The sequence below is a fragment of the Salmo trutta genome, chromosome 10, assembly GCF_901001165.1.
Source record: "Salmo trutta chromosome 10, fSalTru1.1, whole genome shotgun sequence".
In the NCBI taxonomy this organism is placed as follows: Eukaryota; Metazoa; Chordata; class Actinopteri; order Salmoniformes; family Salmonidae; genus Salmo; species Salmo trutta.
The window spans coordinates 13,543,038-13,672,191 of NC_042966.1; the positions used below are offsets into that span (position 1 = coordinate 13,543,038).

Sequence of the window (129,154 nt, forward strand, 5' to 3'; positions counted from 1 at the left end):
TATTATGTTTTTGTTTTTGTGTGAAAATCATGTTTTAATGGTTTTGTTCTTTGAACACTGATGTTGATGCACGGTTCATTTTGTGCACCAGTAAAATATATACCTATGTTTTGAATTTTATTTTTCCAATTAAGAAGGGTTCGGTGAATGCGCATATGAAACTGGTGGGGGTCAGTACCTCCAACAAGGTTAAGAACCACTGATCTAGATGTAAGAGGTTTTAAACAATGGCCAACTAGTCTCGCACACATGCAACTGATGCGCGCGAACACAGATGCGCTAAAGTGTCCTTCCCATCCTGGCTGAGATGTAGATTTTTGTATTTGATTGATTAAATAAATTACATGAATAGAAATTATAATTCAATTTCCAAAACTTTTTCTGGTCTGGATTTTTTTTAAATGTATTTTTCCAGGATTTTCATGACCATACAAACCCTGGGATTGTATGAGTATTTGTAAGAGAACTGGAGGAGCAGCACCACTGTGTGAAGAGGATAAATGAAATGTGAGATTTGAAGTTTGGGGATCCTCTTGTTCTTACCTTCGAGCGAGTTGAACGATTAGCGCTCCAGATCCTTCACTAGGAGCCCCTGCACAGAGGTGAGTGGCAAACCTCCTGACCACTGGGTGGTAATGTCTCTGCAACACAACAACAGCAACGCCATCAGCTATACCTGTGTGTGTGTGTGTGTATTTCTTTTTTGTGTGTGTGTGTGCTTTTTGCGTGTTTACCTTGAGTGTGTGTAGCTCCCACAGGGCAGTGTTCTGAGGGTTGCAGTACTCCGGCTCATCCAGCTCAGGAAGGAACACCCCGCTACCCTGAGCCTCATTGTCCAGGAGGATGTCACACTTGGGGAAGGTCTGCGGAGAGAGGGGGAGCACAGCTTTATTAATCACACACACACATATGCTCTCACACTCTTCATGCACTCTCTCTCCATAGTACATGCAGATGCACACGTGATAAACACTTACATGCATCAACGTCCTGTTGGACGCCAGGATTCCCACGGTAGCGTTGGGCAGTGTGTGCAGACTGAGCGTGCTCAGCCTCTTGACGAAGGCCAGGGCGCGCTGCAGGGTCACCTGTTTCCTGCGCTTGGTCAGCATCACGTCGAGACAACGCAGCACGATGCTGATGTCTTCATTAGATGCACCTGGGAAGAGCATCCACATTATTTAAAGGCCCAGTACAGTCACAAACTAGATTTTCCGGTGTTTTATATACATTTCCACAACGAGGTTGGAATAACTGTGAAAATGATACACTTAAAGGGCAGTAAGATTTTTTTTTTTAAATACCCTCGGGGGGGGGGGGGGGGGGGAGTTTTGGCCTTCCATGGTGCCATCACCATACAATAAATGAATTAACAGACCAATAAGAGTTCCAAAGCTCTCTGCCAATAACTGCACATTTTCCCCAGACAGTCCTAGCAAAATTCTTGCTTAAGAAATCGCTCTTTGCTAAGAAGTTTTCTGTTTCTTTTTGACCATTTTAATTCACAGTAAGGTATTTAATAGTACCCAGAAATGATTTGATATTGAGATACAAAACAGCTGCATTGGACCTTCTAACACTTATGAGCAGTCCCTCCAGATACAGGTGGACCTTCAGAGCACAACGGATCTAGCGTCAGAGCCAGACATGGATTTGAATAAGCTCTAGGGTAGTCTGACTTACCAGCATTGAGTTTGAGCAGTGTCTTGTACAGGTGGCTGTAGAACTTCAGTGGGTCAATATTGAGGACATCACCTATCCGCAAAAGAGGGAAATTAATTAAAGGAACAGTATACTACGTCAACGCTTGTGATCCGGGACTGAGATAAATGTGTTGTTTCGCAGTAATTTAAGTTCTACGTGGTCCATCTACTAAAATCAGCATTTTTTTGTGACTGACATCACGCACCATATTGCCGCAGCACTGCATTAGTGGAAACCAAGACCGTTCTCAGGGCAGGCGTGGTTGTAGCTAGATATGTTTGAGTCACGTCTGAGATCATTTTAGCTAACCCTAAATCTTTTCCTAATCGTAAGCCAATTCTCCTATTGACCCTCCCCGAGATTGGCGCTAACATGTATACAAATGTTAACAATTCAAAAAAAATCCTGTGACACCCGATCGCCACGTGACACTAATGCGATGTAAGCATACTGTGTCTAGAACACAAATCAGCCATTTACGTCGCCATGATGAAGTATATACATTCCACTTACATGTGCTCCGTGATGAAGTATATACATTCCACTTACATGTGCCCAAACTAACAGTGGACCAAATAATTCCACAGCGTTTTTCCTTCAACTACTATCACGCAAAGTGATTCTTTCTCCTCTCCCCCTTGGCCCTTTGTCTGTCTGGTGTGAGGAGGGCGCCGTTGCAAATAGCAACCTCAGAGTTTGAGACGTGGCGATCTAGCTGCAGCTTGAACATGGTGAGATTTTAGACTCCTAAATTGATAGTGCAGTTATTTTCGGGGCTTTTATACAGCCTGCTAGCTACATCACATGCTGATATTGACTTTGGTATTACAACCGATCTGCCCAGAGAGCATTTAATTGGGTTTTGTAGTCAACTTGAGCTTCAACAGATTTCCACAACAACATTTTGTTGGACTCGACCGATACTTTTCCCGTGTGCGTACATGAAGTAGTATCGCTCGAGTACAACAAAATGGAATATAACGTTGCTAATAAAGTTTGAATGACAGCGTTTCATGTGTACAACATCTAAAGACCTAAAGCACTATACGGAGAGCATTGTTGTCTCTAAAAGGACGAATTTGGGTGTTTTTGGAGCCTTTGCTAATGTTTTAGCTGTGCCCATTCAACTGCAGAACGAGCACGAGGAAGTATATCGCTGATGGGTTAAATTTCTCAAAACCAAGTGAAATCTCAAAAATAGTGTCTGGACATGTACATTCAAAAATATGGATTTGGTTACAAAAAAAGTGAACCTATCCTTTAAGCACATACAGTATGTAATATACACAGTATTCAGTGAGGTTTTTATTATTGAAGTCATCATAGACCATCACCGACCTTGACCAGAGAGAATGTTGAAAGCTGTCTGAATGCAGTGAAGGCTTTCCCGATAGGTCAGATCCTACAGAGAACAAAAGTCATTAAGCCAATCATACACGATGATGTGAATAGTATTTTGATAGGATTGGTTGAATATGTATCCTCACTCCTGATTGGATAAGATGTTGAAGAACGTTCAACAAGTCATCAAAGAACTCCAGGTTGATCAGATGGGCAAACCTTTAGGAGAAAAATATTTTGTCTTAAAAGAAAGCCTCCATAATTCATAAACAAATATTTCCATTTGTCAGGAAGTGAGTCATGTCTCTGGGAACAGGTCATCTCTCTTACTTTGCTAGACCTTCTAAAACAGAGGGAAGCAGGATCGACTTCTGAGCTTTCTTCAGTATTCTGAAGTATATCAAGAACACTATGTTCAACGTCTCTGTGTGCTAGGAGAGAGAGAGAGAACAATTGGAATGACAGTTAGACCTTTTGTCGTGAGAAGCACGAAAGTGTTTTCACAAAAACAAAATTGGGTCGTTTCAGGTCTGTTGTAACGTTGGGGAATAAACACTCACCAGTTTGAGCTTCTTGTCTTTGTTCTCTGATGCCTCAGCCTCTAGCAGCTCTTTCTCTAGTTTCTCTTCAGCCTTCTTCCACTGTAAGGATGACAGGACACGTCCATTACTCTTCTCACAGACACATCAACAACAAAAAATGTACACTCGCAGATTGTACACAGGCAGACACACAATAAGCAAGGCAAACTGCAGTCAGCTTCTGCAATACGTTAGGAAATAAAGAACATTGTGTTCTTCATTTCACCTGCCACAATATTATGACGCTTACAGTAGTCGCCAGTCACGTGTCATTCTTTTTTTTTTTTTACAAGCACACAACGATGAGAGGCCGGAGTCTTGAGTCACTCACTATTGTGCAGCATGCGCCAGGTGATCTAATTACAGTATGGATTTCACAACTAAATGTTAGCCAGCTAGATCTCTTATAACTATTCCGTTAACTGTCTGAAAACAGTGCCCCTTGTATTCAGTGCCGGTATTACCAACTATCCCGGTATGGCACAAGGACTGTATCAAGTTATGACAATCTGGATACTGCCCAAGCCTAGTACAAAACCAAAGATATTGATCGGTTTTAAGTCGGCCATTTTGTGCAATTGATGACCCATCTGAGCAAAACACACTTTAACCAGGTGCTGTAGACTAGAGTGTCCATAGGGCTGTGCAGCAGGCTGAACGTTTGACGTCGCTACACACAGGTGTGTGGGCTACTGACCTTCCTTTGCATCCTGGACAGATTCTTCTTTTTGTCTTTATAGTTCATGAACTTCTTTTTGGGAGCTGTGTCATCTGTATCTTTCTTCACCTCCACCTCCTTTATCCTGAGGCAGATGAGAACCTTGAGTAGCTGTGGGGGTGAAGAGTGGGAACATTTTAGATGCATTTCTTTAAGAGCCGTGTCATAGAAAAAAGAAAAAAACTTTTAAGACTTGAATAGTAGGTGAATAGTACCTCTGGTCTGACGTCATAGTTTTTGCTTTTGACCAGTCCGGAGATCACTTTGACTGTCCCTAGTGAGGCCTGGCCATGTTTGTCCTGCTTCAGTAGCTTCTTGACTGCTTCACAGCACATGTCAGACACCTGGACAAACAAGATAACGTCAACTCAGTTAACAGTCAGACGAGAGACAAACACAACCCCCCATATATCCAAGAGAAAACCGCGGCTTTTGATTGATAGTCAAATGAATCTTAATTGAGAGAAACCCGCCTCTACAGAGCCCATTCCCATTGTAAAGGGTATAGCTACAAAGTCTAAAGCTAATATTGTAGTGAACACCACGTGACAAGATGTAGAACTACGGGCTTGATTACGGGCCTCCCAGACTCACCCTCTTGATAGGGTCGTTCATCAGGGGCACCACCAAGACAATGATGTTGTTGTGGAAGTTGAAGTGTGGCAGGGCCACCAGCAGCTCACAGATACAGCGGATGGCCACCTCAGCCAGGCCCTTATAAGACTGCAGTGACACAGCCTCGCTCCTCTTTCTCTTCTTCTGCTTCCAGTCTATGGGGCAGGGGGTTCACACAGCAAATAGTTACAACCAACAGCAGCCACTCATTAATATCAACTAGTCAAAACAAGAACAGTGAACCAGTCACAATAAGTCCTCGATGTCAACCAGCCATTACAAAAAGACGGATTGGCTGAAACCACGAAAATGTGCACGCTATGATTCTGAACGGTTAGATAGCTCGCAGCAGTGTCAAGAAGCTGCCATGTGGGGAATCGTAGGTGGCTCATTTCATGTTGTTATTGATACCATGTCTTGTTTTGAGGTGTTTTGACTGATGTCATGTCTATGCTAATATGGCTCAAATTCGCTAACTAGCTAACCAAGAACTGGAACAATGTATTTGAGCGACAAGTGCTCGTTGTGTAACTGTATATATAGTTTACATGTCAACGGTCTAAGCCAACCCTGTTTGTTTTGCCACATGTTGCTAAACAACCAACCCGTCTATATGAACTAGTCACAAGGCATCGACATCAGCCAGTCCCAGCAAACATCAGCCAGTCAAAACAAGTCATCAATATCAACAAATAGAGATAGAAGTGGACTACCTTTGACCGTTTGCTCCAGGTTCTCCAGGTAGAACTTATACTGGCTCACCAAGCCCTCCTCAAACTCCCTCAGCTGCTGGGTCTCTTTCTTCACCTTTGAGGCTTTCTCGGTCTCTGTCAGGGGTCTGATTCTGTAGGAGGGGACGATGTCCTTGAAGACCTCCATCAGAGAGACCATGACCAGCTTTCTGACCGTCACAGCCACATAGGGGTCGGTCTCCATCAGCATGGCTCGCAGCTCTTTCAGCTTCTTGATCTGAACAAAGATAGAAAGTTCAGACATTGGATTTACACAGAAAACATCAATAACAGTGAAACAAAACATTTGCTAAGTCTGCTTCTCTCTGCTACGTGATTATTGGTCAATGTGACGTAAAATAATACCTTTTTGCCACGGGAACTAGGAAGCAAGAGTAGCCCGAGAAGTCTAACGCACAGTTCACACGCCGAACTTATGGCGAGTCGAACTGAATAGAAATAAAGAGCGGGCTGGCACGGCTGAGAGCTTTTCCTGACGTATCAACTGGTTTCATACAACTGCTCTCAACACCGCAGACTTCCTTGTTGGTATCAGATCAAATTCAGGCATAACAGCAACCTCTTCTGTGTTAAAGAAAGCACAAAGTTTCTTGTACTAAAAAGGCAAAGAAAGACGACTCGCACACCTGTGCAGCGCGGAAGTTAATGTTTGCAACCATGAATATGATCAGTTTAATGTGTATCGGTTAACGTAATCTGTCTTCGAGTCTCCTCATCCCTAAAATAAACCACGATAGATATGTTTGCATAGCGATATTATGTGCAACGCAGACATTCCATTTTCTCCTGAGATTGCAAAACTATTTGTATGTTGATGTAGTGCCCATCGGTTTGAACGTGTTTAAGTCGTGTTTTTACGGTCAGTTGCTGGTTTCAAAAAGCACCAAAAACTACACTAACCATGAGCCTTTTAGTGTTTCTGCCGTCACAGAAACAGACCCTGGGTCTGTTCTAACGCCTCCACCTGCAAATCCGAGGCCATCATTGTGCTTCCGTTGTGGGTGTGGTAGCGAAGCAACCTTTATTTGCATGCAATTAACATATATTAATATATGCATCACCATTTCTCCCGACAGTGGAAAAACTGCTCTGGCGCGCAGTATGAAACAGAGGCGTGCCTTCACATGCACTGTGCTGAACTATCGTCAGAGGTCCGACAAGGCGCACCGTGTGGTTTCAGACGGCACTCTATTCCTGCTCTTCCAAAGAGAAAGTGATGTATTTTTTGGGGGTTTGGTGCGGAGATGCAGGGTTGTTCGAACCAGGTCTTACGTTGGTGGTGGGATCTGAGAGAATGTCTGATCCCAGACTAGCGATTCGTAGTTTCCTGTTGGTCAGCTTCTGTGTGCGGAGCTTCAGCTGCTCCTGAGGGGTCAGGGCCGGCCCGGCCACAGCCTCCTCCTCTGTGGAAAACATACCAGCAACATCAGAGAGAAGCACCTCATCTACTGATCAGGACCGGGCTACCAATAATTGGTCTAACAATACATTCTACACAGAGAGGATGACTGACTCAAGTCAAAAAAGGGGTTCATGATGCTGGTACCGTTTTCAAATTGCTCCAAGCCAGTCGGGGCATCTCCTTCCTCCTCCTCAGCCTTTTTTGCTACAACTAAAAACAAGACAAAGCAATACAACTCAATTGCATCAATAGAGCTGTAAATTCTAAAACTTTTTTAACAATATGACTTAGGTGGAAATGTAAACTTACAAGTGAAGATGTTCAGGGCTAACACATATTAATCATCCTACCAGGTTTCTCCATGCTCTGAGGGATGAGGCCTCTAATCTTGTCTTTGATTGGCAGGAGGTGAATGACCTCCTTTTCCTCTGTAAGCTGCATCTTTCTGGGCATCTTCTCATAACTCTCTGGCCCCTGCTGCTCCCCCTTGCGCTTTTTGGCATGCACTGGACCACTGCAGGTATTCAAGTAAGGTTAAGTGAGGAGAGTAGTTAGACATAGCTATACATTTCAACATGTGTGTTATGATCTACTTGTGATGGGATGTACATGAGATTGATAGAAAGATGGTACATAACAGTGATGGGGGGGGGTGTACAGTTACATATCGGATCTCATTTGAGACGATATATCACATTGCAATATTTTTGCGCTAGATGGCTGTACCTGCACCAAAATGGCAGTAGTTTTCCTTCATAGCTTGTTCTCCATCTTATTTTTAAGTAGGGCGCCAATTTGTTTTCTGCACTTTTATGTCCATGACGGATAAACTCGTTTTCTCATGGATCTCTCGTCCCTCTGCAGCAGACATATGGTGAGCAATCTCTTTGGAACATCCTATCGTAATAAAATCACAATATAGAATCGCAATACGTATAGATTCGTGAGAACCGCAATACATATTGTATCGGCATCTAAGTATCGTGATAATATCGTATCGTGAGGTCCCTGGCAATTCCCAGCCCTAGAACATAACTGTAAAGAAATCCTGACTGGCAACATGGCCAGGATATTTTTCACATTTTTGACGGTATGAAGCTTGGTGGGAGAAAGGGAACTCGCTCAAGTAGCGGAGTAAACTATAAACACGGATGTTACACATGGTGGACTGGCGTATTACATTTAACAAACTGGCGTATTACATTTAACAAACCAAACATTGAAATACCGTTACAGAAGGCAAGTACAACCCCAAACCGGTCCGTCCATCAATACCGAAATATTCAAATACAGTATACCGCCCAGCCCTACAAAAATACTGTACGGACTGTGTAATTACCTTGACGACAGGTCTCTGGTGAGGAAGGAGGCTTTCTGAGCCATTGCCTTGATCTGCTCCAGGTCATCTTCATCCATCATGTCCATTGGCAGGGACTCCACAAACTCCTCCTCCTCTTCATCCTCTGTAACAGACACCAGACAGGGACATGTAATTAACGCCACCAAACAGGACTCACAAAAACAATAGATGATAATAACTTTATATCGGTTGCGTAATTATTTCGATGCCATAGTGTGGAACAGTGCATGAATTGTAAACCAAACTATATGTTACTGATTACAGTACAGACGTCATTCAGCTTGAGTGCTAGATGTCAGGGCCTAGATGTTAAGCTATACTACTGTATGGGTGGGTCGTCATGCTGCACACACCTGGCCTCTTCTTGTAGCGCTCCAGAGGGAGGGGGGTCTTTAAGACAGCATCTTTGATAGCTGCCCGGAGCTTCTTCTGCTCCTTGCGGTGTTTCTTGTCGGTGCTCTCTTTCTTGAACTGACGATTCTTTAGCTTGTTGTCAAGCTTCACGTTGCTCGTCTTCAGTAGCCTGCGAAAGCTCGGCTTTCTCTTCTTACTCCTTGGCTGTTGGTGAGAAAAGGTCGTCAGTGCTTTGTATTCATAAGGACAACCTGGGGGATGATTTGGGGTTGAATAGTTCCTTGCTAGTACAGCTAGACTATGGTATGAAATGAATGCATGTCAAGCAATGTGAATTCTTATATAAGCCAACAACACATGGCAGGTAGGTATAGCTAGGGTTCCTCTGGTAAACACCACTGTCAAAACTGCAAGCAGTGCAGACATAACTAGTTAGCTAATAGTTAGTGTAACGTTATTTGTATTTAGTTGAAGCAATGACGACAGGCTGTTTACAATAGCCCAATTTCTCGAAAATATGTGGATAACATAGTGTCCACTAAAATAATGGTGATTTAACAGTAGTTGACAAAATGTTCAGCGTAAATTACAGCCATTGAGTGCTAACAAAATGAGTAAGTACATAGCTCGACATGAGCTAGTTAGCTATACAGCTAAAACAATTCAGCTAGCAGCGTTACTATCTAGCTAGCTATTACACAATGTACTTACCGGAGCCATCGTAAAATACTTATTTTAAAGACGGAGCGCTTGTTTAAGTCTCTATCAAATAAGTAGCCTTAAGTGTATTATAATAATAGGTCGCTATAAACTGTAAAAACGTTCCCACACGTGTGTTTCTTTCCTATTCCGGAAGTATTTTTTTTCGAAGTAAAAAAATGATGGAAGTGTGTTCTCCTCATAGATGAAAAAAATCGAATTCAAATAAATGCCACCTAGTGGTTGGGAAGACCTGTTTGGGTGCACCGGCAGTCAGGAAACACTGACTGTCTGGGAATAAATAGACCTTATTTCAAATGCAATTATCATATCTTTGATTTATTCACATAATTCATAACTTCTGGTCTGATACAGTATCACAGAGGTACTCTTTAATTCATTTCAAATATATTTACAATTGTTCTAACTTAGTAGTATGAAAACTGTACAATAGAGAGCATAGAAAAAATGCAAAAGAAACAATATACAACTTTTTTTTATATCCAATATATAAGATATGAGAAATGTCCTGTAGAACCATGAACTACAGCATTGATTAAAAAATATGTTGCATCTCAACATATAAGTGTTTGGTCAAATGTAAAGTAACAAAAGATGTGAGCAACATCACAAACAATGTTTTAAAAGTGAATTATGTTTCATGAATAGGTGCTTTGAACAAGGGTCTCATTGCTCTTTCATTCACAACAATATAAGAGCTTCACTGTGGATTCATTCACACGCAAAAGCAAAACAGAAACCTCGTGCCACACGTGTTCTCTTTTGCACTTTCTTTGGGTCTTTCGGAAACAAGTGCTTACTGCTCACTGTAATGAAAACCTTTTACTGTTAGTTTAAATGAGCAGAAACTATTCGATGTCAAGCTTCAGAGACTTAAGAAATGGATGGGCTGTGTCACTGTTTTCATTTTGTTCTGTTGTTATATTGGCTTGGTCCATTAAATCATATACTGTAAATCTATGCTTGGAGGTGCATTTTCATTGAATATCTTATGTTAGTGAGATAAAATCCACAGGTGTAACTAAGGGCCTCACTCAATCTAAGAAACTCCAGACCTTTGTGATGGGACTAGATAGATGTAATGAATTGGGATCTAACTTCAATATGTCATCATACAGTACCAGTCAAAAGTTTGGACACACCTACTCATTCTTGGGTTTTTCTTTATTTTTACTATTATTTTAGAATAATAGCGAAGACATCAAAACTATGAAATAACATATGGAATTATGTAGTAACCAAAAAAGTGTTAAACAAATCAAAATGTATTTTACATTTGAGATTCTTCAAAGTAGCCACACTTGGCTTTGATGGCAGCTTTGCACACTCTTGGCATTCTCTCAACCAGCTTCATGCGGTAGTCACCTGGAATGCATTTCAATTAACAGGTGTGCCTTGAAAAAAGTACATTTGTGGAATTTCTTTCCTTCTTAATGCGTTTGAGCCAATCAGTTGTGTTGTGACAATTTAGAGGTATACAGAAGATAGCCTTATTTGGCAAAAGACCAAGTACATATTATGGCAAGAACAGCTCAAATAAACAAAGAGAAACGACAGTACATCATTACTTTAAGATATGAAGGTCAGTCAATCTGGAAAATTTCAAGAACTTTGAAAGTTTCTTCAAGTGTAGTCACAAAAACCATCAAGCGCTATCATGAAACTGGCTCTCATGAGGACAGCCACAGGAAAGGAAGACCCAGAGTTACCTCTGCTGCAGAGAATAAGTTCATTAGAGTTAACTGCACCTCAGATTGCAGCAAAAATAAATGCTTCAGAGTTCAAGTAACAGACACATCTCAACATCAACTGTTCAGAGGAGACTGCATGAATCAGGCCTTCATGGTTGAATTACTGCAAAGAAACCACTACTAAATGACACCAATAAGTAGAAGAGACTTGCTTTGGCCAAGAAACACAAGCAATGGACATTAGACCGGTGGAAATCTGTCTTTTGGTCTAATGAGTCCAAATTTGAGATTTTTGGTCCCATCCGTTGTGTTTTTGTGAGACGCAGAGTAGATGAATGGATGATCTCCACGTGAAGCATGGAGGAGGTGTGATGGTGCTTTGCTGGTGACACTGTCAATGATTTATTTAGAATTCAAGGCACACTTAACCAGTATGGCTACCACAAAATTCTGCAGCAATACGCCATACCGTCTGGTTTGCGCTTAGTGGGACTATCATTTGTTTTTCAACAGGACAATGACACAACACACCTCCAGGCTGTGTAAGCACTATTTGACCAAGAAGGAGAGTGATGGACTGCTGCATCAGATGACCTGGCCTCCACAATCCCCTGACCTCAACCCAATTGAAATGCTTTGGAATGAGTTGGACCGCAGAGTGAAGGAAAAGCAGCCAACAATTGCTCAGCATGTGTGGGAACCCCTTCAAGACTGTTGGAAAAGCATTCCAGGTGAAGCTGGTTGAGAGAATGCCAAGAGTGTGCAAAGCCGTCATCAAGACAAAGCATGGCTACTTTGAAGAATCTAAAATCTATTTTGATTTGTTTAACACTTTTTTTGGTTACTACATGATTCCATGTGTGTTATTTCATAGTTTTGATGTCTTCACTATTATTCTAAAATAATAGTAAAAAAGAAAAACCCTTGAATGAGTCAGTCTGTCCAAACTTTTGACTGGTACTGTATATTCATGATATACTACCATAAATACTCTAAATTCAATCAAACTGCCAATGGTGTTCAAGGCCTCCATCTTCAAGTATGAAATTCTTTAAGGTCCATTTACCATGATCAATCTAAGGTGATCAAAGCCTTTCAATTAAAGAGAGGAACATGATCCTTCAAACGTTCCACTGCTGAATCATAAACTCTTAAGTGCTGGGTTGCAATTCCTGTCCATGTCCTTGTTGTCCTTCATCAACGCATGAAATACCTGGAGAGGAGAGAGCAAATCTTAGCATAAAACTGCATCCGGTCATTCTTTTTAGGCAAACACAGTAAATAAATACCTGTAGGTGGTGCTGTGTAGCCTACATTTCCACACAAAAAAAGCAGACTATCATACAGGTTCTTTCCTATTTATTTCTGTAACTGACATACACCGAGTATCCAAAACATTAAGAACATCTGCTCTTCCCATGACATACTGTAGACTGATCCCTTATTGATGTCACTTGTTAAATCCACTCCAGTCCGTGTAAATGAAGGGGAGGAGACAGGTTAAATCATGATTTTTAAGCTTTGAGACAATTGAGACACGGATTGTATATGTGTGCCATTCAGAGGGTGAATGGGCAAGACAAAATATTTAAGTGCCTTTGAATGGGGTATGTTAGTAGGTGCCAGGCGCACCAGTTTGCGTCAAGAACTGCAACGCTGCTGGGTTTTTCACGCTCAACAGTTTCCTGTGTGTATCAAGAATGGTCCACCACCCAAATGACATCCAGCCAACTTAACACAACTGTGGGAAGCATTGGAGTCAACATGGGCCAGCATCCCTGTGCTTTCGACACCTTGTAGAGTCCGTGCCCCGATGAATTGAGGCTGTTCTGAGGGCAAAAGGGAAGGTGTTCCTAATGTTTTGTGTACTCAATGTACATTCATTCACCTGTAGGTGGTGTAGTATATGAATTGTAGGACTCAACAAGTGTGAATCTATGATAAAGATGTCTTCCATATAGCAGTGGCTGAGTGATGTGTAATTTCTAAACTGCTACTGGCCACACAAGTGGCACACATGATGGACGGGCAGACCAGGGACTGGACATAACTACAGGCTATTTTTGAGGAATTTTGGGAGCATGACCCAGTTCACTCAATAGCCTACAGAAATGGCTTCAACCTAACCACATAATAACATTCTTGTATGTTTATTGTCACTCCATGCAAACTTATCCATTTTCTCACTTTCATGTCTTCTCATGTTTAGAGGAACTGACCTGGGACCATTTTCTGTTTCCATTGAGCATGGGCGCGGCTGCAATGCAGGCGAACAGCCTATCTGAGCCTATATCCTCAGGGAGGCGTGTCAGAAACTGGGCGCTGCGGATGAAATCCATCTGTAGGAGCACGTCCTCATACAGACGCAGGATCCCCAGACCCGTCCGGAACAGGAACTCCTCGCCGTCACGACAGAACACGTCCCACACGCGACACGCCACGTCCAATGGCAACGACTTACTGTACAGAGTGAAGATCCTGTGCACAGACACAGAAGCATGCATTCACAAACGAACGAACGCAAGCAAGTTCACCACACACACACACACGGCAGTTAGCAGAATGGTGAATGCAGATTATTTAATCTAGAGTTTACAGTAGCTGTGCTCTTATAACTGTGAATACTGAGCTGATAGCATGACTGGAACTAAAAGTGGGAGATAACAGCTTGAAGGCCACACTAAAGAGAGCCGTTACATACTTTCAAATGTTCACAGAGATCCCATAGGTACTTACCAGTCTATGAGATAGAGATCTGGGGTGAGGTTGGAGCTCTGGAAGTGGTTAAATAGTCTTGGGAGGTTCTCTTCAAAGAACACCTCGAATGCAGCAAAGTACTTCAGCATCTAGAGAAGAAGAACGGTAGCGAGAGATGCAGTGACGACTAATTCAGTCCTGTTAAAGTCATTTTAGAGAGAGGACAATTTTCCACAGTGGCCCCTATGGAAGTGGGCCTCACCAGATCATGGTCCACTCTGAAAAAGGCCAGTTGACAGGGTTTGTTGAGCAGGTTAGCGAATGCGATGAAGGCATCAGCTTCCTCCAGGTTGAGGATTAATACTGCAGCTATGAAGGACATGCCCTGGACCTGAAAGAGAACAGAACCGCCATTTCACTTTACAACCACCGCAGGCACGGTATGGGAGAAAATAAGGACAAAGAGTGCCGTTTTGACGTGTTACTCACATATCCCACGTCAGGTCTGTAACAGGTGTAAGCCCCCAGCACACTGTGGAGGAGATCATGATATGGCCCACCCTGTGGTTGAAGACAATCAGAGGATGAGAAATGCCATGGAGCGCGCACACACACACGGGGTAAGAGATGTACTGTACCTTCTGGAAGATAAAAAGAGGAGGGAATGTGCGGGATATGTCCAGCTTGATCAGGTCCAGACTGGACTCTCTGTCTGCCACCGATGCCCCATCTAGAATCGAAACACAAACAAATGGATGTTAAAAACATCATAAGAGAAAGGACAAACGGAACCATTTCAGGTTACTACAATAAACTGATCTCCAACCCGTCTGACCTCTCTGCATCGTTGTTTGTGCATGATAGGCTGAGTAACTCAGTAATCATTGACAGATACAGAGACACTGATGCAGTGCCAATATTTTGTAACCTAAAATGATGCCAAGAGGAGACAGGCTGCATATTTCTCTGTTCAGCTCTATTAAATCCTGTTGGATCCATCTCCTAAGGCTCTCGTTGGCAAAAACACAGTCTTTCTAATGCACTACAGATGTTAGAGCTTTGAATGTGTCACTATTGACTCTCAGTACTGGACCAATGGGCAGACAGTCTGACATGATGGTAGAAACAGACGCTTTACAGATCACTGGAAGAAAAACAACAGAAAGCCTTTGCACCAAGCCTGCAAATGGCTGCTGAGTGAGGGGGATTTGTGCAGTAATGTGACGCCAATATGGCGGCAGTACTGCTAAGTTTTTGTTCCACAATGTGTCAAGGACCTCAGACGTAAAGCAACGAGAGGAAATAGCTTTGTCTCAAACAGGAAGAGAGGAGAATGGATGTGTGTGTGTGTCTGAGGCTGAGATTCACAGTCTTGTCCCCTGAGGGCTTCTCCCCCCCCCCCCGCCCCAGACCAACCGTCAGCCTCTGTTTCTGAACCCGTCTCACTGAAACTCCTCCATCTCTCCTTTGCTCTGGAGAGGAATATTTCATACAGCTCTGTAGAAAAAGGAGGAAAGGAAAGAAGATTACTCTCTCAATGAGTCAGGACGTCTACTTTGCATTTTTCTGAAAACCACAAAGGCACTTTCTGGCAGTAAAACATGTAGGCAATTCAGAAATTCCTTCCACTCACAACACAACAGGCTGGTACATCTATTCCAGCTGAAAGTGGTGAAAGTGCTTGTTTTGTTAGAAAACAAACAATACCAGCACACTACATTTTTAGATGTATAACCTTGGCTATGTTAATACATTTCAATGTACTTTGTTATGTGTATTGACACATACATTTCTTCACTTTGTATATATTTTTCTGAATGCAAATCTGATTATATTCTGCCATTGGGAATACTGAATTACGCTGGGAGTTCTATGAGTTATGACTATTGAAACAGCATACATACCTGGGGTGATGTTGAGCTCGTTGCCTATGGCCAGGCTCCAGACCTTTCCTCTGACGTTGGGGGGCAAGCCCTGCCACCAGAGCTCTCTCACCCGTCGAGTGTTACGCCTACAGGGGGACACAAACGAACTGGCATGGGTCTACTGCACATGGGAGCCCTGACCTATGCCTACAAGCCTACCGACCGACTGGTTTACTGACCCGACTGGTTTACTGACTGACTGATTGGCTGTCTGGCTGGCTGGCTAATTAAATGGCTGACTGGCAGAATAACTGACTGAGTTACTGACTGAATACTGTACCAGAGGAAGCTCCTCAGAGGGAAGGACCGACCTCATAACTAAAACCAAATCATTGATTAAAACACACTGTTTTGCAATGAAGGTCTACAGTAACATCAACAGCACTCTGTAGGGTAGCACCATAGTGAAGCCACAGGACAGTTAGCTTCTGTCCTCCTTTGGGTACATTGACTTTAATACAAAACCTAGGATGCTCACGGTTTTCACCCCCTTCCATAGACTTACACAGTAATTATGACAACTGCCAGAGGATGTCATCCAACCTATCAGGGCTTGCAACATGAACTGACATGTTGTCCACCCAATCAAAGGATCAGAGAATTAATCTAGTACTGAAAGCATAAGCTACAGCTAGCTAGCACTGCAGTACATACAATGTGGTGAGTAGTTGACTCAAAGAGAGAGAAAGACAATAGTTAAACTGTTTTGAACAAATTAATTTCTTCCAAAATTAAGGAGAAGCAAGAGAGAGAGAGATTTGGTAGTATTTTTTAAAAAACTTTCACTTAGCTAATGAATGCAACTAGCTAGCTAGTTCAGCCTACTCAAACACCCGGCTCAAACAGAGAGGGATGCTATGTTAGCCAGCTGGCTTTGGCTATCCAACACTGGAACTCTTCCAAGTCAAGGTAAGCTTTTATTAAGTTATTGCCACCGGGGCCCACCGGTGTAACTGCTAAACTGCTTTCTGACTGTACTGCATGACTATGATGTGACAACGATGTAGGCTGTGTGTAGCGGTTAGCGGTCAATGGTCATGATTTGAAGGTTTGGCTAGGAAAGGTTATTTTTGCCTGGTCACAGACAGCTGATGTGTTGTGCACTGAAGTCCACAAGCGAAGGGGAAATGTGAGAGGAGGAAAGCGCATAGATAGTTGGTAGAAGGAATTATACAGCCTATACAACGAGCAAAGTGATCATGCTGTTTTTATGTGGCTGCTATGAAAGTGAACTGTGTTTGCATGTGATCAGGGGTGTACTCATTTTGCCGATTCTGTTAAAATGTTTCTTAAAACGGAAAGAGGGATAAGAATAACTGAATTTATCCAATAGAACTGTTTGGACTAATGACTACACCCTAGATCAGCTAGATGCAGGCAACAATGTGCCAGGCGGTATTGAATGCGTCACTGTCTGTCACATTGATTACTCAAAATTCTCTATCTGTGCACCTACGTTGTAAACCTTCATTCATAGCCTAGGTTGTAGCAACCTCATGATGGGTAAAGGGAAAATTAGAGTATCATGTAGTAGCCTAAACCTATCAATGTTACATTGAGCTGGGTGAATGGAATATGAATGCCAGTCATCCAATATGCTGTAATAGAAACAAGGCCATGCTCATAAAAAATGTATCATCATCCCTCATCTTAAACGGCACCGACCGCCACTGTACTGTACTGACTGGATACTGTACATCGCTGCTCCATGCCAGTGGAGAGTTGTTTAGCAGGAAGTGACTAGCTAGCTAACTCACGTGTTTTCCCAGTTGGGCAGGATGTCGTTGTTCCAAACCACCATGGCGTTGGCGATGCTTTCCTCCTGCTTAAACCTCTCCTTCATCTCTTTCCTCTTCCTCTGGGCCTCCTTCAATTCTGTGGGGAGGGGGGCACAAATCCTTTGGTTACACTTCATAATAACTTTTAATGAATACGCCATTAGAAATGCTTATAAATGCTTTAAAAATATATATTTTATTTTCCTTCTGCTTTACAATTGTTATCATGATGTAAAGTTGCAAAAGTATGTTCAAGGTCTGGCTTTAGCAACGGCTTCAACTGACAGAATGAGCTAAGTAACATCTGGAGGTCTATACAGTGGACAGGTCAAATGTGGCTGACCTCCATTGCACAGCCCTGAAAAGACAGTGAAATGGAAGGGGTGAGAGAGGAATACATTGACAGTACCCCTCTTCTTGGCCTCGGCCACCATCTCGTCATACTCCTGGCGGTGACGCTGGGCCTCCTCCACAGACTTGGCAGGAAGGTTCCTGCCGAGAGAGCAGAGGAGACACGGTATCAGTGTCTGTCAGTGTCAGTTTCACCGTAATCAGTGTATATCACAGCAACTGAGGACACAAAATGGTTACTTTTAGTCAAGTTCAACACATTGAGGATTAAAGAGAGATTAACACCTACAAACAGAGAGACTAACTTTGCCTTGCAGACAGTGTGTTTGTTATGGTTCAGACAACACACTCAGATTTCATATATCTATTCTTAATGAGGGCCTGAGGTCTTGGATCAGAGAGAGCAGCTGAGGTAACCAAGGAGTCTCACAGACAGAGAAACTCAAAACCACTTGTTTTTGGACGCTGTGTGCTTCTCACTGTGTTCTTAATAGACACCACACCCTGGCCTGAGCCTAGTTGAAAATAATGTAGTGTGTGTAATATAGATCCAGATCCCACTGAGGTTACAGTGCCTTGCAAAAGTATTCACCCCCTTGGCATTTTTCCTACTTTGTTGCATTACAAACTGTAATTTTTATGGATTTTTATTTGGATTTCATGTAATGGACATACACAAAATAGTCCAAATTGGTGAAGTGAAATTTAAGAAATGACTTGTTTCAAAAAATTTGAAAAACAATTTAAACGGAAAAGTGGTGATTGCATATGTATTCACCCCTTTGCTATGAAGCCCCTAAAAAAGATCTGGTGCAACCAATTACCTTCAGAAGTCATATAATTAGTTAAATAAAGTCCACCTGTGTGCAAACTAAGTGTCACATGATCTGTGACACGATTTCAGTATACAGACACCTGTTCTGAAAGGCCACAGAGTCTGCAACACCACTAAGCAAGGGGCACCACCAAGCAAGCAGCACTATGAAGACCAAGGAGCTCGCCAAACAGGTCAGGGACAAAGTTGTGGAGAAGGACAGATCCCGGTTGGGTTATAAAAAAATATCAGAAACTTTGAACATCCCTCGGAGCACCATTAAATCCATTATTAAAAATTTGAAAGAATATGGCACCACAACAAACCTACCAAGAGAGGGACGCCCACCAAAACTCACGGACCAGGCAAGGAGGGCATTAATCAGAGAGGCAACAAAGAGACCAAAGATAACCCTGAAGGAGCTGCAAAGCTCCACAGCGGAGATTGGAGTATCTATCCATAGGACCACTTTAAGCCATACACTCCACAGAGCTGGGCTTTACAGAAGAGTGGCCAGAAAAAAAATAAGAAAACATGTTTGGTGTTCGCCAAAAGGCATGTGGGAGACTCCCCAGACATATGGAAGAAGGTACTATGGTCAGATGAGACTAAATGTAGCTTTTTGGCCATCAAGGAAAACACTATGTCTGGCGCAAACCCAACACCTCTCATCACCCCGAGAACACCATCCCCACAGTGAAGCATGGTTGTGGCAGCATCATGCTGTGGGGATGTTTTTCCATCGGCAGGGACTGGGAAACTGGTCAGAATTGAAGGAATGATGGATGGCGCTAAACACAGGAAAATTCTTGAGGGAAACCTGTTTCAGTCTTCCAGAGATTTGAAACTGGGATGGAGGTTCACCTTCCAGCAGGACAATGACCCTAAGCATACTGCTAAAGCAACACTCGAGTGGTTTAAGGGGAAACATTTACATGTCTTGGAATGGCCTAGTCAAAGCCCATACCTCAATCCAATTGAGAATCTGTGGTATGACAAAGATTGCTGTACATCAGCGGAACTCATCCAACTTGAAGGAGCTGGAGAAGTTATGCCTTGAAGGGCACAAATCCCAGTGGCTAGATGTGCCAAGCTTATAGAGACATACCCCTAGAGACTTGCAACTGTAATTGCTGCAAAAGGTGGCTCTACAAAGTATTGACTTTGAGGGGGTTGAATAGTTATGCACGCTCAAGTTCAGTTTTTTTGTCTTATTTCTTATTTGTTTCACAAGAAAAAATATTTTGCATCTTCAAAGCGGTAGGCATGTTGTGTAAATCAAATGATACAAACCCCCTAAAAATCCAATTTAATTCCAGGTTGTAAGGCAACAAAATAGGAAAAATGCCAAGGGGGTGAATACTTTCGTAAGCCACTGTAGGTCTAACCTTTCTCAAAACATGTGGCCTTTTCCCTCTGCAAGGACTGGAGGGCATAATAAACATGAACAGAGGAACAGACAAAAGAAATGGAAAGATGTGACAGAAATAAAGTGGAGAGAGAGTCGGAGGGAGAGATAGTGGGGACTTACGCAGGCCTGTCCTCCAATATAAGAGCTGTGGTGGACAGTGGCTCAAAGTCCAGGTTCTTCCTCCGGCCTTGTTGAGGCTGAGTAGGGGACGTCCCAGCTGACGTTCCCCCAGGCCCAGCCTTGCCCACCCTGGCCTCAAACTCCTGCAGATACATCAACAACCTGAATCCCTATAGGTACTAGAAAACACAGCCCAAATACAGGTCAACTAGCCTCTTGGGTTTAGATTTGAAAGAGAGGAAAGACAGTGGCTTTAGCCGTGAGGGGTGACAGGATCAGCTGACAGGCTTGTGGAAATCACAAGGCCCATGCAGGCAGCAGCCTATGTGGCTGGGGAGAGAGGAATTAGAGAGAGAGAATGAGGGGACTAAAGAGTGTGTGATGGTGGGGGAGACTGTGGAGTGTGTAATGGTTGTTGATGACTGTGGAGAGAGATCTGGAGAGAGGTCGAGAAAGAGAGCATTCTTAGGGTGTACAGTTGAAGTCGGAAGTTTACATACACTTAGGTTGGAGTCATTAAAACTCGTTTTTCAACCACTCCACAAATCTCTTGTTAACAAACTATAGTTTTGGCAAGTTGGTTAGGACATCTACTTTGTGCATGACACAAGTCATTTTTCCAACAATTTTTTACATACAGATATCACTTATAATTCACTGTATCACAATTACAGTTGGTCAGACGTTTACATACACTAGATTGACTGTGCCTTTAAACAGCTTGGAAAATTCCAGAAAATGATGTCATGGCTTTAGAAGCTTCTGATAGGCTAATTGACATCATTTGAGTCAATTGGAGGTGTACCTGTGGATGTATTTCAAGGCCTACCTTCAAACTCATTGCCTCTTTGCTTGACATCATTGAAAAATCAAAAAAAAATCAGCCAAGACCTCAGAAAAATAAATTGTAGACCTCCACAAGTCTGGTTCATCATTGGGAGCAATTTCCAAACGCCTGAAGGTACCACGTTCATCTGTACAAACACCATGGACCACTCAGCCGTCATACCGCTCAGGAAGGAGAAGCGTTCTGTCTCCTAGAGATGAACGTACTTTGGTGCGAAAGGTGCAAATCAATCCCAGAACAACAGCAAAGGACCTTGTGAAGATGCTGGACGAAACAGGTACAAAAGTGCCTATATCCACAGTAAAACGAATCCTATATCGACATAACCTCAAAGATCGCTCAGCAAGGAAGAAGCCACTGCTATAAAACTGACATAAAAAAGCCAGACTACGGTTTGCAACTGCACATGGGGACAAAGATTGTACTTTTTGGAGAAATGTCCTCTGGTCTGATGAAACAAAAATAGAACTGTTTGGCCATAATGACCATCATTATGTTTGGAGGAAAAAGGGGGACGCTTGCAAGCCGAAGAACACCATCCCAACCGTGAAGCACGGGTGGCAGCATCATGTTGTGGTGGTGCTTTGCTGCAGGAGGGACTGGTGCACTTCACAAAATAGATGACATCATGAAGAAGGAAAATTATGTGGATATCTTGAAGCAACATCTCAAGACATCAGTCAGGAAGTGAAAGCTTGGTCGCAAATGGGTCTTCCAAATGGACAATGACCCCAAGCATACTTCCAAAGTCGTGGCAAAATGGCTTAAGGACAACAAAGTCAAGGCATTGGAGTGGCCATCACAAAGCCCTGACCTCAATCCTATATAACATGTGTGGTCAGAACTGAAAAAGCGTATGCGAGCAAGGAGGCCTACAAAACCTGACTCAGTTACACCAGCTCTGTCAGGAGGAATGGGCCAAAATTCACCCAACTTATTGTGGGTAGCTTGTGGAAGGCTACCCGAAACGTTTGACCCAAGTTAAACAATTTAATTTAATTCTTAAAATAAAGTGGTGATCCTAACTGACATTTACATTTAAGTAATTTAGCAGACGCTCTTATCCAGAGCGACTTACAAATTGGTGCATTCACCTTATGATATCCAGTGGAACAACCACTTTACAATAGTGCATCTAAATCTTTTAGGGGGGGGGTAGAAGGATTACTTTATCCTATCCTAGGTATTCCTTAAAGAGGTGGGGTTTCAGGTGTCTCCGGAAGGTGGTGATTGACTCCGCTGTCCTGGCGTCGTGAGGGAGCTTGTTCCACCATAGGGGTGCCAGAGCAGCGAACAGTTTTGACTGGGCTGAGCGGGAACTGTGCTTCCTCAGAGGTAGGGGGGCCAGCAGGCCAGAGGTGGATGAGCACAGTGCCCTCGTTTGGGTGTAGGGACTGATCAGAACTTCCAACTTCAACTGTACATCATGAGTCATGTCTAGGGGTCAATAAATGCCCCTGATATCCAATGCGTTTGTTTCGTGCAAGTTGGTGCATTGACTATCTAATAGACCAAGTGACTAGCTACATCACCATACATCCCTCAGCTCCACTACACCTTACAAGGCTCACCTTTGACCTTTCACAATGCATGAAACGGCTACTGTATGGATGTCAATGGCTACATTGTCTTGTGTTGTGGCTCCTTCAAGACATTTATGGGTGTAGTTACAAAGGGGGCTATCAGAAGAAAAAGGCTGGTAAGGACGGGGGAGGGGAGTGCCATCTCAGGAGAGTGAGATTTACCAAAACCAGTGAAGAGGAACAGCCACCATAGTAAAAGTGGAGAAATAGGCACAGCTTTTTCACCATTTGATTGCTGCTGTCCTATAGTACTTAGAAAAGGTCAGAGATGAACTGTGTTTAACCAACACCAATGCTTTTCTAGAGGCACACTATCATATATAAATCACAAAGTATATACCAGAAAAGCATATAGAGCTATGTGACCACTTGTAATGTCAAAGTGTATATACAATCAACTGTGTATTAATAAATGTCAAGTCAAATATATCAATGTAAGGTAAACCAAAAACATTAACATTTGCAGGTATATATTCTTAAATTTTCCCGATTTCACTTATATCATCAAAATCAATCAATCATAGTACATTTTGGGGCTCATGCTCGGGTATTTACCTAAATAAGTAGAAGATTGTAGAAAAATAATGTTAAAAGTAACATTATATTCTTAAGACATAAGTTGAAAATGGTACAGTAGCTGCTTCCTGTCATGTCATTTTGATTTATAGCCGAGTGTCAAAACACTGGTTTTAAATGTCCAAATTCATAATCAATATGCTGAAATAAGTTATGATTATGCACCAAGACATAAAAATGTCACGCTTGTGTTCAGATTACTTGTATTTGCTAAATTAGTACCTTAAAAACTGCTCACACATCAACATTTATCAAGCCAGACAGAAATTGATTAGCTTGTTCTACTGTAATTTTATTTAACTAGGGCAAGTCAGTTAAGAACAAATTCTTATTTACAATGATGGCCTAGGGACAGTGGGTTTACTGCCTTGTTCTGGGGCAGAACGACAGATTTGTATTTCGTCAGCTCGGGGATTTGAACTTGCAACCTTTCGTTTCGGTTACTAGTCCAACGCTCTAACCACTAGGCCACGCTGCCGCCCGTAATCAATAGCGTGCACACAGGAATCACTCACATGGATATTGTATGTAAATCAATGGTACTGGGACAATTGTCTGCCGCTACTTGCACCATTTTTCGCTCTTCTGAAAGACAAACCACAATGAACTTGGGTATACTACATATAACAGTCAATAGATGAGAACCTGTAGTGGCCATTTATCAACTTATCGCCTTGTGGGACAAAGTTTACGGTAGATGACCAATACTAAAAAGTAAACAACACTGGATCATTTCAACAAATAACTGCTCCACAGGTAGTTCTACATAGTAACAGGGGTTGGCTCTCATTTGAGTGACAGCTTCACTGTCAAATCTGTGTATTTGTTTGTGGCCAGCGGCTTTTAGAAAGAGTGCGCCCTGATTTTCCTATTGACCTTTGAGTTTGAAAAGGACAACCACGTTCTTACACGCTGACCACAGCGCTTGCGTCGCAAAATAAATGTACACATACATGTTATTCAATCATTGCACTCACACTGCTCGCGCACGTCTGCGTAGCCAGGCGCTAAAAATAGAACTTGGTTCTATTTGTTAAGCACAACGCGCTGCAAGTCCTGCCTCTCCCATCTCCTCATTGGTTTTTAGGAGCATATACCATCGTGGGTGATTGAAAGATGAACTGAGGTCCACACTCCAGTCCAGTCGGTTGTGGTAATGTTACCTTAAAGTTGGTTGCCAACCGCCATATAAACTCCAAAGAAGAAGAAGCCTGAAGGAGGAGAGATTACTAGAAATGAACTCGGTTTACCCTTTTATCTGTGGATTAATTGGCGGAGTAGAGGACCTTGTGCATTTCAGGTATAATAACAACCCAATGTTTATATCCCAGGCCAATTTAGCTAGCAAAAGCTAGCTAGCTAAATTGCCATAAATGTTTAATGCTTTTCGACCTGTCCCCGGAGTTTGTTTTGATATTTCAACCTGCGTGTCCTGATCACATCTGGTGTAAGTGGACAAAATCAACTTGCACGCATGCAGTCTGGTCAGCATTGTTAGACATGCGACGGACAGGCGCATATGATAAAATCAACGGTACCAAACCAAAGATATTCATCTATTTAAATTAATCGATTTAGTGTCATCTTGATGACTATAAATGTTTATATTAAGTTCACCAATCTGAGGTTAAAATTATGTGTAATTTCACTTCGTTGCATGAGGTGAAAATGCAAGCTTGTGTAAGGTAGTAACACAAACTGTCCACATTAGGGAAATTAGCGTATTATTAAATAATTGAATATGGCAAAATAACTCAACATGTCCATTTCGGATGTTAGTATATGTTGCCTAATCAAACAATTGCAACAATGACATCTATTTCTCACTCATTTAACCATTTATAGTAAAAAAAATGCCCTCAAACACAATTTAACTAGGAGCTCTAATCTAGATTCCATAGTGTCTGTGTAGCTGCCTGAACGTTCGCCGTCCATAATAAGGAATACGGGCAAATCTAATAGATCTATCACATTTGAGAACGTATGTAAGGAAAAATGGATTACAACACTCTGCATTTTGAGCCGCAGAGTCTATGAGCTGCTGGAGCTATGGCAAGAGTCTCAGAGACCTTGGGATTGTCGAAGATTACTTTGATACTGCATTAAATTATGATAATTTGTCCTAGCATGCATTTTCCCCTCCTATGTTAGTACTAGGGTGGGCATGGACATGAGTTGTATGGTCAATGGAAATGGTTGCTTAGCAGCCCCATGCAGATAGGAGATTGAGAAGATGACTGAAAAGGAAACTCGAGAAAGTCCATACCCCTGCGCTTAAGAGATTTGGTGTGGACACAGACGTGAGACCATCTGGAATACTCTCCTGATGAAAGAAGAACAACGTTCACACTCAGTTCAATCCCTCCAAAGTGTCTATCAAAAAAAAAAAAAGAGTCATGTCAAGTAGTTCAGGGTAACCACTTTATTTGGATAGTCTGTAGAGCATCTACAGATGGACTATCAGTAACATTTCAACTAACAATCTATTAACCCTTATCCTAACCCTAAGCTTAACCCTTGTTCTAAACCTAACTCTAACCTTAGCAGATAGTTTGTTGATCGTATGACCACCTGTAGAGCATCTACCGATGGACTATTCGGACTATCCAAAATAAAGTGTGACCCTTCAGTACACATCCAATCCACATAAGCAATTTTGCCCTTTGGCCATGTTAAGGAAGATGGGCAACGTTATCGAAAGGGCCTCTGTTGGAGATGCAATTCAATCCCTACCCCTCCATGTAGAATAACTGCATGAGGGATCAACCCATCACCTGAGCTTCTATACGGCACATTTCTGGAACACATTTTAGATGGACCGTCTGACATCTAGATCCCTACTCTAACCTGTGTAGCTCACTCTAGATGAGGTCACTCTCTTCTAGTCATAATCTCAGTAGGACAGTGAGGCTTATAAACACTCATCACTCATCTTGTCTGCAGCTGTATGTACTAGAGTTGAGTGCACTACTAATCCAGTGAAGGGACACATTTAACTGGCTTCAGTGTCCGTTTCCATCCAGGCATGAAAACATGCATTAGTGCCTCCAATGACTGTGAAGACGGATCTGTACCTGCATGGCAGAGTAGGGGAGGGAGACAGGGAGTGAGGAGAAGAGGGGGAGAGAGAGGAAGGAAGGACGTAGCCAGGGGCTGAGGGCAGGAGACGGCTGAGGCCAGGAGACGGCTGAGGCCAGGAGACGGCTGAGGCCAGGAGACGGCTGAGGGCAGGAGACGGCTGAGGCCAGATGGGCATAATTCAAGCTCAATCGAGGCTCAACATACCAGGCAGTAGGCAAGAGGCGTACACCTTGAATAAAAACCTACTCTTTACCCAGGCAGCCAGCCAGGCAGCTAGCCAGCCTCAGGGACAGAGCCAGCTGGAGCATACACCCTCAACAGCTGCAGTGGCAGATGGGCCTGCCAGGCTCCAACCTGAATGAGCTGAACCCTACTCTCTCGTCGGTGTTGGGAAGGAGTAGGCAAAGTACAGGCCGGCTAAAGCCTTTGTCGCACTACTATATATAAGCTCTGATGCCATTATTACCAGGCACTCTATTATAGGATTCTCAGAAGGAATGATATCTGATGTTAAAGAATTTACTCGAGCTGTGAGCATGAGATGCTATCAGTATGCTACCTGGTCAGACAGGTATCGGTGAGTTGTAAGAATAGGGCGTCGGGAATGATTGTTATGCTGTGTCATTGCGTGTTGCACAAGGCTGCACAAGGCTGCAACTGTGTCCGTTTCAAGTGGCAACTAGTGAATCATGTGATACAAAACAAAAGGGCTGCAATGCAATGTATCATAGGTGAAGGAGTTGAACAGAAGGGGTGCAAATGACTTGATTGGAGATTAAACAGTTGTAGTCCTTTACTTTCTTTAAAGCATTAAAGCTACGTTAACAAATTGAGGTTCGGTGCGTAAGGCTGACATAATCCCTATTTATCAGGGTTAAGTCCTGACTAGCACGTGGAAAAAATGATCTAGGCTAAATATTGAGCTCATGGCATCCACCTCGACTTTACAAGCACATTCCTAGATGACGCACTTGCTGGATTCCCTCCAGGCCGGGTCAGGTAGCTTTCTCTCCCATACACAATGCTTTACAAGGAAGTTAGGTCAGTTAATAGGTCTGTGAATAACTACTGTAGCACAGTGACATCGGGGCCAGCATTCAAAAAGCTTCTCAGAGTAGGAGTGTGGATCTAGGATCAGTTTTGTCTTTCAAATAATAATGAATAAGATTATATGGATAGGGATGACCTGATCCTAGATCAGCACTCTAACTCTCAGATGCTTTATGTATACGGGCCCAGGGCCTCCATGTCAATGAAATCCTTTTCATTATGACCTAAAAGACACAGCTGATCCTAGATCAGCACTCCTAATCTGACATGCTTTATTCGTGAATATGGGCCTGGGACACCAACCTGCTGTATGGTCCTGGAGTCCTTGGGAGCGCTCTCTCTAGCGGGGACTTTCCCAAACAGCTTCCAACCAGGGACATTCTGAGACGGACCCTTCGGCTCTCTCTGCTTCTTGGGAAATAAACTCCTGACCAGACAGAAAAGCCAGGGCAAATGAGTGGGCAATTTTTAATGATGACACACTTATTTTATTCCCCCCTGTCAGCTAAACGGTTTTGATGAGTCGACGTACTGAGAAATCAGGGTTATTAGTGTCTCTCTGAATCATTTCCTAGATCAAACAAAAGTCATACTGATATGGTCAGTTCAGTTGACACTGAAGGAGGGATACGCTGCCACTCTTATTTAATCAACTGGATCAATTTCACCTGATCCTATGTGGGATCATAAACCTAAGGGTTAACACTTTACATGAAGGTATGCTCAAAAGGGTTTACAAAGGAGTTATAAGTAGTTCGACTGTTAATTACTATATTACATCAATCAATCAATCAAATGTATTTATAAAGCCCTTCTTACATCAGCTGATGTCACAAAATTATAGCTACCAATCACGTTCTAAGTATTTATTAGAGACGTATAAACTATCTATGGACCAATAATTAAGTGTTTCTAATCAATTTGCACCTACTGTAAAGTGTAACAACCTAGGGGATGTCTGTGTGTGGGAACACCATTACTACGGTATTCACTGCAGCTGGCTCCATTTCCACCAGGTCTCTGCCTGCTCTAAATGTTGAATGAGACAGAGGCCTAGTTCTAGCTCTGGCTTTGTTCATTATGTCCTGGTGTGCTGTTACAATACCAATACACCGTTTTGTAGGCGAGCAAGGTTATTGGCAGTGACTGCTGTTTTAAAGGGTTTCAATTGCATCGATAACATGGCTATACGGAGTATAAAGGCAAACATTGATGTAAAGCGAAGTATGCACACTGTGACAAAGTTCCTACCTCTCGTCCTTGCAAAAAAAATGCACTCGTCACCATGCAAATAATCTCAGCCAACAAATACAACAACTCATTTACCTGCCAAAATACTCAGCAATGCCGGGTCTTTTGGACTGTAAAGCCAGTTCTGAGGGGTCTACCGAGACTACACTCAGGCCCTCTGGTATATCCCCTGGGGCGGACTGACGTCTGCTGGACTCAAAGGTGTTCCTGGAGCTCAGACTGACGTCCATGAACCTGAGGTCACTGTGGCCCTGGGCCCCCAGCTCCGCGAAGGTCTCCCCATCCTCATCCCCTGGACTGAGAATGGTGGAGGAGTCATAGCTCAGACTGTTGGGCACAGTCCTGGTCCTGAGGGCCTGAGGATGGGGTCTGGAAGAAAGATCATCTCCTAGGTGACCAGATGCTGAAGGTTCCTCTCCCTGAATGGTGTCTGGTTTAGCACTGACCCTGCAGGGGTCATTTGTTGGTGCTGGGCTTGATGGTAAACCCTGAGAGGTGAGATTAGCACCACCAGATAGACCTCCTGCTACGCTAGCTTGTGTCCTAGGCTGGGCCCCGGCTCCGTCGGGTTCCACTCTGATATTGCAGGATTCTGGATGTCCCTCCCTTGCACTCATTGCAATTGAGGAGGGTTTTTCACACTGTGTGTTAGAGAGACATGTTGCGGCACCATCCGAAATAATTGTTACCACTGTCTCTGTGTGCAACTTGGCGCTGCTGTGTCCTATAAATAATCCACCATTTGCCATTTTGGCCTCCTTGTCAGGGGTCATACTCCAGTTAATCGGTGGCCTAATAACAGCATCACTGCTGAGGGTGCTCTGAATAACACTGTCTGTGTCCCAATTCGAGAGCCCCTCTGGAACAGTCCGGGAGGCAGCTGTGCAGCTCAGTTCAAGCTGTCCATTGCAGGAGTGTGTCATTGACTCTACAGTCTCAGCTGCTGTCACAAAGTTCAATGGCGGATGACAGGCATCTACTTCTTCTTCTGCAGAGGATTCCTTGTTCTTCTCTGCCAGTGAAATCCCCTGGAGAGCATTCCCGTCCATTTCCTTTCGATTCACCGCAGCGATAGCAGAGGAGTTCCCTGCCTTGGCGCCTACCATTGTTGACTCAGTAAACCCGTTAGTAGCGGAGTCACAACCTGGCTCAGAAATAACACAATTGCTTACAGTGCCACCGGATGGACTGTCAGTAACTAAAACCGTGGAACCGCCAATATCCTTTCCTGCTTCACCCGACTCCCTGCTGTCACTGCAACCCGTTTCATCCTTGCTGACATGTTTAGAGATACAAGCTGCCGCTTCGGCGGTACCGTGAGACAGCGGCTCGGTGACATATGTGCTGCTGGTCCCCTTTTCGTTCACATCAACACAGAAAGCCGGTGGAGAAGAGACATTATATGCCTTTTCCATATCATTCACATTCCCCACACCACCGCTCCATAACAAAAACGCTGTGGTGGCTGGTTCAGCTTTGCTTGCCCTTTCCCCGTTTTTCCTTGTCTAGCTATTATGCCTATCATGATCTCAGAGAGTATCGCTCATTACAGAATGACGCAAATCAAAATACGGTTGCTATTCCGAGCGACGGCGGCAGGAAAAGGGGGAATATCAGTCGCCTGGTCGTGTATAATTTTTGTTATTAGAAAAACCGGCAGCCGCCCCCATTTGGGCGGTGAGCAGGAGCCATTTTGAGATTCCAATGACGTAGAAGGGGGGAGCAAATCACCAGCCACGCAGACGGAAAATATGGGATGAGGGGACATCTGCTGTCCATACGGAGCTATAACACGCCTGGTTTATCCGACACGAGTTTTTTTTAAAGCACAACGCGCAGGTATTCAGGCTTCGTTGGTTCAGCACAAGTATCCCGTATTTTGTAAAGAAACACACAACAATCAAGGTAGGCTAAGACCTGGAAAGAGTTGATCACTCAGTAGACTACAGTTTAATTTAGTTCACTTCATATGCACATATGCACAGGCCACCTGTAGAGCCCAACTTAGTTTCAGCACCACGGACAGCGCCAATGAAAATAACCACTTGGGCAGTGGGCACTGATTCGTCTTATTTACCGGTAGATGCATAGAGGCATCTAAATAAGATGCTATGATTAGGGACATCAAACGTTCAGCCTGCTGCACAGAGGACAGACCCTATAGTCCTGGGCCTTAGCATCAAAAAGTGATGAAGCCGTGACGTGGCGGATACACATGTTAATTTACACTGGCATGTACTCATAGGACCCAGGAGAAAAATAATGTAGCTTTCATCTCTGTGTTTCATCATTTTCCAAGCTGCTGAATCTCACCGGAGAAAGCATTCGAGTGAGCAAAACAGCGTCCCTCTGTCTCTTTATGTGTATGCCATCTATCTGATGCTATATGGTCAAAAAGAGTATGGCATTGTTGCCGCCCCTAGTATTGAATGCAAGGGAAGCCAGCGATCCTATGGCCTCCCTTGATAAAAAAATATATATATATAAAATAATTGCTAATCAGACTTGAGCTAAACTGAGTGAGCTCAACTGTGAATGGGGCTGGAGCACCAAAGTGTAAAGGGGAGCCAGTTTGGATTTGGCTTCACTCCAATCACGTTACATCAGGAGAAATAGGTAATTGACAGAAACAACTTGAATTGTTGCATCTACTTGTGTTGTCCTCCAGTGGGTAGCTAGCTTGCTAAAATTGACCCTTTCCTAAATTAGCCATGGATGGAGATAAGGATTTGGACTTATGGTTTTACTTAATTCTGCCTACTGGCCAATGATTATAATGACAATTCTGATCCAACCATAAATTCATACATTGTGCCCCTGGCCTGAGAGGATGGAAGCTCAGTATGTAACTAGATGTAGAAGGCTAATGTTAACTAGCTAACGTTGCCCATGAAAGGAAGTTAGGCTAGCGAGCAAGCATTTTAGCCAGGTAGCCTAGGACAACAAAAAGTAAAAGCGTGTACTGTATGACAGAGTCATAGACGGTGAAAGAGAGGATGGCATTGGCATTTCTCTACAAGTAAGGTGAGTCAACATGCTTTTTCTACTTGCACAAACGCACGCACGCACACACACACACACACACACACATAAATCAGAACCATGGCCAGCCACATCATATTTAGCCTATGTTGATTGGATTAAATTGTTTCTGGTATCTTTTAGTTGTCACTGTATTAGACTAAGCAGAAGTGATTTGATGATGTTGAAATATTGAAGTTGAAATGGTACTAGAATAGTGGAGGCAGCTCCTGTTTTCTTTGTGACATGCGGTCACTCTCCGTGGTTCTAAATCAATAGTTGTTAAGTAGTCCAGAAATGTTGGAAACAATAACTTCTTGACCATGCTGTAGGTCATGTAACTGTTTGTTACATGCAATATGCTTTGTAGACTTCACCGGACAGATGTTGCTCTCCAGTTATGTGATGAAACAAAGGTGTGGTTGAATTTATTCTGCCACTGTGTCTTCTTATTGTCTCGGCCTTAGGCCTATATATCACGGTGGCAAGGCATATGAACTAACAGGTTATAGAGCGAACAACGCAATTATCACAACACAGGTTGTAACATGGCTTTTTGTCTGGCTTGGCTTCCACAGTGATTTTACCCACGCGCTGCTACTAGCACCAAATTTGGTAGAGATGCTCTTTGGGATTTACAGTGCCTTCAGAAAGTATTCATACCCCTTGAATTATTCCACATGTTGTTGTGTTACAGCCTGAATTAAAAATTTATTAAATATACTCTTTTTCTCAATCATCAGCACACAATACCCCATAATGACAAAGTGAAAACGTGTTTTTAGACATTTTTGAAAATGTTTTGAAAATGAAATATCTCATGACATAAGTATTCACACCCCTGAGTCAATACATGTTAGAATCACCTTTGGCATGGATTACAGCTGTGAGTCTTTCGTGGTAAATCTCTAAGAGCTTTGCACACCTGGATTGTACAATATTTGCACATAATTCTTTAAGCTCTGTCAAGTTGGTTGTTGAGCATTGCTAGTGTGCTAACTTTACAAGGAATATCCACAAGCGTTTCAATGTTCATTGCCTTTACTTACAAATGGTGTACAGCCATATACAAACGGTAAAAAACAGGAGAGCGATATGCCCAACTCAACATGTGGTAGTGTCATGTTAATTATGTAACAACTCTGGAGGGTAAAGGTCACGGTCAACACCAATGTCCATAATTTACATTTACATTTACATTTAAGTAATTTAGCAGACGCTCTTATCCAGAGCGACTTACAAATTGGTGCATTCACCTTATGATATCCAGTGGAACAACCACTTTACAATAGTGCATCTAAATCTTTTAGGGGGGGTGGGGTTAGAAGGATTACTTTATCCTATCCCAGGTATTCCTTAAAGAGGTGGGGTTTCAGGTGTCTCCGGAAGGTGGTGATTGACTCCGCTGTCCTGGCGTCGTGAGGGAGCTTGTTCCACCATTGGGGTGCCAGAGCAGCGAACAGTTTTGACTGGGCTGAGCGGGAACTGTGCTTCCTCAGAGGTAGGGAGGCGAGCAGGCCAGAGGTGGATGAACGCAGTGCCCTTGTTTGGGTGTAGGGCCTGATCAGAGCCTGAAGGTACGGAGGTGCCGTTCCCCTCACAGCTCCGTAGGCAAGCACCATGGACTTGTAGCGGATGCGAGCTTCAACTGGAAGCCAGTGGAGAGAGCGGAGGAGCGGGGTGACGTGAGAGAACTTGGGAAGGTTGAACACCAGACGGGCTGCGGCGTTCTGGATGAGTTGTAGGGGTTTAATGGCACAGGCAGGGAGCCCAGCCAACAGCGAGTTGCAGTAATCCAGACGGGAGATGACAAGTGCCTGGACTAGGACCTGCGCCGCTTCCTGTGTGAGGCAGGGTCGTACTCTGCGAATGTTGTAGAGCATGAACCTACAGGATCGAGTCACCGCCTTGATGTTAGTGGAGAACGACAGGGTGTTGTCCAGGGTCACGCCAAGGTTCTTAGCACTCTGGGAGGAGGACACAAGGGAGTTGTCAACCGTGATGGTGAGATCATGGAACGGGCAGTCCTTCCCCGGGAGGAAGAGCAGCTCCGTCTTGCCGAGGTTCAGCTTGAGGTGGTGATCCGTCATCCACACTGATATGTCTGCCAGACATGCAGAGATGCGATTCGCCACCTGGTTATCAGAAGGGGGAAAGAGGAAGATTAATTGTGTGTCGTCTGCGTAGCAATGATAGGAGAGACCATGTGAGGATATGACAGAGCCAAGTGACTTGGTGTATAGTGAGAATAGGAGAGGGCCTAGAACAGAGCCCTGGGGGACACCAGTGGTGAGAGCACATGGTGCAGAGACTGATTCTCGCCACGCCACCTGGTAGGAGCGACCTGTCAGGTAGGACGCAATCCAAGCGTGGGCCGCGCCGGAGATGCCCAGCTCGGAGAGGGTGGAGAGGAGGATCTGATGGTTCACAGTATCAAAGGCAGCAGATAGATCTAGAAGGATGAGAGCAGAGGAGAGAGAGTTAGCTTTAGCAGTGCGGAGAGCCTCCGTGACACAGAGAAGAGCAGTCTCAGTTGAATGCCCAGTCTTGAAACCTGACTGATTAGGATCAAGAAGGTAATTCTGAGAGAGATAGCAGGAGAGCTGGCCAAGGACGGCACGTTCAAGAGTTTTGGAGAGAAAAGAAAGAAGGGATACTGGTCTGTAGTTGTTGACATTGGAGGGATTGAGTGTAGGTTTTTTCAGAAGGGGTGCAACTCTTGCTCTCTTGAAGACGGAAGGGACGTGGCCAGCGGTCAAGGATGAGTTGATGAGCGAGGTGAGGTAGGGGAGAAGGTCTCCGGAAATGGTCTGGAGAAAAGAGGAGGGGATAGGGTCAAGTGGGCAGGTTGTTGGGCGGCCGGCCGTCACAAGACGCGAGATTTCATCTGGAGAGAGAGGGGAGAAATAGGTCAAAGCACAGGGTAGGGCAGTGTGAGCAGGACCAGCGGTGTCGTTTGGCTTAGCAAACGAGGATCGGATGTCATCAACCTTCTTTTCAAAATGGTTGACGAAGTCATCCGCAGAGAGGGAGGAGGGGGGGAGGGGGAGGAGGATTCAGGAGGGAGGAGAAGGTAGCAAAGAGCTTCCTAGGGTTAGAGGCAGATGCTTGGAATTTAGAGTGGTAGAAAGTGGCTTTAGCAGCAGAGACAGAAGAGGAAAATGTAGAGAGGAGGGCGTGAAAGGATGCCAGGTCCGCAGGGAGGCGAGTTTTCCTCCATTTCCGCTCGGCTGCCCGGAGCCCTGTTCTGTGAGCTCGCAGTGAGTCGTCGAGCCACGGCGCAGGAGGGGAGGACCGAGCCGGCCTGGAGGATAGGGGACAGAGAAAATCAAAGGATGCAGAAAGGGAGGAGAGGAGGGTTGAGGAGGCAGAATCAGGAGATAGGTTGGAGAAGGTTTGAGCAGAGGGAAGAGATGATAGGATGGAAGAGGAGAGAGTAGCGGGAGAGAGAGAGCGAAGGTTGGGACGGCGCAATACCATCCGAGTAGGGGTAGAGTGAGAAGTGTTGGATGAGAGCGAGAGGTAGTTGTCGGAGACTTGGAGGGGAGTTGCAATGAGATTAGTGGAAGAACAGCATCTAGTAAAGATGAGGTCAAGCGTATTGCCTGCCTTGTGAGTAGGGGGGGAAGGTGAGAGGGTGAGGTCAAAAGAGGAGAGGAGTGGAAAGAAGGAGGCAGAGAGGAATGAGTCAAAGGTAGACGTGGGGAGGTTAAAGTCACCCAGAACTGTGAGAGGTGAGCCATCCTCAGGAAAGGAAGAAAGAGAGAATGTCCACTTGGGAGAGATGAGGATTCCAGTGCCACCACCCCGCTGGCTCGATGCTCTAGGGGTATGCGAGAACACGTGGGCAGACGAGGAGAGAGCAGTAGGAGTAGCAGTGTTATCTGTGGTAATCCATGTTTCCGTCAGCGCCAGGAAGTCTAGGGACTGGAGGGTAGCATAGGCTGAGATGAACTCAGCCTTGTTGGCCGCAGACCGGCAGTTCCAGAGGCTGCCGGAGACCTGGAACTCCACGTGGGTCGTGCGCGCTGGGACCACCAGGTTAGAGTGGCAGCGGCCACGCGGTGTGAAGCGTTTGTGTGGCCTGTGCAGAGGGGAGAGAACAGGGATAGACAGACACATAGTTGACAAGCTACAGAAGAGGCTACGCTAATGCAAAGGAGATTGGAATGACAAGTGGACTACACGTCTCGAATGTTCAGAAAGTTAAGCTTACGTTGCGAAAATCTTATTGACTAAAATGATGAAAATGCTAGCTAACTAACACAACACTACACTAATCAAGTCGTTCCGTTGTAATGGAATAGTTTCTACAGTGCTGCTAGTCGGTAGAGGTTGGCTATTATACAAAAGCAACTTTGTAGCTAGCTAACATAACATAACACTAATCAAGACGTTCCTTTGTAATGTATTTAGTTTCTACAATGCTGCTCGTCGGTAATAGTTGGCTAGGTATGGAACAATGGCGTCGCGGGGGACGGAAATAGCTGGCTAGCTAACCTAGCTAACCTCGATAATTACTAAACTACACAATTATCAAGCTATGACAAAGACAACTATGTAGCTAGCTAGCCAACACTGCACTAGTCAAATCGTTCCGTTGTAATGTATTAGTATCTACAGCGCTGCTAGTCGGTAACGGTTGGCTAGCTAGCAAACCCACTAGCAACGGTTGGCTAGCTAGCAAACCCGCAGTGGGTTTGATGACTAGGTGTGTTGACTAAGTCTGGAGTCTGGACAAGGCGTCGCGGCTGGCTAGCTAACCTCGATAATTACTCTAAACTACACAATTATCTTAGATAGAAAGACAACTATGTAGCTAGCTAACTAACACTACACTAATCAAGTCGTTCCGTTGTAATGTAATAGTTTCTACAGTGCTGCTAGTCGGTAGAGGTTGGCTAGCTAGCAGTGTTGACTAGCTAGCAGCTAGCAGCTAGCAGTGTTGACTACGTTAGGAGGACGAAAAAATAGCTAGCCTCGATAATTATTCTAATTACTATAAACTAAGCAATTTTCTTTGATAGCTAAGAAAAATTGCTCAGATCAAACAAACCAAACCGTTGTAATGTAAAGAAGTGTAATATTACCTGTGGAGCGAAGCGAAGTGCGACTGCTCGCTCCGGACCGGAAGTGATAATAACAATGCTCCCATGAATAGTAACAATACTATATTGCAGTTAAGTACACCACATATTCAGTAGGAATGATTTGTATAGTAACCACAATATTATCGCTGGATAGCCATATTAAGTCAAAACTGTAACTAGGCCACTCAGGAACATTCAATGTTGTCTTGGTAAGCAACTCCAGTGTATATTTGGCCTTGTGTTTTAGGTTATTGACCTGCTGAAAGGAGAATTTGTCTCCCAGTGTCTGTTAGAAAGCAGACTGAACCAGGTTTTCCTCTAGGATTTTGCCTGTGCTTAGTTCTATTACGTTTCTATTTATCAACAAAAAAAAACTCTTAGATATCATCCTGACCAACTTGCCCTCTAAATACACCTCTGCTGTTTTCAACCAAGATCTCAGCGATCACTGCCTCATTGCCTGCGTGCGTAATGGGTTCGCGGTCAAACGACCACCCCTCATCACTGTCAAACGCTCCCTAAAACACTTCAGCGAGCAGGCCTTTCATATCGACCTGGCCCGGGTATCCTGGAAGGATATTGATCTCATCCCGTCAGTAGAGGATGCCTGGATGCCTGGATGCTCTTCAAAAGTGCTTTCCTCACCATCTTAAATAAGCATGCCCCATTCAAAAAATGTAGAACTAAGAACAGATGGTTCACCCCAGACTTGACTGCTCTTGACCAGCACAAAAACATCCTGTGGCGTACTGCATTAGCATCGAATAGCCCCCGCGATATGCAACTTTCCAGTGAAGTCAGGAACAAATATATTCAGTCAGTTAGCTAAGGCTAGCTTTTTCAAACAGAAATTTGTTTCCTGTAGCACTAATTGGAAGTTGCCCCGGACCTCTCCGCTATTCCCGCGGAGTACCAGGACCTCCGGGAGGTTTTCAGTAAGGCCCGGGCCACTTCACTTCCTCCGCACCGACCTTATGACTGTGGGATCGACGTTCTCCCAGGCACCACACCACCACAGGGACGACTGTACTTTCTGTCGGGTCCGGAGACCAAGGCTATGGAGACCTACATCGAGGATTCCCTAGATGCAGGGTGTATCTGTCCTTCCACCTCCCACGCCGGCGCTGGGTTCTCTTTTGTGGAGAAGAAGGGCAAAACGCCCATGCATTGACTACTGGGGCCTCAATGACATCACTGTGAAGAACCGCTAACCACTACCATTCATTGCCTCGGCCTTCGAGCCGCTCCAGGGGGCCACCGTTTTCACTACTAATATCTGGTCATGCCATTTGGCCTTACCAATGCTCCAGCTGTGTTCCATTCCCTGATCAATGATGTTCTCCGCGACATGTTGAACCGGTTCGTCTTTGTCTACCTCGAAGACATCCTTGTTTTCTCCCACTCAGCCCAAGAACACATGCTCCACATCCGACAGCTCCTCCAGCGCCTCCTGAAGAACCAGCTTTTTGTGAAAGCAAAGAAATGTGAATTCCATCGCTCTACCATCCCCGTCCTTGGTTACGTCATAGCTGCAGGGAATGTACAGATGGATCCCGGGAAGGTAAGAGCGGTGGGGGATTGGCCCCATTTTGCGTCCAGAGTGCAGCTGCAACGTTTCCTAGGATTTTCCAACTTTTATCGCTCCTTTCTCCTTGGCTTCCCCCTGTCAGCACCCTGGCTTCCCCCCTGTCTGCACTCACCTCTCCCAAGGTTCAGTTCACGTGTCCCCCTTGAGGTCCCGGAACGCCTAGCTGCTGACCGGGCGTTCCGGGACCTCAAGCACCGTTTCACCACAGCTCCCATATTGGTTCATCCTGACCCGTCCCGTATGTTTGGGGTGGAGGCCGATGCTTCGGATGTCGGAGTGGGGACTGTCCTGTCCCAGCGTTCTGCCCTGGACCTCAAGCTACATCCCTGTGCCGCCTTCTCCCATCGCCTCAACGCCACAGAGAGGAATTACGATGTGGGGAATCGTAAGCTTCTCGCGGTGAAGATGGGGTTGGAGGAGTGGAGACACTGGTTGGAGGGGGTGGAACATCCGTTCATTGTGTGGACGGATCACAAGAACCTGGAATATCTCTGCACCGCTAAGCGTCTCAATTCCAGGCAAGCTAGGTGGGCCCTGCTTTTCACCCGATTTAACTTCTCTCTCTCCTACCGACCAGGATCCAAGAATATCAAGTTGGATGCTCTGTCACGCCGCTATAGTCCCGCGGCTACACCCTCAAACCCCGAGACCATCCTTCCCAACTCGTGCCAGGCCACTCCTCCAGGCTTGCCTGTCTCCCAGGCTACCGTCAGACCCTGGTCCCGGACGTCTCCGCGTTCGTTGCCGCCTGCACAGTCTGTGCACAGAACAAGACTACTCAGCAAGCTCCGGCTGGTCTCCTTCAACCACTGGCTGTCCCTCACTGTCCCTGGTCTCTCTCGCACCCTAATTTGTTCACCTGTCTTTGTGCTTGTCTCCACCCCCTCCAGGTGTCACCCATCTTCCCCATTATCCCCAGTGTACTTATACCTGTGTTCTCTGTCTGTTGCCAGTTTTTGTTTTGTCAAGCCTACCAGCATTTTTTCTTGTGCTCCTGTCTGTCTTTAGTTCCTGTGTTCAACCGTGCCCAGTTTTTGACCATTCTGCCTGCATTGACCCTGAGCCTGCCTGTCATTTTGTACCTTGTTATACCACCCTAGACTACTGACCTCTGCCTGTCCTGACCCTGAGCCTGCCTGCCATTCTGTACCTTTCGGAATCTGCTCTGGGCTACTGACCTCTGCCTGCCCTTGATCTAATGTTTGCCTGCCCCCCTGTTTTTGTAATAAACTTTTGTTACTTCGAAACTGTCTGCATCTGGGTCTTCTCCTGAGCCTTGTCACTCTCTCAACTGCATTTTGTTATTCTTCATTTTCTTTTTAGCAGGAATCTTCTAGCTTAGATGGAAAGATGGAGGGGGAACAGAGGGGTACATAAGTTATCCAGCTTGTTGACTAAGAAATGTAAATAGCCTATGTTTTGCTGTCTATATCTCTCTCTCTCCTTCTGTCTGCCTGACTGCCAGGTTGCCGAGGGGCAACATACAGTGCATTCGGAAAGTATTCAGACCCCTTCACTTTTTCTACATTTTGTTACGTTACAGACTTATTCTAAAATGGATTAATAAAAAAAAAATCCTCATCCATCTACACACAATACCCCATAATAACACTGCGAAAACAGGTTTTTAAAATGTCTGCATTTTGATGAAACCAAGATTGAACTGTTTGGCCCGAATGCAAGTGTCAGGTCTGTAGGAAACCTGGCACCATCCCCACGGTGAAGCATGGTGGTGGCAGCATCATGCTGTGTGATGTTTTTCAGCGGCAGGGACTAGGAGATTAGTCAGGATCGAGGGAAAGATAAACGGTGCAAAGTACAAAGAGATCCTTGATGAAAACCGCTCTAGAGCTCTCAGGACCTCAGACTAGGGCAAAGGTTCACCTTCCAACAGGACAACGTCCCTAAGCACACAGACAAGACAACGCAGGACTGGCTTTGGGACAAGACTTTGAATGTCCTTGAGTGGCCCAGCCAGAGCCCGGACTTGAAACCAATGGAACATCTCTAGAAAGACCTGAAAATAGCTGTGCTCTGCTCTAAAACCGCCATAAAAAAGCCAGACTACAGTTTGCAACTGCACATGGGGACAAAGATCGTACTTTTTGGAGAAATGTCCTCTGGAGTGATGAAACAAAAATAGAACTGTTTGGCCAAAATGACCATCGTTATGTTTGGAGGAAAAAGGGGAATGCTTGCAAGCCGAAGAACACCATCCCAACCATGAAGCACGGGGGTGGCAGCATCATGTTGTGGGGGTGCTTTGCTGCAGGAGAGACTGGTGCACTTCACAAAATAGATGGCATCAAAATGAGATGTTGAAGCAACATCTCAAGACATCAGTCAGGAAGTTAAAGCTTGGTCGCAAATGGGTCTTGCAAATGGACAATGACCCCAAACATACAGTGGGGAGAACAAGTATTTGATACACTGCCGATTTTGCAGGTTTTCCTACTTACAAAGCATGTAGAGGTCTGTAATTTTTATCATATGTACACTTCAACTGTGAGAGACGGAATCTAAAACAAAAATCCAGAAAATCACATATGATTTTTAAGTAATTAATTTGCATTTGTACAATGTGTTACCAATTTGCAAAAGGTATGATATGGTACTTATTCTAGCTTTGTGGCTAACATTAGCTAGCTCGCTAACATTAGCTAGGCAAGGGGTTAGTGGTTAAGATTAGGGTTAATTTTAGAATTAGGTAAAAGGGTTAAGGTTTGGATTAATGGAAGGGTTAGCTAAAATGATAAGTAGTTGCAAAGTAGCTAAAAAGTAGTAAGTAGTTGAAAAGTTGCTAAAGTTGTTCCAGATGAGATTCGAACTCACAACCTTTGGGTTGCTAGATGTTTGCGGCAGTAAATTAGTTAGACCAATAAGAAAGAGAGTTCCAAACCTCTCTGCCAATAATAGCTCGTTTTCAGATCACTCCCAGACAGTCCTAGCAAAATTCTTGCTTGATTAATTGCTCTTCGCTAAGAAGCAATTTTTGTTTCTTTTTGACCATTTTAATTTTAAACAATCACAGCAAGGTACTTGTTTACAATAAATGATTTGATATTGAGATAAAAACGGCTGATTGGACCTTTAACAAAAAAAAAAAAAGACCTTACACTTACTGCACTGGCAACCCACTTGAATCAAAATGCAACACTTCAAAAACAGGAGGTTGGTGGCACCTTAATTGGGAAGGATGGGCTTGTGGTAATGGGTGGAGCGGAATGGTATCAAATACATGGTTTCCTGTATCAAAATGCAAAATTGCAAAATGTGGCTGACTGTCTTCTGCAGGTTGTCCTCTAACCAGTGATGTATATGGGGTGGCAGGTAGCCTAGTGGTTAGAGCATTGGACCAGTAACCGGAGGTTGATGGATCGACTCCCCGAGCTGACAAGGTAAAAACCTGTTGTTCTGCCCCTGAGCAAGGCAGTTAACCCACTGGGTGCCTAAGATGTGGATTTCGATTAAGGCAGCCCACCCACACCTCTCTGATTTAGAGCGGTTGGGTTAAGTGCGGAAGATACATGCAGTTGGACGACTGACTATCTTCAGTTTACATGTGTTTTTTTTAGTTGTGGTAGTTTCAACAGTGCATACAACCTGATTTCAACCCTAATCGATATTAATGATTTATTGCCACTTGTTACGAATACCTTTGGCCCAGCGGTCTAAGGGGGATGGATACGAGACCCGTAACATAAATCATGCAAATTATATTTGTGACAACAGTGAGAACCAAAAACCACAGACAACTGAAATCTACCGTCAAACTCAAAAGGTTTATTTTAAACACACGGTAAAGGGGTGTGAGAAAAGGGCTGAGCTGGACCCACACAAAGAAACAATAATCCAAAACACCCCTAAACTAGACTAGCCTATTTCCACAACAGCTAACTAACCAAAAATACAGTGGGTGGTCAACCAGTTCTAACTAGGGTACTTAAACAAAGTATTCCTACGGGTAATGTATGCCCATGGGCAACTTGTCTTGGTACCCCCTTTTCCCACTAAACAAACAACAAAACAATACTCACAGGATTACCGGACAAATGTGACATGCAGTTGCAAAAACAAAAGAGATTAATACAGAGATAGCGATTGGACACAAGCGCAATTGAGAGAATGAACACAAAGATTGATCACAGAGTGAGAATGAGCTGGGGAGAAAACAACTGACTGGGTTTTTAAACCAAGGGAAAGGGACTGTGATAGGTTGAGGGAAAAGGAACAGGTGTCTTCTGATTGGGGACTGATTGATGACTGATTGGGGAGTGATGATTGTCACCTGCGAGGGGAGAAGGAGAGACAAGAAACACACATACAGGATACACACACACAGGATACCTGTATCCGTAACACCACTTGTCACTAGTCAAAACAACAGAGTTTATAAGGTGCTCAAGGTTTAAAAAATACAAGTAATATGATTATTATTGTTGTAGATAGTACATTTTATTAGTAGGTTTTCTATTTATCTCAAAATGTTTCTGCATGTTGGTTATTCATTTGAACACGTTAACTGTGTTTTGGCAAGCAGCGACAGCATTATTTTCAACTTAAGTTTTAGGAATATAAACGGAACTTTCAGCATTCATTTCTAATAGTAGGACTATTGTACTTAATCAGATTAAAAACTTCTGAATGAGTCCGAAACATGCTGTGAATCATTTATTTGTATTATATACCAGAAATCACCAAAACGGGACTGCTCATACCATCTCACCTATTCCCTATTCACCCTCTAGACATGCCCTCTACTTCCAATTCTCACACCTTAACTCACTCTGCTAATCACCACTAGTTTGTAATATTTATAAATATTTTGAACAAATTCATTGGAATATAACTGATTAGTGATAAACACACACACACACATTTCATAACAATAATTTAACACAATGACATTTTTCCAGATTTTTTCATTGACTCAGAGGTTGCAAATGAAACCCACCCCAGTTAAATTTGAGCACCTCTGACACTGCTCACACCGTATCCAGTTCCCACAGGTAACACACAAGAGCTTGTTACAGAACAAGCATTCTCCATCCCCTTCTTTTAGGGTGTTTGTTGTGGTTTTGGAACCTGAAGCAACCTTTTTTAGTGGCGCCACAGCTTTCTTCAATATCACAGGTTTCTTTCTCCCTTTGCTCTCTTCCTTCTCTCTTATTTTTTTTTTGCCTTGTCCTCCAGGAACCTCTTGTGGGGTTGAGTCTGTCAGGACTGTACTTAGCCTGTAACGCCCTGGCCATAGAGAGGGGTTTTTGTTCTTTATTTTGGTTAGGCCAGGGTGTTACATTGGGTGGGCGTTCTATGTTCCTTTTTCTATGTTTTTGTATTTCTTTGTTTTGGGCCGTGTGTGTGTGTGTGTGTGTGTGTGTGTGTGTGTGTGTGTGTGTGTGTGTGTGTGTGTGGCTCCCAATCAGGCACAGCTGAAGTTCGTTGTTGCCGATTGGGAGTCACACATAAGGAGCATGTTTTTCCTTTGGGTTTTGTGGGTAATTGTTTCTGTTAGTGTTTGCACCTGACAGGACTGTTTGGCTGTCAGTTTTCTCGTTTTGTTTTGTATAGTGTTCTTTCTGCTATTAAATATTCTATGATGAACACTAACTCCCCTGCACCTTGGTCTACTCCCTCTCACGACAGCCCTTACACAGCCTTAATATTCCCCGCCTCCTGTATCCTTGCCCTGGAGGACAACTCCAATATGACCTCTGCCGCTGTTTGTTGTTGTCAAACTGGTACTTTAACCTAGCCTAATCCTTTTCTGTAATGCTCTAGGCTACTGACAGTGCAGATTATTTCCAAGTTCATACAATAGTTAACTGATTGATTAAAGATTTTATAGATTTTCTTTAGATTTTCTATAATCAATATACTGTATGTGTATATTCTATAGATGTTTCTCTTATGTCTGATTTCTGAATTTCTCTGGCATTGTGTTGTGTGACAAAACGGCCCATTTTAGAGTGGCCTTTTATTTTACCCAGCACAAGGTGCACTTGTGTAATGATCATGCTGTTTAATCAGCTTCTTGATATGCCCACCTGTCAGGTGGATGGATTATCTTGGCAAAGGAGAAATGCTCACTAACAGGGATGTAAACAGATTTGTGCACAAAATTTGAGAGAAACACGATTTTTGTGTGTATGGAACATTTCTGGGATCTTTATTTCAGCTCATGAAACATGGGATGGATCAACACTTTACATGTTGCATTTATATTTTTATTCAGTATAAGTACCTTACTGTGATTGTTTTCAATTAAAATGGTCAAAAAGAAAAACAAATCTTCTTAGTTAGCAAAGGGCAATTTCTCAAGAATTTCGCTAGGACTGTCTGAGTATGGTCTGAGTGGGGAGGGGAAAACTAGCTGTTTTTGGCAGAGAGGTTTGGAGCTCTCTTTCATATTGGTCTAACTAATTTACCACCTGGTGATGTAACCAGGCAGCCACCCCTGAAATTTCACTAGAAGGACATTATCATCATTTGCACTGGGCCTTTAAGAGGAGGGGTCTTCATTGCCATCGTCAAGCATGAGTAGCTATCCAACCATTAAGTGAGATCCATTCACTATATAAAAAAGGAGCGATTGTGCAGGATGGGTTATGTGCAGTGCACCTATTCACGACAATTAAATGTTTTACTGCGTCAGCGTAAGAAAATAACTGCGGTTCTTACAACTGTCCTGTTTTATTAATTAAGGTAGTTATGCGTTAGTACGGAAATCCGCAAGTTGGGTCTCCAAAACTAAGTTGAAAGCATAGTGAATAAAGGGAGCACTGAACGCTAAGTGTGGAAGACGCTAAAGACGCTATCATTGATATGCGCAGAAAAGAGGAGAAATTAGTCAATGGAGAAATCTGACAACGAAACCGCAGGTGCTGAAACGGACAGCTCCAAGCACAGCGTCCGTGCTCTCACCGGGTGCGTCCTGTTCATCCTGATCGTCTCCACGCTTTTTGGTAATACGCTAGTGTGCGCCGCTGTGATCAAATTTCGACACCTTAGATCTAAAGTGACTAACTTTTTTGTCATCTCCTTGGCGGTGTCGGATCTATTCGTGGCCATTCTTGTGATGCCGTGGAAGGCTATGTCTGAAGTGGCCGGCTGCTGGATCTTCGGCAGCTTCTGTGATACCTGGATAGCTTTTGACATCATGTGCTCTACCGCGTCTATTCTCAATCTTTGTATAATAAGTATGGACCGATACTGGGCAATTTCGAGCCCTTTTCGATATGAGCGTAAAATGACTCAAAGGTTTGCTTTCGTTATGATCGGAGTGGCATGGACCCTCTCCATTCTTATCTCCTTCATTCCCGTCCAACTCAATTGGCACAAGTCAGTGGAGGAAAAGGAAACAGTGGACGACACTAATCAAATCGACCAAATAGAGGACTGCAACGCAAGCTTGAATAGCACGTATGCCATATCCTCCTCCTTGATAAGTTTTTACATTCCAGTCGTTATTATGGTTGGCACTTATACACGGATTTACCGGATTGCGCAAACCCAGATCCGGAGAATATCATCCTTGGAGACAGCCGTGGAAAACGCACAGAACAATCAGCAAGCAACCGAGAAAACAAACTCATTAAAAACAACCTTTAAAAAAGAAACGAAAGTTTTGAAGACACTCTCTATCATTATGGGAGTGTTTGTATTTTGCTGGCTGCCTTTTTTCGTGGTCAACTGCATAATACCTTTTTGTGACGTTAACAATCTTGGTGATCGCCTGTGCGTAAGTAACACCACTTTTAACATTTTTGTGTGGTTTGGATGGGCAAACTCATCGTTAAACCCAGTCATATACGCTTTTAATGCTGATTTCAGAAAAGCATTCTCCGCCATTCTGGGCTGCAAAAGATACTGTTCCAGTGCTGTAGAAGCTGTCCATTTCAGCAACGAGTTGATGTCTTACCGCCACGACACTACGTTCCAGAACGCAACTATCAATGCCTCTGCGCATTGTGCGCAACGCCTACCCATGGTCTCACACGGTGAAGATTTGGACCTACCATTTGACAAAGTCTCCGTTGTCTCTAATACCTCACGTAACCAAAGAGACCTTATCCTGCCTGCAATACTGCAGCTTGAATGTGAAGCAGAAATATCATTAGATATGATACCTTTCCCCTCGACTGGACCCAGTGAGTGTTATGTGTTTCCAGGTCAAATTGAGGATCTGTGAAACTAGTCTACATTTTGATCACTTTGTGTCTTTTTTTAATGTTTTATCTACAAAAGTGTAGTTATTATCACTATTTTCTGACATCCCGATGGTTTTATAGTGTGCAATATTCTGGCACATCAGTGTACATAAAAGCATTGGTACAAACCCCAAGTAATTGAGTTGAAGATGAAAAAGAAAATGATTACACTGACCAATACATTGCTCTTTCTTATTTGTAATTTTTTATAACTCATCAGGAAATGTAATTATGTTAATACAATACATTGTGTACTTTAATACCATTCCACTCAAAGGAAATTAAAGATACATCATGGGTGGGCGAGTAAGTCTTTGATGTGGTAAAATGCAGGAACCAAGTAGTATAATTACAGATAATTGGCTGTTTAATTGCAGTGGCAATTATGTCTGAATGTAGCAGCAGGTTTAACTATGAAAGCATACCCACGCCAGGAGAGGTAGGGAGTGAAGAGTACAGGTTTGCTAAACATATAAGTGATATATAAAAACAAACATACATTGGAGCCAAGGTAGACATTTATGGGCCAGTTTCCCGGACAACGGAGAGTGTTTTATAGCCCAAGGCCAGGCTTAATCTGTGTCTGGGGGAGTACAATTTGGCCTGTATTCACAACCATCTCAGAGTAGGAAAATTGAACTAGAATCACTTCCGCCTTGTAAATCATAATGAATTAGAGGGGGTGGGATGTAATCCTAGATAAACACTCTTTCTCTGAAACACTTTGTGAATAAGGGCCCTGGGGCTTCATTTATAACGATTGTGTACATTTTACACTCAATTTCTGCATGCGCTATTTCTGAAAAGACTGCACAAGCACACAAATATTGACATGTATAAACCTGGCTCACACCATACACACATGTTTCCCTTTATAAATCAGACTCGGCGGAAAACGTGTGGAGGATCACCAATGTTTTCTTTTCCAGTGACATTTGACCGTTTCTGAAACACAAAAATAATTGCTAATTGTTGTGGACCTGTAAACAGATAGTTTGAATTCAATAATGTTTTGCATTTACTTTCTCTACTCAGAAGAAAATAAAAGCTACAGTAGGCCAATTTACACACTTCAATCAACTGTCTGTTCACCTTTTAAATACTTACTGTATGCTATGAACCACACTCACTGGATACATAGAGCACAAACTTGAAATAATACTGAACAAAAATGTAAATGCAACATGCAACAATTTAAAAGATTTTACTGAGTTACAGTTCATATAAGGAAATCAGTCAATTGAATTGAATTCATTAGGCCCTAATCTATGGATTTCACATGACTGGGAATACAGATATGAATCTGTAAAAAAGAGGTAAGGGCGTGGATCAGAAAACCAGTCAGTATCTGGTGTGACCAGATGCCTTATGCAGCTCGACACATCTCCTTCGCATAGAGTTGATCAGGCTGTTGATTGTGGCCTGTGGAATGTTGTCCCACTCCTCTTCAATGGCTGTGCGAAGTTGCTGGTTACTGGCTGGAACTGGAACACAGTGTTGTACACGTCAATCCAGAGCATCCCAAACATACTCAATGGGTGACATGTCTGTTGAGTATGCAGGCCATGGAAGAACCGGGACATTTTCAGCTTCCAGGAATTGTGTACAGATTCTTGCGACATGGGGTCGTGCATTATCATGCTGAAACATGAGGTGATGGCGGCGGATGAATGGCATGGCAATGGGCCTCAGGATCTCGTCACAGTATCTCTGTGCATTCAAATAGCCATCGATAAAATACAATTGTGTTTGTTGTTCATAGCTTATGCCTAACCATACCATAACCCCACTCTGTTCACAACGTCGACATCAACAAACCGCTCGCCCACACAATGCCATAGATGCTGTCTGCCATCTGCCCGGTACAGTTGAAAGCGGGATTAATCTGTGAAGAGCATACTTCTCCAGCGTGCCAGTGGCCATCGAAGATGAGCATTTGCCTACTGAAGTCGGTTACGACGCCAAACTGCAGTCAGGTCAAGACCCTGGTGAGGATGACGAGCACACAGATGAGCTTCCCTGAGATGGTTTCTGACAGCTTGTGCAGAAATTCTTCAGTTGTGCAAATCCACAGTTTCATCAGCTGTCCAAGTGTCTGATGATCCCGCAGATGAAGAAGCCGGATGTGTAGGTCCTGGGCTGGCATGGTTACTTACGTTCTGCTGTTGTGAGGCCTGTTGAGCCAAATTCTCTAAAATGACATTGGAGGCGGCTTATGGTAGAGAATTGAACATGAAATTCTCTGGCAACAGCTCTGGTGGACATTCCTGCAGTCAGCATGCCAATTGCAAGCTCCCTCAAATCTTGAGACATCTGTGGCATTGTGCTGTTGGACAAAACATTTTACAGTTGCCTTGCATTGTCGCCAGCACAAGGTGCACCTGTGTAATGATCATGCTGTTTAATCCGCTTTTTGATATGCCACACCTGTCAGGTGGATGGATTATATTGGCAAAGGAGAGATGCTCACTAACAGGGATGTAAACACATTTGTGCACCAAATTTGTGAGAAATAAGCTTTTTGTGCGTATGGAACATTTCTGGGATCTTTTATTTCAGCTCATGAAACATGGGACCAACACTATACATGTTGCATTCATAATTTTGTTCAGTGTAATTTGAGTGTCCCGGATTTCCACGTGCTATGTTACATCTAGTTTATGAGACCAGGCTGGAGGGTCAAGTCCATCTATATGTGACAAAGAGCACCACCGTGTGGTGGTCTCTGGTAGAGGTGCTGGTTTAGATTTGTATTTGTATTTATTAAGGATTGCCATTAGCTGCTGCCTCAGGCCTCTACTCTACTACCACATATCTACAGTACAAAATCCATGTGTACATGTGTGTAGAGTGCGTGTGTTAGCATGTGTATGCGTGTGTCTGTGCCTGTGTGTGTGTGTCTTCACATACCTCGCTGTTCCATAAGGTGTGTTTATCAGTTTTTGAAATTTGATTCCACTGCTTACATGAGTTACTTGATGTGGAATAGAGTTCCATGTAGTCATGGCTCTATGTAGCTAATGGGGATCCTTAATAAATACAAATAATGTGTTCTGGACTTGGTTATTGTGAAGAGACCTCTGGTGGCATGTCTTGTGGGGTATGCATGGGTGTCCGGGCTGTGTCCCCATCTTAGCTACTGTTTTGACTATGACAGTTTACAATCCAGGGTTACTCCAAGCAGTTTAGTCATCTCAACTTGATCAATTTCAAGTTGAGGTTTAGTGAGTGGTTTGTCCCAAATACAATGATTTTAGTTTTTTTAATATTTAGGACTAACTTATTTCTTACCACCCATTCTGAAACTGACTGCAGCTCTTTGTTAAGTGTTGGAGTAATTTCACTCGCTGTAGTAGCTGACATGTATAGTGTTGAGTCATCTGCATACATAGACACACTGGCTTTACATTTTTACAATTTTATATTTTAGTCATTTAGCAGACGCTCTTATCCAGAGCAACTTACAGTAGTGAATGCATACATTTTCGTTTCATGCGTTTTTTTTTTTGTACTGGCCCCCCGTGGGAATCAAACCCACAACTCTGGCGTTGCACACACCATGCTGGCGTTGCAAACACCATGCTCTACCAACTGAGCCACAGGGAGCTTTACTCAAAGCATGTCATTTGTAAAGATTGAGAAAGGTAAGGGGCCTAGACAGCTGCCCTGGGGAATTCCTGATTCTACCTGGATTGTTGGAGAGGCATCCATTAAAGAACACCCTGTGTGTGTTGAATGTCCTTCCCTATAAGCGTGTTGAAAGTCTTGTCAATTTTTCCAGCAGCAGACTATGATCAATAATGTCAAGAGCCGCACTGAAGTCTAGCAAAACAGCTCCCACTATTGTTTGCAGTAAAATAGCATAGTATCTGGTCAAACACCATTTTTTCCAAAAGTTTACTAAGGGTTGGTAACAGGCTGATTGGTTGACTATTTGAGCCAGTAAAGCGGGCTTTACTATTCTTGGGTAGCGGAATGAATTTTGCTTCTATCCAGGCTTGAGAGCACACACTTTCTTGTGGACTTTGATTGATGATATGGCAAATATGAGTGGCAATATCGTCCGCTAGTTGTCGGACCCAGGTGGCTTGTCATTGTTGATAGACGGAACTCAATATTACAATGCTTGTCTTTCATAATTTGGTAAGTTTTCTGATCTTGCCAATGAAAAAAATCATTATAGTAGTTGGAAATATCAGTGGGTTTGTGATGAATGAGCCATCTGATTCAATGAATGATGGAGCTGAGTTTGCCTTTTTGGGCAACATTTCATTTAAGGTGCTCCAAAGATTTTTTACTATCATTTAACCTTCGTTTCGTAGAATAGTTTCTTGTTCTTTTTATTCAGTTTAGTCACATGATTTTGAAATTTGCAGTACATTAGCAAATCGGTTGTGCAGACAGACTTATTTGCTATTCCTTTTGCCTCATCCCTCTCAACCATAAAAATGTTCAGTTCCTCATTAATCCATGGGGATTTAACAGTTTTTACAGTCATTTTCTTATTGGGTGCATGCTTATTAGAAACTGGAATAAGCAATCTCATGAGTGTCAAGTGCAGCATCTGTTTGCTCCTCATTACACACCACAGGCTAGCAAATATTCTTTACATCATCAACACAGGAATCACTACAAAACTTATTGTATGACCTCTTATACACCATATTAGGCCCAGCCTTCCTAGATATGGCATCTATATTGTGATCACTTCATCCGATGGATTTACAAATGCATGTTGATGATTTCATTCCTGTTTGCTGTTTGTAAATACCCAGGTAGGTTGACTGAACCAGGTTGCAGGTTGAAGCTTTTTGTTGAGTGTCCAGTTTGATGAAAGACAGTCAATATTTAGTTCACCCAGAAAATACAGCTCTCTGTTGATATCACATACATTATCAAGCGTTTCACACATATTATCCAGAAACTGACTGTTAGTACTTAGTGGTTTATAGCAGCTTCCGACCAGAATGGGCTTTAGGTGAGGCAGATTAATTAACCTGTAGCCATATTGCTTCAACAGTATTTAACATGAGATCCTCTCTAAGCTTTACATGAATGTGGCTCTGAATATACACCACAACATCGCCCCCATTGGCATTTCTGTCTTTTCTGTAGATGTTATAAGCATGTATTGCTACCACTGTGTCATCAACGGTATTATCTATGTATGTTTCAGAGAATATGAATGTTATCTGTTACTAGCAAGTTATTGATTTAATGGACCTTGTTTCTTAGGCTACATATGTTAATGTGGGCTATTTTTAGCCCTTTTCTACGATGCTTGATTGTTTTTATTGCATTACTAGGAGGCTTATCAGAAGTAGACATGACAATGTTATTCATATATGTAAGCTGATAGTGTAGGGTGAGCTGCACACAGTGGACTTCCTACTAGGGCACACAGTGCTATGATTACTGTATACAAGGCACATGATTACTGTATACAATAGCTGTAGGATCAACAGAGGCATTCACGGGAGTTAGAGGGACATACACTAGGTTACTTACATTGTGACTGCCAACACCACTGTGATAATGTAAACTCAGCAAAAAAAGAAATGTCCTCTCACTGTCAACTGCGTTTATTTTCAGCAAACTTAGACGTGTAAATATTTGTATGAACATAACAAGTTTCAACAACTGAGACATAAACTGAACAAGTTCCACAGACATGTGACTAACACAAATGGAATAATGTGGGGGGGTCAAAATCAAAAGTAACAGTCAGTATCTGGTGTGGCCACCAGCTGCATTAAGTACTGCAGTGCATCTAGATGTTTTAAAAGCGTGCATCAGAGGCTTGTGTGCAGCTTGTATGCATGGAGACCTGGAGATGCTAAACTCGTTTCTGTTAATTAATGGTAAATTACCGTGATACCGGCAGTCTATTGCATGACAATAACCAGCTGACAAAACCAGCTGACATGACCTCCACAGCCCTAGTGGGGAGTATCAAACATAGAGGAGGAAAAGCGTGGAGCATCACCCTTGGCCAATGATGTGCCAGTGTTCTCGGAAACAACCTCTCCCTCAATGTGAGCAAGACAAAGGAGCTTATCGTGGACTACAGGAAAAGGTGGGCCGAACAGGCCCACATTAACCTCAACGGGGCTGTAGTGGAGAAGAGGCGACTCCGGGATGCTGGCCTTCTAGGCAGAGTTACTCTGTCCAGTGTCTGTGTTCTTTTGCACATCTTAATCACTTATTTTTATTGGCCAGTCTGAGATATGTCTTTTTCTTTGCAACTCTGCTTTGAAGGCAGAGTTGCATCTGCGGAGTCGCCTCTTCACTGTTGACGTTGAGACTGGTGTTTTGCGGGTACTATTTAATGAAGCTGCCAGTTGAGGACTTGTGAGGCGTCCGTTTCTCAAACTAGACACTCTTCTGTACTTGTCCTCTTGCTCAGTTGTGCACCGGGGCCTCCCACTCCTCTTTCTATTCTGGATAGAGCCAGTTTGCGCTGTTCTGTGAGAGAGTAGTACACAGCGTTGTACGAGATCTTCAGTTTCTTGGCAATTTCTCGCATGGAATAGCCTTCATTTCTCAGAACAACAATAGACCGAAGAGTTTCAGAAGAAAGTTCTTTGTTTCTGGACATTTTGAGCCTGTAATCGAACCCACAAATGCTGATGCTCCAGATACTCAACAAGTCTAAAGAAGGCCAGTTTTATTGCTTCTTTAATCAGGACAATCATTTTCAGCTGTGCTAACGTAATTGCAAAAGGGTTTTCTAATGATCAATTAGCCTTTTAAAATGATAAACTTGGATTAGCTAACACAACGTGCCATTGGAACACAGGAGTGATGGTTGCTGATAATTGGCCTCTGTACGCCTATGTAGATATTCCATAGAAAATCTGCCGTTGCCAGCTACAATAGTCATATACAACATTAACTATGTCTACACTGTATTTCTGATCAATTTGATGTTATTTTAATGGACGGAAAATGTACTTTTCTTTCAAAAACAAGGACATTTCTAAGTGGCCCCAAACTTTTGAACGGTAGTGTATATACTGGTTGACCTCCACATTAGGAACGTGCTGACTGCACGAGCTTCTGTGTTATGAGAAGATGGGTGTGTTACTTTCGCCCCGGCTCTCCACTGCCTGGCTAAAAGGTGAGCCACCTTCTTGTCAATGGTTATCCCAAGTTGAACTCAGAATTGATCAAAGTGGTCTCAATAATTCCTCTATCCCGCTTCGTAGTGTACATCTCAGTTCAGATCGGACAAAAGGTTAAACTACATTAAACTGTAACAAGCCCACTCCTACTGCCCAAATGTCTTGTCTTGCATGTCAAAACATCTTGAACTGAAGTGTGATACAGTGCCATTATTGGACACTCAACATCTCATGAAAACAAGGCGGCAGGAAAGCAGTAGCCTAGGTAGGAAGACAGTGTCTGTATATATATATATATAATATCCATACTAGCCTACTAAATAGTGTGCAAAAAACAAAAGTTTATAATAGGCTGTGACATTTCGAAAATAGTACTTTGAATGCGTCATCTAATGCGTGATTGCGTTGACTCCTGCCATTCGTTCATTTTGGTACAGCGCGTCAATTGATCTGGTTATCAGCGGTTGTCAAACTTGAGTCGTAAAAGACGAGTGAATTCTACTTGATCAAACGTCGAAATGCGTAAGCATTTAAGTAGTTTATGTAGTACGCTAGTATGGCTAATCGTACACTATCTTGGGAAACATCATATTGACAAGTGAAAAATGTGTAATTAACAATGATAGTTATTCCACTACCTACAAAAACAGGCAATGTAAGGTTTGGTACATAAGTGATTACATGCTACAACTACAATTTTTGTTTTTTTACAGTAGGCTACAAACAACTTACAACCAAGGATTCACAAATAGCTCATTTATTTTGATGTGGCTGTTTGTGTGGCGATTATTCCCACCCAGATCCAGCCACGACACATCCAATTAGCACTAAGCAAACACTGTTCAAAACATGACGTACAACTCTTAACGAGAGTTAATCAGACAGGAATATCATGCAAAAGGAACAAAGTGCTGCGAGAACACGCAACCACAGCATATTAGTGTAAATTAACTTCACGTTATTTCAAATGACAGACACGGTTCTCACAGCGCATTCAAACACTGACAGGGGGAAATTGACAAACTACATGTTTTGTTTTCTCTGCATAGTCTCGTCACCCTTGTGTGTTGTGTAAAACAAACAGCTTTCAAAGCAAGACAGACTTTGTAGAGGGGCAATTTATGACAATTTAGGAGTCCTCAAATTTGAAGACTTTGCTACGGCCACCATTACTGAATGAAAGGACACCGATCCTGATCTTTTAACTGTCACTATGTAGACCAAACAATACACCTTCTAACAGGATAATGATCTAAAATTGTGTCCAGCTCCTGATTTACAATACTGGATAAATAAGCCATTAGGCAATAGGCACCAATGGAAGAAAACAGACTGAAACAGGGAGTGACCACCTAGGCTTGTCCAATAAACATTCGTTTTCCATTCCACAACTATTGAAACATTTTGCTACGATGTGCCCTAATAAATATGACCTAGACATCCCCACAAGGCAGACTTTGAAAACACAGATTTTGACTGCTGGTTGATGGAATACATATTCTATAGGTCATTCATTTACAATAACTTGGGCATAAAAATGTAAATAAATTAACACGCTAGTACAAAAAAATATATACAATGTCTCCAGAAAATAACTACTATAACACAGAAGTTTTTTTGAATTACAGTTAGACTTTAACCAGTTGTAGTTGTCCTACACAGCATTTGTTAGAATGGCTACAGATGGAAGTGCTTAAAATGGAGAAGAAAAAAAATTATCCGTTTGTGCATGCATTTAGTAAAGCTGTCGCTGCGACGAACATAACAGAAACAGGCTGAGATGTTCTTCTGTACAGTTAACCTGTTGTTCTTCCCTCCTCCGTTCCACTTCTATCCATCCACAGAGGCATCGGGCTTTAATATCTGATAGGTGATCAAATACTCCGGATAGGCCTAGAGTAAATGACACAGGTTGACACAGGTGTCAGATGAAGTTCATTTGAACAGCTTGGTAGTCCTAAGGGCATGCTACCATACAATTAACACATTAGATCCAAGAGGAGCAGTATTTTCAAATGGAATGTAAGGCTGATGACAAAGAATGACAATCCGGTGACTTCAGTAGTTAGTGTCAAAATGAAAGTCACACACTAATGCCAAAGCCACTAGTTACCGTACCTGCTCTCCTCTGTAGATGACATACTCTGCCAGTGACAGTCCGTTGACACTTGGCCTCCCTGTGACAGAGTGATGTCCTGGAGGGGAGTGGGCCATCTTCATGGCACTGAACTGCAGGAAGGACTTGCCCAGGGTCACCCTGCAGAACAGCAGGTGCCTGAAGACGCATAGAACCCATCACAGACATCATGCCACCTCCATTCCAATCCAATCCACTTGATACACTCGAGCCATTCTTTCTTAACGTTGTGAAAGTCTCATCGGCGTGTTATTAGCGCCCAGCTATGGCTTGGTTAAGTTGTACTGTGGTGACTTAGACCTCAGCTTTGATATGGTTTACTGTGGTAGAGAAACATCAAAAGGACTGGATGGCTGGTTTACCTTTGGCACACGTAGCAGGACCTGTCTTTGTGCAGAGGGCAGCCTGTACCGCCTCCTATCCCGTAGACGTACTGGTTACTCTTAGACGAGTTCTCGGCAAAGTAGATGCCTGCTCCGAACATGCCGCCTATGTAAGCATGCCTCTCATCGAAACCCTTGTGGATGATGGCGTTCACAAACGGCGAACCTGTTGGGTCAAGAGCAGAATGAATGCTGGAATGAGCACTTGTAAATAGGATTTCTGAGTGTCTAAAACACATGCACACAGAAAAAAAGATCAACCTTGGACACAACATGACCCAAGTGGTTTCTGGAGTGTCATGGATGATGGGTTCTCATTGGAATGTGGGCTGTGCTATTCTGTATATTATTCTCTTACCGTGGAACAACATCCGTTCATTGGAGTGATTGTGATTCTCCTCGGAGACCTCCTTCCTTCGATGGGTGTACCTCTCCCAAAGCTTCTTGTTACACACTTTCTGGATCTGCAGATCAAGAGGGGAAAATAGTGAATTAACAATGCTTTTCTCTCAAAGCAGGGATAAGAGAATACATTCCAATCATGGTTAATAAAGTTGTAATAACATGAATAGAATATGCAGTTGAATAATGCCTTCCATTAACTAGACTTCCATTAACTAGATTAAACTGGACAGAATAAAGCAGAGCTTGTTTTCCTAATGTGGATAGAAACCAGCCCACTGTACCTTAACAATGTTGTATCTGTTGAAAACCCCTCCAGCAAGGCCTCCATCTCTGTGCTCTCTGATCGTGCTCTGCAACTGTTCAAAAGCAAGACTCAAAGTCGAGTCAACATTTTCTAATTTACAACAAGATATGATCAATAAGATGTAAGACTTTGACAGCGAGTCATCGTGTCGGTTGTACCTCCTCCTCCACCAACTGAAACTCCTTGTCGTCCGACACCAGATCTATTAGTATGGTCCCACTGTTCGCCGTGTTCAGCGTAAGGTACTGGTTCAAACCTGCATCACAGGAACGTGAACTTCTTTTACTATTGCAGTAGTTCAAAACTTCATTCAGGATGTGAACTTCAATCGAAGCCCACTGCCCTTTCATACATGAAGATCAAGTAAAAATCGAAATCTTGGATGGTTGCAACGTACTTTGAGGTCCGCTAATGAGTCTCTCTACTCCTTTGATAATCTTGTGTCTGTGTCCGTAGGCATTGATACCGATCTCTTTCAGCTCCTTGTGTCCCATCTCTACCAGGACATCCAGAGTGATCTTCAAAAAGGGAAAACTGTGAACTTTAAATAATGTCAGCTCTCACCTTCAGCATCTTAAGTAATGCTTCATAGGCCTATTGTGGAACATCAGATGCTGAAGACATCCTTGAAGCTTTTTATATAAAATACGTTTATCTATGTTGTCAGACATAAGCCAGCTGCGTTTTGGGGTTCACCTTACCTGCTCTCTTTCAAAGATCTCTAGTAGGTGTTCCAGTCCAAGGTTGTTGAGGAACTGTCTGATACTCAGATCCACACCTGGAACCTCCTTATTGTCCGTGCCCACAGCCCCAGAGGGCCCCAGGAGAGCGGGTAGCTCAGGGAAGGCCGTGCAGGTGGAGGCAGTGGCCTGGTTGTCTAGACTGTTGCTGGAGGCCAAGGTGGACAGGGGTGTGGAGCTGGCTGAGAGGCTGGGGGGGACCACCACCCCTACAGGGGAAGACATACTGATTACCTGCGGTTTATAGCAACCGGGCAGGGCTGAAGGTGGCATGGCCGCTGTCAACAAGGCACGAACATCATCCACCTGTAGAAAGAAAAGAAAGAAAGAAAGAAAGAAAGAAAGAAAGAAAGAAAGAAAGAAAGAAAGAAAGAAAGAAAGAAAGAAAGAAAGAAAGAAAGAAAGAAAGAAAGAAAGAAAAGAAAGAAAGAAAGAAAGAAAGGAGAAAGAGGCATTGTCACTAATTTACCAAGTCGTGGAGGAGAAATTAAGAATGACACAAAATATTGACGACTCAATCACAGCACAACCATGCAGAGGAACACGATTAGACTGTATTAGCGAATGTTGCCAACACATCAATAACCCATAAGAGCATAGCAAGTATGAATAAGGCTACATGCTCCTATGTGAGCAAACCCTTGACATGCATACAGTACATTCAAGTCATTTAGCAATGTGTGATGAGAGCGAGAACTTTCCAGGCATTTCATTGCCAGAGACAGAGACAGGTCCTCTCTTCTATTTAGAAAGAGGTCATGTCACCCAGTGGTTGCTGGTGAAGGTCAGGCCATGTGAGAGTGTAGAAACAAGCATTGAGAGACATTGAATCTCCTCAACAACAGCGAAACTCTGGAAAGAATTCCAAACAGACTATGTAGGTGATGTTTAACATGCTGTTAACACGAATCACAAGCACAATATACAATGTCAGGGTGTTGTTGTGATTTGAGGGATTTCATGTATCCAAGAGCAGCAGACATGACAAACGGGTGAGTGTGGTGGCTGTGAGGATGACAGATTATGGTACCCCTTCCCACACACTCCCGTGTTGGGGAGAGGTTGTCAGCTCGGAGACAGGATAGCGAGTGTGTGTGGACGGATACCGTGACGAGGTCCAGCGGTGATTGGCCTTCCTGGTTGCGGAGGGCGGGGTCGGCCCCGTGAGCCAATAGCAGGGCACACAGCTGGGTCCTCCCTTTCTGCGCTGCCTCGTGCAGTGGGGTGAACGCCCACTTATCTGTGGCGTTCACGCATGCGTCGTACTTGATGAGCAAAGCAGCCACATCCACATGCTGCAAATGAGAACACATTGGACTCCACTTGGCTCTTGGTTCGTGTCTTGTAACTTTCTCTCGTTCTTTTGGTCAACTTGCATCTCAGACTCAGACATAGGACTTCTACTGGGCAAGACATTTACAAGTAAATTCACCCTTTCTCTTGGTTGAGATGGTAACCCAACCAACACAGGTTTAAGAAACAAAGCAAACAAAAGGGGGAGAAACATCTATAGAGAGAGAAAGGGTTACGAATATTGGTTTAAAGAAAAATCGCAACACCCTATAGTAAACAAACCAGATGGCACCATTTTCTTGTTTTTTTTATTTACGGAAAACCAGGGCCACACTCCAACACTCAGGCATAATTCACAAACGAAGCATGTTTGTTTAGTGAGTCCGCCAGATCAGAGGCAGTAGGTGAATTGGACCATTTTCCTGTCATGCTAGCCATTCAAAATGTAACGAGTACTTTTGAGTGTCATGGAAAATCTATGGAGTAAAAAGTACATTCTTTTCTTCAGGAATGTAGTGAAGTAAAAGTAGCATTTGTCCAAATATCAATAGTAAACCAAAGTAGATACCCCAAAAAATGACTTAAGTAGTACTTTAAAGTATTTACACCACTGCTTATTTGAGATGATCCAATCTGTGTGTGGAGTTAGAGCAAGCACCAGGCGGTCGGGGAGGACTGTGGTGGTGATGAGCTCCTCGTTTCTCAAGGGTCTGATCAAAGCAATCTACTGTCCTTTTGTTTCCAACAGTGTTTTGTGTCATAGAGACATGAGTGCTAATCATTTGGCCAGCATACATACTTCACCCCTCGCCTCATCACTGAAACCAATTCATGATTACATTCTTTTTAAAAGGAGCTTGTTTTAAAGGCCGCAGAAGATGCCTTTTTTTTATTCAAAGGTATGCTTAATCTCTGAAACCTATTCATGGTTACATTTTTAAAGAAGCCTTTGACAAGGAACTTGGTGAGTGTTTGGTATGCCAAGTACGAGGCACTGACTCTTTCATTAAAAACAAAAACCTAGGCACATCAATCAAGCCTCTAGACATCCTGTTTACTTTTGTGTCTCTGAAGAATCATACCGTACAGGTAGTAGGAAGACTCAAGGGACACCTTTAGAGTGTGATTGTGCTGTGAGTGTGTACAGTAGATTAGGGTAGCTGGGACTCACCCCGTAGGAGGCAGCGTTGTGCAGGGGGATGAGCCCTCCCTTGTCCTGGGAGTTTACCTCCGCTCCATGCTGAAGCAGGTACTCTGCTACCTCCAGGTTGTTGTAGCCAGCTGACAAAATAGACACATAATTAGTTTCATCAGAAACTGCAATTATCTGAAAATGTTGTTCTCCTAAATCCGTAGTCCCATCCTGATGGTCTGCTGGCTTTTCAGGCGTTAATGATAAGTTAGTTGAATCAATCAAATTCAGGAGAGTTGGCCAGACTTGAATGCAACGTTTTAACTAATTGCCTTGAACACAGCTCCCTAGTAACTGAAAAAGCACCAGCTGCCAAACAGCCTCCATTCCCGTTTGCAACACTATGGCTACGGTCCAAACACTTAAAAGACACACCCTATCCCCTCAGCCCTCAAATTAAGTGGACACTTCTGATGACGTATCATGACGTCTGACGATTGTACACTTGCAGGGCGAGGGGCGAGGGAGGGAGGAATGATTTTTAAATGGACCACACTTGGCCGTTAATTCGTCACTCGTTCGTCCCACGATGATTGTGATTTCAGCCACCGGTAGCTTGTGGGTGCTTTATATGCGCTACAGTCAATTCTGAGTGCATGTCTACTTATATTAACTATATAATTATTAATATACGCCTACCGATAGCTAGCAAATTAATTCGCTAACTAACATTAGCCTGCCTAGCTGGAACTTCTGAAGAAGGAAAATGTTTATCTATAATTTCCCAAAAACATATTTACTTTTTACGAGACGTATTTGTGATGTCATGTGCATTAGTAGCACAATTTCTAACTTACAGTTGAAGTCGGAAGTTTACATACACCTTAGCCAAATACATTTAAACTCAGTTTTTCACAATTCCTGACATTTAAATCCTAGTAAAAATTCCCTTTCTTAGGTCAGTTAGGATCACCACTTTATTTTAAGAATGTGAAATGTCAGAATAATAGTAGAGAGAATTATTTATTTCAGCTTGTATTTCTTTCCTCACATTCCCAGTGGGTCAGAAGTTTACATACACTCAATTAGTATTTGGTAGCATTGCCTTTAAATTGTTTAACTTGGGTCAAACATTTTGGGTTGCCTTCCACAAGCTTCCCACAATAAGTTGGGTGAATTTTGGCCCATTCCTCCTGACAGACCTGGTGTAACTGAGTCAGGTATGTATGCCTCCATGCTCGCACATGCTTTTTCAGTTCTTCCCACAAATTTTATATAGGATTGCGGTCAGGGCTTTGTGATGGCCACTCCAATACCTTGACTTTGTTGTCCTTAAGCCATTTTGGCACAACTTTGGAAGTATGCTTGGGGTCATTGTCCACTTGGAAGACCCATTTGCGACCAAGCTTTAACTTCCTGACTGATGTCTTGAGATGTTGCTTCAATATATCCACATAACTTTCCTGCCTCATGATGCCATCTATTTTGTGAAGTGCACCAGTCCCTCCTGCAGCAATGCACCCCCACAATATGATGCTGCCACCCCCGTGCTTCACGGTTGGGATGGTGTTCTTCGGCTTGCAAGCGTCCCTCTTTTTCCTCCAAATATAACGATGGTCATTGTGGCCAAACCAGAGGACATTTCTCCAAAAAGTACAATCTTTGTCCCCATGTGCAGTTGCAAACCGTAGTCTGGCTTTTTTATGGTGGTTTTGGAGCAGTGGCTTTTAGGTTATGTTGAAATAGGACTCGTTTTAATGTGGATATAGATACTTTTGTACCTGTTTCCCCCAGCATCTTCACAAGGTCCTTTGCTGTTGTTCTGGGATTGATTTGCACTTTCACACCAAAGTAAGTTCATCTCTAGGAGACAGAAAGTGTCTCCTTCCTGAGCGGTATGACGGCTGCGTGGTCCCATGGTGTTTATACTTGCATACTATTGTTTGTACAGATGAACGTGGTACCTTCAGGCATTTGGAAATTGCTCCCAATGATGAATCCGACTTGTGGAGGTCTACAATTTTTTTCTGAGGTCTTGGCTGATTTCTTTTGATTTTCCCATGATGTCAAGCAAAGAGGCACTGAGTTTGAAGGTAGGCCTTGAAATACATCCACAGGTACACCTCCAATTGATTCAAATGATGGCAATTAGCCTATCAGAAGCTTCTAAAGCCATGGAACAGTCAACTTAGTGTATGTACACTTCTGACCCACTGGAACTGTGTTACAGTGAATTATAAGTGAAATAATCTGTCTGTAAACAATTGTTGGAAAATGACTTGTGTCATGCACAAAGTAGATGTCCTAACCGACTTGCCAAAACTATAATTTGTTAACAAGAAATGTGTGGAGTGGTTGAAAAATGAGTTTTAATGATTCCAACCTAAGTGTATGTAAACTTCCGACTTCAACTGTATTTGCATTAGTTTTTACTTGTATGTTGACTTCTCCATTGATGTTGTTTTTACGTTTTCGCAGATTTTTCTTAGCAGATGTACAATCGTCGCAAATCGAGGGCGTGTCTTTTAAGGCTGTGGTTCAAACACTTAAAAGACACACCATCGTCCTCGCCTTATGCCCTTGGGGGAATCCCCGTCGCCATCTTGGAGGGCGGTCCAAATGATTAGCCAAGAAAGGGAAGTTTGCAACGTAAGCCCCTCCGCCCTCGATTTTAGTCGGCTTTCCGAGTGTACAATTATGTTCACTCCAAGGCCTGAAACTCCCTATAATTCAATTCACGGCGATTGTACATCCGCTAAGAAAAGTCAGCAAAAACTTAAAAACAACATCAATGGAGAAGTCAACATACAAGTGTAAGTAAAAACGAATGCAAATAAGTTATAAATTGTGCTACTAATGCACATGACGGCACAAACACGTCTCGTAAAAAGTTTTTGTTTGGTTATCTTTTGGAAATTGAAGAAATAAAACATTTCACTTCTTCAGAAGTTCCAGCTAGGCAGGCTAACGTTAGTTAGCTAATTAATTTGCTAGCTATCATACAGTAGGCATATGTTAATAATTATATATTTATTATAAGTTAGACATGTACTCATAATTGACTGTAGCGCATATAAAGCACCCACAAGCTACCGGTGGCTGAAAACACAATCATCTCGGGATGAACGAGTGACGATTTTCCGGCCAAGGGTGGTCCATTTAAAAATCATTCCTTCTTCCCTCGCCCTGCAAGTGAGCGAGGGAAGAACAGCAGCCCAACTTCCACGGCCTGATGAGGTCTACCTGGGACTCCAAGCCAAACTCTACCGAGTCCAACCCCCTGGATCCTTCATCTGCAGCCCTCGGCTTCACCCGGTCCATTCTCATTCCCCTCCCGGATCCTCATTCTGACATCCATTACATTTCTCAATAAATATTCTAAACCCTTAAACTTGTGACTGTTGGGTTGGAACAACGGCTTGTACATCCTGAAGCTCTCAATGACTAGGGTTCAAGATCACTGTCCTTACAGAAAGCTCCAGTGCGCTGACTGACCTGCCAGGTGTAGCAGTGTAGAGTGCCGTCCCTGTGCGTCTCTACAGTTAACATTATCAGGGCTGCAGAGCTTCTCGACCCGGGCCAGACAGCCCTTCTTGGCTGCGTCCAGCAGGGCAGCGTCTCCTCTTAGCAGGTCCTGCATGTCAGTGTCCCCGTCCTTCACCAGGTCCAGTGGAGTGCTCCCATCTCGGTTCTTCTTGGTTGGGTCTGCACCGTGCTGGGAGGGGAGCGATAGGACTGTGTGTTTAGATAATCTGTGCTAGAACTGAAAAGCTCTATAGAATGTGTTCTACTGCACAGGATTAGGATGCATCTGGTCTCTCGAAATTCAAACGGAATTGTTTTCAGGGTAAGTGATGACTCTAAATCATTCAAATCCAAGTGGCACTGTAGATGGTCCAACACAGTTGAAAATAGACTAGCACTAATCTGTAAGAGGGAAACAAACTACTTACCTGCAGCAGCAGTTTGCAGATCTCGTATTTGCCCTTGGCGGCAGCCTCGTGCAGAGGGGTAAACTTCCACAGGTCAGCTATGTTGACCACAGCCCCGTGGATGACCAGCAATTCAGCCACCTCATAGTGACCGTAGGAGCAGGCGTTGTGTAGGGGAACCAGGCCACTGCAGAGGACAGAGCGAGACGGACACACATTACCCTTCTGAGCGACGAGTCTGACTCAGGCCCATTGGAGAATAGGTAGAGCCTTGCGTTTTTCCTGACCAAATGACCTGACCGGGAAAAGCTCCTGGCCTAAGTCAGGACCTGTGCTCACCCTTTGTCTTTGGCATGGACGTCAGCCCCATGCAGTAGAAGGTACTCCACCACAGACACACGGTTATACCCCGCCGCAAAGTGGAGCGGGGTGGATTGACGGCCCTCTACATCCCTACAGTTCACATTCTGCATGGTGCACAGCTTCTGCAAACACAAAGACAGCAGACATGTTACCACGAAGACTACTGTTACCATTTGAAATAAATAACTTGTAATATGAGTGTTACAACAATAGGCCATTGGTTGGTCAGATTATGCCAAAATGTATTGGAGACAGTTACTTTAACAATCTCCAAATCTCCAGACTTGGAGGCTTCTAGCAACTGCCAGTCAACATCAGAGTTTCCAATCAGAGATCCCTCTGAAAGACATAAGCAAGGCATTTACTGACACTTGAAACGGGACCAAATATTTCAACCCAGAATGATCGTCACAAACCAGGTTCCTGTCTGTTTGTGTAACATGTAACATACTCCTAGCTGTTTCCAGCCTACCATGCAGTATCTCCCGCACACTCTCATTGCCCATTTGGGATGGAGAGAAACCTTGTAGAGACATGGCGAGGGGGTCGCAGCCTGCTTTCAGCAGCAGACGGCAGGTCTGGAGGTGGCCACAGTGGGCCGCACGGTGCAGAGCTGTCTGGCCCAGGTTGTCCAGGGCATTGACCTATAGGGAGATAATAGTAATTCATTTATTTGATAGGGACAGATACAATCAAATATTGACACTTCGTATTATCAAGAATCACATGCATTGCACCGAGGGCTCTAAAGTGTGACCATTTTGGTTGCATATGCTCCTAGATATTTCCTGTGTCGACCTGACATTTTATTTTGGGAGCACCAGTGTGACCAGGAAAAAAAAAAGCCCAGATAATAACTGTTGTAAAGATAGGCTTCCGCTGTGCAGTTGTCTCAGTGCCTGACCAAGAAGTGACTTTTTAGAGCCTGTTCATAAACCATGTCGCGGGTCGTTGCAAAACCACTCACAGGTATTTGTTTACACCTTGTTCAGTCATGTTACCTCATTAGCTAGCTAACAGCCCAGTATATTTCAACATTTGGAGGCACAGAAAAAAAGGAAAAGGCATAGCTTCTTTAGAAGATCAATGATCGTAGCATGAATGACTGATCTCTTGCTTAATTTCAATCAATACAAAAATATAGTCCTAGATTTTATTTTCTGCTCCTAACTTTAGTTAGGAGCACTAAGGATTTGTTTTTACATTTAGAGCCCTGATGCACCATTACCACACACACACACACGCTGAATCATAGGCCATTAAGCAAATACACACGTTGGCTTGATCTTTATGCTATTAATAACACTATGATAACACCTGAACTTACCTTTGCCTCATGTTTCACCAACACCTCGATTATGTCGTTGTGTGACTTTTCAGAAGCCAGGTGCAAGGGGGTCAGGAAGCTTAGACAAATCACATCACAAACAAGTTAAAGTGGCTGTAATTTCTTTTCCTATGGGTTGCACAATGGAAAAACCGTCAGCCTTTAGTTCAGAGTCTTATCAGAGCATTCAGACTCATTTATATCTGTCATATCAACAATGGTAAGAGTAAAGTGACTGGTAATTGCTTGTGGGATAAGGGTTACTGACTGACACACTTTGCACCACTCACTCTTTAGTCTTCTCATTTACGTTGGCCCCTTTCCTCAGCAGTAACTCGCACACTTGTTTTCTCTTGGGATAGGGAGATGTCGCTGCACAGTGCTGTTAAACACATATCTTAGATCTTAAAACACTGCTTAGACGAAAGGCGAGCACAGAGTGACCCAGAAACTTAAAACAATATATGGGATACTAGCATTTAAATTCATTGACGGTATAATCTGCAGCAACACTATCTGTAATACGTTGGCGACTCCGTAGTGAGGTGTCTTACCAGTGCGGTTTCATGGGTAAGGGGATGCTTGAAGGCGATGGTCTCCAGTGACAGGTGCTTCTTTAGGCGGGGCAGGTCAGCTTCACGTGCTGCCTGGAGCAAGGCATGACCTCTGAACTCATCTGTCACAGACACAAGAGGTCAGCTGAGAGAGGGGTTCAACTATTGCATAGGGAGAACAGGGCTCATTATCAAGGTGTTGCCCCTTGCCTAAAATCATTTGTTTCATTAAGTTTTATTAGAGAATAGTAGGCGACCTCTAAGCAAAAAAAAACAAGGTTCATAAAGAACAGGAACAATGAAAAAGAGGGGAAAATATACATGGCTTACAGGCCAGGCGTTCTTTGAGCTGCGGTGTGGGTGACAGGTCAATGGCGCTCTGGTTGTGGCAGTTTAGGAAAGTGGGGTCGGCTCCGTTGCTGACTAGCAGGGAGCACACGTCCACCCTATTCTTAGAGGCGGCTTCGTGCAGGGGGGTGAACTGCCACAGGTCCATGGCATTCACACAGGCGCCCTGCTGCATTACCAAGGGAGGGGCGATGGAGAGACAGGGGTCAAACAAGACTTGTACAATGAGCATTTGAATGTTCAATGGGCCTCTGGGTTAAGAAAAGTACATTTTATATACAGGGACACAAGAATGCATAAGCTACATACAGGAAGAATGTGTTTCAGACAAACCTTTACTAAAATGTCAGTGACTTCGTAATGTCCATAGGAACAGGCATTATGAAGAGGCACCAGATCACTGAAACGTCAGAGAGAGTCATCCGTCAGAGAAATTGCTCGCACGGTATTGGAAAGACATACAATGCCTTCCCTGCAGCGTACGATACTGATTCAACGAGGATGACGAAAGGACAGAGACCAGGTCGTACCCTTTGTCTTTCGCATGGACGTCAGCCCCGTGCTTTAACAGCAGCTGCACTGTCTTCACACGGTTGTAGCCAGCAGCCAGATGCAGAGGGGAGGACTGAAAGACGCACCACAAAGGACCATTTGAAATGGATTTGTTTGTTTGTCCAGACTGACACGCTCTTTGTTAGTAACACGTTTTGGGCACGACTATCTGTCTTTTACCTCATTTTAATGCATTTGGAATTTTAGAGAGGTGATGGAAAAATGTGGTCTGTTCATGAATAGTTCAGGAGAGCATGTGAATTACCTTCCGACCGTCACTGGCGTGACAGTTCACATTCAATGGTGTTAGCAGGGCCATCAACTTGTCTTCATTCCCACTCCTATGAAAGCATCACATGTATTAGAACATTTAGAGCACAGTAACGGTCACAGTTGATTACGAGGCATCTGAACGGTGGTCATTTAAAAATCTGAGATATACTCCACCTTGCACTTTCCAGCAGGTCATCTTTTCTATGTTCACCTGTGATTAGGAAAGTGTGGAAACATATTAGCACATGTATTCCAAGATAACTTTTGTTCTTCCCTGTTTTGATTCATTCAACTACGTGTTCTGTCACTCTTGGTTCCCAGAGGAACAGTTTTATTCTGTTCCCATGCCCAAAAATAGATGCAAGGAGCGCAAACTAACTCAATCATGCAATTTGGTGCTTCTAAAGTGCTTGTGAGGGACATGTTCCTCCCACTCACCGGTCAGCACTGCTTTAGTGGACGCTTCAGCCAGGTCCAGCGCTGTCCTCCCATCCGTGTTACGAATCGTTGGCTCTGCTCCGTGTTGCAGGAGCACTACAACACCAAATTCACCCATATCAGCATTTACAATATATCAACAAATAGCTTATGTTCTACACCGACAACATGGAGAGGGCACACCAAAGTTGCCATACTTGGCTTTTACAAAAGCGGTCCTTAAAGCACATGACAGACTGTATCTATGACTGATTCTTCTGGAGATGTGACCATGATACTTGAAGCCATGAGAGAACAGTCACTGTGCTTAAACTACGCATATTTTCCCAAGGGGCCAGCCTCACAGGGTGGCCAGAATCCAACTGTACCTATGCAGACGTCGCTCTTCCCCTTTATGGCGGCCTCGTGGAGGGGTGTGTAACTCCAGTTGTCCCTGGAGTTGGCATCAGCCCCATGGCGCAGGAGCAGGTTGACCACCTCAGAATGGCCGAAGGAGCAGGCGTTGTGGAGAGATACGAGCCCTCCCTCATCCCGGGCATGCACGTTGGCTCCATTTTGTAGTAGGTAGTCCACCACATCCCTGCGGCCAAATCCTGAATAAGAGAGATGGTGTGGATTTATAGGTGCACCTGGTCCACAGAGAGGCATGAACAGACCTACTTAGTGGTTATGCTTTGATTCATTTTCGTAATTGGAAAATGACTGTTACTGCTTATTAATAAATGCATTGATACATCAAATAGCAGGTGTAATATAACATAAGATAATACAATAGTAAATCCTCAAAATAAGTCCTTTATGAATCAACTTGATACTAGGGAATGTATTGTGGACGCACATTGTACAGACGCCTTTGTGTCTGGATTATTCTGTTACAATAAACTATTAACTGTACAGCGTGTCTTGTTACATTGTCTGCTATATTTGTTGCGTTTGCAGGGTGAAACATTGTAGCGAGATGTTTCCTGCGCCTAGCAACATGGTATCAACTGTTCTTACCAGCGGCGAAATGCAGCGGGGTGGATTTTCTGCCGGCGGTGTCTCTACTGTTTACATTCTCCGGTCTGACAAGCCTCCTCACGCGCTCCACATCTCCGTTTCTGCAGGCCTCGAAGATCTCCCTGTTAGGCTCGCCGGACCTGGGTGTATCTACTCCCGGGGAGACACCACCCAAGCCCAATACCCTTGAACACTGTCGGGTGGACATAAATGGTGTGGTATTTTCGTAAATGTAGAGCTTGGGATTTGTGTTTGCAGACCCCCAAAACCGTGCCACCGAGGCCATGAAAAAGGAAGAGTTTCTGCGAATTTATCGCATAATCGTTACAAAACATGAAAACGCGATGAATTCCGTGACATCGACAATAAATATGACTGTCAGAGTCAAATCCTTCCTGGCAACGAGAACATCAGTGCGCTGTCAAATAAGCATCCCATACCCAGTCCACATTAAAATCAGCCTGTAGGCTGCGGCTTGAAGCTTCTATCATGTTGCAGATACGTCATCTACCAAAATATCGATTCATACCGAACCCCATTAGAATTGCACAAAGCAATACATTAATTATGTAATATTGAAAGCCTCACAAAGGGTGGTTGTACGCCCAAAATAACAGAACTGCTATTCTGCTTGCAGCACTGACGATGACGTCGCTTTCCTATGGTAATGAGGAAACCTTCAAAATTAAATCCTGGATTTCAAAACATTGCAAGGTGGATAACCAATTCAAAATATATTATTATATGTTAATCAATGACGATTTTTATTGCGCTTATAAGCAAATGCAAGAAGGAATTTATGGAGAATTAAAAATAAAATCAAAAGTTGTTCACATTATTTTAAGACCATATTGAAAAATAGAATGTTCAGAGTGGTATGTTGACAATTGTGGGCTTAAATTGAAAAAAAAGTATTATTTGTGCCAATGTAAAAGTGGTGTTGGGAGTACTCAGTAGGGTCTGTAGAATCTATATATGGTGTAATTTTATGGGGCACTAAATAATACGGAGTGTTGCAGTTCTAATTACGTTGGTAACCAGTTTATAATAGCAATAAGGCACCTCAGGGGTTTGAGGTATATGGCCAGTATACCATGGCTAAAGGCTGTATCCAGGCACTCCGCATTGCATTGTGCTAAGAACAGCACTTAGCCGTTGTATATTGGCCATATACCGCACCCCCTCATGTAGTATTGCTTAATTATACCATGGGATTTTTGAATACTTATTTCTGATTGGCTTGATGGGCATTCTAGAGCGTGCATGATTTCCCTATAATGCACTGTATTTGCACGGCACAATTCAATGGATATAGTTCATTCTTACATGTTCTATGTTTGAGCTGCTTTTGAAAGCAAAAGTTGAATTGAAAACATTATTGGCATTGTTGAATTCGATTTTCATAATGGCAAGCTAGGACTGATGGTTTTGTTAGCTGCTTGTTTGGTTACCATGGCAACTACTGTAGCTCTCTCGTAAACTTGCTATAGCTAGCTACTTCAGTGGATGTTGAACACATTTCTACATAAGGGATAATCAACGAGGGGCTATGAGTTATATGGAAAATAATGAACGACGTGGAAGGTGTGTTCCCCCACTCTAGTGGAGTGTACTGTACCTGACCTTCCAAGGAGTTGCATTATTTTCCAGAGAACACTGAGTTGATTATCCCTTTTATACCATGGTAATAATTTAACACATTTGCCACTAGAAATGTGTTAATTTGCCAGTAGAAATGTGTACAATGGGTGGGTCTAATCCTGAATGCTAATTGGTTAAAATCGAATTCCAGCCGGTGTCTATTCCACAAGTTACCACCGGCTAAATCTATGACGTTAAAATGCCTATTTCCTCTGTTCCATCTGACTGCTATGGGGGAAAATTACAAACTTTGTTATGCACATGCGCTGTATTAGCCTTAACCTGTACATTTCCACTGTCTGTTTCTCTCAAGTAAGAAGAAGACAGTGTTTTTCCTCTTTTGTTTCTGAGTAACTTAGTCACACGGCCAAAAGACAAAGGGCCATCTGAGAGTGACCAGTTTTTTGGTCCATACTGTTCTTCTAGTATCTTTCAAGGACACAGCTGTGTAGAGATATGAAGAGAACAAAGGCCAGCTTGAGCAGCAGCGACAATTCTATTAGCAGAAAGGAGTAACAAAACTGGCGTTATCACTTGTTTGTACGCTATCTTCCCACCATGATCTCACACACCTGCTAATCTGCCACGTAGACAAAGGTTATAAAAGCTGAGACCCAACTCTTGTTCGTTGGGCTATTAACACTGCACTGTAGAGTGGATTGTTAACTGCTCAAGATTGACAAATCTGATAATAAAAAGTTGTTGTGTTGAAGAATCTGCAGAATCTCTTCCTTTTGATTAGAATTTCCACAACACTGCGCAATCCACTGTCTCATCAGCCCAGCCAGGCAATTTATAAACTTGATCTCCACTATAAAAAAAACTATAAAAATCTATACATTATCTCACAAACATTTAGTTTTCAACAGCGGAGATTTGTATAAACCTTACGGTCTATCTCTCCGACATTTGCAACATTGTTTCAATATTCAAATTCGATCTCCAGCTATCACATACTGTAGTAATGAGCTTGTCGAGTCTGGATGAGACAGACAGGCAGGCAGGCAGCTTTTCCCAGCCAGTCGAAATCATGAATCAGCATAATTTTTAAGGATATATATACAAAGAACTTTTAATAAAAAACAGGTAAAACGAAACAAAGTGCTGTCACGCCTGCACCCGCTCCCCCTCCCAGCACCAGGCTTCCCAGCATTATGCACTCCTGCCACCATCAGTACGGACACCTGCCTCAATCACCCCGCTTATTACCTCCCTTATATTTGTCAGTTCCCCATCTCTGTTCCCCGCTGCTGCATTAATGTCCGTATGTCTTTGTATACCGGTGTGCTGACGCTGTTCCTGCCCTGTTACCTGTCTGATCCTCATTAAATGTTCAACTCCCCTCTCCAGCGTCGGTCCTATCAAGTGCAGCTAGTTTGCTGTCTTTCCAGCTTCAGTTCGATGAGATTGTGTTAGTTGTGTTGTTGGCTAGCTCCGCTGAACAACAGTATCCTGACGAGAGAGCACATTTTCTATGCCAGACGAAATCGTGCATCATTAGCTCATTGTTATGGATGTATCCAAATAAATGTCACAAAAAAACAGCGTAAACAAATGCAAATGCAGCTACTTCGCTGTTATTCTGGCTTCACTGTTTGACGTGACTGTAAAATAGCCGTAGTTGGCTGGCTAGCTAGCAAGCAAGGGATAAGAATGTTGCCAGTCAGTATGGCAATGGGACATTTAGAAAAAACAACTGGGTCGCATCCATAGATACAGAACAAAAAGACTGAACGACTGGATCTCGTTTCTGGCAACCGAACCGATAGAACAAATGACGAGCCGGCTTGGGTAGCAACCCTAGATTTGTTAAGGGAATATGTCTTGTGGAAGGATGAAATAGTATGAATAAATTAACCAAAATACAGTTTTTTATGAAAATATGTTTATCATTATTTGAATATGTTGGTAACCTGTTGTATAAAAGTGATAATGCCCTTGAAGCTGGTGTTTGAAGGATATACTGGAATGGTTTGCAGGCCCTCGACTTGATCTCGGGCCAAATAACACCATGCCGATATATCCTCCAAACACCGGCTTCTTGGACATGATCACTTAAGTGTTGAAGGACTTTTACTACACCCATTCCATAGGCTACAATGCAAATAACTGTACAGAGCATTCGGAAAGTATTCAGACCCCTTCCCTTTTTCCACATTTTGTTACTTATAACCTTATTCTAAAATGGATTACTTTTTTTTTCTCATCAATCTACACACAATACCCCACAATGACAAAGCGAAAACAGTATATATATTTTTTTTTTGTGCAAATTCATAAAAAATATAAAACATAAATACCTTATTTACATAAGTATTCAAACCCTTTGCTATGAGACTTGACATTGAGCTCAGGTGCATCCTGTTTCCATTGATCATCCTTGAGATGTATCTACATCTTGTTTGGAGTCCACCTGTAGTAAATTCAATTGATTGGACATGATTTGGAAAGGCACAAACCTGTCTATATAAGGTCCCACAGTTGACAGTGCATGTCAGAGCAAAAACCAAGCCATGAGGTCAAAATAATTGTCAGTAGAGCTCCGAGACAGGATTGGGTCGGGGCACAGATCTTGGGAAGGGTAAAAACTATTTCTGCAGCATTGAAGGTCCCTATGAATACAGTGGCCTGTACCACCAGGACTGTCATGTGTGTGCGTACTGGTAGCGAAGTCAGGTGCAGGGGAGCAGAGATTTGTGAACAGGCACCCACTTTATTGAGGCAAAAGTGCAAAACGAGCAAAACAGTCACATGAATTATGTTTAACAATAAACATCTTCGTGAAATACCACGGAAAAAACGAACCAGTCTGGCGCGTCAACAAATAACACGTAACACAAACAGTCTTTCACAAAGACATGATGGGGAACAGAGGAATAAATACATGTAGATTGATTGGGGAATGAAAACCAGGTGTGCAGGGAACAAGAACGCCGCCCGAACAAGGAGAGGAGCCGACTTCGGAAGTTGTGACAAGGAATCTCCCTAGAGCTGGCCGCCCGGCCAAACTGAGAAATCGGGGGAGAAGGGCCTTGGTCAGGCATGTGACCAAGAACCTGATGGTCACTCTGACAGAGCTCCAGAGTGCCTCTGTAGAGATGGGAGAAACTTCCAGAAGGACAACCATCTCTACAGCACTCCACCAATCAGGCCTTTATGGTAGAGTTGCCAGACGGAAGCCATTCCTCAGTAAAGGCACATGACAGCCCGCTTGGAGTTTGCCAAAAGGCACCTAAAGGACTCTCAGACCATGAGAAAGATTCTCTGATCTGATGAAACCAAGATTGAACTCTTTGGCCTGAATGCCAAGCGTCACGTCTGGAGGAAAACAGGCGCAATCCCTATGTGATGCATGGTGGTGGCAGCATCATGATGTTTTTCAGCGGCGGGGACTGGGAGACTAGTCAGGATCGAGGAAAAGATGAACGGAGCAAAGTACAGAGAGATCCTTGATGAAAACCTGCTCCAGAGCGCCCAGGACCTCAGACTGGGGGTGAAGGTTCCCCTTCCAACAAGACAACGACTCTAAGCACACAGCTAAGACAACGCAGGAGTTGCTTCAGGACAAGTCTCTGATTGTCCTTGTGGGGCCCGCCAGAGCCCAGATTTGAACCCGATCGAACATCTCTGGAGAGACCTGAAAAAATCTGTGCAGCGACACTCCCTATCCAACCTGACAGAGCTTGAGAGGATCTGTGGAGAAGAATAGGAGAAACTCTGTTGTGGAAATTACCACTAAGGACTCCAAGTCAAAGTTAGATGAACAAATCTTTATTATCACGTCCGAAGAGGTTACAACACACTTAATACTCAAAGTACAAGTCTGTCAGAAGCTCTGAAAGAGTGCTTCCTTTTCAGTACTCTTTATACACATGCACAAACTAGGCATCTCTGCTCTCAGGGTGCAATGGGTTCCCGAGTGGCGCAGCGGTCTAAGGGATTGCATCTTAGTGTTAGAGGTGTCAATACAGACATCCTGGTTTGATCCCAGGCTGTATCACAACTGGCTGTGATTGGGAGTCCCATAGGGCGGCGTACAATTGGCCCTGCGTCATCCCGGATTGGCCGGTGTAGGCCATCATTGTAAATCAGAATTTGTTCTTAACTGACTTGCCTAGTTAAATAAAAAAATAATGACCTTGCAAACATAGTTTCTAAGCATTGGGCCAAAGTAACAATGTGTTCCCTTTCTGTTCTCCTTCTATCAGTTCCCTCCCTGAGAGCAAAGTCACAGAACATCCTAACACAATAATCAAGAAACAACACTCCACAGGTAGTCACGCATTTTCAGAGACAGAGGTCACAAACATTTCCACTACACTCCCTCCTTTTATCACTATATGTGATAAAAAAAACAACAGCTTAATATATTCAGTCTATCAACAGGAGTGTATTTAGTAAATACTGATTCTTACATACAATAGGCATAACAATAGGTAAAAATCCATCTTCATATTTGATCATTTTTCCATTATCCTTTCCATTATAAGGTTGATGTGGTTTAACAACCTAACTTAAAACCTCCAGGTACTTAATCAAACCATGGATACTAAGTCATTCTTGCATATTATCATCCATTGAAGGTGGAAAGGGGAGTTCCTGGAGAGACATCAAGTTATCAGTATAACCTTCTTTAGTAGCATTGAACATGATAGCCTTGATGGCCTTACAACAAGAAAGCAAAATGATCAAAAACATTAAACAAGTACTTCCTTGCACAAGTACCCCCTTGACCAGCCAATAAGTAGTCAAGTGCCTCCCTGTTTTGCAGGGTCCTCTTGCGGAGTGCTTTTACTTCTTCATTCAGAGCAACCAATGCTTCTCTAGTAGCATTTTCCTTTTTATCAGAGCCCTCAACCGAACCCTCAATTCTCTTTCAGTGTTTCCAAGCACTCTCATGGCCGGCACCACCAACCCCAACAGTACACATCCCTCCCCAATTAGGTGATAAACTCCTTTCAGTGCGATAGACTTATTGTAGACAGAAATTGTATAACTCACATTTCCTGGTGCTTGTAGTACAGAATCATGTATTACAAGAGAGCAGTTATTGCTACCATTAACCAACATAGTACAGTTACAAACATTTTCACCCAAAATGGTTACTTCCATTTCCTCTAATACACTAGGGGGCTACCAGGGATCCTACTATAAGGATGGGTGAGTCACTGCAATTGTTTGTCTAGGATTTACAAGGCTGACTAACATTGTATATCGCAAAATAAGTCATGGGGTCAAGATTCTTTGGGGGGGAATTGGCAAGCTTGGGGGGGCGCCCGAGCGCTGGGACAGCATGGCTCCTACCCCAGCCTCGGACGCGTCCACCTCCACTATGAAGGGCAAAGAGGGGTCCGGGTGCGCCAGCACTGGGGCGTCGGTGAACAAAACCTTCAGACGACTAAAGGCCCTGTCCGCCTCCACGGACCACTGCAACCGCACCGGGCCCCCCTTCAACAATGAGGTAATGGGAGCCGCCACCTGCCCAAAGCCCCGGATAAACCTCCGGTAGTAATTGGCAAATCCCAAAAACCGCTGCACTTCCTTCACCGTGGTGGGAGTCGGCCAATTACGCACGGCTGAGACGCGGTCACATTCCATCACTACCCCTGATGAGGAAATGCGATACCCCAAGAAAGAGACGGCTGGTTTGGAAAACTCACATTTCTCAGCCTTGACGTATAGGTCATGCTCCACCAGTCGCCCAAGCACTTTACGCACCAGAGACACATGCTCGGCGCGTGTAGCGGAGTAGACCAGAATGTCATCGATGTACACCACTACACCCTGACCGAGCAGGTCCCGGAGAATCTCGTCCACAAAGGATTGAAAGACTGCGGGAGCATTCTTTAACCCATACGGCATGACGAGGTACTCATAATGGCCCGATGTGGTACTAAATGCAGTTTTCCACTCGTCCCCTCCTCGGATACGCACCAGATTATATGCGCTCCTGAGATCCAATTTCGTGAAGAAGCGCGCCCCGTGAAATGACTCCATCGCCGAGGCGATGAGAGGTAGTGGGTAACTGAAACCCACTGTGATGGCATTTAGACCTCTATAGTCAATGCACGGGCGCAGACCTCCCTCCTTCTTCTTCACGAAAAAGAAGCTCGAGGAGACGGGTGAGTGAGATGGCCGAATGTATCCCTGCCTCAAGGATTCAGTGACGTATGTCTCCATAGCCGCTGTCTCCTCCTGAGACAGGGGATAAACGTGACTACGAGGAAGGGCAGCGCCCACCTGGAGGTTTATCGCACAGTCTCCTCGTCGATGAGGTGGTAATTGGGTCGCCTTCGTTTTACTGAAGGCGATAGCCAAATCGGCATACTCTGAGGGAATGCGCACGGTGGAGACTTGGTCTGGACTCTCCACCGTAGTCGCACCGATGGAAACTCCTATGCACCTGCCCGAGCACTCATTTGACCACCCCTTAAGAGCCCTCTGTCCCCACGAAATCTTAGGGTTGTGAGTGGCTAGCCAGGGAATCCCTAGAACCACTGGAAACGCTGGGGAATCGATGAGGAAAAGACTAATCCGCTCCTCATGACCCCCCTTATTACCATGACCAGAGGTACAGTGACCTCCCTGACCAGCCCTGACCCTAGTGGTCGACTGTCTAGGGCGTGCACGGGGAAGGGTTGGTCCAACTGGACCAGGGGAATCCCTAACTTAGCCGCGACCCCACGGTCCATAAAACTCCCTGCTGCGCCTGAATCGACTAGCGCCTTAAACCGGGAGTGAGGGGAGAAACAAGGAAAAGACACTGACACATACATGTGACGTACAGGGGGCTCTGGGTGAGGCTGGTGCTGACTCACCTGAGGTGTCAAAGGAGCGCTCTGCCTGCCGTCTGGACTCCTAGGGGAGTCTCCCCAGCACCGGTCCACAGTGTGCCCTCTGCAACCACATGAGGTGCAGGAGCGACCTCCCCCTCCAGTCTTCCTGGCTGCTGCCCCCCCTATCTCCATAGGCGTGGGAGCAGGAGGGCTGGAGGGTGGAATGAGCAGGGCCCGGGTCGGACGTCCGCGAGCGGCCAGCAGATTGTCCAGTCGGATGGACAGATCCACCAGTTGGTCCAGTGTGTGGGTCGTGTCCCGACAGGCTAATTCCCGGCGGACGTCCTCCCTCAAACTACAACGGTAGTGATCTATAAGGGCCCTCTCATTCCACCCTGCTCCCGCGGCCAGGGTCCGGAACTCGAGAGCGAAATCCTGAGCGCTCCTCGTCTCCTGCCTCAGGTGAAACAGCCGCTCACCCGCCGCTCTCCCCTCCGGGGGATGATCGAATACTGCCCGAAAGCGGCGGGTGAACTCTGGGTAGTTGTCCCTGGCTGAGTCCGGACTGTCCCACACGGCGTTTGCCCATTCCAGGGCCTTACCCGTGAGACAGGAGACGAGGATGCTGACGCTCTCCTCCCCCGAGGGAGGAGGACGAACGGTCGCCAGGTATAACTCCAACTGGAGTAAGAAGCCCTTACACCCAGCGGCCGTTCCATCGTACTCCCTGGGGGGAGCGAGTTTCACCCCACTGGTACTGGGGGCTGTGGGTGCTGGAGGGGGCGCAGGCTGTTGGACTGCCGCGTTCGGGGGGCCGAGAGCGCGTCGGTCCCAGCTCTCCAGGCGCGCCAACACCTGATCCATGGCGTTCCCCAGCCAGGTGGAGCAGGGTAGAGTGTTGGTCCACGGTTTCCTCCATGGACATGGCTGGCGCTGAAGCTCCTGCTGACTCCATTTAAGTTTTGGTACGTGATTTCTGTCACGGGCTGGCTCGAGGAACAACAGGAGAGGTAGAGTCAGGCGCAGGAGACAGAGAGAGTTCGTGACCACACTTCTTTATTGGAAGCACTGTACGTGGTCGACAAGGTATAGGGGCGCAGCCCTGAACGATTCTGCGGTGGTGTACACAAATAAAACAAACCACTGGCAGAAGGGAAAAATTCAGTACACGTTCTTTACGAACACAAAACTCGGACAAGCAACACAATCACGTACAACCACATACATCCTACGCTAACCTAAATAACCCCCCCTTACTAATGACTAACCCAAAACAGGTGCGTGCCTACCTAGACCTAACCAAACGAAAGTGAAACAAAAAGGGATCGATGGCAGCTAGTAGGCCGGCGACGACGACCGCCGAGCTCCGCCCGGCCGAGGAGGGGCGCCACCATCCGTCACTGTCGTGACACAGGAATTTGTCTGCAGTGCGAGACGTGAATCCAGGTGTCCCTCTCAGCTACCTTTACCGCAGTCGGGGTGGTCAGCAAAACCTGATATGGTCCTCTCCACAGAGGATCCTTCCAGCTCTTCCCTCTGTAGCCTTTTACCACCAAAAACTCTCCAGGGCACAGACAATGCTCAGTTCCTCCTGATAGGTTGGGCAGAGAAGCCTTCAACTGTGGGACGTGAGTCTTAAGAACATTGTTATGTGAGACACAGAATGCTACCATGTCTTCTTCCATTCCCTGCAACGTCAACCTGTTTTGAGGAAATGGCATGTTAGGTCGCCCTGTCAGCACCTCAATTGGAGCGAGACCAGTCACTTTGTGGGATTTCTCTCAGAATAGCCTTTACCACAGCTGCTGCTGTAGCTCTTCTTCAAGGAAAAGCTTCAATCCATTTTGAAAATATGTCAACAATCACCAACTCAATGAAGTCCATCATCAAATGCTTAAAGGGGCCCTCTGGCCTGGGATGGGACGCGGGGGATACTGAAATGCCGTGTCCAACATTATTAGTCATACCGATCACACATTTCTTACAAAAGATTTCAGCAAACACAGTAAATCCTACAGTACTCAAATATTTATTTACAAGATCCACCATCCCTCCACCATCCCTTTTGACACATGGTCTTGACTGGGTGGCCTGGGAGGAGGATGGGAAGTGGTCTTCATCAACAGCAACCTTTTGTGCCCCTTTCTGGGTTACTACTCAAACGATACCAAAGAAAGAACCGATTCCTACCGAAAGTATGATGGTCGTGTTTCCCAAGATAACTCAGTACCACGGCTGGGCGAAGTGCCAGAACAGCTCTGGGCTGTCTCCAAGACCGATATTGGGAAGAAGAGAGGTGCCATTCCGGTGAAAGTTGTTTCTTTGGTGAATGATACCGTGATATTTAACCACGGGGTGGCCAATCGTGTCTTCAATCAGCATTGTGAATCCTGTCAGTTGTAATAGGTAATAGGTTTTCAATATCGACACCTCTCTCCTCAAAATGATCTGTGAAGGCTTTTGCTACATCTTCTCCTTTAGTAGTACCATGTATGGGTTTGAGACAAAGCAGCTCCTCACGTACCCGCTCTGAGTCACAGTATCTTGCAACAACTGCCAGACGTGGAATGTCATTCCCATCCACACTCTCATCAAGAGCCACACTTTAAACGCTACAGTTTGCTGCTCCTTTACATTGTCAGTCATCTTAACGCACCTTTCAACAGTTCTGGCAGACGCAGGCATATCTTTTATCTTTGAAGTGATTGTCTTTGTTAGGCAATCCTTCAAATACTGCCTGTGAACTTCTGAGGAAAGCCTCCTTGATATTTTCCATGTTTAGCAATGCACTGTGCGACTGTATAGCTCCCATCTGTAGCTTGATCTTTGACTGCATGTTGATTTGTAAACACACTGATTTGCTTTTGATACCAGGACACGGCCCTCTTGATTCCTTCAGCCTCGTCCGCCCCATGCTTGAAGTTTTTCTCATGTCTTGTTTCAAAATAATGCCGTACACTTCATGTCTGACAAACAACAGTTTCACAATAGAGAACAACAGTAAAACAAATCAATACTCCTCTATCCAAGAGGCAATAAATGACTGAATATCTGCCTTATTTTCCTTTGCTGATTACATTTTGCGCCCTTAACTTTTTAAATAACAAAAGAAGGCTTGTCTGCTGCTAGCCATGTAAAAACAAATCCCTCATCTCCAGTACTGCCTTGGTTTTGAAGGGAGAGGTGGGTCGTCTTGTGTTGAGCTAATAATATGAAACTCCTGCAAAATCATGAAAGCCCATTGGCTAATCAGGATTGACATACCTTGGGAACTAAAACGTTGCGGTGAATACCAATGCAATTTCGAAACCAATGCATGCAATTTCAATTATTTTCTCCAGTTTATAACAAAAAATAAACTGGCAAACGTCCAGTCAAGGCTTAGCATGCCACGCAAAGGGGCTTGCAAAGTCACAGAACATCCTAACACAATAATCAGGAAACAACAGCTAGTAGCTAGTAGTCACACATTTGCAGAGACACAGAGGACACAAGAATGTCCACTACAACTCCCCAAATACAGGTGTGCCAAGCTTGTAGCGTCATACCCAAGAAGACTCAAGGCTGTAATCGCTGCCAAAGGTGCTTCAACAAAGTACTGAGTAAAAGGTCTGAATACTTATATAAATGTGCTATTTCCGGTTTTTTTGTATTAATGTGCAAACATTTCTAAAAACTTGTTTTTGCTTTGTCATTATGAGGTAATGTGTGTAGATTGATGAGGGAAAAAACATTTTAGAATAAGACTGTAATGTAACAAAATGTGGAAAAAGTGAAGGGGTCTGAATACTTTCCGAATGCACTGTGTATGCATTACATATTGGCTTATAGATAAAAAACGGTTATTTGTGCCGATGTAAAAGTGGTGTTTGGAGTACTCAGTAGGGTTTTCATGGGGCACAGTTTTCTCTGTCGTTGCCAATGTAATAGGCGGAGTAAAAGGCCAGCAACACTGTATTATTCTGTGCCCCATGAAATATATAGATTCTACAGACCCTACTGAGTACTCCCAATGCCACTTTTACTTTTGCACATGGAAGTTGTTTTTATAAAAATCAATATGTAATTTATAGGCCTACAGTCTTCTGCATTGGGACCACTGGAATGGGTGGACTAAAAAGTGCTGCTGGATATGTAGAACTCAGTCCCCCAAGAAGTAACACCATATATAGGTTCTACAGACCCTACTGAGTAATCCCAATCCCACTTTTACATCAACATAAATAATAGTTTTTTCTATATAAACCAATATTTCATTAATGTGCAGTGTATTGCATTGCAGTGCATGGAGTGGGTGGAGTAAGGAGTCATCAGCACTCTGTATTACACCCGCTGCCCAGCACAATAGAGCAATTTACGTTTTGTAGACTTTATTGAGTAATTCCAATTACACATATTGTATTTGATTAAAAGTGTATTTCTTTACCCTACACAATCGCTTTCAACATTCCAGTAGTGGTGTAAACTTACGAAAGAAATGCTGGTATAAATAATAGAATATTAAAAAGTATGTCAAATCATCCTTTTTTTGAAGGCAGTTGCAATGCTGTGAAAAACAATTGTACAGAACGAGAGTTTAAAAATAATCGATGTTTCCAAATTCTATCATGTCTTTGTAGAGGGACTCTTATTTGGAGAATAAACAAATCAGCGATTGTGCTGCTAGCATAATGCTGCCAGGAGAACGGTTCTAAAAAAAACGAGGTATTTTCACCCATCACGTGATGAGACGCTTAAAATCCAGTCTTGCTGCTGTGCTGAGCATCGCCTCTGGTTGTGACTCCTTTTTGTAATGAAACCACTTATGAAACATTATGCACTGACTGGAAATCGAGTTATCTATGAAATAAAGGTCACACTTACTTAAAAAACATAATTTCATTATTATGAGGAAGAATATGATCATCTAATTGTCTCTTCACTGCAGTCTCTTCTTAATTTGTCACTGGATGGTGCTTCTGGTCACATTTTTGCAGTAGCAGGCCTATATGCCTGTTATATTCATACCACCTATACAACCCTACAGAAAATGCTCAAAAATGGTTTATACTTCAGGTGGAAAATAATATGGGAAAGAATTTTATGCAATATTATTATCAAGTTATTACCCCATACTGTCTATTTAATGTAATATACGTCTATGCTAGTTTCATGGTATGCTGGGCCTGCTCTTGCCATACATCTCACCTCTTGTATCTGTCCAATGGCTGACCACCAGTTTTCACAATAATTTTTTTTTTTAAGTGAGTTTGACATTGAATTTTCTGTGTAAATACCGGTGTATTGGCTCCACTTCAAGTGGTCTGGACAACTGAGCATTGTCCGATTTATCACAGATCAGATAGCCAGTTGTGCCATCCCAAAACCTGCACATGAAATGAATAATGAGTTCTCTATGATAAATATTTAAGGAAGATAATTCAACCCTTCAAATAAAGAAACATATACTGTATGTGCTATTTTCATTTTCTGATTACTATTTTCAATCTTATTGTAGAGCATGGTGTTTGCAACGCATGGTGTTTGCAACGCCAGGGTTGTGGGTTCGATTCACACGGGGGGCCATGTATGAAATGTATGCATTCACTACTGTAAGTCGCTCTGGATAAGAGCGTCTGCTAAATGACTAAAATGTAAATGTAAATGTATGTAATGTCAAGACTCTGGACTGTTCATATTGACTATACAACTAGAAATATACCATATCACCAACATTTTCCAAAATGGAAATATATACTGTACCAGTCAAAAGTTTGGACACACCTACTCATTCAAGGGTTTTTCTTTATTTTTACTATTTTCTACATTGTAGAATAAAACAATGAAATGTCATATGGAATCATGTAGTAAACAAAAATACAAAGATTGTGCAAAGCTGTCATCAAGGCAAAAAGGGTGGATACTTGGAAGAATCTCAAATCTCCAATGTATTTAGATTTTTTTTAACAGTTACTACATGATTCCATATGATTTACAATGTAGAAAATAGTAAAAAATAAAGAAAAACCCTGGAATGAGTAGGTGTGTCCAAACTTTTGACTGGTACTGTAGTTCTTCGGTTGAAGGGTTCCATTTTCAACACAAAAAAATGGAATGAAATTGATGATATGAAGTGACTTCTATTTCCAATGACCTATGTAACTACAGTCTGGTGAGGACAAGGCAAAAGCATCTGAACCTGTCGTGCTAAAAATACTTCTCAGTAGCTGCCGGGCCCCTGTTTCTGGCCCTCTATTCATATCAGCACCCCCTATGGGCTGTTAGGAGAGTACTTAAATGTGGGAAGATCTGAATGTGGGAAGGACTCCTTCTATGATGTCATTTCATATGGTAGTGTGAATCATCAGTTTATTGGTTGATACTGTATATGAACCAAATAAGCCACATTCAAAAAGATACCAACAAATAGCTCAGTAGACTATACTTATCAAAAGTTGTGGTACATGTCTACAAAGGACCAATCATCATTTTGTTGGCCCAATATAGTATGGATTACATCATGATATTTTTAAAGGGACGAGTATGCATTTTGGCTGCATTTCAAAAATATGTCCCTACTCCCTAAGAATAATTTATGTCATTTCAAGTCTGAAACAATGTATTTTTCTACTCAGTTGGGTTGTTCGACAGACTGCCACATTAAACACTGTAGAGTAAATCCTTCAGGTAGGCCTACCATCTGACCTTACCAATCCAGAATTCATAACAATTCATTGTTGTGATATGGGTACTCTACCACTTGCAGGGATATCAGCCAGGAAAGCATTTTGACCTGAATAAAGTTTGAACTACGCATCTTGGTCAATCATTCAAACCACATCCAAATTGTAGAGGAAATATCCAACACAAGAACAGAAAAGATTTTGTTACAAATAGAAAGAACCGCTTAATAGCACAACTATAACAGAAGTTTGCAGTGTTTTCTTGGGCCAGTGCCTCGGGTATAAGGAACTCTAAAGATTTGGATCTGAAGGCGTTCCCACACAGTAGTGTTCGTTTTGCCTCCGGAAACGTATTAATAATGCTGACTCATTTGAAATTCCAATGACAGTATGGTGGAAGAAAACGCAGGTGAGGTGTGCACGTTTAAAGGATATTGAACCATGTGAAACTAAGCCTCAATGGGTCCTGATATAAAGAAAGCAACAGGCACACTATTATGGCTATTTTAGGCTGCTGCTGCAATTTCATCCTTACTTAGATACTATATTTAGAGAGTCACTTACACTATCTCTGTGTGTCACTAGTGTTTTTCAGTTGCTCAGGAAGTTACTGTATAACAGTGAGCATGCATTCTGCAGATATGCAGGCCGTCATTAAACCTAACTTCCTGTTATGCAAAAACCAACGAATGTGCAAGAACTCCTGACTGTGACCGCTAGACCTACAGTACACTGAACCAGGGAAGCGCACTACTTGGCTTCAAGCCAAATGGTTGCTATGAGGAAATAGGTTGCAATCAGAAACGTTTTTCAGACAGACTACTGTGTGAGAAACCTTTTTTGCCTTTACCAAGTTTTTATATACCCTATCTAGATTGGATTGTTTTAGTATTTGCTTTTACATTCGGGGATGTTACACATCATATTGTGAAAGTAGATCATCCATTTACACAGTTGTAACTCAAGTCAGTTATGGAACGGAAATTCTTTAAATATTCCTACTGCAATGATGTAAGAGTCATGTACAGCACCTTATCTCCCCGTAGAGACGAGAAGAATCTCAGTCACGTCCAAGCTAAGAAGAGCTACAGTAATCTGCACTGCTCTAAAGCCAGCAGAGACAAATATAAACAGTTTCCCCAGGACGCTTCAGTGCAGAAGTTGTCCTAGCAGATGATCATACCCCTATGATGAACTGATACTCTGCTCAGACAAGTTCAAATAGATTTGCTGTGTCAGGGTGGAGGTATTTCAAAGCCTACAGCTGCCTGAGATCTCAAAGAAATGTCTCCCAGCTCAGGCTCCCACTTTGGCATGGTTATATTTAGATTATGATCCCCTAATTTTCCAACTAGAGTTAGTTAGACCTGGAATTTCACAAATAGGTTAATGGAATGGTACGAAATGCCTCAGGTCTATCTTCAAAATATGAGATATGGTATTATAGATGTCTATAATGTATAGACTACAAACGATGTGTTATTGACATGCACGTATTTAGTTGCTAAACATAAAAACAACCAGCAGAGGTCTATTATTACTAAAAATCGAAATATTCTCCATTCCCCATCCTGCAACGTAACCTGAACCGACTAGACGTTTCAGCACCTCGGGTAGGACGGTAGACGCGGAACGCTGAGCTGGTCGCTGATTGCTCGAGCGCTCGGCGTTTGGCTTTTCCATTGGCTATCATCCGGGGTTCATTTGAAGCAGTATGCGAGTCGTCCGGATGTGCAGATGGAGACTGGAGAGCGCTTAAGCCATTGTCAGTACAGCTGGACTGCAGAGGTGAAGTGGGCGTGCCACGCAACGTTCGGGATCCTCAACCTTCATTGGAATGGCAAAATAAAAAAATAATACAATTCTGTTCTTATGAAGTTAGTCCGTTTATTCATCAGCAACATTTAAAGTTTCGGGCTGTTTCAACGCTTTCCAATGAATTGCACAAGGTAAGCTCACAGTGCGTCATATATGAAGCGCTTCGATGGAACGAACTACTGTCATTGGATGGGGCATGAATTTTGAACTGCGCAATTAATAAAAACGAAAAGTTTCTTAAATATAATCGTTTTTCAATCCCAGGTGAGATTACATCTGTGGATGAAATAGAATAGATTGACTCACTAACCAGTTTTCTTTCGCCTGTGATACTTTTTATTACATTTTCATTGACCGGCCAGTATTGTTGCATACCACTAGATAAAAGGTCACCTATTTATACCCAAGCCTACTGCCCCCATCATCTACATGAAAACTATAAACCTATAGTCAATGTGGCACAGCCATTATCGTTTGAGCAAGGACTTGAAAGTTGGATAGCTGTTTATCTACTGGGCTTTAGTAAGCTATTGCTGAATATTTTCTGGAAAATAATTAGGCCTATTTGAATTGTAAAAGTATGCAATATAGCTCCCTGCATACGATTATTATAGCCTGCTATAAACTATTTTGAGTATTATTATCAATGTAGATGTTCAAACTGTTCCAGGAACAAATGTATTGAATACTTTTACACATCTGTGTTGGATTAATTTAGATGACAGGTCACTTTCAATTAATGAACTACATCAATCCCCCAAAAATAACGAAAGCATTTCTGCATACAATATTACTACGAAAGTGTGGTTTGAGTATGCCTAAAATATTGTTACCTCTTACACAGCATAGCCTGTGCACAGACTTCTGACATGAGTTACTTTCTTTCTATTACTTTCTTTGACCACATCCTGCATGGGCTTGACTATTTTCAGTTTCACCTGAACATATAACAGTTTCACCTAGAACCTCGTTGTCCTCTTGGTACGGTCTTCTTTTTCAACAGGGTCCTACACATGTTGAACACCAGGCCGATGCCAGGTCCTATCATGCCAGTAGATGTAGCCATGAGGATCTGCCTGGCAAGCTCTCCGCCCCTCCGCAGCTTCTTCAGCACGTACGAGGACTGCCGATCGCGAAACCTGGCCAACTGCTACAAACCACTGAGGCCGTGCATCAGCTCCAAGCAGGAGGTAGAGGCCTCCAGCCTGGGATGGAAGAGTCCCAAGGCCAACGGGAAGAAGCGAGTGGTCTTTGCAGATTCAAAAGGCATGTCACTAACGGCCATCCACGTGTTCAAGGAGTTTGAGGAGGACCCACTGTCTGACCTGCAATTTGACCTGTCTGACCTGGCCAATGACACCAACGGCCTGAAGGTCTCCATAGAGAAAAGTTTTACTCTGGACTTCCCTCAGCCTGCTGCAGATTACCTTGACTTCAGGAACCGGCTTAAGAAGAACCAAGTGTGTCTGGAGAACTGCACACTCCAGGAACGGTCACTCACCGGCACTGTGAAAGTCAGGAACGTAAGCTTTGAGAAATCGGTCTCCCTCCGGATAACGTTTGACTCGTGGAAAACGCACACGGACGTTGCGTGTACGTACCTGAACAATGTGTACGGTTGTTTGGACACGGACACCTTCGCTTTCACCGTCGACCTGCCAAGTTCTGTGCCCTCACAGGAGCGTGTGGAGTTCTGCATTTGCTTCACCACCCAGGATCAGACGTACTGGGACAACAACGACGAGAAGAACTACAAGTTGCTCCACAACGACACAGACGCAGACCAGACCAGCAACCCCATCATCCGGGCCACCGCACCAGTGGTGTTCAAGAGAGACGGCAAGACGACGGAGATGGAGTTTGACCAGTTCGGGAGCCCGAGGACGTCCAGTGGATTCTTCCCTGAATGGCAGAGCCAGGGACGCATAGAGACCACGGCCCCATACTGGTGAAGCAACAACAAGGCCTTTATGAGAAATCCACAAGATGCGCTCATAACATCAACTCCATTTGAGTGACAGCAGAACATTTAACTGTGTGTTCATATTAGAGTGCTGGCTGACCCCCCCCCCCCCCCAACAATGAAGATATAACCACAATCTGAACCGTTAAGATGACTGGAGCGTCAACCGTTGCGGTCATTGTGGGGCCCTAGAATGGACATATTTGTTTTTGTCACTGCAGTGGAAACATTCAGAATGTGCTGTCTCTTCATGTTTGTGGGTATATGTGAAGTAACAGAAATCTATAAACATCCATTTGATCCTGTAACCACCTGTTGTTGTCACCGAGTTAACCCCCTAATCATTGTGTACCTGTACACAACATAAAGCATTGTGGTAAAATGCCATCATAGCCACACAAATATTATGATTTCAATTGCCTGGAATTAATTACAAATTGCGAAGGGCATTAAAGGCTCAGATATAATAGTGTACTCAATTGTTGCAGTGAACTAAAGCATTTTATAGACTTGGAAATGTGTTCAATTATGATTTGTCGTAACATAGATGCCTTCCTTTGTAATGTTACTTTAATTGTCCGTTAAGCAGTTTGTAATTTAATGGCATTACTTCACCACCTGTACACACAGTGCATAAAGCTGATTTCAAAAACAGAAAGACCACTCCAAATTTGGGAGCCTGCACTTTAATTCATATTTTTAGCATTTAGGTTTAGCATTTTGTACATGGAGAGTTGTTTTGGTGAGTTTATATCAACATAATTAGCTTTATTTGCCCTATAATAGCTGGACCTATTCCTTGGTGTTAGATGTACGGTAAACCACCAGAATATCAGTATAATGTACGTAAGTCACCCGAATGTTGCCAGACATTGTTGCCAGAGCACCCAACTTTGCACTGACTGAAATATGGCATGCCTTTAAAATGTGAGAATGTGAAAGAATAAGAAGTTGAAAGTGGAATAATTTGGTACGACATAAAGTACTTCATATTGAAGTTGTCTAAAATGCCATGGTACCATTTGATTGAAGACTTTCAGGTGAAAAAAAATGAAAAGCAATACAGGTAAATATGCATGACGATACCCCAGCATATTATCAATTAGGTGTAGACCTAAATGGGGCACCTTTCTTTTTTCACTTACCGCTTTTCCTACGTCCATTGTATTTGTGAAAATCCTTCACATGCAAACACATTCAATGTGTCTCTTCCTAACCTGCTCTTCTAATTGTTTGCTGCTACTGTACGGATGTGCTGTTCTATCTTCAATGTGTTTCATGGACCCGTGCTATGTGAATTGTCTCCTATGGGAAAAAAAGGGGGATGAGAGTGAGGGCAGTGGGGATGTAATTTAAGGAATGTATGAGTAAGTAAGGGAAGTGCTTAAAAGGGAAATGAATGGAAAATAGGTCAGTGTTAGAGGGCTATGCTTGGGACTGAGGATCCAGAGTTTACCAGACAGCGGTGAACGCTGTTACCTACTTTGTTTCTGAAATGGAAATAGGGTCGAATGTAAAGGGCTACGACACAAGCCGTGGTGTCTAACCGCCAGCATGTTTTTTTTCTACAGCAAGGAAAGGTCTCTGTGTGTGTGAGAAATGGTTTACTGTTTTCTGTGTTCCTTTCAGAAATAAAAAATCTAATGTTTATAGGGTGAAAGACTCCTGACTTTTCAATCTGGATTTTATGTATGAGATTATTATGTTGTCTAAGCAGTATTATCCAGCTGGGATCACCGTATGTGCAATACCATTGTCTAAAGCTCAAGTACAACATTCTTAATGACATTTTGTGACTAAACAGGGTGCACAAATTATAAAAGTGGTGTGACTCTTATTACAAAGTATATTTATACAGGGGTGACCCGTTCAAACAATCAAGCAATTGAGAGCAGACACAAACAGTCATCTGGTCATCTATGCACATTTGAACATCTTGGCTGTGTTCTGTTATAATCTCCACCCGGCACAGCCAGAACCAGGCCACCCCTCATAGCCTGGTTCCTCTCTAGGTTTCTTCCTAGGTTCTGGCCTTTCTAGGGAGTTTTTCCTAGCCGCCGTGCTTCTACACCTGCATTGCTTGCTGTTTGGGGTTTTAGGCTGGGTTTCTGTACAGAACTTTGTGACATCAGCTGATGTAAGAAGGCCTTTATAAATACATTTGATTGATTGATTGATTGATAGTAGGTCAGGGTCTGGTCGATTGTTGGTCCATATGTTTCCAGTGTCGCATGTGACGCACTTCTCTCAGAAAGAGCAGAGATCCTCACTTAAGAATGCTGAGGAGACAAATAGCCACGCAGGCAATGTTAACAGACGGCCGTAGAGCACTGGGCAGATAGAGAGCATGACTCATTGGCCAAGATTGATGAGCTGCCAGATGTATGAGCATAGACCAGACAGGTCGGTGCTATTATTAGAGACAGAGAGCAGAGCAGACGATAACACAGACTGTGTGAGCATAATGATCGCTCTGCCTGCTAACCAGCACGTACAGCCATTTGCTGCGAAAGCTGTTTAGAAATGCAGTTTTCTTCAGGATGTACTGACCCGGAAGAACTTGGCATGTTTGTCTTTGCATTCAGTCAGAGTGTAGAAGAGAGAGAATGACACAGAGACGAAGGGAAAGAAAACTTCTCCCGGACAGGTCGAGTGGGGAGACTTCTGTGTTTACTGTTTGAACGTCAGAGTTGAATTGAGCGAGTCAGTGACTATCAGGTTTAGATTGGTTAAAGCAAGGAGATAGATCCGATTAGGTAGCTAAGAAGCATCGTCTTGATAGCATTCAGTGGTCTGTCCCCTAGCTGAGGCTTATCGCTTGTTTTCGGACTCGTCTTGTTCTGCTTCTGACTGCCTGTCTGTCACAGGGACAGATGGTCAGAGATTGAGAGTCAACCCACTCATCACATGCATGAATCGATCAGCACGTAAACACCTGAACAAATATCACAAAGCAAATAATACTATTTTCAGCTAGTTCAAATAAATTGTATCAATAGAGTACAGAAACATTGTTGGAATTGGCATAGCCTACCCTGCAAATAATGGCACCCTGAAATGATATAATCTGCTTGTTAATAACGCAGGACACTTCAATAATATCATATGGATATGCATTTCACACATAAACTTACCAAGGCTATCACAAGTATGATGGACGTAGCCAGCTTTTGTGATTAATCAGACATGATCCATCTCTAGGTAGTCCATCAACTTTCTCATAACTTGCTTATAATAATCTACTGTAAGTAGAAATGGGGAAGATTTGCGGCAATCAAGCCATGTGTCCTTGTGTGCGTTGGCCAGGATCTCACCACCTTTTCGAAGTCAAAAGGTCAAATACAGTACTTCAGATAGCAACTGTGGGCGCTACTAACTGTCCAGTCACTCTACGACTAGACATGTCATATTACTTACTCATTCACACCTGCCCTTTACACTGCCAATGCCTTACTCTAGCCAGCATCCCAGAATGGATCCTTGGTTATTAACACCTTGTCAATGAGCCCATCAGCCTGCCTGATGTGTGTTAACTTTGGTTACTCATCAGAAAGAGTTCAATGAGTCGTTAGGGAATATAGTGTTTCCAAAGACGTTATGGAGTTATAATGACAAATACGTTTGAATTCCATTAAAATTCCAAAGAATTCCAGACACATGTCCCTTAAAGCTGGATACAGTATATGGGGTTGTCAGTGGTTCACCAATAGTAGAGAATCCACTACAGGTCAACTCAGTATTGACACGGTATCAGCTTGAACATTGAAGCCAAAGTAAAGATCAGTGTTTGTAATCAGGTTATTGGGAAACAGGATGTTTCATCATTGTTTACTGACAGAGTTCAGTCATTTTCATGTTGCTGGTTACAGTGAAAATTATGTTATTTTGTCAGGGACAATATAAGGGCCTGTCTCAATTAATTGTTACAGGATCAGCATATAAAACTGGATTCAGACTTGAAACATTGGTTTTGTCTTTCCATGTACTGTACACTGTTAAAAAATCGTGTTGTTTTTAAGGTAACAGTAATCCTAACATTAACCTTACAGTAATGTACTGTTAAACCAAAGTTTCTTTGGTATTTACGGTAACATACTGTACAACATTTTACAGTAACTTACAAGTAACTGGCTGCCAGTAAGTTACTGTAAAACAACAGGATTTTTTAACAGTGTATGTATGTCCTTAATCTTTTGACAAAAAAATTTACAAACCAATGACTGGACTCTGTCAACTGACGTTATTGCATACTATTTCTGGTAGAGGTCAGAGAGGTCAAATGAAAGAATCCATCTCTATGAACTTGAACTTCATCTCAAGTCCATGGAACTATGGTGATTAGTCAAATGTCAGTCTTGTGTAAACATATGATGTCTTTACAAGGGTAGGGTTTTCTGTTCTTTCACTTGGTCACCTAGTACACGTCACACCTTGGAAAGAAACATATGAAACACTTGCCCTCTCCCATGCTCTCTCTCCTTAGTATTTGGATTTACTTTGGAATTACTTCATGTGGTTTTGATACGTGCTACTCTGATGTGAAAGCATTGTAGCTGTGATCTTCTAATGAGACACGGCATATTGGCAGACTAAGACATTCAAATTCCGTCCATTATTTATTCATTATCAACTTGTCTACTGCAGAACGTTTTGTAGAGTTGACACTTGTCTCTTCATTTGATACAGAGTTCCGATTTACAAAAATAGGTCTTCTACCTAGAGAAACTAGGGACACGAGTGGCTTGTTTCGAAGTACATCTAAAGCTTGATTATACCTATAGGGCACAAGATAACGAGAGTGACTGACTGTTTTATATGTCAGACAGAATTCACTTGGGGGAAACAACGTCTAAAGAATTCTTGCTGAACTCCAAGCAACCCCCAAAATACCAGACACTACCCCATAGAGGCAAAACATGGCATCTATAGTGAATTCTAGTGACTCCTGATCGATCATCAAGTGTGTGTGTGTGTGTGTGTGTGTGTGTGTGTGTGTGTGTGTGTGTGTGTGTGTGTGTGTGTGTGTGTGTGTGATTGTAATGTCTATTACTTAATGGTCCTTACTTTGTTACTAGTGGGTGACATTGGGCAGGTTAGCGGGCCCCAACATCTCCAAGGTGTCTCTGTACTGTACATCATCGGAAGAGGTGGACACTGAATATGTAACACTTTCTTTGTCCTAAAGTCACATGCTGTGACCAGATCATGTTAACATCCTCCTCTTATATGTTGTGCTGTCAAGCACTCACATAGAATGTAATGACATCATAGGGGGCACGAGGCGACATCACTAGTGATTCATAGAGCACAGCACACCAATAATGAATGTGAGCTTTTTTTCCAAGCTTTCTTCCTAGTCTCCATTCCTTCCTTGCAAATTGACCCTATTCTTGGCTCATGCCTCAGCTGCCTGGCATGGTGGCAGAATAATCAAAATGTCAACCGTCACTCACACTAGCCAGGGTCCTGGATTGCAGAGTACGTAACTTCTCATAGTTGTACAGAGAAACATTGTTATACAAAAGTAAAAGGGTGAAGATACACTTTACATGCAGAGTTGGATATTATTTTATGCAGTTTACCATGAAATAGTTTGTATGCTCACATTGGACAGAGAAAGATATCCCACGCTAATATAAAGAATTGGCAATGTCTCTTCCTTGTACTTCGAAATCTTCTTTATTTCAAAGTATTAACTTTGTGTAGCCTATTTCCCATTACAATGTTCATAAACTAAAACTTAATATACTGAAAGTACAGAACTAACCAAACCTCTTCAACTCTCAAAAGGCTACATGACATCTGTCTGGTCTAGTGGGGACCTTGGAATGTCGAAATCGCATGAGGAAATAGAATGTAAACAAACAGTATGATGTAAACCATGCAGAAAGAGTCACGGGGCTCTTGAGCAAGAATGCTATATTATTGCTTAAAAGGAATACAGGAGACAGAGGAGTATTTAAAAATTAAATGACCAAACGTCAGAGTGAGCTTTGATTTCAAATCGACATGCCATAAGCATTAACCCCCCTTATAGTCGATGTCCGCGCATCCGCATACACCTAATTAGCATAATACACAAATCCCTATACAAATATTTATTTTTAAGCTAGAGATATGTGTTTTTCGCATGGGCTGCGTCTCAATCAGCCGCATCCGCCAATGTCGGCCATCCGCATCTGCGGTGGAAGGGGACAGGGCTACAGCGATGTTTGTAAGACCAGGAGACTTCTCACGGAAACGTCTGTAGCGTCCGAAACGGTTTGGCCTGCAAAACTAATATGACCCCTCTATGGAAAGACGAGACTCCCACAAACACATTGTTTTGCTGAAGGTAGCCAGTGCCTGCAGTGCCTTCAAAGTATTCATACCCCTTGTCTTTTTCCACATTTTGTTGTGTTGCAGCCTGAATTTAAAACGGATTAAATATAGATTGTTTTTGTCACTGGCCTACCCACAATACCCCATAATGTCAAAGTAGAATTATGTTCAGTTTTTTTGTTGGCACAAATTAATAAAAAATGAAAAGCTGAATGTCTTGAGTAAATAAGTATTCAACCCCTTTGTTAGTGCAGCCTAAATAAATTCAGGAGTAAAAATGTGCTTAACAAGTCACATAATAAGTTGCATGGACTCACTCTGTGGGCAACAATAGTGTTTAACATGGTCCATTAGTTGAGCAGTGAATTTAAAACACAGATTCAAGCACAAAGACCAGGGAGGTTTTGCAATGCCTTGCAAAGAAGGGCACCTTTTGGTAGATGGGTAAATATACAAAAAGCAGACATTGAATATTCCTTTGAGCATGGTGAAGTTATTAATTACACTTTGATGGTGTATCAATACACCCAGTTACTACAAAGATACAGGCCTCTTTCCTAACTCAGTTACCAGAGAGGAAGGAAACCACTCAGGGATTTCACCATGAGACCAATGATGAAAAAACTGTTACGGAGTGAAAGGAGAAAACTGATGATGGATCAACAACATTGTAGTTACTCCACAATACTTACATAATTTACAGATTGAAAAGAAGGAAGCCTGTACAGATTACACATATTAGAAAATATGAATCCTGATTGCAACAAGTCACTAAAGTAATATTTAAAGAAATGTGGCAAAGCAATTACATTTTTGTCCTGAATAGAGAGTGTTATGTTTGGGGCAAATCCAATACAACATATTACTGTGTACCACTCTCCACATTTTCAAGGATAGTGGTGGCTGCATCATGTTATAGGTATGCTTGTCATCGTTAAGGACTAGGGAGTTTTTCAGGAAACGGCATGGTGCTAAGCACTGCAAAATCCTACAGGAAAATCTAGTTCAGTCTGCTTTTCACCAGACACTGGGAGATGAATTCACCTTTCAGCAGGACAATAACCTAATACACAAGGCCAAATCTACACTGGAGTTGCTTACCGAGTAGACAGTGAATGTTCCTGAGTGGCCGAGTTACAGTTTTGACTTCAATCTGCTTGAAAATCTATGGCAAGGCCTGAAAATCAAATCAAATGTTCTTTTTCACATGCACTGAATACAGTAGGTGTAGACCTTACAGTGAAATGCTTACAAGTACTTAACCAACAACTCAGTTTTAATAAAAAATAACAGTTAAGAAAAATATTTACTAAGTAAACTAAAGTAAAAAATAAAAGAGCAACAATAAAATAACAATAACGAGGCAATATACATGGGGTGCCTGTACCGAGTCAATGTGCAGGGGTACAGGTTAGTTGAGGTAATTGAGGTAAAATGGTTGTCTAGCAATGATTAACAACCAATTTGACAGAGCTTGAACATTTTTGAAAATAATAATGGGAAAATGTTGTACAATCTAGGTGAGGCTCTTAGAGACTTACCTAGAAATGTAATGTAATCGCTGCCAAAAGGTGATTCTAACATGTATTGACTCTAGGGGGTTTGAATACTTTTTTTTTTCTTAGATTGTTGACCACTTTATAACACAGCAAAATGTGGAAAAAGTTAAGGGGTGTGAATCATTTCTGAAAGTACTGTATAGATGGAAGTAGTTTAGTGCAATAAAAGGGAGTTATATATGGTTACACAAATTATAATAATAATAATTTCCTGATCTTTCTTATATAGGATATAGGACAGACAGACACTTCAAAACAAACTTATTTTTTATGTATTTTTTGACTAATCTGTCCTTCCATGTATGGTTCTGTTACTATGTGGTAATAGATGTAAAGCCAAATTCAATGTTTTATCAAATCAGTTTTGTATATATTTTGTTGTGATACCAAAAGAAGTCCTAAAATTCCAAGTCAAATAGCTAAATGATCCTTGCTATGACTACTGTAAAAACAATTCCATATGTTAGTTTAGTAGAACCTCCCACCGCCGCCCAATACCCTGTCCCGCCCAATAGACCAGACAGATGAGATGAAAAGGAATGAGTGTCAAACTGCTTAGTTCACAGCGACTTCTGATATAATTAGGTCTCACAGTGAGTCTGAGGTGTCTACTGTACTGCACATACCTGCTGCTTTCAGTTGGACATGACTGCACTTTCTAAAAGCCATGTCACATGTTCAATGAACAAGGAAATACTGAGAAAATAGAATTAAGCCTGTATCTCAGGGCTGTTGTAGATGAGCAAGTTAGGCATATGAGTTCCCCAAAATAACATTGTTGAGTAACACCTTGAGTTCTTCATTATACATTTTTTTTAAACACTCTTCTGTGGCTATGGCATTGCCCCATATCATCCCTTTCACATGGACATTTTTTTGTTTGTGTTTTGAAACTGATGGACTGGCACAGGGATTAGTGCTGAATATCCCTTGGCTGTGACGTGCGTCAGAGCGTGTGTCGTTTGCTGCAAATCCACATCGGAGTGGGCGAAGAGGACCGGAGAGGAGAGAGAAAGCACGGAGAACAGGGAAATTATATCATCCAACAGGGACACCATTCTTCCCTCAATTTAAAATGTGCTTATCACGCTGACCATCGTTGTCTTGCCCAGGCTCAGACAGGGAAACTCCAGGGCCACGTGCAGAGGTTTATCCTCAAAGTTGCGATTTCTCATGACTGACCTGATATGAACAGGGAAAACTCAGAGCCATAGTTACTACTAACTACAACTAGGTTAAGTTAGGAAAAGTGAAGTTTAGTAGCTAGGGCCCAGTCTTCTGAATTATATAAATTTGACTGGATCATATTCTCTAAAATGTGAAAGGGTGTGCAATATTTGAAAGGGCGTGAAAAACTTTCACTTATATAACTCTCTTTCCAATATCAGATTCACAGCCATGTCATTACGTTGTAAATCACAAGGCTCCATCTGTCATAAACTTGTTTTAAAAAAAGCCATCAGTCTTTATGTATATAGCAATATACCACCCTAGACGAAAGTCTTATATATTTCATTTCAGCCTGTGATATAACCACATAGGCCTACTGTATTTGCTCTGAATATTACTATAAACCTATAGCCTGTTCAAACAAAGATTGGATTCTTCAGCTGATCATCTACAAAATGAAGCTAAGCTAACATATGTTAGCCTGTTTCAATGAAAATGCTGCACATACCCTATTTAAATTGTGATTATACAAAGCCTTAAGACCCTCAACAGCGTATAGTGGATTTGTCTTGTTTGATATAGAGTACACTCTAATATGACCCGGTTCAAGAGGTCAAACCTTCATTGCAGAGGCTATCATAAGAGAGCTACAGTACTTTCATATTGATAGCAAGGTATGTCTGAATACCCTCTGGTCAGAGCCTTGAGCTTTGGCATAGAGATGACAGGGTATCCTATTAAATAAGGGGAAATTGAAAACTTACTTCCAAAGTCTTCACCTGTTTCGCCTCAGCGTAACGGCACGCTCCACTAAATTCTTTCCAAATCCTCCCTGGATTTTCCATTAATGAAAACATCAGGGCATAATAATCCCACCCCATCCCCCGTCGATCTATACCTCCATCCCCCCATCCTTAAATCTGGTTGACCAGGAGCTCTGCTGCTATTATTCACCAAATAACATTCTTCATCCTCTAAAATGCTTTACTTTATACATTTATATTTACCCTGAGGGATGGATGGTCAGTTTGAAAGCTACTGTGAGAGATGAAGATACAGTATTTTACAAGAATTGATCATCCAAATCGGTTGTGTTCTTTGTTGTGTGTCTTTCCTGATCTTGAGCCGATGTGCGATGGGGAAAACTGTCCTTAGGGTCTTCCTGACCTAGGTTACCTAAAGGCCAGTAAGGTAATATGTGGCCTTTTTTCAATTAGAGTCGCTCACCTCCTTCGTCCTCTTTCTCCTCCTTTTGAAAAAGGTCAAAGTTAACCGGGGAGAGTCGGCGAGGAGAGTGAACGTGGAATGGTAATACACTTGCTTGAAATGAGATGGTCGTTCTCCACTCCCGCCTCATTAGGCATAGGATGTTTACAGGGGGTGGATCCCAAAATAAATGTGTAAAGTGATCAAAACTAATGAAGTTAGTGGTGCAATATGTTTCATAAATAAAACAATACAAAACAAATGAAGTTAGTGGTGCAATATGTTTCATAGATAAAACAATACAAAACAAATGAAGTTAGTGGTGCAATATGTTTCATAGATAAAACAATACAAAACAAATTAAGTTAGTGGTGCAATATGTTTCATAGATAAAACAATACAAAACAAATTAAGTTAGTGGTGCAATATGTTTCATAGATAAAACAATACAAAACAAATTAAGTTAGTGGTGCAATATGTTTCATAGATAAAACAATACAAAACAAATTAAGTTAGTGGTGCAATATGTTTCATAGATAAAACAATACAAAACAAATGAAGTTAGTGGTGCAATATGTTTCATAGACAAAACAATACAAAACAAAAGCGGACTCAAAGGCGGTGTGGCAGATTTAAAAACTCTTCCGCGGTAGAATACACATGAGTATCTTCAATGAAAGGTGGCTATCAAGGAGGGAAGGACACTCTACCGTTTGCCTACTAATGAATTGACACACTCCGCGTCCACTCAAACACTTATCGGTTTTCTCGGGTCACGGAGGAGAGAGTATTTTGCCCAAACGAGAAAACCCCTGTGTCCTTGCCCAAGGAAGTAGGGGAAAGGATAAAGCTGCCTGACCTGGAACGTTTTGAATTATGGGGGTAAAATCTCTCTCGAAAGAGTAGCATTGACACTTTAGAAGTTTAGATGGTGCTAGGCTGTTTATCTTTGATTGGGCATGATTCCAAACATGCAACTGTGAACCTGATCTGAAGTCTGATTACAGACCAGAGAATGGAATGTATCATGTGGGAAGTACTGGTGCTATGTACCATGTGTGGCATACACCATGTCATGATATCCTGGACTTTGTACTGAGTTTACCCAGTCACAGCTTATAGGCCAAACATGAAGACAAAGGGAGAGGGTGGGTCCCAACGGTCACCCTTATTTAAAGGTGCAATCCGGAGTTGAAACAATAACAAAGCGGTTACTCTGTATTTTGGTAAAAATCTGAGCGATGGGCCTGAAGAAATGTAACCCCTTTTAAATTCATAGACATAGCTATTGATGCAAGGAATGACCATTCAAGATATCCAAATCATAGTTTTAAGCATATTTTGAGGGTATAAAGTGTTTGTTAAGCTGCAATTTACAATGTTAACAAACATTGGGGTAAAACAAGCTTATATTTTGGGTTCTGATGGGGTACGACAGTTGAACTAAGCTCATGGGGCATTTGTAAGTTATATTCTTCAAGAATCAATGAGTATATTTCAATCATTTATAATGGATGTAGCAACTATGGATTGCCACTTTATTATATTTTATTGAGATATTGCTGGTTTCAAATAGTCCCCATTTGTTGAATAGATAGCAAACCAAAAGCCAAAGACATAGCCTGTTAAATTTAGTGGCTTTCATTTATATTCAAAGAGGGAGTTCTTCTAGATTCCACCAATGTTTTTAAGAGGACTTCCAAGCCCCAATTAGGTCAAGTAGGAAGAGAAGGTTATGTAAGGAAAGAGTGTTGTTTTACTACTGTGTCTACTTGGATCTATGTTTTTTTCCCCTTTATTTTTATTAACAGAATTTTCTTTTCCACATACAGTGATGACATACAGTACCATTCAAAATGTTGGACACACCTACTCATTCAAAGAAAATATTGTTAATAAAAATAAAGGGGAAAAAAACATAATATGGAATTATGTAGTAACCAAAAAAGTGTTAATCAAATGAAAATGTATGTTATATTTTAGATTGTTCTAAGTAGCCACCCTTTGAGGGCTCCCCAGTGGCGCAGTGGTCTAAGTCACTGCATCTCAGTGCTAGAGGCGTCACTACAGACCCTGGTTTGATTCCAGGCAGTATTACAACTAGCCGTGATTGGGAGTCCCATAGGGAGGGGCACGATTGGCCCAGCGTCGTCGGGGTTAGGGTTTGGCCCGGGTAGGCTGTCATTATAAATAAGAATTTGTTCTTAACTGACCTAGCTAGTTAATTAAATTTGCCTTGATGACAGCTTTGCACACTCTTAGCATTCTCTCAACCAGCTTCACCTGGAATGCTTTTCCAACAGTCTTGAAGGAGTTCCCACATATGCTGAGCACTTGTTGGCTGCTTTTCCTTCACTCTCTGGTCCAACTCATCCCAAACCATCTCAATTGGGTTGAGGTCGGGTGATTGTGGAGGCCAGGTCATCTGATGCAGCACTCCTTCACTCTCCTTCTTGGTAAAATAGACCTTACACAGCCTGGAGGTGTGTTGGATCATTGTCCTGTTGAAAAACAAATGATAGTCCAGCTAAGTGCAAACCAGATGGGATGACGTATCGCTGCAGAATGCTGTAGTAGCCATGCTGGTTAAGTGTGCTTTGAATTCTAAATAAATCACTGACAGTGTCACCAGCAAAGCACCCCTACACCTCCTCCTCCATGCTGCACGGTGGGAACCACACATGCGGAGATCATTTGTTCACCTACTCTGCATCTCACAAAGACAAGGCGGTTGGAACCAGAAATCTTAAATTTGGACTTGTCAGACAGATTTCCACCGGTCTAATGTCCATTGCTCGTGTTTCTTGGCCCAAGCAAGTCTCTTATTATTATTGGTGTCCTTTAGTAGTGGTTTCTTTGCAGCAATTCAACCATGAAGGCCTGATTCATGCAGTCTCCTCTGAACAGTTGATGTTGAGATGTGTCTGTTACTTGAACTCTGTGAAGCATTTATTTGAGCTGCAATCTGAGGTGCAGTTAACTCTAATGAACTTATCCTCTGCAGCAGAGGTAACTCTGGGTCTTCCTTTCCTGTGGCGGTCCTCATGAGAGCCAGTTTCATCAGAGCGATTGATGGTTTTTGCGACTGTACTTGAAGAGACTTACAAAGTTCTTGTATTTTTCTGCATTGACTGACCTTCATGTCTTAAAGTAATGATGGACTGTCGTTTCTCTTTGCTTATTTGAGCTGTTCTTGCCATAATATGGACTTAGTATTTTACCAAATATGGCTATCTTCTGTATACCACCCCTACCTTGTCACAACACAGCTGATTGGCTCAAATGAATTAAGAAGGAAAGTAATTCCACAAATTAACTTTTAACAAAGTACACCTGTTAATTGAAATGCATTCCAGGTGAGTACCTCATGAAGCTGGTTAAGAGAATGTCAAGAGTGTGCAAAGCTGTCATTTGTTTATTTTTTATTATTTCGCCTTTATTTAACCAGGTAGGCTAGTTGAGAACAAGTTCTCATTTGCAACTGCAACCTGGCCAAGATAAAGCATAGCAATTCGACACATACAACAACAGAGTTACACATGGAATAAACAAAACATACAGTCAATAATACAGTAGAAAAAAAGAAAACTAAAAGTCTACATACAGTGAGTGCAAATGAGGTAAGATAAGGGAGTTGAGGCAATAAATAGGCCATGGTGGCGAAGTAATTACAATATAGCAATTAAACACTGGAATGGTAGATGTGCAGAAGATGAATGTGCAAGTAGAGATACTGGGGTGCAAAGGAGCAAGATAAATAAATACAGTATGGGGATGAGGTAGATAGATGGGCTGTTTACAGATGGGCTATGTACAGGTTCAGTGATCTGTGAGCTGCTCTGACAGCTGGTGCTTAAAGCTAGTGAGGGGGATATGAGTCTCCAGCTTCAGTGATTTTTGCAGTTCGTTCCAGTCATTGGCAGCAGAGAACTGGAAGGAAAGGTCGGCCAAAGGAGGAATTGGCTTTGGGGGTGACCAGTGAGATATACCTGCCGGAGCGCATGCTACGAGTGGGTGCTGCTATGGTGACCAGTGAGCTGAGATAAGGCGGGGCTTTACCTAGCAGAGACTTGTAGATAACCTGTAGCCAGTGGGTTTGGAGACGAGTATGAAGCGAGGGCCAACCAACGAGAGCGTACAGGTCGCAGTGATGGGTAGTGTATGGGGCTTTGGTGACAAAACGGATGGCGCTGTGATAGACTGCCTTCAATTTGTTGAGTAGAGTGTTGGAGGCTATTTTATAGATGACATCGCCGAAGTCGAGGATCGGTAGGATGGTCAGTTTTACGAGGGTATGTTTGGCAGCATGAGTGAAAGATGCTTTGTTGCGATATAGGAAGCTGATTCTAGATTTAATTTTGGATTGGAGATGCTTAATGTGAGTCTGGAAGGAGAGTTTACAGTCTAACCAGACACCTAAGTATTTGTAGTTGTCCACATATTCTAAGTCAGAACCGTCCAGAGTTGTGATGCTGGACGGGCGGACAGGTACTGGCAGCGATCGGTTGAAGAGCATGCATTTAGTTTTACTTGCATTTAAGAGCAGTTGGAGGCCACGGAAGGAGAGTTGTATGGAATTGAAGCTCGTCTGGAGGTTAGTTAACACAGTGTTCAAAGAGGGGCAGAAGTATACAGAATGGTGTCGTCTGCGTAGAGGTGGATCAGAGAATCACCAGCAGCAAGAGCGACATCATTGATGTATACAGAGAAGAGATTCGGCCCGAGAATTGAACCCTGTGGCACCCCCATAGAGACTGCCAGAGGTCTGGACATCAGGCCCTCCGATTTGACACATTGAACTCTATCAGAGAAGTAGTTGGTAAACCAGGCGAGGCAATCATTTGAGAAACCAAGGCTGTCGAGTCTGCCAATAAGAATGTGGTGATTGACAGAGTCGAAAGCCTTGGCCAGGTCGATGAATACGGCTGCACAGTAATGTCTCTTATCGATGGCGGTTGTGATGTCGTTTAGGACCTTGAGCGTGGCTGAGGTGCACCCATGACCAGCTCTGAAACCAGATTGCATAGCGGAGAAGGTACGGTGGGATTCGAAATGGTCAGTAATCTGTTTGTTAACTTGGCTTTCGAAGACCTTAGAAAGACAGGGTAGGATAGATATGGGTCTGTAGCAGTTTGGGTCTAGAGTGTCACCCCCTCTGAAGAGGGGGATGACCGCGGCAGCTTTCCAATCTTTGGGAATCTCAGACGATACGAAAGAGAGGTTGAACAGGCTAGTAATAGGGGTTGCAACAATTTCAGATTGTCTAGCCCGGCTGATTTGTAGGGGTCCAGATTTTGCATCAAGTCTGCATCACCAATCTGTCATCAAGTCAAAGGGTGGATACTTTGAAGAATCTAAAATATAAAGTATATTTTGATTTGTTTAACACTTTTTTTGGTTAGTACATGATTCCATATGTGTTAATTCATTGTGTTGATGTCTTCACTATTATTCTACAATGTAGAAAATAGTAAAAATAAAGAAAAGGCCTGGAATGAGTAATGTGTCCAAACTTTTGACTGCTAAAGTTGGAAGAAAAAAAATAAGAAATTCCCTTATGTTGATGATTTTTTTCCAATCCAATCAGTTTTCCACGTTGAATTTTTTGGTTGAAATGACATGGAAATAATGTTTGATTCAACCAGTTTTTGCCCAGTGGGATAAGCTCTCTTTTGACATGACTTGTAATGATAAACATTAAACTGTAACATGTATTCTGGGTATAAATAATAGCCTACAGAGTACAGATAACGCAATGTATGTTTTTATCATAGTAAAAGATAGCATATAGCCTTAGTGAAAAATATGGGTTGTTTATGAGTTCGTAGGACAAATAAAAAGGGATAAAAACACAGGTGCTGGATTTTAGGCCGGTAGCAACCACCACAGGGTGTCCATTCAGGAAGCATTAGTTCCAGTTCAGGGGTTTAATGAAGATCCACACACACACACACATACAACACCACTCTGATACAAATGTGGGTTATTTAGCTGCACACACAACAAACATCAGAAAATAAAAGCAATTTTTCTTTAAGGAGGTAGAATAAGCAGGAGGGTAAATCGGTTGGTCATCGTAATAGAAACTACTGACTGACTGAGGCGCTGCTAGGTCGGGTCCTATGCTAAGTGCCGGGAAAATAGGCTGCTTATTGGCTAATAAAATAACGATGATTTGGCGTGACCTTGGTTCAATATGAAAACCAAAAGAAAGTTGGGGTCTTGGAAAGGAGATGAGCTGACCGTTTTTACACTTAGCTACCCCATAACCTAAATACATTTCATACCGTAACAGCTATCGACTGAAAAATACATCTTATGGTGTACAATATCGAAGGCCATCAAAAGCCATCGCTATGTTACGGAGAGTCAAAATAACTTATCCGCAGTGATGTTTACATATCTACCAGTGGTGTTCAAAACAAGAGCTTCCTGATTAAGCAAACACACAGTAGATGACGAGCTCAGACAGGAAAACAACCTCTATAACGGGGCCAGATCGAGAATCAGGGGGGGGGGGGGGTGTGGATGTGGGATTAACAGGAGACCTATCACCAATCTGTGATGCAGCAGATATTGTCTACATGGAGATGACAGTACAGTATTCACCTTATTACCTCTTTGATGCAGATGTTTTGTAGCTTGTGGACATGAAGGTTAAGGTGTAAAGCAAGGCTCCATTGTTGTTTTGACATGACCTGACTCTCTGCACTCTTGTACCCACAACAGCAGATATATGAGAGAGAGAGAGAGAGAGAGAGAGAGAGAGAGAGAGAAAGAGAGAGAGAGAGAGAGAGAGAGAGAGAGAGAGAGAGAGAGAAAGGCAGACCAGCCTTTAAGAGCAGAATCTGAGAGCACCCTCTGCTCCACCCTCAGGCCTGCACAGCACTTAAAGGGATGGGTGTGAATGAGTGACTAAGCGAGTGCATTCCCAGCGTGTGTTCTTCACTGAGCACTCTATCCTTTCTGACTGTGCTGCCCAGCCACAGAGGCGGTGATGAACGTGGGGTGACAGACATGTCTTGGAAACTTTCCCGTTTCTAAAATGATTCATTCAGATGTGTGCCTCAAAGTGAATGAGTCTTGTCAGATGAAGAAAATGACAGAACGTCTAGATCGTCCTTTCACCATCAAACTGTTGAATTAATGTCATCCATCCAACCATGTCAATGGTGTGATCTAGTTCAGACTCTGAAAGTGGGTGTGGATTTGATACCTTTGTTCGGTTTTCAGGCCTTTACCTGGCCTGAGAGATAGCAATTTTGATCTAAGTCCAAGCAGGAAATGGGTTTTATAACTCTCCCGCCACAGGCGAGATAGAGTTATAAATAGCTTCGCTGGAATGTCGTGCATGACCTCTTCTTTTCAATAAGCATTGGAAGCTACTGAATAATGTGTTAATTCTACAGTACCATTTGTCACTAGTCCTTGACCACTGTCAAGAGCAGTATCCAGGTGGTATCCATGTTTTGATCTGTTGATTCACTCGTACATTAGTATGGAAGCATTTACTCTAACCATGCACAGTCAGTTCCATTATTATTGGCACCCTTGATAAAGAGGAGCAAAAAAAGACTGTTTAAAATAAGTACAAATACTGAGCTATATTGTATGCTTAAAAAAAAAGATATTATATTTCTACAACTTGTTTAACAACTAAATAAAACAATTCTCAAAATTATTGGCACCCCTGTTGTCACATTCACTGTCTTCAAACTCCCTGTCATAAATAAGCCAAGGCGCAGCGTGCATGTAATTCCACATCCTTTAATCGAAGTGAACCTTACACAAACAAACAGAACAAGAACGTGACGCAACCGTGGTGCACACAAAACACTCACAGAAATAATAATTACCCACAAACACAGGTGGGGAAAAGGCTGCCTAAGTATGATCCCCAATCAGAGACAACGATAGACAGCTGCCTCTGATTGGGAACCATACCCGGCCAAACAAAGAAATAAGAAAACTAGATTGCCCACCCAAATCACACCCTGACCTGACCAAATAGAGAAATAGAAAGGCTCTCTAAGGTCAGGGCGTGACACCTGTTGTCAATACCTTTCAATATCAATCAATCAAGTTGTATTTGTCACGTGCTTGCTTTGTAGACAACAGGTTTAGAATAATGGTGAAATACTTACTTACGGGTCCTTTTCCAACAATGCAGAGTTAAAGATAAGATAAAACATAAAATACAAAATGTAAATAGTGACACATTGAATAACAAATACAAAATAAAGAGTAAAAATAACATGGCTATTTATAGGGAGAAGAAAATAAAGATGGCTATATACAGGGAGTACCAGTACCGAGTGGATGTGCAGGGGTACGCGGTAACTGAGGCAGATATGTACTGTACATTCTGTATAGGTAGGGGTAAAGTGACTAGCAGCAGCAACAGTATATTTGAAAGTGTGTGTGTGTGTGTGTGTGTGTGTGTGTGTGTGTGTGTGTGTGTGTGTGTGTGTGTGTGTGTGTGTGTGTGTGTGGCATCAGTATGTATGTGTATAAAATAAAATAAAATAAAATAATATTAGTCACATACACATATTTAGCAGATGTTATTGCGGGTGTATCGAAATGCTTGTGTTCCTAGCTGCAACAGTGCAGTAGTATCTAACAATTCACAACAATACACACACATCTAAAAGTAAAGTAATGTCACGACTCATACCGAAGGATGGCTCCCCTTCCTGCTCGGGTGGCGCTTGGCGGTCGTCGTCACCGGCCTACTAGCTGCCACTGATTCCCTTTTCCCCCTTTCCGTTTATTGTGTGCACCTGTTTTTGATTGGGCTGATTAGCTGGGCTATTTTAGCCAGTAGGCCCGCCTGCTCTGTGTGCAGGATTATTATTCTGTGTATTGCTTATGTACACGATCATTTTGTGTTTATGGTGCTAGTGCGTGTTTGCGCTGACTATTTTCTGTCCCCTGTGTTTGGGGCATTTTGGTTTCGTATGCGCTCGGATTGCTGTTGGGGTGGCTTGTGTTCGCCGTTGTGTTCATTAAAAAACACTACCCCGTATTCTCTGCTTCCTGCACCTGACTCCTCACCCACTACACCCAAGCCTTACAGAATCCCCCACCACTAATGGAGTCAGCAGGAGCAGCTGCCAACCCCCTTCCCTCGATGGAGGAACGCGTTCTCCATCACAACCTCAGTTCTCCATCGGATTGGATCAGCGATGGAACAGATGATGGAGAGGATGGACCGATGGTCTCCTCTCTCCACCTCCGGCTCCTCCGACTCATCCACCTCCTCCTCCCCCTGCGTCCGGCTCTGGCGCGTTTCATCTAGCGCTCCTGAGGGACTATGATGGAGCGGCGGCTGGGTGCCAGGGATTTCTGCTCCAGCTCGAGCTGTACCTGGCTACCGTGAGACCTACTCCCTCGTGGGAGGAGAGTGTGAGTGTCCTCGTTTCCTGCCTGACGGGTCGAGCTCTGGAGTGGGCTAACTCAGTCTGGAATGGTCCGGACTCGGCGAGGGATCACTACCCAGAGAGAGAGAGAATACCCGGGAGAGTGGATATTCCACCTCAGGCAGGAGACGAGGAGTGTGCAGGATTCGCGCTGGAGTTCTTGGCTTGGCTGCTGGGGCAGGGTGGAACGGCAGGGCCCTGATAGACCATTACCGGTGTAGTCTCCGGGAGGATGTCCGCAGGGAGCTAGCTTGTCGGGACACCGCTCTCTCTCTCTCTCGACGAGCTTATAGACATGTCTATCCGACTGGACAATCTGCTGGCTGCCCGCAGGCGTTCGGAAATGGTCCTGTCTGTTCCACCTCCGTGCACTCCCGCCCCTATTCCTATGGAGTTAGGGGGCGCCGTGCCGAGGGGTACCGGAGGAGGAGGCTCCTCCTGCACCAGCTGTGGTCGGAGAGGACACACGGCCGACCGGTGCTGGAGGAGCCAGTCTGGGAGTCGAGAGGGCAGGTAAAACACTTCTCGGTCACCCCAGGTGAGTCAGCACCAAACTCACCCAGAACCCCCCGTCGGTCACATGTTCGTATTCATTTTTTTTCTTCTCATTTTTCTCCCTCTTCACAGCATAAGGCGCTAGTCGATTCAGGCGCAGCTGGGAACTTTATGGATCGCGGACTCGCCATCAAACTGGGCATTCCGCTAGTGCCGATAGATCCCCCCTTCCCCGTGCACTCCTTAGATAGCAGGCCATTAGGGTCAGGGTTGGTCAGGGAGGCCACGGTTCCACTGCACATGATAACTCAGGGGAATCATAAGGAACGGATTAGTCTCTTCCTTATCAATTCGCCTGCATTTCCGGTGGTGCTGGGGGTTCCCTGGCTGGCTAGTCACAATACCAGGATTTCGTGGAGACAGGGGGTTCTCCAGGGGTGGTCAGAGGAGTGTTCAGGGAGGTGTATGGGGGTTTCCATAGGTGCCACGTCGGTGGAGAGTCCAGACCAGGTTTGCACTGTGCGCATTCCCCCTGAATATGCCGATTTGGTGATCGCTTTCTGTAAGAAGAGGGCGACCAAATTACCACCTCATCGACAGGGGGATTGTGCGATAGATCTCCAGGTAAACGCTGCGCTTCCCAAGAGTCACGTGTACCCACTGTCACAGGAGGAGACGTTGGCTATGGAGACATATGTCACGGAATCTCTGGGACAGGGGTACATTCGGCCCTCCATTTCACCCGTCTCCTCGAGTTTCTTTTTTGTGAAGAAAAAGGAGGGAGGTCTGCGTCCGTGCATTGATTACAGAGGTCTAAATGCTATCACGGTGGGGTTTAGTTACCCGCTACCTCTCATCGCTACGGCGGTGGAATCATTTCACGGAGCAAGGTTCTTCACAAAACTGGACCTGAGGAGCGCGTATAACCTGGTGCGTTTTCGAGATGGAGACGAGTGGAAAACCGCATTTAGTACCACATCGGGCCATTATGAGTACCTCGTCATGCCGTATGGGTTAAAGAATGCTCCAGCCGTCTTTCAATTCTTTGTAGACGAGATTCTCAGGGACCTGCACGGGCAAGGAGTGGTTGTCTATATCGATGATATTCTGATATATTCCGCCACCCGCGCCGCGCATGTGTCTCTGGTGCGCAAGGTGCTTGGGAGATTGCTGGAGCAGGACCTATACGTCAAGGCTGAGAAGTGGGTGTTCTCCAAACGAGCCGTCTCCTTCCTGGGTTCCTGGCATTTCCACCACGGGGGTGGTGATGAGTGTGACCGCGTTAAGGCCGTGCGTAATTGGCCGACTCCAACCACAGTGAAGGAAGTGCAGCGGTTCCAATTACTACCGGAGGTTTATCCGGGGTTTTGGCCAGGTAGCGGCTTCCATTACCTCACTGCTGAAGGGGGGCCGGTGCGTTTGCGGTGGTCGACTGAGGCGGACAGAGCCTTCAAGAGGTTGAAGGTGCTGTTCACCGAGGCACCTGTGTTGGCGCACCCGGACCCCTCTCTAGCGTTCATAGTGGAGGTGGACGCATCCGAGGCTGGGGTGGGTGCCGTGCTATCACAGCGCTTGGGTACGCCACCGAAACTCCGCCCCTGCGTATTCTTTTCGAAGAAGCTCAGTCCAGCGGAGCGCAACTATGATGTGGGGGACCGGGAGTTGTTAGCGGTGGTAAAAGCCCTGAGGGTGTGGAGACACTGGCTTGAGGGGGCTAAGCACCCTTTTCTCATCTGGACCGACCAACAGAATCTGGAGTATATCCGGGCAGCTAGGAGACTGAATCCGTGTCAGGCAAGGTGGGCCATGTTCTTCACCCGATTCAGATTCACCATTTCCTATAGACCAGGCTCCCTGAACACGAAGGCCGACGCGCTGTCCCATCTCTATGACACTGAGGACCGGCCCATCGATCCTACTCCCACCATTCCAGCGTCTAGGCTGGTGGCACCGGTGGTATGGGAGGTGGACTCGGACATCGAGCGGGCGTTAAGGGTGGAACCTGCGCCTTCACAGTGTCCCACCGGTCGCATGTACGTACCGCTTGGTGTCCGTGATCAATTGATTCGGTGGGCCCACAAACTACCCTCTTCGGGTCATCCTGGTGTGGCGAGGACAGTGCGGGGTCTCAGGGGGAAGTACTGGTGGCCCACCTTGGCTAAGGACGTTATGTTCTACATCTCTTCCTGTTCGGTATGCGTCCAGAGTAAGGCTCCCAGGCACCTTCTGAGAGGGAAGTTACAGCCCCTCCCCCGTTCCACAACGGCCATGGTCTCACCTGTCAGTGGACTTCCTGACCGATCTCCCCCCGTCTCAGGGTAACACTACTGTCCTGGTTGTTGTGGATCGGTTTTCTAAGTCCTGCCGTCTCCTCCCGTTTCCCGGTCTCCCTACGGCCTTACAGACTGCGGAGGCCCTATTTACCCACGTCTTCCGGCACTATGGGGTGCCGGAGAACATTGTCTCTGATCGAGGTTCCCAGTTCACGTCCAGGGTATGGAAGGCGTTTATGGAGCGTCTGGGGGTCTCGGTCAGCTTGACCTCCGGTTATCACCCCGAGAGTAATGGGCAGGCGGAGAGGGTGAACCAGGAGGTGGGCAGGTTTCTGCGGGCGTATTGCCAGGACCGGCCAGAGGAGTGGGCGAGGTACATTCCATGGGCAGAGTTGGCCCAGAACTCACTCCGTCACTCCTCCACTAACCTGTCACCCGTTCAGTGTTTTGGGTTACCAGTTATTGCAGTGTGAAACGTAGTAGAGATTGCGTCATCTGTGGATCTGTTGGGGCTGTATGCGTATTGGAGTGGGTCCAGGCTGTCTGGGATGATGGTGTTGATGTAAGCCATGACCAGCCTTTCAAAGCATTACATGGCTACAGATGTGACTGCTACGGGGAAATAGTTACTGAGACAGGTTACCTCACCTTGCTAGAATGATGACACTGAGCCTTTTTCTAAAATGTTTTATGAGATTGGAGAACACATTGGGAGGGATCTTAGATCATTCCTCCATACAGAATATTTCCAGATCCTTAATATCCTTTGTCTGAAACCCTCTTCAATTCAAACCACAGGTTTTCAATGGGGTTAAAATCCGGAGACTGAGATGGCCATTGCAAAATGTTAATATTGTGGTCAATTAACCATTTCTTTGCGGATTTTGATGTCTGCCTGGGGTTATTGTCTTGCTGGAATATCCACATGCAGCCAAGTTTCGGCCTCCTTGCAGAGGCAACCATGTTTTGGGCTAAAATGTCCTGGTACTGGGTAAAGATTCTGATGCTGTTGACCTTAACAAGGGAAGCAAAATAGCCCCATAACAGCAAAGATCCACCACCATATTTTACATAAGCTATGGGGTTATTTTCTGCATATGCATCTTTCTTTCAATGCAAAACCTACCACTGCTGTGCTTGGCCAAAGAGCTATATTTTGATGCCAGGAGGCTGATACTTGGCCGTAACTGTTTCCAAATATGGTTTACATAACAACCTGCTATTAATAAGTCTCAAGCTTGAAAGGGCTCTCTCTGGCCATTTAGGTGGAAGATTAAAATGTTTATCTGATTATGATTTCCAACAACCAACCAGAGTTTTTCCTTTTTTTATTGGAAAAGGACTTAGCTTTTGTGCACTGAGAAAACATGCATGCCAGCATAGGCATGCATACAGTGCCAAAAGCCATAACATCCATTTACGCACATTCAAAGCTGATACCATGAAATGAATCTGAGCCATAACACAATAACTCCTTCCTCCACAAACAATACACAGGAAAGACACAAGCATGTCCTTAAATTATTTCATAGTACCTGACTCATGCAAGCTGGGCTCTTGTGAGGAATTGGAGTGGAGTTGAGACCGTGCACAACCTACAGTACATTTGACTCCAGGGGATCGGATACACAGAGTAATGGCCAGACACATGCTGTCAGACCATAAATCAGGTAGATTTGTTTAGAGGTCTTTCATGTGCCAGAAAGAAGGGAAAGTGTGAATGTGCTCAATGTCCACTCTAAATATAAGAACCAGACAGGGTTGAATGTAGTTTGCCATATAGGAAGGTCCCTGAATTTTTCATGGCACCGTGACCTACACAGAAAAGAACGGTCACCCTTCTTTTGGGGCGGCAGCGTAGCCTTGTGGTTAGAGCATTGGACCGAAAGGTTGCAAGATCGAATCCCCGAGCTGACTTGGTACAAATCTGTTGTTCTGCCACTGAACAAGGCAGTTAACCCACTGTTCCTAGGCTGTCATTGAAAGTAAGAATTTGTTCTTAACTGACTTGCCTAGTTAAATAAATAATAATAATAAATAAAAATATGAAACTATATGCATTATAGTTGTACTCATAATGCACTATGATAGAGTAGTAATGCGTTATAAGCATAGTTATAGACTCATATATAGACTCATAATTCCATTAACCAATACTCCTAATGCATTATAAGTGGAATCATAATTACAATGACTACCAGTGTGATGCATTTCACATTTTTTTGTCATTGTTACTAAATCAAAATCTTTATTGCAGCATACTGTAAAGTCATCTTTGATTGCTTTAGGTAAAGGGATGAAATGCCTAAGGCAGAGAGAAATAATACACCATAAGCTGTTACTATACAATTATATAACATAATATAACAAAACATAACATAACACGACACGACAAGACAACAAAAGAAAACAAAACAAAACACAATATAACAAAACATAATATAACATAATATAACATAACATAATATAACATAACAAAACATAATATAATATAACATAACAAAACATAATATAACATAATATCACATAACATAATATAACATAACATAACGTAATATCGCATAACATAAATTGCCACAAAATCTTACAATTGGCAATTCTGCACATTGTATGAACATTAATAGTCCAAATGGAGAATGGAAATGTTTTGTCCTAAGTGGTGCATCGTTGTGTAACTGAGTCAGGTTTGAGCTGTGTAACTGAGTCAGGTTTGTAGGCCTCCTTGCTTGCACACACTTTTTCAGTTCTGCCCACACATTTTCTATGGGATTGAGGTCAGGGCTTTGTGATGGCCACTCCAATACCTTGACTTTGTTGTCCTTAAGCCATTTTGGCACAACTTTGGAAGCATGCAAGCATTGTCCATTTGGAAGACCCATTTGCGAACAAGTTTTAACTTCCTGACTGATGTCTTGAGATGTTGCCTCAATATATCCAGATAATTTACCTTCCTCATTATGCCATCTATTTTGTGAAGTGCACCAGTCCCAAAGCCCCCCCCCACAACATGATGCTGCCACCCCTGTGCTTCATGGTTGGGATGGTGTTCTTCGGTTTGCAAGCCTCCCCCTTTTTCCTCCAAACATAATGATGGTCATTATGGCCAAACAGTTCTATTTTTGTTTCGTCAGACCAGAGGACATTTCTCCAAAAAATACGATCTTTGTCCCCATGTGCAGTTGCAAACCGTAGTCTGGGTTTTTTAGGGTGGTTTTGGAGCAGTGGCTTCTTCCTTGCTGAGCGGCCTTTCAGGTTATGTCGATATAGGACTTGTTTTACTGTGGATATAGATACTTTTGTACCTGTTTCCTCTAGCATCTTCACAAGGTCCTTTGCTGTTGTTCTGGGATTGATTTGCACTTTTCGCACCAAAGTAAGTTCATCTCTAGGAGACAGAATGCGTCTCCTTCCTGAGACGCCATGACGGCTGCGTGGTCCCATGGTGTTTATATTTGCGTACTATTGTTTGTGCAGATGAAAGTGGTACCTTCAGGCATTTGGAAATTGCTCCCAAGGATGAACCAGACTTGTGGAGGTCTACAATAATAATAATTTTTCTGATTTCTTTTGATTTTCCCATGATGTCAAGCAAAGAGGCACTGAGTTTGAATGTAGGCCTTGAAATACATCCACAGGTACACCTCCAATTGACTCAAATGATGTCAAGTAAGCCTATCAGAAGCTTCTAAAGACATGACATCGTTGTCTGGAATTTTCCAAGCTGTTTAAAGGCACAGTCAACCTAGTGTATGTAAACTTCTGACCGACTGGAATTGTGATACAGTGAATTAAGTGAAATAATCTGTCTGTAAACAATTGCTGGAAAAATAAGTTGGAAGCATAGAATAGTCTACATTTTCCTTCACTGGAAGTAAGGGGCCTAGCCCGAACAATGAAAAACAGCCCGAGACCATTATTCCTCCTACACCAAACTTTACAGTTGGCACTATGCACTTTGGCAGGTAGAGTTCCCCTGGCATCCACCAAACCCAGATTTGTCCATCAGACTGCCAGATGGTGAAGCTTGATTTATCAGTCCAGAGAACGCGTTTCCACTGCTCCAGAGTCCAATGGCAGCGAGCTTTACACCACTCCAGCCGACGCTTGGCATTGCGCATGGTGATCTTAGGCTTGTGTGAAGCTGCTCGGCCATGGAAATCCATTTCATGAAGCTCCCAATGAAAAGTTATTGTGCTGACGTTGCTTCCAAAGGCAGTTTGGAACTCGGTAGTGAGTGTTGCGATCGAGGACAGACGATTTTTATGCGCCTCAGCACTCGGCGGTCCCGTTCTGTGAGCTTGTGTGGCCTACCACTTTGTGGCTGAGCCATTGTTGCTCCTAGACGTTTCCACTTCACAATAACAGCACTTACAGTTGACTGGGGCAGCTCTAGCAGTGCAGAAATTTGACAAACTGACTTGTTGGAAAGGTGGCATCCTATGACGGTGCCACGTTGAATGTCACTAAGCTCTTCAGTAAGGCCATTCTTCTGCAAATGTTTGTCTATGGAGATTACATGGCTGTGTGCTCGATGTTATAAACCTGTCAGTAACGGTTGTGGCTGAAATAACCGAATCAACTAATTTGAATGGGGTGTCCACAGACTATTGTACAGATAGTGTATTTCTGTTTTTATTTATGTATATTTTTTTTTAGTTTTTTTTCTTTGAAGCTTATTGCAGTGCATTGATGTCTGAAATGTGCAATATAAATTAAGCTTGATTTGGTTTGATTTGATGTGAGGATGAAATTCTTAAGAGCTTTCTCACTTTTATTGGAAAAGGCCTTAGCTTACACTATGTTTTCAAAGTCACTGACACTCATGCACATTATATTTTTGTATCTGTGATTTCTTGCAAGCCAGTGTTCCCATTCAACTACTCTCAGGTTTTCTTTTAAGAGTTTTGTGGTACAATTACCTCGATGGCGCCACCATCCACCTTGAAAGTCTGCCGAGGGATTTTGTTTTGCCCCCAAGGTTTTTAGTGAAAAACGAAATTCAGCTAAAAATGTGTTTAATTTAGCAAATCTTTTCCCATGAATAAAAAAAGAGACATATGTGATAATGCCTCATTGTAATCAAGGTATTAAATGATTGTCACACACACACAGCCAACGCTGCTGTCCCATGTCTATAGAGATATCATGCCCTGAACCGTTTCTTTTATATCGTTTTTCACGCTGTGTATTCATATACTATATTCTTCACATAACTCATTCTAATATATCTACTGCTGTAGCCTACATTGCATTGTGTTACACTGTTTATTTATACACTGGATTCTCGGCATAGCTCGCTGCATTATATATGCTGCTGTACAGTGAGGGAAAAAAGTATTTGATCCCCTGCTGATTTTGTACATTTGCCCACTGACAAAGAAATGATCAGTCTATAATTTTAATGGTAGGTTTATTTGAACAGTGAGAGACAGAATAACAACAAAAAAATCCAGAAAAACGCATGTCAAAAATGTTATAAATTGATTTGCATTTTAATGAGGGAAATAAGTATTTGAACCCCCCCCCCCCCCCAATCAGAAAGATTTCTGGCTCCTATAATGCTGTATGATCCTTGAGCAAGAAGCGACCAGCAATTATGAAGCACTATGTTGATGTATATTACACGTGATTATGATTATACTTATAATGCATTAGGAGTATTTGTATACGGAATTAAGAGTCTATATGAGTTTTTAATGTGTGTCTATAAATATGCTTTAAATTGCATTATTACTCTATCATTATGCATTATGAGTATAATTCTGTATAATGCATATGGGCTTCATAGAAAGTGATACTAAAACCTCTAGGTCCTAGTTATGGGCTATATAGTTAGGGCTCAGAGTCTTTCCTGGTTAGGTCATGTGGTCAGATAAAAGCCCTAACCCTATGTATAGCACCAACCTACAGGTATCCTACAGTATGCCTTCGTTACCATTTCTAAGTCTTGGTGCAATAGCATAACCTTTTCAGAATTGCATCTATATTTCACAAAATAAACAATTGCACATTGTGCTGGAGCAACAAGTGTTCAGCGTGCAAAAAGCATATTTTCCTTGAAAAGACAGAACAGACTTCAGGCACCAGTGCTCATGATAAGCAACACGCACTGCACCATGTTCACATCAGATAAGGCTGTTATAAACAAGTCAACTAAAAAAGCTCAGAGCAATCATATGTTCTTTAGGTGTCATGTGCTCACATCCACATGCCAGGTGCCGGATCGAGAGAACAGTTCAAAATAACAAAATAAACCTGAACACTTGTATGCTTCCAAGTGATTTTTATTTTCATGAGGACAACAACATCCTTAGTACAATAGCCTGACCTATTCTCTCAACCCTAACAGCCACTTCTAGCCACAGAGATGAGTAGATGTAGCCATGAGCTATGTGCAGCTCTGTTTAATTTCCCTTACAGAGAGACTTCCCCTCTCTCTCACCCCCCTCCAGTGCTCTGCGTGGTCTGAGATCTGAATAGGACTGAGCAGGGTGGGTGCATTCCCTCACGAACCAACTGATTGGATGGATGAGGAGGACAGAACCAGGGCAAGCCACTGCACATCAGTTCACTCTTGTCTGACAGAAAATGTACTCGTTGTTAAATCCTTGCTTCTTCCATCCCTGTTGTCCCTTTTCATTTCCTATCAAAGGACATTCGAGGAGGAGGGTCGAGTGGGAGACATTGGAACCTCTACTCCGATGCGTTTTGAAAGGAACTGAGGAAACATATGGTTAAAACAGGACTAAGATCGAATCCTACTACACTGGCTCTGATGCTCATCGGATGTGGCAGGGCTTGCAAATTATCCCGGATTACAAAGAGAAACCCGGCCGTAAACTGCCCAGTGACGTGAGCCTACCAGGCGAGCTAAATGCTTTTTATCCACGCTTCGAGGCTAGCAACACTGAACCATGCATGAGACCACCAGCTGTTCCAGATGACTCTGCAATCATGTTCTCCGTAGACGATGTTAGTAACACCTTTAAATAGGTTAACATTCACAAGGCCGCAGGGCCAGACAGATTACCAGGGCGTGTACTCAACGCATGAGCTGACCAGCTGGCACGTGTCTTCACTGACATTTTCAACCTCTCCCTGACCCAGTATGAAATACCTACATGTTTCAAGCAGACCACCATAGTCCCTGTGCCCAAGAATGCCAAGGTAACCTGTCTAAATGACTATGGAAATATTATATATAGAGGAATGGTCTAAGATCCCAATGTGTTCTCCAATCTCACAAAACTATTTAGAAAAAGGCTATGTGCCGTTATCCTCGTAAGGTGAGATAATCTATCTAAATGACTATTGCTCTGTAGCACTCACATCTGAGCCATGAAATGCTTTGAAAGGCTGGTCATGGCTCATAACAACACCATCCTCCCAGACACCCTGGACCCACTCTAATTCGCATACCGCCCCAACAGATACACAGGTGACGCAATCTATACTGCACTCCACACTGCCCTTTCCCACCTGGACAAAAGGAACACCTACAGTACGTGAAACAGTATGGCTGTTTTTTAACTACAGCTCAGCGTTCAACACCATAGTGCCCTCCAAGCTCATCACTAAGCTAAGGAGCCTGGGACTAAACATCTCCCTCTGCAACTGGATCCTGGACTTCCTGACGGGCCAGGATCCAGTTGTCACCAACGACGATAAGATAGCCTATAGGGAGGAGGTCAGAGACCTGGTAGTGTGGTGCCAGGACAACAACCGCTCCCTGAACTTCACTAGCAATAGCTCCAGTCAATACAGATGGAAAGTGAGGCAGACATGCGGAGTAGAGAGATGAATGTGATTTGAAAGAACCGGAAATAACTTGAGGATTGTATCTACTGTTTTTATTTGTTGGCTTTGGGCCTATATATTTTACTTACAGCCAATGGATCACAGTGTATCAATGTGTCCATGTGAGGCTGGTGCTCTTCCCTTAGTTGAATTTTTACAATTTTACTTCAGATTTTTTATGATTAACCACGTGACAATGACTTTGAGAAACAAAAACAGTATTATTGAAATTAAACTGTTACACGAAAATGCACATGTTAAAAATAATCATAACAGGCAGCAGACCCGTAGAAATGGTAAGATAAATTGTAAGCTTCCATAAACTTGAAACTCAGGAGCTGCCTATGGTATTTCCTATTATACACATATATTTTTTTAAATTACACAGAAAAGCATGCACACGAGGTCCCATGAAAAAACGTGCGTGCTAGTGGCCGTCGGTGACGTTGAAGATCAAATCAAATCAAATTGTATTAGTCACATGCGCTGAAAACAACAGGTGTTCACCTTACAGTGAAATGCTTACTTAGAGCCCCTAACCACAATGCAGTTCAAAAAAATATGAATAAGAATAAGAAATAAAAGTAACAAGTAATTAAAGAGCAGCGGTAAAATAACGAGTCTATACACGTGGGGGTACCAGTGCAGAGTCAATGTGCGGGGGCACGGGTTAGTTGTACATGTAGGTAGAGTTATTAAAGTGACTTTTGTGGCGTACAGCAGGTCAGCCACCAGGGGGAGACTCGTCGAGGCCTGGTGACAGACGAGGTATACATCACAAGGCGATGGCTCCATCTGCTGGACATGCCAGGTCTCGACGGGCTCTCCGCCCAGGACTAATTGGGGCTGATTGGGGGAGTTGGTGAGTAATCAAGGGCTGATTGCTCACCAGCTGTACAAGCCCCATAAAGCTGCCAGAAGGGCAGCACACAGGGAAGGACTGGGGGAAGTAAGGTGACTTCCGTGTAGTTGGAGGCAGTGCCCGAGCTAAGACAAGGGAGTTGAGTTTGTGTGCCCGACAGGATACAGGATACCCCTGGTCTGCCACACTTTGCATAGATGGTAACAACAGAAAGTAGCTGCGGTGTAAAAGAGGGGGGGCAATGCAAATAGTCTAGGTAGCCATTTGATTAGATGTTCAGGAGTCTAACGACTTGGGGGTAGAAGCTATTTAGAAGCCTCTTGGACATAGACTTCGATACCCCTTGCCATGCAGTAGCAGAGAGAACACTCATGACGAGCATGGATGGAGTCTTTGACAATTTTTTGGGCCTTCCTCTGACACCGCCTGGTATAGAAGTTCTGGATGGCAGGAAGCTTAGCCCCAGTGATGTATTGGGACGTTCGCACTACCCTCTGTAGTGCCTTGCGGTCGGAGGCCAAGCAGTTGCCATACCAGGCAGTGATGCAACCAGTCAGGATGCTCTCGATGGTGCAGCTGTAGAACCTTTTGAGGATCTGAGGACCCATGCCAAATGTTTTGTCTCCTGAGGGGGAGTAGGTTTTGTCGTGCCCTCTTCAGGACTTTCTAGGTGTGCTTGGACCATGTTAGTTTGTTGGTGATGTGGACACCAAAGAACTTGAAGCTCTCAACCTGCTCCACTACAGTCCCGTCAATGAGAATGGGGGCATGATCTGTCCTTTTTTTCCTGTAGTCCACAATCATCTCCTTTGTCTTGATCACGTTGAGGGAGAGGTTGTTGTCCTGGCACCACACGGCCAGGTCTCTGACCTCCTCCCTATAGGCTGTCTCGTCGTTGTGAGTGAGCAGGCCTACCACTGTTGTGTCATCAGCAAATTTAATGATGGTGTTGGAGTCATGCCTGGCCGTGCAGTCATGAGTGAACAGGGAGTACAGGAGGGGACTGAGCACGCACCCCTGAGGGGCCCCTGTGTTGAGGATCAGTGTGGCGGATGTGTTGTCCACTGAGCTGCTCATCCGCAAACTGCCCTTCCAGCACCTGGTGAGAGAAATCGCTCAGGACTTCAAGACCGACCTGCGCTTCCAGAGCTCCGCCGTGATGGCCCTGCAGGAGGCTAGCGAGGCTTACCTGGTCGGCCTGTTCGAGGACACCAACCTGTACGCCATCCATGCCAAGAGGTTGACCATCATGCCCAAGGACATCCAGCTGGCCCACCGTATTCGCGGAGAGCGCCCTTAAATGATGACCAGATCTCCAAAATCCCCCAAAGGGAGGATGATTGTTTTTTTTATGAGCATGGCCTTATTTCTATTACAGCATATTGTATGACTGTCATTCATATTCCATTCACCCAGCTCAATGTAACATCGATAGGTTTAGGCTATTTCAATTTTCCCTGCAACCATCATGAGGTTGCTACAACCTAGCCTTTGAATGAAAATTTACAACTTCAAGGTCAAGAGTATTTTGACTAATCAAGGTGTCAGACATTGAGTGACACAAGCAGTACCAGGTTACACACTCTTTTCTGCATCTAGTTGATCTAGGGTGTAATCATTAGTCCAACAGTTGCAAATAATAGTTTCTATTGGACAAATTCAAGTATGTATAGCCCGTTTCGTTCCATTTGGTTCCATTTAAGAAACGTTTTTCATCAGAATTGGCGGAATGAGTCCAATCCTGATCACAAGCAAACAGTTCACTTTCATAGCAGCCACATAAAAACAGCATGATCACTTTGCTCGTTGTATAGGCTGTATAATTCCTTCTCGCAACTATCTACGCACTCTCCTCCTCTCACCTTTTCCCTTCGTTTGTGGACTTCAGTGCACAACACATCAGCTTTCTGTGACCAGGCAAAAAAACCTTTCCAAGCAAAACTGTCATATCATGACTGCTTAACGCTACACACAGCCTACATCGTTGTCACGTCAAAGTCAACTAGAACTACCAGAACTAACGTGTTAGTAAACCCGCTACAATCATGCTACAGTGTACAGTCAGAAAGCAGTTTAGCAGTTACACCGGCAGGCCTTGTGAAAAGAATGTATAAAACCAAAAGCTTACCTTGACTTGGAAGAGTTCCAGTGTTGGATAGCCATAGCTAACATAGCATCCCTCTCTGTTTGAGTAGGCTAAACTAGCTAGCTGCATTTGCTAGCTAAGTGAAAGTAAATACAACCAAATAAAGCTCTCTCTCTCAATTCAATTCAATTCAGGGGCTTTATTGTCATGGAAAACATATGTTAACATTGCCAAAGCAAGTGAGGTAGATAATATACAAAAGTTAAATAAACAATAAAAATGAACAGTAAACATTTAACATAGAGAAGTTTCAAAAGAATAAAGACATTACAAATGTCATATTATGTATATATACAGTGTTGTAATGATGTACAAATGGTTAATGTACAAAAGGGAAAATAAATAAGCATAAAAATGGTTGTTTTTACAATGGTGTTTGTTCTTCACTGGTTGACCTTTTCTTGTGGCAACAGGTCACAAATCTTGCTGCGGTGATGGCACACTGTGGTATTTCACCCAGTAGATATGGGAGTTTATCAAAATCAGGTTTGTTTTCTAATTCTTTGTGGATCTGTGTAATCTGAGGGAAATATGTGTCTCTAATATGGTCATACATTGGGCAGGAGGTTAGGAAGTGCAGCTCAGTTTCCACCTCATTTTGTGGGCAGTGTGGACATAGCCTGTCTTCTCTTGAGAGCCATGTCTGCCTACGGCGGCCTTTCTCAATAGCAAGGCTATGCTCACTGAGTCTGTACATAGTCAAAGCTCTCCTTAAGTTTGGGTCAGACACAGTGGTCAGGTATTCTGCCACTGTGTACTCTCAGTTTAGGGCCAAATAGCATTCTAGTTTGCTCTGTTTTTATGTTAATTCTTTCCAATGTGTCAAGTAATTATCTTTTTTTTCTCATGATTTGGTTGGGTCTAATTGTGTTGCTGTCCTGTGGCTCTGTGGGGTGTGTTTGTGAACAAAGCCCCAGGACCAGCAGGCTTAGGGGACTCTTCTCCAGGTTCATCTCTCTGTAGGTGATGGCTTTGTTATGGAAGGTTTGGGAATCGCTTCCTTTTAGGTGGTTGTAGAATTTAACGGCTCTTTTCTGTATTTTGATCATTAGCGGGTATCGGCCTAATTCTGCTCTGCATGCATTATTTGGTGTTCTATGTTGTACACGGAGGATATTTTAGCAGAATTCTGCATGCAGTCTCAATTTGGTGTTTGTCCCATTTTGTGAATTCTTGGTTGGTGAGTGGACCCCAGACCTCACAACCATAAAGGGCAATGGGTTCTATAACTGATTCAAGTATTTTTAGCCAGATCCTAATTGGTATGTTGAATTTTATGTTCCTTTTGATGGCATAGAATGCCCTTCTTGCCTCTCAGATCGTTCACAGCTTTGTGGAAGTTACCTGTGGTGCTGATGTTTAGGCCAAGGTATGTATAGTTTTTTGTGTGCTCTAGGGCAACAGTGACTAGATGGAATTTGTATTTGTGGTCCTGGCGACTGGACCTTTTTTGGAACACCATTATTTTGGTCTTACTGAGATTTACTGTCAGGGCCCAGGTCTGGCAGAATCTGTGCAGAATATCTAGGTGCTTCTGTAGGCCCCCCTTCGTTGTTGACAGAAGCACCAGATCATCAGCAAACAGTAGACATTTGACTTCAGATTCTAGTAGGGTGAGGCCGGGTGCTGCAGACTTTTCTAGTGCCCACGCCAATTCGTTGATATATATGTTGAAGAGGGTGGGGCTTAAGCTGCATCCCTGTCTCACCCCATGGCCCTGTGGGAAGAAATGTGTGTGTATTTTGCCTATTTTAATTGCACACTTGTTGTTTGTGTACATGGATTTTATAATGTCGTATGTTTTACCCCCAACACCACTTTCCATCAATTTGTATAGCAGACCCTCATGCCAAATTGAGTCGAAGGCTTTTTTGAAATCAACAAAGCATGAGAAGACTTTGCCTTTGTTTTGGTTTGTTTGTTTGTCAATTAGGGTGTGCAGGGTGAATACATGGTCTGTTGTACATTAATTTGGTAAAAAGACAATTTGACATTTGCTCAGTACATTGTTTTTACTGAGGAAATGTACGAGTCTGCTGTTAATGATAATGCAGAGGATTTTCCCAAGGTTGCTGTTTACGCATATCCCACGGTAAGTTATTGGGGTCAAATTTGTGTCCAGTTTTGTGGATTGGGGTGATCAGTCCTTGGTTCCAAATATTGGGGAAGATGCCAGAGCTAAGGATAATGTTAAAGAGTTTTAGTATGGCCAATTGGAATTTGTTTTTATATTTTATATTTGTCTGTATATTTGATCATTTCATTGAGAATACCATCAACACCACATGCCTTTTTGGGTTGAAGGGTTTTCTCTCTTTCTCTCTTGCTTCTCCTTCATTTTGGAAGAAATTAATTTGTTCAAAACTGTTCAACTATTGTCTTTCTCTCTCTTTGAGTCAACTACTCACCAAATGTTGTGCAATGCAGTGCTATCTAGCTGTTGCTTATGCTTTCAGTACTAGATTCATTCTCTGATCTTTTGATTGGGTGGACAACATGTCAGTTCATGCTGCAAGAGCTCTGATAGGTTGGAGGACGTCCTCTGGAAGTTGTCATAACTACTGTATAACTCTATGGAGGGGGTGAGAACCATGAGCATCCTAGGTATTGTATTGAAGTCAATGTACCCAGAGGAGAACAGAAGCCAGATGTCCTCTGGCTACACCATGGTGCTACCCTACAGAGTGTTGTTGAGGCTACTGTAGACCATTGCAAAACAGTGTGTTTTAAAAAATGATTTGGTGGCATGAATATATTTAATATAGTTTTATCTAAAAAGGATAACTTTTTTCATGTTTTATTATTTTTATTTTTATGAAATTCACTGGGGAGGATGGTCCTCCCCTTTCTCCTCTGAGGAGCCTCCACTGCTGCCCGCCTATGGAATCAAAGGCCCATCTAACTGATTCGTTCTGGTGCCTGCCCGGCTATATTTAGAAAGCATATCAGTCATTTCAAGCCCTATTCCTCCAGTTTTGTTGAATAGGAAATGCATCATATAAAATATTTCATATTTTTATCATATGTGAACTACATGTATGTACTTCAGTTGTGTCCTCAAAAGTTAGTACACCTCAGAAATGTACAGTGCATTCGGCAAGTATTCAGACCCCTTGACTTATTCCACATTTTGTTTAGTTTCAGCCTTATTCGAAAATGTATGACATTTTTTTCTCATCCATCTACACACAATACCCCATAATGACAAAGCGAAAACATGTTTTCATAATTTTTTTCAAATGTATTACAAAAAAAACAAAACAGAAATGACTTATTTACATAAGCATTCAGACCCTTTGCTATGAGACTCGAAATTGAGCTCAGGTGCATCCTGTTTCCATTGATCATCCTTGAGACGTTTCTACAACTTGATTGGAGGCCAACTGTGATAAATTAAATTGATTGGACATGATTTGGAAAGGCACACACCTGTCTATATAAGGTCTCAACGTTGACAGTGCATGTCATAGCAAAAACCAAGCCATGAGGTCGAAGGAATTGTCCGTAGAGCTCCAAGACAGGATTGTGTTGAGGCACAGATATGGGGTTAGGGTACCAAAACATTTCTGCAGCATTGAAGGTCCCCAAGAATGCAGTGGCCTCCATCATTCTTAAATGGAAGAAGTTTGGAACTATTTTTCTTCCACTGGTCCTGGGGCCCTTGTTAAGGTCAATGGCATTATGAACATTACCCTGTATCAGGACATTTTAGCCAAAAACCTGGTTGCCTCTGTCAAGAGACTGAAACTTGGCCGCACGTGCATCTTCCAGCAAGACAATAACCCCAAGCACACATCAAAAATCCACAAAGAAATGGTTAATTGACCACAAAATCAACATTTTGCAAGTCTCCCGACATTGAAAACCTGTGGCTTGAATTGAAGAGGGCCATAAGCGCAGACAAAGGATATCAAGGATCTGGAAAGATTATGTATGGAGGAATGGTCTAAGATCCCCAATGAGCTCGCCAATCTAATAAAACATTTGACCAAAAAGACTCAGTGCAGTTATCCTCGCAGGGTTAGGTATTGAAAAGTATTGAAAACAGGGGTGCCAATAATGTTGACAATTTTGAGAAAAATAAACTTAGCAAAAAAAAAACGGCCCTTTTTCAGGACCCTGTCTTTCAAAGATAATTTGTAAAAATCCAAATAACTTCACAGATCTTCATTGTAAAAGGTTTAAACACTGTTTCCCATGCCTATTCAATGAACCATAAACAATTAATGAACATGCACCTGTAGCTGTCAGAGCAGCTCACAGATCTCTGCACCTGTACATAGCCCATCTTTAATTTAGCCCAAACTACTACCTCTTCCCCTACTGTATTTATTTATTTTATTTATTTTGCTCCTTTGCACCATATTATTTATATTTTAACTTTGAACTTTCTTCAAACTACAAATCTACCATTCCAGTGTTTTTCTTGCCATACTTTATTTACTTTGCCACCATGGCATTTTTTTGCCTTTACCTCCCTTATCTCACATCATTTGCTCACATTGTATATAGTCTTATTTTTTCTACTGCATCATTGATTGTATGTTGTTTTACTCCATGTGTAACTCTGTGTTTTTGTATGTTGTCGAACTGCTTTGCTTTATCTTGGCCAGGTCGCAATTGTAAATGAGAACTTGTTCTCAACTTGCCTACCTGGTTAAATAAAGGTGAAATAAATAAATAAAATAAATAAAAAGAACGGTGGTTAAGACTCTAACAGCTTACAGACGGTAGACAATTAAGGTCAGTTCTGAAAACTTAGTACACTAAAAAGGCCTTTCTACAGTCTCTGAAAAACACCAAAAGAAAGATGCCCAGGGTCCCTGCTCATCTGCGTGAACGTGCCTTAGGCATGCTGCAAGGAGGCATGAGGACTGCAGATGTGGCCAGGGAAATAAATTGCAATGTCCGTACTGTGAGACACCTAAGACAGCGCTATAGGGAGGCAGGACGGACAGCTGATCGTCCTCACAGTGGCAGACCACGTGTAACAACACCTGCACAGGATCGGTACATCCGAACATCACACCTGCGGGACAGGTATAGGATGGCAACAACAACTGCCCGAGTTACACCAGGAAGGCACAATCCCTCCATCAGTGCTCAGGCAGTCCGCAATAGGCTGAGAGAAGTTGGACTGAGGGCTTGTAGGCCTGTTGTAAGGCAGGTCCTCACCAGAAATTACCGGCAACAACGTCGATCTGTGGGCACAAACCCACCATCACTAGACTGGCAAAAAGGGCTCTTCACTGACGAGTCGCGGTTTTGTCTCACCAGGGGTGATTCGTGGTCGGATTCGTGTTTATCGTCGAAGGAATGAGCGTTACACCGAGGCCTGTACTCTGAAGCGGGATCGATTTGGAGGTGGAGGGTCCGTCATGGTCTGGGGCGGTGTGTCACAGCATCATCGGACTGAGCTTGTTGTCATTGCAGGCAATCTCAACGCTGTGCGTTACAGGGAAGACCTCCTCCTCCCTCATGTGGTACCCTTCCTGCAGGCTCATCCTGACATGACCCTCCAGCATGACAATGCCACCAGCCATACTACTCGTTCTGTGCGTGATTTCCTGCAAGACAGGAATGTCAGTGTTCTGCCGTGGCCAGTGAAGGGCCCGGATCTCAATCCCATTGAGCACGTCTGGGACCTGTTGGATCGGAGGGTGAGGGCTAAGGCCATTCCCCCCAGAAATGTCCTGGAACTTGCAGGTGCCTTGGTGGAAGAGTGGGGTAACATCTCACAGCAAGAACTGGCAAATCTGGTGCAGTCCATGAGGAAGAGATGCACTGCAGTACTTAATGCAGCTGGTGGCCACACCAGATATTGACTGTTACTTTTGACCCCCCCACGTTATTCCATTTCTGTTAGTCACATGTCTGTAGAACTTGTTCAGTTGTGTATCAATTTTTGAATCTTGTTATGTTCATACAAATATTTACACGTTAAGTTTGCTGAAAATAAATGCTGTTGACAGTGAGAGGATGTTTCTTTTTTTGCTGAGTTTATATATTACTTGTTAAACAAAATGCCTTTCTCTGAGAAATTGTATAAAAAAATATGATATTCAAAGTTTTTAGCATACAATACAGCTCAGCATTTGCTTTATTGATTGTATACAGTATTTTTTGTTCCTTTATCAAGGGTGCCAACAATTTGATTGGTATGTTTTCTACAGTGCAGGATATTTATTTAACCTTTATTTAACTGGGCAAGTCAATTAAGAACAAATTGTTATTTTACAATGGCGGCCTACCCCGGCCAAACCCGGTATGGTATGTATTCATTTGTGGATGTCGATCATCCATTTCACATGATATGTTACGAATTGCAATTAATACCATATGTTTTGAATTTCCAATATATATGAAATGTTACGAATTCCAATTCCAATAACGTTAGGAGTTAGGTTAAAGGGTTAGGGTTAGGTGAAGAGTTAGCTAACATGCTAAGTAATTGCAAATTAGCTAAAAAGTAGTAAGTTGTTGCTAATTAGCTAAAATTGTCTGTGATAAGATTCGAACATGCAACCTATTGGTTGCTAGATGTTTTTGTTATATCAATGATGTCAATGATGTCGCTCTTGCTGCTGGTGAGTCTCTGATCCACCTCTACGCAGACGACACCATTCTGTATACTTCTGGCCCTTTTTTGGACACCTCCAGACGAGCTTCAATGCCGTACAACTCTTCTTCCGTGGCCTCCAACTGCTCTTAAATACAAGGAAAACTAAATGCATGCTCTTCAACCGATCGCTGACTGCACCTGCCCGCCCATCCAGCATCACTACTCTGGACGGTTCTGACTTAGAATATGTGGACAACTACAAATACCTAGGTGTCTGGTTAGACTGTAAACTCTCCTTCCAGACTCACATCAAACATCTCCAATCCAAAGTTAAATCTAGAATTGGCTTCCTATTTCGCAACAAAGCATCTTTCACTCATGCTGCCAAACATACCCTCGTAAAACCGACCATCCTACCGATCCTCGACTTCGGCGATGTAATTTACAAAATAGCCTCTAGTACCCTACTCAATAAATTGGATGCAGTCTACCACAGTGCCATCCGTTTTGTCACCAAAGCCCCATATACTACCCACCACTGCGACCTGAACGCTCTCATTGGCTGGCCCTCGCTTCATACTCGTCGCCAAACCGACTGGTTCCAGGTCATCTACAAGACCCTGCTAGGTAAAGTTTCCCCTTATCGCAGCTCGCTGGTCACCATAGCAGCACCCACCTGTAGCACGCGCACCAGCAGGTATATTTCACTGTTCATCCCCAAAGCCAATTCCTCCTTCGGCCGCCTCTCTTTCCAGTTCTCTGCTGCCAATGACTGGAATGAACTACAAAAATCTCTAAAACTGGAAACACTTATCTCCCTCACTAGCTTTAAGCACCAGCTGTCAGAGCAGCTCACAGATTACTGCACCTGTACATAGCCCATCTATAATTTAGCCCAAACAACTACCTCTTCCCCTACTGTATTCATTTATTTATTTTGCTCCTTTGCACCCCATTATTTCTATTTCTACTTTGCACTTTCTTCCACTGCAAATCTACGATTCCAGTGTTTTACTTGCTATATTGTATTTACTTCGCCACCATGGCCTTCTTTGCCTTTACCTCCCTTATCTCACCTCATTTGCTCACTTTGTATATAGACTTATTTTTCTACTGTATTATTGACTGTATGTTTGTTTTACTCCATGTGTAACTCTGTGTTGTTGTATGTGTCAAACTGCTTTGCTTTATCTTGGCCAGGTAGCAATTGTAAATGAGAACTTGTTCTCAACTTGCCTACCTGGTAAAGGTGAAATAAATAAATAAAAAATATGACCAGCAATCCATCGCCCTTTTGTTGTTGCTTTAAATCAAATCAAATCACATTTTATTGGTCACATACACATGGTTAGCAGATGTTAATGCGAGTGTAGCGAAATGCTTATGCTTCTAGTTCCAACAATGCAGTAATATCTAACAAGTAATCTAACAATTTCACAACGACTACCTAATTCATACAAATGTAAAGGGATGAATAAGAATATGTACATATAAATATATGGATGAGCAATGGCCGAACGGCATGGGCAAGATGCAGTAGATGGTA

General features: G+C 43.3%; 6 protein-coding genes across 8 annotated transcripts in view; 3 read left to right on the forward strand and 3 right to left on the reverse strand.

Annotated features, from left to right (window-relative positions):
• The window catches only part of noc3l (NOC3-like DNA replication regulator), a 17,889-nt gene extending 8,173 nt beyond the window's left edge, over positions 1-9,716 (reverse strand). The window contains exons 1-18 of the mRNA XM_029764480.1: positions 9,539-9,716; positions 8,827-9,031; positions 8,453-8,576; positions 7,464-7,627; positions 7,258-7,323; positions 6,984-7,114; positions 5,673-5,928; positions 4,939-5,114; positions 4,560-4,688; positions 4,324-4,455; positions 3,606-3,686; positions 3,376-3,476; positions 3,192-3,264; positions 3,043-3,106; positions 1,684-1,755; positions 978-1,159; positions 735-863; positions 544-641 (exon numbers count right to left, since the gene is read on the reverse strand). Of these exons, the coding sequence (XP_029620340.1) occupies positions 544-641; positions 735-863; positions 978-1,159; positions 1,684-1,755; positions 3,043-3,106; positions 3,192-3,264; positions 3,376-3,476; positions 3,606-3,686; positions 4,324-4,455; positions 4,560-4,688; positions 4,939-5,114; positions 5,673-5,928; positions 6,984-7,114; positions 7,258-7,323; positions 7,464-7,627; positions 8,453-8,576; positions 8,827-9,031; positions 9,539-9,547 (2,192 nt within the window). The 5' untranslated portion in view covers positions 9,548-9,716. The remainder of the gene's footprint in view (positions 1-543; positions 642-734; positions 864-977; positions 1,160-1,683; positions 1,756-3,042; positions 3,107-3,191; positions 3,265-3,375; positions 3,477-3,605; positions 3,687-4,323; positions 4,456-4,559; positions 4,689-4,938; positions 5,115-5,672; positions 5,929-6,983; positions 7,115-7,257; positions 7,324-7,463; positions 7,628-8,452; positions 8,577-8,826; positions 9,032-9,538) is intronic.
• Positions 9,717-12,118: 2,402 nt separating this feature from the next.
• Positions 12,119-30,401, reverse strand: tbc1d12b (TBC1 domain family, member 12b). 2 transcript variants are annotated; one of them, XM_029764481.1, is made up of 14 exons: positions 28,798-30,401; positions 27,775-27,898; positions 25,607-25,663; positions 20,335-20,477; positions 18,048-18,130; positions 17,618-17,735; positions 15,840-15,946; positions 15,352-15,432; positions 14,574-14,665; positions 14,425-14,496; positions 14,198-14,326; positions 13,975-14,084; positions 13,458-13,716; positions 12,119-12,451 (listed from the first exon to the last, which is right to left on the reverse strand). In XM_029764481.1, the coding sequence occupies exons 1-14, from the start codon at positions 30,135-30,137 to the stop codon at positions 12,380-12,382; spliced, it is 2,787 nt and encodes a 928-aa protein (XP_029620341.1). In that variant the 5' UTR covers positions 30,138-30,401; the 3' UTR covers positions 12,119-12,379. The 2 variants fall into 2 exon arrangements, with proteins under 2 accessions (XP_029620341.1, XP_029620342.1); XM_029764482.1 differs by lacking the exon at positions 25,607-25,663.
• A 14,873-nt stretch (positions 30,402-45,274) lies between these two features.
• LOC115200796 (D(5)-like dopamine receptor) lies at positions 45,275-46,935 on the forward strand. The gene has a single exon (XM_029763928.1). The coding sequence runs from the start codon at positions 45,275-45,277 to the stop codon at positions 46,610-46,612; it is 1,338 nt and encodes a 445-aa protein (XP_029619788.1). The 3' UTR covers positions 46,613-46,935.
• Positions 46,936-54,496: 7,561 nt separating this feature from the next.
• LOC115201147 (poly [ADP-ribose] polymerase tankyrase-2) lies at positions 54,497-69,661 on the reverse strand. Of its 2 annotated transcripts, XM_029764483.1 has the most exons (26): positions 68,936-69,661; positions 68,305-68,529; positions 67,937-68,032; positions 67,673-67,709; positions 67,491-67,566; positions 67,204-67,298; positions 67,007-67,073; positions 66,656-66,842; positions 66,326-66,447; positions 66,062-66,153; positions 65,772-65,850; positions 64,917-65,088; positions 64,704-64,783; positions 64,421-64,566; positions 64,103-64,268; positions 63,645-63,864; positions 60,189-60,298; positions 58,831-59,019; positions 57,686-58,030; positions 57,382-57,502; positions 57,143-57,240; positions 56,962-57,036; positions 56,634-56,739; positions 56,255-56,441; positions 55,874-56,030; positions 54,497-55,648 (listed from the first exon to the last, which is right to left on the reverse strand). In XM_029764483.1, the coding sequence occupies exons 1-26, from the start codon at positions 69,219-69,221 to the stop codon at positions 55,586-55,588; spliced, it is 3,597 nt and encodes a 1,198-aa protein (XP_029620343.1). In that variant the 5' UTR covers positions 69,222-69,661; the 3' UTR covers positions 54,497-55,585. The 2 variants fall into 2 exon arrangements, with proteins under 2 accessions (XP_029620343.1, XP_029620344.1); XM_029764484.1 differs by lacking the exon at positions 58,831-59,019 and having other exon boundaries at positions 68,936-69,659.
• Positions 69,662-85,603: 15,942 nt separating this feature from the next.
• Positions 85,604-89,450, forward strand: LOC115201148 (protein phosphatase 1 regulatory subunit 3C-B). The gene is made up of 2 exons (XM_029764485.1): positions 85,604-85,963; positions 86,836-89,450. The coding sequence occupies exons 1-2, from the start codon at positions 85,950-85,952 to the stop codon at positions 87,782-87,784; spliced, it is 963 nt and encodes a 320-aa protein (XP_029620345.1). The 5' UTR covers positions 85,604-85,949; the 3' UTR covers positions 87,785-89,450.
• Positions 89,451-93,957: 4,507 nt separating this feature from the next.
• On the forward strand, positions 93,958-120,260 carry LOC115200797 (histone H3.3-like). Its single transcript, XM_029763929.1, has 2 exons — positions 93,958-94,037; positions 119,945-120,260. The coding sequence occupies exons 1-2, from the start codon at positions 93,958-93,960 to the stop codon at positions 120,198-120,200; spliced, it is 336 nt and encodes a 111-aa protein (XP_029619789.1). The 3' UTR covers positions 120,201-120,260.
• Positions 120,261-129,154: the final 8,894 nt, after the last annotated feature.

What these genes read in the sequence shown, in the direction of transcription:
- tbc1d12b (XM_029764481.1), bottom strand. Translation starts at nt 30,137, where the DNA reads ATGGAAAAGGCATATAATGTCTCTTCTCCACCGGCTTTCTGTGTTGAT. An exon ending in CAAATCTCTTAAGCGCAGGG is followed by an intron (nt 20,478 to 25,606) that starts GTATGGACTTTC and finishes ATGTATCTGCAG; the next exon opens with GAGTTTGAGGCCAGGGTGGG. An exon ending in ATATTGGAGGACAGGCCTGC is followed by an intron (nt 18,131 to 20,334) that starts GTAAGTCCCCAC and finishes CTCTCTCGGCAG; the next exon opens with GAACCTTCCTGCCAAGTCTG.
- LOC115201147 (XM_029764483.1), bottom strand. Translation starts at nt 69,221, where the DNA reads ATGGCCTCGGTGGCACGGTTTTGGGGGTCTGCAAACACAAATCCCAAG. An exon ending in CACTAAAGCAGTGCTGACCG is followed by an intron (nt 67,710 to 67,936) that starts GTGAGTGGGAGG and finishes TCCTAATCACAG; the next exon opens with GTGAACATAGAAAAGATGAC. An exon ending in TTACCCATGAAACCGCACTG is followed by an intron (nt 66,154 to 66,325) that starts GTAAGACACCTC and finishes TGTGTTTAACAG; the next exon opens with CACTGTGCAGCGACATCTCC.
- LOC115200797 (XM_029763929.1), top strand. Translation starts at nt 93,958, where the DNA reads ATGTCGGCCATCCGCATCTGCGGTGGAAGGGGACAGGGCTACAGCGAT. An exon ending in AGGAGACTTCTCACGGAAAC is followed by an intron (nt 94,038 to 119,944) that starts GTCTGTAGCGTC and finishes GTTGAGGATCAG; the next exon opens with TGTGGCGGATGTGTTGTCCA.
- LOC115200796 (XM_029763928.1), top strand. Translation starts at nt 45,275, where the DNA reads ATGGAGAAATCTGACAACGAAACCGCAGGTGCTGAAACGGACAGCTCC.